General features: G+C 38.3%; 9 protein-coding genes across 10 annotated transcripts; 5 read left to right on the top strand and 4 right to left on the bottom strand.

The window, feature by feature from the left end:
* Window positions 1–35,856: 35,856 nt before the first annotated feature.
* On the bottom strand, window positions 35,857–39,132 carry LOC104440722 (flavonoid 3'-monooxygenase CYP75B137). Its single transcript, XM_010053672.3, has 2 exons — window positions 38,030–39,132; window positions 35,857–36,781 (listed from the first exon to the last, which is right to left on the bottom strand). Exons 1-2 carry the CDS (start codon window positions 39,020–39,022, stop codon window positions 36,149–36,151), a joined length of 1,626 nt encoding a protein of 541 aa, XP_010051974.3. The 5' UTR covers window positions 39,023–39,132; the 3' UTR covers window positions 35,857–36,148.
* Window positions 39,133–47,809: 8,677 nt separating this feature from the next.
* Window positions 47,810–53,217, top strand: LOC104440721 (BTB/POZ domain-containing protein At1g30440). Its single transcript, XM_010053671.3, has 4 exons — window positions 47,810–48,535; window positions 49,616–49,685; window positions 50,758–51,990; window positions 52,385–53,217. The coding sequence occupies exons 1-4, from the start codon at window positions 48,477–48,479 to the stop codon at window positions 52,937–52,939; spliced, it is 1,917 nt and encodes a 638-aa protein (XP_010051973.1). The 5' UTR covers window positions 47,810–48,476; the 3' UTR covers window positions 52,940–53,217.
* A 3,183-nt stretch (window positions 53,218–56,400) lies between these two features.
* LOC104440719 (cation-chloride cotransporter 1) lies at window positions 56,401–68,879 on the top strand. Its single transcript, XM_039311323.1, has 14 exons — window positions 56,401–56,482; window positions 56,521–56,827; window positions 58,075–58,227; window positions 58,496–58,574; window positions 59,142–59,233; window positions 60,213–60,327; window positions 60,785–60,885; window positions 61,052–61,113; window positions 61,563–61,790; window positions 62,184–62,298; window positions 64,319–64,513; window positions 64,805–65,205; window positions 65,626–65,787; window positions 67,471–68,879. Exons 2-14 carry the CDS (start codon window positions 56,643–56,645, stop codon window positions 68,559–68,561), a joined length of 2,979 nt encoding a protein of 992 aa, XP_039167257.1. The 5' UTR covers window positions 56,401–56,482; window positions 56,521–56,642; the 3' UTR covers window positions 68,562–68,879.
* A 2,479-nt stretch (window positions 68,880–71,358) lies between these two features.
* Window positions 71,359–74,960, bottom strand: LOC104440718 (proteasome subunit beta type-2-A). Its single transcript, XM_010053668.3, has 3 exons — window positions 74,694–74,960; window positions 74,438–74,561; window positions 71,359–71,885 (listed from the first exon to the last, which is right to left on the bottom strand). The coding sequence occupies exons 1-3, from the start codon at window positions 74,849–74,851 to the stop codon at window positions 71,553–71,555; spliced, it is 615 nt and encodes a 204-aa protein (XP_010051970.2). The 5' UTR covers window positions 74,852–74,960; the 3' UTR covers window positions 71,359–71,552.
* Window positions 74,961–85,689: 10,729 nt separating this feature from the next.
* Window positions 85,690–88,855, top strand: LOC104440717 (cationic amino acid transporter 1). 2 transcript variants are annotated; one of them, XM_010053666.3, is made up of 3 exons: window positions 85,690–85,875; window positions 86,196–86,611; window positions 87,231–88,855. In XM_010053666.3, the coding sequence occupies exons 2-3, from the start codon at window positions 86,203–86,205 to the stop codon at window positions 88,643–88,645; spliced, it is 1,824 nt and encodes a 607-aa protein (XP_010051968.2). In that variant the 5' UTR covers window positions 85,690–85,875; window positions 86,196–86,202; the 3' UTR covers window positions 88,646–88,855. The 2 variants fall into 2 exon arrangements, with proteins under 2 accessions (XP_010051968.2, XP_010051969.2); XM_010053667.3 differs by lacking the exon at window positions 85,690–85,875 and having other exon boundaries at window positions 85,903–86,611.
* Window positions 88,856–89,217: 362 nt separating this feature from the next.
* On the top strand, window positions 89,218–91,931 carry LOC104440716 (cationic amino acid transporter 1). Its single transcript, XM_010053665.3, has 3 exons — window positions 89,218–89,400; window positions 89,493–89,917; window positions 90,377–91,931. The coding sequence occupies exons 2-3, from the start codon at window positions 89,500–89,502 to the stop codon at window positions 91,789–91,791; spliced, it is 1,833 nt and encodes a 610-aa protein (XP_010051967.2). The 5' UTR covers window positions 89,218–89,400; window positions 89,493–89,499; the 3' UTR covers window positions 91,792–91,931.
* Window positions 91,932–93,623: 1,692 nt separating this feature from the next.
* On the bottom strand, window positions 93,624–98,033 carry LOC104442503 (ATP-dependent Clp protease proteolytic subunit 4, chloroplastic; the record flags this gene model as incomplete). Its single annotated transcript, XM_010055929.3, has 3 exons — window positions 93,624–93,999; window positions 94,709–95,210; window positions 97,660–98,033. Coding segments are annotated over 2 exons (858 nt in total), but the record flags the coding sequence as incomplete, so codon positions are not given.
* Window positions 98,034–99,389: 1,356 nt separating this feature from the next.
* Window positions 99,390–109,462, bottom strand: LOC108958988. The gene is made up of 8 exons (XM_039311540.1): window positions 109,391–109,462; window positions 108,904–109,204; window positions 108,700–108,777; window positions 103,370–103,516; window positions 103,205–103,292; window positions 102,595–102,658; window positions 102,009–102,062; window positions 99,390–100,753 (listed from the first exon to the last, which is right to left on the bottom strand). Exons 1-8 carry the CDS (start codon window positions 109,460–109,462, stop codon window positions 100,520–100,522), a joined length of 1,038 nt encoding a protein of 345 aa, XP_039167474.1. The 3' UTR covers window positions 99,390–100,519.
* A 5,825-nt stretch (window positions 109,463–115,287) lies between these two features.
* LOC120292953 lies at window positions 115,288–116,189 on the top strand. The gene is made up of 3 exons (XM_039311539.1): window positions 115,288–115,497; window positions 115,694–115,921; window positions 116,064–116,189. The coding sequence occupies exons 1-3, from the start codon at window positions 115,288–115,290 to the stop codon at window positions 116,187–116,189; spliced, it is 564 nt and encodes a 187-aa protein (XP_039167473.1).
* The last annotated feature ends 27,990 nt before the right edge of the window (window positions 116,190–144,179 follow it).

Here is a 144,179-nt window from a genome sequence, read left to right as displayed (position 1 = left end):
TAGAAGCATCGTAGTTCATAGGCATTTTTTTTTAAACGGTCCCATCGCAACTTATTAGCGGAAGCATAATTGAATCTCATCATCTCTCCCTCCAATAACCATAATGCAATGCACACCAACTACGCACCATATGAAAAGATAAAGCCGAGCCACTTTTATTTACATATTTTCATGATGGATTTTCGGGTTGGTACAACCAAAAAGAAAGGCCAAGATTTTTAACTACACTTGGCCACAACCCAAAAGATATCTCAACCCCTATATTCGATCATGTGTCATCCTCCATCTACCAGCGTCGGCTACCCTAAAAAAGAAACATCAGCTCTCTACTCCTCACGCGGCCATCACACCCATCCTGGCGCGTCGAGCGGTGGTGGCGGCAACATCCCCTTAAACACTCCATCTCGGCGGACGTGGACCGACAAAAACTCCTGAATGACTGGGCCCCCAGCCAAGCCCACATCGTACATGACCAGCACTCGAACTCGCACAAACGTCAGACCAGGGATGGTAACATAGTCAATCTCCGAACACTCTACCTCCACGTCAAATGAGAGGCCATAGAAGGCACCCCACGTGACCGGAGGGAGCGGCATCTTCCTAATCTGAAATGTTGGTCCCTGAAGGGGTCAGTATAGCCACTCAGTAGGTAAATGATCCAATAAACTACTCAATGCATCACACAATACAATCATAACAATCATAGCATAGTACATATCATTTATGCATCCAAACATAACTTACCTTGAAGCCATGCATATGTCATCATACCATATGTACATACATCCTCATGTACTCATCACCATCATGTCATACATATACCATGCCTCATGTACGCATACCATCGTGCCATAGGTGCACATACAACCATGCACTCATCATCATCATGTCATACATATACCATCATGCCATAGGTGCACACACAACCATGCACTCATCATCATCATATCATATAGCCATGCATACATGTCACCATACTATGCATGATTTAATTTTCCACTTTTTATCTTTCAATTTGATCACCACATCTTTCTTTCCCGGGATCAGTAATTGCATCCCACATTTTATCACTCGCACCCCAACCTAGCATTGCGATAAACCTCCGACACACACCACCGGGCATCCGGCACCCCCACATTCCGAGCATCTCGCATCCCAACTGGCATCATGAGGCATTCCCCCGAGCACAAAACTCCGAGTCTTCCGGCACCCAACCATTCCGGGCATCTCGAAATGCCCGAGGACATCCGGACATGTATCTCAATACAACCAGGCATCCGACACCCCCCATCCCGGGCATCCTGACACTCCTAGGGCATTATTGGCCCACCTCCAACAGTTTCCTCATTCATCATAATTCATATTCACCAATTTGTGTCTCACAATCAACATGGCACATAATGTAATGGCAACAAAGTCAAATTCAGCATTTCATTCTATATGCAATGCCAAATATCATCACATGCTCAGCAAGATTCAATCACCTCAATCAATATAATTAATAGGGCTCATCCAAAACAGAGTAATCATAAATTTCAGCATTTGGAATTCGCACAATCCAGCTTGCACAGTTTTAGAAAATATTTCCATTAAATACCCAAATGGCCTTTAAAAATTATGAAATTCAAACATGTGATAGTCAAGACATAATGGAAAATATTTCATAAAGGACACTGCACCTAAAGACCCTCATACAATTTGATATAGATCACGCATCACAGCATTTCTATTCTATCAATACAGCTTGCACAATTTTTGAAACATTTTTGGTTAAATAGGCAGATGAACTTCAAAAATTATGAAATTTGAATATGTTGCAGGAAAGACATAAAGAAAGATACTTCATGAAGAACACTTTGCCGAAAGAACTTTATAAAAAATGATATGACCCATGCATTGAAACTAATCAAATCCGAATATACCAAGTTACACGGTTTTAAAAGAATTTTCGATTAAATACCCAAATGGTCTTCAAAATTTATGAAATTCGACTACGTTGTAGTGAATATACTAAGGTAGGTTTTTCATGCAGAAATCAATGTCAAATTCGTTCTAGATAATTAAATATAGACGGTTAAAACTTCTGCTCCTAGTACCGAAATTTCCAGATTCAACACCCTCCGGAAAACCACGATTTCACCTAGCTATTCTTGTTTGTTTTCTCTAAATTTTTTATATATTAATCCTCAAGATGTCCTTTAAAACTTTCATTAAGAGATCAAGCTGATATTTTCACAATAAAGTTACTTTACAGACCACGAAACCACTGAAGGTCGGCACAACGAGTTCCAGATCTAGTCTCTCCGAAAAATGAATATTTCACCTACTTATACTTGTTTTTTTTGTCTAAAATTTGAGTATGTTATATCTCAAGATGTCCTTAACAACTTTTATTTAGAAGTCACGGTCAAAATCCAACTCAAACAACACATTCAAGCCAATTGAACATTCAAGGTCAAACTGTTTTCTTAAGAACAATTTTCTAGTATCAAACATCCCTCTTAGAACTTTGACTTTTAACACCCTAAACATCCGAAATCTACCACCATTCAAGCACACATGCTAGACACAACATGCAAGAGCAGATTAAGAATCCCAACTTGCCTCTAAACCGAGCTAGCAACGAGCACACGGCGGCAAACGACGGACGCACGGCGGACGGTCAACGGACAGCTCTCCTCCTTTCCTCTTCTCTTCTCCCTTTCTTCCTTTCTTCTCTTCCTCTCCTCTCTTTCTCTCTTCGGACAAACCCCTCTCTCTCTCCCCCTCTGTGGCATCCCAAAATTCAAAGTCAAGCCATAAGGTGTGTTAAAGTCTCTAATTAGGTGATAAAAATTTCCATGGCTTATGCTTTAGCCATTAGTCTTTTAATTAGATGATTTGTGCATATGATTGTGAAAATTTAAATTTGATAGATTAATAATTTATGCTTGGCCATGTACTTTATAAATTAAATTTCAATAACCAAGATGCCCCAAGATTTTGGCCAAGATGAAAATTGAAATTTAAAAATATTTATCGAAGAAATTCAAAAAAAAAGGGGGGGAAAGGTTAATTTTTGGAATGGGCCTTAGGCCCATTGGCCTAAGGTTAGTGGGCCAAGTTGGCCAGCCCAATAGAGGCCCAAGAGGGAGTGGTCGCCGGCCATAAAGGAGCCCAAGCCCAAGAAGCCCAACTCCAAGGCCCATGATGCATGTAATTGGACAAGTGGCATAAGGGAGAAAGCCATGCATTGGCTAGTGTGAAGGCAAGTAATGATTATCAATCATGAGGATTTGGGGGTATAAGAAGGAAGAGAGAGAGGGTGGCCGGCCATTTTTTCGCCCAAGGAGAGAGAGAGAGAGAGAGAGTTGTGAGAGAGAGAGAGAGATCGTGCGAGAGGGAGGAGCGGCTGAGAGAGAAAAGAGGAGGGAACCGCCGTCTGTCCGCCGTGTGCCGCCATGTTCGCCGCCCTACGCCGTCGACCGTCTGTTATAGAGGCAAGTGGGAGTCCTCTAGCTTCTCTTGCAGGCTTGTATGTCGTTTGCATGTTGAGTTTTTGGGTGTTAGATGAGAAAAACCGAAGCATGGATGAGTTGTGTGTGAATGGTGTGACTGTTCTTGCTCGGATTGTGTGAGTCAGTAATTTGTTTGAGCTTGCATGTGTGATAAGAATCCGATTTTGGCTTCGATTTCTTCATTAGAGTTGTAGCTAACATCTTGAACTACAACATACTGAAATTTCGTGGAAAATTATGGAGATTTGAGAGGTTAAAGTCTTATTCTACGGAGACCCCAGATCTGGAGAGTTTTTACTGACCTCTTGCTGGATTCGTGATTGCATGTTGGTTTGTAATGAGAATATCACTTCGATTTATTCATGAAAGTTTTAGGAGACATCTTAAACTACAACATACTCAAATTTCAAGTGAAATTAATGAGTATAGCCTAGTAAATCTACTAGATCTTGTAGACGGTGATTCTGGTGATGTATTCCGAGATACCCGATACTTCAAGGACTTAAATGATGACTATATTCTGGTTATTTGACCTATATCTCTTCACGAAAATTGTAGAGGATACCTTGATGTATAACATATCTAACTTTCAGAGGAAACGAAAGAGAAAAGGTAGGTGAAATCTCAATATTTCGGAGATGTGTACACTGGACGATGCGGTAATGGATCCAGAAGCTTCGTGAGGTCGTATAAAATAATCTAAAAACAATCTGTCTTGGAGTTCTTCATGAAAGTTGTGCAAAGATATCTTGGCTATCACTCTATAAAATTTCGTAATTTTTGGAGACCGCATGAATATTTTAATCGAATTTCTTCGGAAACTGTGCATTCTGGTTTTATCCGAATATTATGTGTTGTTTTGTAGAAATTGTGAAATTGTGTGAAATTCAATTTGGCCATGAATTTTGCATGAAATTGTCATCCTATTGGTTGGTTTAATGATTGCTTGAATTTTTATAATTTTGGGAATTTATAGATATTGAATTTAATATTTATAAATAATAAATAATAAATAATAATAATAAATTAAAATGGATTATTTTATTGGCCATAAATTCCATTGAATTTATTAATAAATAATTATACATTGTTACATGTATAATAAGATATTGGTGTATGTATGACATTGAATTGTGATGCATGTGTGAATTTTACGCCAAGTATGACTTGTTTGATGTCACACCATATGCCATGTTAAATTGAGATCAAAATAATGGTAAATGTGGATAATGATAAGTGAGGAAGTGGTTGTGGTGGAGGATGAGGCCGGAATGTATAGAGATGCATTGCCGGATTTCCCTGGGAGATTCAAGATGCCCGGAATGTGGGGGGCCGGAAGCCCTGTCGGAGGTCTTTGCCCGAAGGGAATGCCTCGCGATGCCAGGATTGGGGTGCGGGATGCCCAGCCAGGGAGTGTAAATGCCGGAAGCCCTGTCGGAGGTTTCTGCCCGAAGGGAATGCCTCGTGATGCTAGTTGAGATGCGAGATGCCCGGAATGTGGGGGGCCAGATGCTCGGTGGCCTAGGAGGCTGAATGCCGAAAGCCTCGGAGGTCTTTGCCCGAGGGGATGATGAAATTGATGATTTGAGGAATGGGTGATGTGGTGATCAAATTGAAAGCTAAAAGTGGAAATTAAACCATGATATGATATGCATGATGATATGTGATGTGAAATAATGATGATCACCCACATGGTGATGATAATGATAATGATATATGATATGGCATGTGTAATGAGACGATGCCGTGATGATGATGACATGTATGATATAATGATGCCATGATGATGATGACATGTGTAATGTGATGATGTCATGATGATGATGATGACATGTATAACACGATGATGATACATATGTATGTGTTATAAATTGATATGATGATGCATGATAGTATACGCATGGCTTCAAGGTAAGTAATGCCTGCAATGCATGTATGATTGCATGATGCATTGAGTTGTTATTGGATTTTCCCTATCTGCTAAGTGGTTGTACCCACATTTCAGATTAGCAGTATGCCGCTTCCTGCCGTCACGCGAGGAGTATTTTACGGTCTACCATCCGATGTAGAGGTCGAGTGTGCTGAGATAGACTGTCCCTCTGTTCCTGGACTGACTTTTATTCGAGTACTCTGTCTAGTGATGTACGACGTGGGCCTGGCTGGGGGCCCTGTCATTCAAGAGTTCATATCCGTACATGTTCATCGAGATGGAGCGATGCGAGGGATGTTGCCGCCGCCACCGCCTGATGCACCGGGTTGGGTGTGAGACCCGTGCGCGACGAGTAGGAGCTGGATCCTTTTTGGGGATAGTTAGCCGACACTGATGATGGGGAATTGTTGCATGTGAAATGTATAGGGTCGAGGGTTCTTTTTGAGGTTTTAGGCTGGACATGGCTGAGTCCTAGCTTTTTCTTTTTGATGTACCGACCCAAAAGAAGTCCCATCTTGAAAATATATATGTAAATAAAGTGTCGTGGCTTGTCTATAAAATTATGGTGATTAGTGGTGTGTATTTGTATCATGGTTGGTAGGGGGAGAGACGGTGATGTTTTAATTTGCTTCCACTAATGAGTCGCGCTGGGACCGTTTTGTTTTAAAAAAGAAAATGTGTCTATGAATTAGGACGCTTCTTCAAAGGAGAAAGGTAATAAGGTGTAACATTGGCGCTGGTGACGACCTGCGAAGGGTTCGGGGTGTCACACCCTCATTCTCGCTTAAACCGGCCATCATTTCTCCAAATTTTCTTCCCCTCAATGATGAGCAATCATTGGCAATGCATGGGGGACACTTGGCACACTTCAGAGGACAAGAGGGGGAGGGCATGCAAAACCGGTCTCTTCCCCTCCCCTCTTCGTCCGATCGACAGCCCTTTATGGGCTGTATGGGCCGGCCAGCTTGGCCCATCTTAGGCCCATCCCTCTTGGGCCTAAGACCCAAGCTTAATTAGCCTAAGATTAACCCTTTTAAAAACTAATTAAATCCCTATTTAATTAAAGCACTAAATTGCAAATTAAGATAACTATATACTTGAAATTATAAATCTATAAGTTCCCATTTATCATACATATAGCCAAAGATACAACTTCTTTTCCAAAATTCATCCATTAAATACTTGGCCATACATCTCATCACAAGTCATGGATTAGAAGGCTACAAAGTACAATATCGGTATTTCCATCGCCTATCCATGGTTCATGGCATATTCATGGATTTTTATGAAATTCTAGAATGCCACAAATCAATCCCTGGCAATGGCGCCAAAAACTTGTGAGGTGAATTGCAAGTGCACAATATCGACAAGTAACAAAGTGATGAGTGAGTATCGTTCCACTAGGATTGTCTCTAATTATCCAATTACTTACCAAAGGTGATCAATCCAAAAATTTAGCTAACCAAGTCGAAAAGACAAGTAAAATGTGAACTAAACTAATTAAAAGACTGAAATATAAAAGAGCCAAAACTAAAAGGATTCAAAAGCAAATTAAAATTGCAAAATAAACATAATCTAAAGTAAACCAAAAATTAACAAGGCAAATTTCAAGATTTTAACCGAGATCATTAAGGGTTAGAGCATCCAACTTCACTTAACCACTCATAATCAATTCTCTTAACTTGTCATGCAACAAGTTAATTCCCAATTGTGTTGGTGAAATTTCCCTAAGTTAGATTACAAGCCAGCCTTGGTCTAATAATCCCTAATTAGGTATGTTAACCCACACTAACCTTAGGTGAATTTATTCTAAGTAGTCCCAACCTAGATCTACTACCATAACCACACGAACAATTTAATGTACCTTGACCTAGATTTAATTTATGGTTCAATATCACTACTGCTCATGCATACAATCTCCTCCCAATATTATGCATGCATAAAAAACAATGTAAAAGTTGGCCAAACTTCTAAGGCATTAAGATCATGATAAAGAATGCACAATCAAAACAATTACATTTCATAAAGAAGTCTTGAAAATCAATCAATCATGATTAAGATCCATTGTAGCTCTAACAGAAGAAATTTAGAACATAATTAAAACCAACTAACAAAGAAAATTAAAAGAACATAATGCTGAATTAAAACAAATTCACCAATTTGAATCGCAAATAGGTTCGAGGTTGCCTCCTACTTCTCTCCTTGACATGCGTTAATCCCACTAATAAAATAGAAGCATAAAATAAAATAAAAAACTAACTAACTAACTAACTAACTAACTAAGAAAACCTAAAATCTGGTGGCGACTCCAAGGCTTCTCCGAAATAAAAATTGCAATATGCAACACAAGAGGGGTTTATATAGCCTCAAAAAATCTACCCTAGGTCAATCTCCCATTAGATCTTGAATATTACTCCTTGGTAAATTAGGAGTTTATCTTCTTAAGATTCATATCCTTTATTTTCTTTGAACTTAGCCTCAATTATGGTCAAATCCACCAAATTTCTGATCTTGGTGGGCTTTTCCTTCAAGATAAGATATTCTAGAAGATACTAAAATATTCTTAAAGATATAGATATCCTTAAAGATAATATTTTTTAAGATATTAGGATATCCTGGAAGATGAAGAGATATTCCAAAAGATATTGAGGTATCCTTATGAATCCGAAAGACATTTCCTACAAAATCCAATAAAATTACATGAGTAGCAAATAAATTCACACAAAATTCATCAAAATTTAGCAAATATCAAGCCCAAATCAGTAAAAATACTCTATCTAAAATAGAGTTATCACCAGAGAATGTGATTCATAGTGCTCTTAGTGGTTGAGGTAGAGGCGGCAAATAGGTGGGCTGAGTTGAGTTTGGGTAAGTTTAACTCATATTGACCTATTTATTTGCTAAATAATTTAATAGACCCAAACTAACCCACATTCTCTTCTTTTTCTTTTTTTAAGTAAATAAAAAAATCTCCTCTCTCTTCATCTGTCTGACAATGTTGATGATAGCTCGCTCTCTCCCCTTCCCTCACCCTCCCTAAGACCTCCTCTCGTCTCCTCGTGCTCCACACCCACTCCAGCCACTCCTCCCTTGACATTGGCGGTGGCGACTTCTCCGACCCCCTCCTCCACAAGCTCTAGGACATCATCCACCACCTCTTTGTACGTCGATCCGAGCCCAGCTGGCTCCTTTTCTACCCTGACTTCTCCTACTAGGTCCTTCCCTACTCCAAGTCCTCCGCCATTGCCAAGCTCATTAGCAAGCTCGCCTCCTCCTCCCCAACCTCCCCCTTCGCCAACCCCCTCCTCTATCATTGCCACTCTCCATGGTAAGCTCTCTTTTTGGCACGCTATCCTTGCCTCTAGTTCTACAATGGCGATTCTTGTGGTGTTGCCTCGCACAAGGCCAAGGCCATCCTGGTTGATAGCATCAACTGCATCGTGGAGGACAACGAGAAGATAGACCCGATGAAATGTTGAGGGTGTGTCGCTGATTCGTGGGAGACTTTAATGCAAGTTCCACCATTTTTGGAGCTTAAAGGTAGCTCGATGAACTCGGAGAAGTGAATTTGCAAACTTGTGGGAGCTTTGTCTCAATTCCAATATGACGGGAATCAATTTTCCAACATTCTTAAAATCTTGTTTCGATTCCATCCTAGGACTATGTCTTAATTCCAACATCCTTGGATCATGCCCTAATTATAACATCTACCATCCCGATCTTAATATTTGTCTTCACTCCAATCATGTTGGAGATTTTCCTTAATCCAAGGATGTGAAAAATAAAAAATAAAAATCTTAAATTGGACAAGGCAAACAAAGTAGCACTATAATCAATATTGACCGTCCATCATGAGTGAAAATCACACCCATCATGCGCTCAATTTCACGCCCACAAGCCTTGCTTGCATGCCCTTCACATCTCATTTCTATGGACAAGCGCAAATAGGATTATGCACTTTTCTGGGGCTGGCCATTGCATGTACATTGCACATGCTTCCTTTATTCCCCTTTAATCCTCGCCATCCATTCCTATTCCCACTAATCTCCGCCCTTCATCTCTAATTTATTTGTTTCAAGATCCCAAAGAAGAAAGGCAAAATAAAGTACCTCAAGAAATATAAATATCGTGACTAGAAGAAATCCGGTAGAAGCTACATTTGCAATCAAAAAGGACATTTTGCAAAAAGTCACCCACATGCCAGAAAGAAAGGGATGCAGAAAATTTAAAAAGCAATTAGGCATTTCGGTTGAAGATGATGGTCTTTGAATCTTCTCCTTGAAAGATGAACCCACTCCAAACACTAGTTGCGGCACCTAGGCATCATGAGAGTTTAAGATTTTGTAAGACCACTACCGACTATTCTAAAAACTTGAGCTATTAGATGAAGACTTGGTTTATTATTTAAATATTATAATACTCTCCGTCACACTTAGTCTAGTCTCTTGTCTAATACTAAGCATGAAAAATTAATTAGGGAGGTAAATTGGGTCTAGAAAGATTCAAACTCAGGTCTCCAAGTCTAATACTATATGAGATTTTGTGGAATCACTATCTATTGTTTTAAAAGCTTAAGCTATAAGACAAAGGCGTAGTTTATTATTTAAATATTCTAACAGGTAGATGAGTGATCATGACTAGTATGATGATAACAGTTGTCATGCCTCAAGATAGGATGTGCAACACTTCATTTCCTATATATCAATATTTATTTATTTATTTATTTATTATTTTTAAGAACATGCAAAAACATTAATCTTTATGTGTGTGTAAATGTGCGCGTAACTTTACAACAAAATTAAACATCGTTATATCGATACAAACTCATGGATATATAAACTCAAGGAACATCACCAATTCACCATTAATATGAGCAAACTCCAACAAAGCAGTATAGGGTAAACCAAGGTACTCCGGTATCAACACAAGCTATAGAGATACGTCTAATGAACCCCACCACAAAACCAGGTACAAGGACACATGATAGTCACCACTATAGATAGTGGTATCCTAAAGCTTAACGCGGGAAGTGGATCTATCACGGCAGATTTGTAAAATAAATAGGGGAGCTAGAGTCAATACATATAATCTCTAAATTTAAAGTAAAAGATCTTTTTACCACTTATTGACACCTAAATTTTGGTAACTTAGTTTTTAATTGCATAAAAAATTAGGGATTAATTTTAACCCCTAAACAAAAATATTAGAATTAAATTGAATAGTATGTAGTATTAGGAGCATTCATTATATAGTATATATATTTTCATTGCATTTGCATTGGATCGGTAATAAATGTGTTTGAATTGATAATTCTGAGCTTCTATTTAACGAATTGGACTAAGCCCACAGAGAGAGGAAATTGAACAAAGCATGTTGTTCTTTGATGGTCGAAAATTGAATTATGAGGAATGAAGAGTTGGAAGATTATCATTATTTGGAAAAGATTCGTATTATCAATATTCGTTCAAGAGCATAGAAGGAGAATTTAGCAATGAATCTTTGCAGAATGGAGGGTTTCGAATGAGAAATATTGGAGGATAAAAGGAATATAGCACGTAGGGGCATATATTAGGGGCAACACATCTTCGTGCGACTATAGGCACAATCAAAAGAGATCTTCAAGCATATAATATATTAACGTATTTCCTTGAAAAGCCTAGCCTGTCCCTACCTATAAAGGGGCAAGCCATGGACAAGCAAGAGGACGCCAGACATATTGAATACACGGCAAGAGACAAGAGGAAAAGTCAAGAAAAAGAGGGAGGACGCCAGACATATTGAATACACGGCAAGAGACAAGAGGAAAAGTCAAGAAAAAGAGAGGCAGGAAAAGGTGAGGTCTTTTTTCATTTTCTCTGACAAAGTGCAGGGAGGGAGAGAAAATGTGGCAGAAAGAAAAATTCAAAAAGGGTTGTCTTCCTAAGGGGGAGGGTCTTCGAGCGCAAGCCGATGCCTGCAACTCCACCGCCCACGGCTAATGTTCCGCCGTCTGCCACCGCAATTGCTACCCCGAATGCCACCACTGTTGTTGCCCTAAGTGCTGCCGCACCGCTGCTCGCCATTGCCAATACCTACAACTCACTGCCGCCTCCCCTCTTCCGGCGAGTTCCGCCCCCACAACGCCACTACTGTTCACCCGCCACCCTCAATGACGACCAGACGCTGCTCGCCACCCCCAATGTCCTTGCATCTCGCATTGCTCCTTCCATCGCTAAGCCCTCTCACCATTACATCTATCGGCCCTTCAACAATGAGCCACCCATGTATCGACGAGCCACCCCGTCCCAACCTCCCGACGACAAGCCGCTACTGTTTGCCACCGCCGCTCGCTACTGCCTCGACCAAGACAAAACCAGCTATTGCCTCGCGAACCCGCTGTAGTCTAAACCCCCGATGCCAGCCGCCGTTCCCGTTCGTACTCGAACCACATCGATTCCATGAAGTTTCCTTTTTTTTATATAGGTTTGTTGGCTGTGAGCCCCCCACCATCGAGCTACACTCTTCTCGATCGTGAATTGTGAGTCAGCCACATCAATCCTTAGTTACCATCATTAAACGCTGCGAGCCATTGTAGAGCGTCACCATAAGCTATCGCCGGTGCCACCATCTAACAAGTCCAAATTCGGGAATGATATATTTCTGAAATAGGTAAAGATGTTATCTGAATTTAATTTGGTTATTTACTTACTTCGTTAATATTATGATCCAAGTCAAATCTTTGAATGATATATCTTATCCAAAGTTTCCTGAAAAACCTTTTAAATTAGGGATTATTCCCTAATTTCATAATGTGCATATGATTGACAGTCCAATTTCATGCCCGAAATATGACTTGCGATTGCATGGAAAATTGTCACTCCAATCTCACACCTGCGATATGACTTGCGATTTCATGAAAATTTGTCCAATTCAATCTCATGCCCGAGATACGATTCGTCAATTTGTTTCTAAATTTAGATGGATATGGGGATTGTTAACCCTTGTCTTGTAGGTTGGAATTAGAAATGAATATTTGGAATTCGAATTATTGAAGTGTTGTTTGCATATAAACTATTACGCATGCCTAGGCTTTTACACAACACTCTTGCACATATAACCTGTTGTTGGCCCTGGGTTGCACAAGATCATTTAGGATGATATTGGAATGAATAACACTTCAACCGCATGCTTGCAGTATGAATCGACCATCTTAATCCCGAAATTTCTTTCTTGAATACCCACCCTAGTTTGCATACCGACGACCCAGGTCAACTCTTCGACCATGCTGAAGTCATGAGGACCCGACTTAGTCTGCACGCCTACGGCCAGTCTGATCATCCTTGTGGCTCCACTTTATTAAGCCTTTTAGAGTAGAAATTGAGCCATGTACCATACACATGTCTATGTAATTGGCACTCATTCCTTGGTAAAGTAAGTCTTATATCCATTCACTATGCAATTTACTTACTTTGTCCCACTTTTGGTCCATCCATGAGAATTTAGGTTAATCATTGATTTAATTCCTTTGTTAGCCAGAAATGAAATGAAGAAATTGCCCTAAAATGAATCATTTGAAAAAAAAATTGGAGAATTTGTTTTCAATTCATGTCTTAATTGTTATTATTAGAGAGTTTCAAATTTTTGCTATTCCTAGTTCATGTTTAGGAACTTTGGTATCTTTATTTTCTAGTCCATGCTAGGGTGTCCTATGTCTTTATTTTTCTAGTCAGGTTTTAGGAAATTCCCTTCATGTATGGGCTCTCTATTTACACCTTGTGCTTACATGTGCTTGTTAATTCAAAATAGGTAATTATGGAGTGGTCCTACTCACGCATCCGTACACAGTCAAAAGAAAAAATGGCTTATCAAAGTGAAGTTATGAGCTGTGTTGCTAATATGGAGAATGAACAAAAGCAAATATTCAATGTTCTTCAACAACTTTCAAAGCAAGTAAAACATTTGTCAAACTACTTTGACCAACTCACCATGACTCCACTCTATTTAAGAACAAGGGTGAGGATTCCAATAGAGCCCTACAATGCAAACCTGAAGGGCAAAGCTATCATTACTAGCAATATCCCCAAGTTTTCTAATCCTATGGAATTGAATGCCATGAGCATGAAGCTCATAATCATGAACATAGCAAATTTGGCATACTCGTTCCATTATCGCGCTTGCAATAAAGCAAAGCACAATTGCGCCAAAAGGACCTATCGAGATACCAATCCTTTGGTTGACATCAAAGTGCTAGAACACAATTCACTTCTCTCCCCATATCCCTATCTTAAATGCTAGCAATCCTCCATAGGAAAGGCTTAGGGGGTGCATGACAACTGCCTATTTCTATTCCAGAAACAATTTTTCTATTCTAAACCTGTTTCTAGAATAAAAATCCGTTTGATAAACTTATTCCGTTTTTATTTATTTATTTCTGGAATAGATTTCTATTCTAGAAATAGGTTTGGAATAGAAATCAGAAATAGAAATTTTCTACTTCTCTATTACTGGAACAGAAATGAGAAATAAAAAAATTTCTCATCGTTCGTCAACCGGTTCTTCATCCGTTGCTGCCAACCACCGTCCGTCCATCACCGGCCGCTCGCCAACCCCCAACGGTCGCCGTCGCCACCACCGCCAATCGCCAGTTGCCGCCAACCCCCGACAATCGCCACCGCCACCGCCGCTGCCACCGCGCCGCCAATCACCAGCCGCCACCGGTCACCGCTTGCCTCCCACCGCCAGTCACCGCTACCGCTGGTCGCCACTGCGACCGCCAGCGCTATTCGCCAATCAGATGCTGTCCGTCACCGCTATCCGCCAATTCGCCACTGTCCGAAAGGAAGAAATTTTGTGTCGTTATCAAACGGTTATTTTTGCTTAGAAACTCTTCTAGAAATAGAAATAGAAAAATCTATTTATGTTCCGGAAACTATTTCTGGAATAGAATGGTTGTCATGCGCGCCCTTACTTTCCACTGAGCCAAAGCACCCCATTTCTGAGTGATTCTCCATTTATCACCCATCCAAAATATGTGATTATCGCATGAGCGAAGTACGGCATTCGACTTATGAATGTTTCACTCTCAAGCACCGAATCCAAGATTTGTTGTATACATAAGCCTTTTTTATTTCAAACTGCTCAACCAAATGTTTAAAACAATCCATTACATGTGCATGAAGGTTAAGGTATTCGAAACCCTAGCGAAGACTCTTGGAGGCCCCCTTCCACTTAATGAGGGTACCATGAAAGGGGTGGAAAGAGTCCTAGAGGATGTGAACGTGGAAGGCATAATCTATTACCTCTCAAGATCTGTGAGAAGTCCCCTAGTCCCATAGGAGTGATCTATGAAGGAAGGGAGGTGATCGACACTCTAGGACAACCAAGTGGCAAATTTGACTACTATGTGAAGTATTCAGCTCCCCTTAATTTTTATATTGATCATCGCGACATTGTTCCGGATAGGTGGGGTGGCCTGGATGATCTAACACCTCCATAGGTAGGGAACTCTGATGATGCATTGGAGGGAATCATAAGCCTATTCAATGATCTCCTCATAGGTGCTATTGATGAAGGATCGTTAGAGGAAATAGGTGTTGGCCCACAAAAGTGACATTTTTATTTTCCCACACTCCCCTATGTGGGAATTTTTCCTTCTTTCAAGGATTTGTTGCTTTCCATGCTTTTTAGGGTTTAATTTCATTTTTAGGAATTGATTGTTGCATTTTTCATTCCAATAAATGTAATTTGGTTGATGAATTTTAATCAAATTACAAGTTTTGTTTTGAGAGCATGATGGGGTACGCCAAACTAGCCCCGTGATAATATCCAACCAATAAAAAGTGTAAGATCCAAGGAGAATTCTAAGGCCTAGGCTTTACCGTGTTTCCTTGCCCAAATATAAAATTTCAAAAAAAAAAGAATAAAGAATAAAAAAAAATCATTTTTGAAGCCATTTCCAAAAGCACGCATCAGGTTAGTTGTATTTGTTTTTCTAACTCATTTACTTCATGTCTTAGAGTATAATTCAATAGCTTATTATAACGAAAGGGCATCTGAAAATGATGTGTCAATTGTCAATGATAGTGGACCCATTGATTTGATTGATAATCAACAAATTTCGGGACATACATCCAAAAGAAAATTTTGGTGTGGGTAAAGGGTCACTTTCTGTCTAATTGTGATGTCATCTCCTAAGAGTGAAGAAGGTGTTCAACACTCCCTATCTTCTTATTTGTCTCAAGATGTTTCCTTGCATACCAATATGAAACTAGGAGCAAGCCAGAAGAAGATCATTTAGTGAGATGTCAGGGACATGTCATTACTTTGTGTAAGATATTAATCTTGAGTAGCCAAACGAAGTGTTCTACAATTCCCATTTCCATAAGAAAATGAGGGGAAAGTCAAAAGAGAATCATCCACCTTTGATAATGAGGTACATCTCATCCCTTAACATAATTAATTTTGGGAAAGAACTTTATGTTCTTTTCCTTGCTTATGACAAATTGGGTGGATGATAGATTTTGATAGTGACTTGACTCAAATAGTATCTTGATCCTAGCCAAAATGGATGCTCGATTTGCATTTTCCTTTTACGTTATATAGTGCCCTATTCATGCATGTCCTCTTATGCAAGGGCAACAATAGAGATGGAATGTTCTTCAAATCAAATATCAATCGATCAATTCAGGTCTTCGTTCCTGTTCAAATAAGGGATAATTCATGGACACCCATCTCTACAAATGTATCTCTGCACTTACTATTCTAACACATCTTGAAAGGACTATTTATATTGAATGCTCAAAGATGCTTTTCTTACTTTTGATAAAATTCTTGAGTATGATAAATCATTTTTTGAAGCTAGCCAAAGTTGATAAGTTTGTCAAATGCTTGTAATCTTTCAAAAGATAAATTTTGCATGACAATTTTACATGATTAATTTACCAATTCCATTGAAGATTGTCAGCACAGACTAATTTAATGAATGATGTGAAATGGATTAAGCATGCTAAATGAGACATGTTAGGATGATGAAAGGCAAACTCTATTCGATACACAGTCTCTTACTTATACACATGTGATGTGACATCCTAAATTTCCAATTCTGTTTTCAATTTAATGAATCGGGCTTTTCATCGATGCGCCTATATATCTATTCTCTGAGTTGATCACTCACGAGATAACTAGTCTATCTGGTGAAGTTGTTAAAGGATTTTAACGCAATAGATTTGAGAATTCGACCAAATATTGACTGCTCGATCGTGCTAGTCTGCAATAGTCATTACAACACAATTAAAAATCAATTAGAGACTGAAGATAGGTTGAATCGACTGAGCCATGTGATTAAGTGTGAGTGATTCCACCTAATTGCAAAATTCTCGTCAATCGACACTAGATCAATTTTTCTATCGTTTTGGTACCCATGTGCGTATTTGAAATCTCGAGATTTTCACTACAACTGAGAGTCACTAATGTGTCGAAGATGTACAATGTGGCTTGAAAATAATCGACCACGAGTAGATTAGGTCACGCTAAAATCGCGCTAGATTGAAATTAACCATGAATTTAAACCCGATTTTAGAAATTGAAAGTTTTGTCATGTCACGATTTATTTTATGACCATCGGCTCACCCTCCGAAGATTTTTTTGCAAACCAAGATTTTTGGCGAAATTTCAAAGTAGGGCCATTTTTTATCGGAAAAATCATAGGACCATTTTTTATAGCGTTTTTGGGGTTCTAGTTGGATGAATTGATGAGGAAAAATGTTGAATGGGATGATGGCACCTTGATTGAATTTATGAGGACCGATTTAGATCCAATTGAAGGAGAATTAAAGTGGATTTGGGGGAATTTGGTGCAAAATTCGTAGGCCATGGGGGAGGAAACATTTTTGGACCATTTGGGGGGTGTGCTGAAGAAGTTTATGGGCTACAAGTTGGCTGTGGATAGGGTAGAGCTAGTGGGGGGCCAAGCAATGATTAAAAGAAGGATATTTGTGGCTATTGGGTCCCCCCCTCCCTTGCAGCTGGCTTCTTCTCCTTCAGCCGGCCACCTTTCTCCATTTTCAGTTCTGTTGAAGCTCCAAAGAACCAAAAAAACCAAGCAGCATGTCCTCCTAGCCCGTCACACACCGCCGGAGCTCCCTACCGCCACCGCACGCAGCTCGCGAGCCCAGCTAGGCATTCCGCTTGCCCACGTGCCCGTGCGCCATCGTCCATGTCCTAGCCATCCCCTGAGCCATTCCTGGTCGCCGTCGAGCTCCCCAGACCACCGTCCAAGCCGCCAAAGCAGCCGCCGTCACCTACCGTAGCTGGCAATAGCCTCCACCAACCCGTCTCGTCGTTTCCAGCCCAAGTCGAGCCCACGCCAACTCTCTCAGCCCAGTAACTAGAACTGAAAGCCATCAAGGGCTTTATGAATTCAAGGCCCATTTTTAGGCTCGCCCGATCCTTGTTTGGTGTCGTTGCCTAGGGGCTTGTCATCCGTCTCTGCGTTGCCGTCACCGTGGACTCACCGAATCACTAAACCAGCGAGTTTACTTGCTAAACTCTGCTTAAGAGTTGATGACATTTAAGGGGTGATTAATTTAGGCTAAGTATAGTTTAGGTGGTTAGTTAAAATAGATTAGCGATTTAATTATTCGTTTATGCATGTTAGGTGGTTAGAATTAATAGATTAGAGACTATATAAGTTGTACTATTTATCTAGATAGGTTCAGAAATTTTCCTAGCCCGTTCGGGCTGTTCATTAAGCGTTTCCGACCTAAGTTTGCATTTTTGGTAATTAATTATATTTATTTAATTATTTATTATTTTTCGAAAATTATACCGGGATAGCCGATAACTAGAATTTTGTGCTGATTGCAATGGTGTGCTTGGTTTATTTAATTGAATGCTATTTTGTGCAAATTGAGTGGTGATTGTAATTTTGGGTATTTATCCCAAAATTGTGTAATTTCAATATTTAATCAGAAAATACCGGGGCATTGATTTTTATTGCCAAAAATGTTTTTAGGCACTATATTAAATAGTGAGATTTTTGAAAAGAAAGATATAGCATTTTAGCTCAGACTGACCGTGTACCCACATACGATTATTTTTATCGGGTATATATTAAAATGATGATATTAGGCCAAATTCATTATTTTAATTGAGGAATTGGTATGCAAAGCACAAGGTCCTTGGCCAGGATTGATTTATTGTGTATCAACTTATGTGAGCATAATCGTCAGCTTGTGAGAGCAACGATCTGTATCAGCTTGTGTGAGCAATAATCGTTTATCAGCTTGTGTGAGCTACTATCTATCTATCAACTTGTGTGAGCAATGATCATTTATCAGCTTGTGAGAGCAATGATCTGTATCAACTTGTATGAGCAATGATTATTTATCAACTTGTGAGAGCAACGATCTATATATCAACATGTGTGAGCTATTATCTATCTATATCAACTTGTGAGAGCTATTACCATATATTTTAGCTTGTGTGAGTAGTGATGATATTGATTGATAGATGGTATCGATTGGATTGAATGATCGATTGGACTAAATTGATTGGTTAAGATTATGAACTGTACTGACATGCAGGAGAGAACTGAGGCAAGGTAAGTCTTCTGACTTATGTGTATAGCTGCCTCTAGGCGTATTTCCTTCCTAGTCGGAGTTTAGGGGGTGAACTTGCTGAGACATTGTCTCACTCCGTCGTGGGCTCAACCTTTTCAAGTCCTTAGATGGCGGTTCCTCCGGAACATTTTGGTCAGCCGATGAGGGTTACCGAGCAGAGTTTTGATTACCATGCCCCAAGAGGTCAATGGGTCTATGAACTTGTGGTGACCATCATCTGGGTCGATGAGGGCCTACCTTAGAGGGTACCTCATCGGTTCAGAGCATGGTTTCGCTACAATTTCAATGGATTCCGTGTGGGTCCCCTGCAGGGTTTCGAAATTCCCTCCATGGTAATTGATGCCACTCTAGGTGAGAGTGCAACTAACCCTCCTGATGGAGCTGTGAACGACCCGGCGCCCTCGAAGCCTGTGGAGATCGAAGAATTAGCGAACATGTCCGGCTAGCTAGTCATAGGATAGCTTTGTTTTGAGGACCGGTCTTTTGTAAACTATTGACTTGGTCTTTTGTTGTATATAAACCGAGGTGTTTATAAAAGTGTTTTGGTTGTGAATGTGTTTCCTACTTTTCTATCCCGTGTTGGTTGTTGTCAAGGGTATCGTTTTGCTTCCGCATGTGCATTAAAAATTGAGTGGGTTAGCGACGCATCCTGGGACGTCGCAAATTTATCGACCACCGAGGTATGGGCACGCACTTGAGAATCAGGGTGTGACATGTGAGATGAGTATAGGAAGTTCCATATCCACAAAGTAAAAAGTTCTCTCATGAAAGGTATGACGACCGGAATGATAATGGATAGCTCATTTCTCTACTCCAAACACTATAAGTGATCCATTGCTTAACCCTTTTTGAGTCACATACACGTGGAGATTTCTTTCAAATCATCCCTATCAGGAACCACCTCACACCGTGGCAAATTAGAGGTAAGTTAGCATCAGGTGGTAAGACAAATATATAGAAATTTTCTTACTCTTACTTGCATCAATTTTCAGGTATCCTATTGCAGATGAACTCAAATGATAATCTAAGTGCTTTAAGATAACGAAGAACATTTCTTTCTCTATTCTACATACTTATATCCATTACATAACCCACTTGAGCCTGCAAATTTCATTTCTTTAAACCCAGTTGGTGATCATCTCTCACACTAGGGCAAGGCAAAAGATAATAGTTTAAGTAGCACAGTCCAAAGTGCCGATAGAAAATAGAGACCTCCAAAAGTCCAAATGTTGAATCGTCCAGTAAAAACAAATCAAACTGTGGTTGTTCAATGTATGCATTGTAGATAGTGTGATAGAACTAGGGAGCATAAAAAAAGTAGTGTGCCTGGTAAACGCAATACCGATGCCTGTAGATATAAGAGTAGAAAAAATTGAACAAAGTTAGGGGCTCGAAAAAATAGTGTGCTTGGAAAAGCAGTGCCATTACCCATAGAAGGAAAAAAAAGCATCAAATAAATTACTATCAGTTGTAAAAATTGTATCCCCCACAGAGCAGTATTCAGATAGTCAAGACCAATAGTGCATCTACGAAAACAATAGCTGGTAAAGGAGAAGACTGGCAACAATGACTTCATGATCATCAGCTCTCACTTTTATACACATCTTTAAGCCTAATAAATCCTTCCTTTCGCAACCTGGTAAAGATGGTTGTGTGTTTTTGGATGCAAGGCATTCGTGCATATCCCCAAAGATGATAGGTCTAAACTTGATGTAAAAACATGACAAAGCATATTTATTGGCTATGGACAAGATATGTTTGGCTACAAGTTCTATGATTTAATTGAGAAGAAAATTGTAAGAAGCAGAAATGTTGTGTTTACGAAAGATTAGACAATACGGGATATTGAGAAATCAGAGATGATTTCAGTGCCACAGGTTAGTGATTATTTGGTTGACTTGGATCCAGTTCCTCTCACACATATCCCTACACAGGTTGATGAGGAGCAACATGAAGTGAATGTTCCACATAATGAACATGTCCCAAAATTAGGCACTTTGGAAGCATTTGGGGTCCGCAGCACCAATAAGGGCACTGCCGGGTGCAAGCGAAATGCCTCCTTGATGACCGCGTTGAGGTACTTTAATTTTAGGAAGTGATGCTGCTCAACCATCTCATCCTCCCCATGACTTCTATCAGTTCGTGGACTACTTTATTTATCACATATCGGTTCTACGGCAACTCTGCCATCACCTAATCGATCATTGTTGAAGTCGTATCACTTCCACCGATTATGATGTCCTATTCCATACATTCCAAGTTTCATCAGTTTGATGAAGCCGAATACATAATGAAGCACTACGATGGTGAAGAATTGACATCCTGGTCCAAATATGACGCTTTTAGTGATGGAAAGGACACGCAACCCAAGTTAGACAATACGAAGGTATGGAAAGAGATAACAATCTTGACATGATACGACCAACTTCATATGAAAATTGACACACAATAATTGAATTACATTTGCATTATATCAACTTTACTATATTTATTTCACTATTGTAATAATCACTTGAAATGTACTCACGATTATGGCGGCTAAGATATTAAATGAATTTACGAAGAACAGAGTTGCAGAAGAGGATTAACTGCACTTTCTGGTGCATGGTCATTAAATAGTCGTGCATATTCATATTAGTCATCTAGACTAATAAACTTACCGTAAGAATGGCTTTGAGTGGTCCATCCTTGTCCATTGGTGACTGGTTATCTTCAAGATCCATCTCCATATCTAGGAAAATCTGCAAAAAATCTTATTTCTGTTCATTGCTTTTAGATTCTCCTCCCTTCTGCTTGAACAGTTCATTTGGTGGCACAATCAATAATCGACTGAATAAAATCATCAAACCACCAATGCACCCTTTTCACGTTGCTTTCCACTCCTTGCAGGTCAAGCCAAGCAAGTAGTGCCGGGAAAAAGTCCTAAACATTGGGACTACCTAAGAGCACCATGAGTTTGGCCGCCACCTTTCGAAACTCGTTGGCCATGGCTTCACGCCTTTCTCCCTAAAGCATTCCTCCCCACAGCATCGCCATCACCATTGTTGAGTAGGTCACTCCCAATTGGAGAGGCCAATGCAATTGTGTATATCTATAGTAGAATATGTATAGTAGTGAGTGTGTAAAAGGAAAAAACAAAAACAAAAACAAAAACAAAAAAAAAGAGGAAAGAAAATCAAGAGAGATCGGAAGATAAATCAACATGATCTTCCATATCTAGAAAATTAAGAGAGATCGGGAAACAAATCAAAGTAATCTTCCCACATCTAGAAAATCACAAGAGAGTAGGAGATAAATCAACATGATTCTCATATCGTACAACTCCAATTGGGATTGCATTTGCTCCTACAAAAAGGAGTCCTCCTCATTGGAGAAGAACATATAAAAAGTTAGAGGATTAGAGCAATGTAGCAGAAGAAACGGTCTTCTTCTTCTAAGAGAATTATCTTTGAATGAGTTATCCAATTTGTAAGAGGTTTAGATCCACAAATTGAATGCAGTGAGAGATTCTCTTTAAGGTAAAGTTGTATCTCATTATAAATCATAGTGGAAGTATGAAGCCGACTACGATCCTATGGTTTTTCCCTTCACCTCGGAGGGTTTTCCACATTGAAATTTTGATTTTATTTACTCTTCATCTTTACTGCTTTCATCTAATATTTTATCCTATTTAATTTTCACAGAAATAGTAGTGAGAAAATTATTCAGGCCTTCTCCGCAAATGTCGTTGTTTTTCCCAACAAGTGGTATCAGGTCGAGGTTGCTTTATATATTATTTTTCTGTGCAGAATTAAATAGAGGAGAATTCTGGCAACATGATAAAATTGACCACATTCAATTATGCGATATGGAAACCAAAGATGGGGGATGTGCTATGCATTAAAGACCTTTAGAGGTCAATTGTGATATCGATCGGGTACTAGAACCAATGTCTAATGCGTCTGATCCCATAGTGGAAACTATACAGAGAGCATTAGATCCCACAGCGGAAGACAAATTGGCATTGTCTTTTGGTAGCAAACCAACAACCATGTCCAAAAGTGAATGGATGGTGCTCAGTTGAAAATGTGCCACTCAAATCCAACAATGGACAACAAGAGCATTTTTTTCAAAATTTTGCTAATGAACATGATGCTGATGTTCTTTGGCAAAAATTAGAGAAAATGTACGCAAGAACAATAGTGGAAAATAAAGGAAATCACATGCGTCGGCTCGTGAATTTGCAATACAAAGACGGGAGAAGTGTCTTGGAACACATGAGCGAGTTCCAAGGTATAATAGACCAACTCAATCTATGAAGATGACATTAGATGATAAGTTGTTGGCATTACTGCTATTTAACACTTTGCTAAATAGCTGGGACACACTTATTATGTCAGTCAGCAACTCGGCTCCTGATGGCAAGCTTACCATGGACATGATAAAAGATAGGATGTTGAATGAAGAATCCCGGTGAAAAGAGAGTGGAGTCAACCCTGAGTTTGAGGCTCTTGTCATTGATCAACAAAAAAAATCAAGAACTGAGAGGGAGAAGCAAAAGCTGAAACTTCGAGAATCAGTAATGAGGAAGGCCCCAATCCAACTTCAAATGAGATAAGAAGTGCCATCACTGTGGTAAATTGGGACACTTCATCCGAGAATGCAAAAAGCTAAAGGCAGAAAATCAAAGAGTAATAACATCAACAAAGCCAATGAGATCTAGACGAATGACACCACAAATATTGTAGACGAGGTAATCATTATTCAAATTAATGATTCCATTAATCTTGCATCCAAAGATTCAACATGGGTAGTTGACACCGGCGCATCCTACCATGTTACAACTTGTGAAGACCTTTTCACATCATACACCACTAGCGACTTTAGCTTTGTAAAGATGGGAAACGATGGTACATTCAAAATTATGGGTATGGATAATATTTATTTGAAGACTAATGTTGGATGTAGTCTACCACTCAAAGATGTGAGACATGTTCCGGACATACATCTCAATCTTATATCTACCGGCAAGCTCATTGACGAAGGCTACAGCAGTTGCTTTAGTGATGGGAAATGAAAGCTCACTAAAGGTAATTTGGTGGTAGCCAAAGGAGAAAAGACTGGATCTCTCTACATCAAACAATCCAAGCTGTGTGGAGAAGAGGTGAATGTACTGGGAAAACAAGTCACCACCGAGTTATGGCATAAATGACTCGGACACATGAGTGAGAAAAGACTCAAGATTCTCACTAGAAAGCAACTCCTACCTAGAATGAAAAGTACACCGTTAAACACTTGTGTCGATTGCATTATGAGAAAACAACACAGAGTAGCATTTCGTAATTCCCCACACATCTAGAAAAGTTGAAATTTTAGATTTGATACATACCGATGCATGCACAATGCAAGATAGAACACTTGGAGGTGTACTTTATTTTGTAACATTTATTGATGACCACTCTAAAAAGGTATGGGCATTTGCCTTGAGAACTAAAGATCAAGTGCAAGAAATCTTCAAGCACATTCATATGAAGGCTAAAAGAGAAACATGTAGATGATTGGAGTGTGACGCTCAAACAACGATAGCGAATATCGAGGACATTTCGAGGATTATTACAAAAGTTTCGGGATCAAACTAGAAAGATCAATACCAAAAACACCTCAACACAACGGTGTCGCAAAGCGGATAAACAAAACAACCTGTGAAAAAAAAAATCAAATGCATGCTCTCCAACACAAAGCTACCAAACCAGATTTAGGGTAAGACGACGAGGATAGCAATTGATTTAATCAACCTATCACCTTCAGTTTCACTTGACGATGATGTACCACAAAGTGTATGGACTAGTAAAGATGCTTCTTAAGGCCACTTGAAGGTGTTCGGCTACAAAGCATTTGTGCACATTCTCAGGGATGAGAGATCAAAGCTTAATGGGAAATCAAGGCAATGTATCTTTTTGGGCTATGCCCATGAAGAATTCGACTGCAAACTCTGGGATCCTATTAACCAAAAAATAGTCAGAAGCAGGGTCATGGTATTTCTTGAAGATAAGATGATAGAGGACTTCGAGAAGCAAGAGAAATCTCGATCAACAGATAAAACCCCTGTTGATCTTGGACAAATCGCTCCTCCCAGCGATTCTAATAATGAGCAAGCCGAATCTTGCATTAAAAGTAAGACTACTTCAATTGAACTTGAACCAATTGTTGAACAGGTCCCATCAGAACCTCAATTGAGGAGATCAACCCGTAAACGACAATCTAGTCGTAGATATTCTCCCAATGAGTATGTGGGGCTCACTAACAAGGGAGAACCAGCCAACTACCAAGAAGCTGTGTTCCACAAGCACAAAAAGGAGGGGTTAAAAGCTATGTAAGAGGATATGAAATCAGTAGACGAAATCATACTTATGATTTATTCAAATTGCCACAAGGGAGAAAAGCTCTAAAAAACAAATGGGTGTTCAAACTAAAGACTGAAAAAGGTAACTCACAATTATGATACAAAGCAAGGTTGGTTTTTAAGGAATTCACTCAAAAGAAAGATATCGACTTCGACGATATATTTTCACCTATGGTTAAAATGTCCTCTATCCAAGTTGTTCTTGGCTTAGCAACAAACTAGAACTTAGAGGTCGAGTAGCTTGGCATGAGGATTGCATTTTTACATGGAGATCTAAACAAGGAGATCTACATGGATCAATCGGAAGGTTTCAAAATCAAAGGCAAAGAGAACCTTATGTGTAGACTGAGGAAAAGTCTTTATGGGCTCAAGCAGGCACCAAGACAATGGTGTAAAAAGTTTGATTCATTCATGGAAGAAACCAGGTTCAACAAAACCACCACCGATCACTGCATGTTTGTTAAGAAATTTACCGATGGTAATTTCCTCATTCTTTTGCTTTATGTTGATGACATGCTAATTGTTGGCCAGGATAAAAGCAAGATCAACAACTTAAAGAATGAATTAAGCAAGTCCTTTGCGATGATGGATTTGGGACCCACAAAAAAAATTCTTTGGATGGAAATCTTATGAGACAGGCAAAACCGTAAACTATAGTTAGCTCAAAAAAGGTATGTTAATAAAGTTCTTGAAAGATTCAATTTGAATAAATCCAAGCAGTTTGTTCTCAACTTGCAAATCACTTCAAGCTCAATTTGGAGTAGTGCCCAAAAAGTGAGATAGAAAAGAAGGAAATTGAAAAGGTTCCTTATGCATTAATGGTTGGTAGTCTAATGTACGCAATGGTATGTAGAAGGCCTAATATCGCTTATGCAATTGGTGTTGTGAGCAAGTTCCCATCCAATCCCGGTAAGGAAAATTGGGCAGCAGTCAAATGGATATTCAGGTATCTTCGAAGTACTTCTAATGATTGTATACATTATGGTGATGGTAAAACTGTGTTAGAAGGTTTTTCGCATGCAGATGTTGACACCTAAATTTTGGTAATCCAGTTATTTATTTATTGCATAGAAAATTAGAAGTTAATTTTATCCCTGAAAAAAAAAATATTAATTGCATAGTAAATAAATTTAGGAGCATTTATTTTTATTGCATTTTTTGCATTTATTTATTGGACCGTTGGTGGATGTGTTCGAATTAGTGGTTCTAAGTTTTAACTTGGCAAGTTGGACCAAGCCCATGAAGTGAGCAAATCGGCCCAAACCCATATCCTCGAGGAGATTTTATGGATTTATCTTTGTGAGATTTCAATTCAAAAAGCAAATATTACGTTTGGAAAAGAAATCTTTTTGAATATGGATTTGGAAAAATTAAAATCATAATCAGTGGCCTATAAATAAGTTGTTCGCGTAGGGTTTTGAGGCCATACATTGAATATACAGCCACAAAAAAGGAGGAAATAAAATCAAGAAAGATTGGGAGATAAATCAACATGATCTTCCACATCCAAAAAATCAAGAGAGATCGGGAAAAAAATCAAAGTGATCTTCTCACATTCAAAATCACGAAAAATTAGAAGATAAATCAACGTGATTTTCATATTGTACAATTCCAATTGGGATTGCATTTGCTCCTATAAATGGGAGTCATCCTCAATGGAGAAGAACATACAAAAAGCAAAAAGATTAGAGCAGCATAGTGGAAGAAACAGTCTTCTTCTTCCAAAAGAGTTATCCTTGAGTGAGTTATCCAATTTGTGAGATATTCGGATCCACAAATTGAAGACATTGAGAGATCCACCTTAAAGTGAAATTGTATCTCATTATTTATCATAGTGGAAGTTTAAAGTGGACTATGATCCCGTGGGTTTTCCCTTCACCTTGGAGGGTTTTTATGTTAAAATTCTGGTGTTATTTATTATTTATCGTGACCACTTTCATCCAATATTTTATCCTATTTAATTTTCAAATAAATAGTAGCGGGAAAGTTATCCGAGCCTTCTCCACAATTATCATTTTTTTTTCCCAACAAGTGTTAACCAAGATCATAAGGGCCAATTCAGTTTGCGGAGATTCTTCCGATAAGGGCCCTGGCTTGGGAAAGGCAATGTCCATCCCGCCATATGTTGCGATAACACCGGCAATGTTCGGGTCTCAATTGGCAAACGTCACGTCTTGGTCCCACACGATGTCTTTGGCCAGTGATGGGGAGTTAACCGTAACATATAATTTGCTTCCAAGCCGGAGTTTGTAGAGGGGGCTATAGGTCTCGACCAATTCAGCAAATTCCTGGAGGAGATTGGTCCCTAGGAATGGGATGTCCCGAAGAATGGCACGCCTCGGGGCCCCGGAGGCAATGGAGCCACTATGTGGTTTCACCTCCTGAGCAAAGAGAAGAAACTGAGAGCTGCTATTGCAATGACAAGCAGCGTTGTAGTAGCTCTATGAATTGTATCATTCGCTTCTTTAGCATGCCACAACCACAGCCAGGCGCCTCCAGAATGTTCGACATTTCGGCTTGTGACAACGGGAAGAGGAGTGGTTGAGCAAGAATTAGGAAGTTCCTAGACACACCGACTATAGCAGGTCTTTGTGGATACGGTTTGATCCCTGATAGATGATTTAGGAAATTTTGGTTCGAATTCTGAGCGGTTCCAGTTAGTATTTACACAGGAAGTTCCTAGCCACACAAACTATAGGCCTTTGTAGCTACCGTATGGTCTCGGATAGATGATTTAGGATATTTTGTAAATGAAGAAAACTGCCAGAATAATTAAACAAAAATGACCCGGGGGAACTAGTTTTTGTCTTATTAGAAGGATTTATAGTTGATTAATTGCATGTTCGACGTTTCTGTGGATGTCCATTTAGTTATACGTCATTCCACTTCTCTTTATTGATTTTCTTATAACGACAAGTTTGAACATAACTAATAATTTCTGTAATGTAATAGTAAGTCTTGTTATGGAAGACTAGGAATTTGCGTGAGGTTAGTGACTTGTTCACGTGATTAGTAAGTTTTTACAATTAATACGTGACTACCAACCCTGTTTAATTAAATAATGTGCAGTATTGGCAAGCAATAGTCAATCAGCCCACGTGGTCTAGAAAGTGACAATTGAAGTACATTGACAATTTATGATCTCAATTACATGCTTCGAAAGCAACGTGGATTGATTTTGCCCAGCTGGGCCATGCGGGTGGATGCCAACTTGACATTGAATAGGTTCGAAAAGGACAGTGATGGGGTCGCAACGTTCGTAAGAAATTGGGCCACCTTGCTAGTTTTGATTTTCATATGATGCATTCTTCTGTTGTCTATGTACAGATTTCCGATCATTTGCCATAAATTATTAGCGTAACAAGTGTGGGAGATATTTAGGCAAAATTAAAATCAGCTTTATTAAAGAGTTAGTCTATGGAAAATTGAAAAAAAAAATTGCTTTCTAAATCTCCATGGTTTGCCCAATTCTTCGAGTTCCTGTGGATATAAACCATGTTCAAGGATACGTTACCGCCCTTTGGCACCGTGTAACCACGGCCACACGAAAAGCATGTGGGGTCCTGTGAAACCGTTGAGGTACTTCAACTTGGGCAAGTGGTGCTCCTCAACCATCTTATCCCAACCCACAACTTCTGTCAATTCGTGGACTACTTTGTTCATCACATTTCAGTTATGCAGCAAATTTGGCCATCACCCACCCCATCACCAATTTTTGAAGTTGATGTGAGCGCATCAAGGTTCTGTTGATTAGCTCACAAGCTCAAAGTCATGTTTCATCGATTGAACCGACCCATGCGCTTATTCGTGAAAACAAAAACCAATTTATGCTGCAATTTAATCATGTGCGTCCAAGGATGAAGCTTGCCGATCTTGCGACATGGTTGCTAATTTAAAAGATTGTTGCAATGACTATTTGGCTTCCAAGACTAGTGCACGAATCAAGAGAGTGTCATTAAGTTTCAATACATCTAGTAATTAGTCACATGCATTTAAGTTTCACAGCTTTTTACGAGTCTTTAGTAAGGTGATGCTTTTAAGAGTCATAATTAGATTAATTCCTTCCAAGAATTCGAAGTGTCATTTCTTTTATTCAGCAATATCTCTATAAATAGAGGTGTGATCTCATTGAAAGCGAACAACGATTTGAATATATAAATATATGAGATTTTCTTCCGTGTGAGCAAATATTTTTTTAGAGTAAATAACTCCTATCCCAATTTCTTTATTCTTGGAGAGTAAATTACTCCTTAGTGGTGGGCCAATTAAGACTTTTATTTTTAGTTAGCGATTCGTACTTTAGGCCTTGGTGGTAAACTTCTCTACCCCAAAGTCCTTTATCATTGGTGAGTGGTTCGTCATTTAAGCCTTGGTAGTGAATTTCGTCAATCTCGATTTTCTTTGGCTGGTGGGGCGTCCTTTAGCACTTGGTGATGATTGTTTTCTATTTCCTATTTACGTTTGTCTATCGATATCCATCACCACACACTCTAATATATCCGTACTTCCTTCTACATCATTCAAAACACACTTGGTCGCCCTTGTAACCACATTAGATTGGTATCAGATCTCAAGATTCAACTCATTTTGAGGGATTCCTTCTATTACCTGTCTTCCATTTCATTTCATTCTTATTATAATTATATATATATATATATATATATATATATATATGATCCAATTTCAAAAGGCTTGACCTTGGAACAAGCACACAATGAAAGCCGTAACCATGTCATGATGGAGTTTCAACAACAAATGGAATGAGTCTTCAACCTCCTAGAGAATCAGGCGAAGTAGGATCTACCACTGATAAGCCATAATAATCGACCACACCATGATGATCCAGATCCTCATCGAAACTCTTGTGATGAATCTGACAACATTGAAAGAACTCTAGTGATTTGGATTACCGAGTTTGAAGGAGAAGAAGAGCACGTGAGAAGAATGATTGTGAAGTAAAAGTGGAGGCGCCTAAATTTGAAGGAAACCTCAACCCATGCGAATTTATTGATTGGATTCATGATATTGAACGAGTATTCAACTTCCACTCATACTCTGAAAAGTGATGCAAAGTAGTTGTTCTCAAGTTGAAGAAATGCGCTTCATTTTGATGGAAAAACTTGAAGAACCAGAGAGATCGTGATGGAAAAGGCCGAATCAAATCTTGGGAAAAACTTAAGAAACTTTGAAGAAGAGGTTCTTGCCCAATGCTTATAATCGTGACCTTTTTTTTTCTGAAAATGAATTCCCTCAAGTAGTGCAAAATAAGCATTGAAGAATACATTAGGGTTACATTTGGCAGTTAGAATAAAATTCAGAATAAAATATGATTTATTTCATCCTATGTTTGATGTTTACTCACAACACGATAAAGTTGAATATAAAAATGATATAAGTCAGATAAAATTATCTCATGAGAGAGGTGAGATAAAGGTGGTTAATGATTTATAATATCCATAATAGGAAATTTATTTTCTCGAATAACAAACTTATCAAATTAACAAAATTGAATTTATATTTCAATATAAATAATATTTTAATTTTAATTTAAGAAATAAATAAAAAATTAATCTTATTTTTATTTATATATTCAACTTTAATTCTATCTTATAATATACATTCAATCTATAAATTATATATTTATATTTATTACATATTTTAGGTATTTTTGTATTTTAGGTATATTAGTACAGTTTACTATTTAATAAAATTTTATTAAAGAATGATGGAAGGGGAAAAAAGAAATGATAAAGAAAATAATTTTAAAATAGAGGAAACAGAAAAAAAAAAAAACTTAATTAGGGAATAGTGTCACGAGAGATTTTCAACATCTTCATTTATGAACTTTTAGATTCATTTACAATGATATGACGTTTATATAAACAAAAAATGTACATGATATGATGTGGATATATCTAACTTTATTACTATAATTCACCAAAGAATAGATAGAATTTAAAATCCCGGGATTTCATATAATATCTTATACAATCCTATCCTAGTTAGGAATCCGAACGACCAAACGTAGTCTAGGGAGTTTGAACAACTCCTTATTAGGTGCGATATCCCAAGATTGTTGGAGCAAACCATTGTCTATTTACTTGGTGGTTTAAATTGGGAGATTGCCGATTTGGTTGAACTTCAAAGATATTGGTCTTCTAAAGATGTTTGCAAACTAACCATGAAGGTGGAAAGACAACTAAAGCATGGCAAGGGTTTGTCAACCAAATTATTGACAAGGGGGACATCCTTCTTTAAGGGTGCTTCTTCTAACAAGACCGAGAGTACATCAATAAAAGATCAAGGTTGTCGCGACCCCAACTCCATCTTCAGGGTCTTGAGTGGCATGGGTTATTTTCGCAATGTTCCAGGCTCGTCGCCATCTCGATTCTTTTTATCTTGTTATTATGCACATGCAGAAATGTGAACAAACAACTCTCCAGACAAACAATAGTTGGAAGATCGGGACATATATCACACAGAACACACTATTTTACATTGTAACAATACTTTTACAAGCCATTCTTCTACAGGCCTTTTTCCTCTTTACATCATACTATAACTTTCCACATAAGCCAAGAAAATTCCTATCTCCTCTAGCGTGATTGTTGCCCCCAAAACTGACTTAAGATTTCCATACCTACAAGACTAAAAGATAAGGGAGTGAGTTTTGGAAAAACCCAGTAAGTAAAATTCCTAGTTCTCTACTAGGGAAGCATCTCATCATCAAAGCCTATTAAGTACAACACATGCGAATAGTGTCGATGATTGATCAATAGCAAACTTGTTGCTACCCTCGATTATATGCATATGTCCATCACAACGTGCTTCAATGTATACTTACCTTTGACTTATCAATAAACATATCAACATATCATACTTATGCATATACCGACACGCATATAATGATTCTTTTACCATCGTCCTAGCTTGACTAAGCCCTCCTGGCTCAACCGGGCTTTCATTTTCTTGTTGGGCTTCCTAGCTTAATTAAGGCATCCCAGCTCAACTGAGTCATTCCGGCACTAGCTCACCAACGTATCCTGGCTCAATTCAAGCATTTTGGCTCAACCAGGGCATTTCGAGGCTAGTTTACTCGAGGCATCCGAGCTCAAACCTAAGCCTCCTAACTTAATTAGGGCATCTTGTTCCATGAATAAGGCATTGCCGCTAACGCTATGTGGTGACGGGCACTTTTTCCTTCTAAGTGCACACACAGATGTATCACACAAGCCGGTTCTTATCTTTTCTTCTTACTCGACTCATACATTGGCCCAAAGGCATGCTCATTCATACGTGTGTGCCATGAATTCTTGTACTACACTAATAAATATCTCGAGAACGACCGTTGGTCCGTGACTTTAATTGATAACTTAGCATCGATCCCCGCATCGGACAAGGCTTAGAAACGGCATGCCACAATGCCAATCCAAGACCTTGAGGCTTCGGTGCAACTCGTTTTCATGAAGATTCTAAGCTCAATAGGCCTTGGCTTTGACTCGACGTGAAATACTTCGTACCATGAATGATCTTTGGTCCATGCCTTGATTCAAACGCCAATCACAAAATCCTCGCACCAACCAAGTAATAAAACCGGCATGTTTTAGTGGCTCATCAAGATCTCGTCGGCTTGGGTAACCCCCTTACTAATCAAGACTTGGAACCGGCATGCCTCAATGCCCATTCAAGAGCTTGTGGCCTTGGGCAATCCCCGTATCGAGTGAGACTTAGAATCGGCACGTTTGAATGCCAATCCAAGATCTTGTGGCCTTGGCCAACCTTGCCTTGCGTTGAACTCAACCCGAGCAAACCTCGGCCTCATTTTAGGCGTGAACAACTCAAGCACACGTTCAAGCATAATCATGAGCAAATCATACAAAAGATCCAACATCCTACCCACGATTTGACGAGTGAGTACCTAACTAAACTTGACAATGAAGACTACTACTGTAGAGGAGAAATAGGGATCTTACTTACTTGGATAAACCTCAAGAATCCTAGAGAAAGCGGCTTGATGAGGGGTGGCAATGCAAGGTTGAGAGAAAGGAAAGAAAGGAGAGAATGGTGTGTGAATGGCAAAAAGGGTTCCAATTATGGAAATGAATGGGGGTTCCTCCTATTTATAGGCACCAACCTCATCATATTCATCCAAATGGCCCAATCATGTTTCTTGGAGTGGCATAGCTATAAAGTCGAGGTGGTAAGCCTAATTTACAAGGTGCCACACCTAAGGTCCTAGGAGAATACTTGTCATCTTTTTATTGGACCACCTATTCTATGCCATCATGACTTAGCCTACTTGTTTTTCAAGGAAAATCTTATGGTAATAATGATCATATCTTTCATGGACACATAAGCCAATGAGTCACCAACTTCTTCTCCAAGGTAAATCTTTTAGCCATTATTACAAAATCTTCAAGGGACACCTAAGCAAGGTGACCCGTCCTTGCATTTAATGAGGTATTCTAGAATCTTCTATTATGTTTTCTCTTGATTGGTCCATTTGTCCAAGAATCCCTTACTTAATTCCCAAGGCAAATCTTTGGTAATCATTACCAAATCTAGAAATATCTATCCAAAGTGATGAGTCATCTTCCTTCATGAAGAAGCTAGGATATTCTGGAAGGTTTTATTTTGTCCATTTCCCAAGAATATGGCAACCATGGGTAATAGGCCATTAGAAGTGCAACCGGAACCGGGCAAGGGCTTTTTGTGTACATCCCAAAACGACCATTCCAACACACCCGAGGTTATTGGCGAAGCCACCCTTGGCGTTGTTGTCGTATGCAAAGTTTGCCTTCTTGGCTAGGTCAATGGTCCAAGGCATAGGCTCAATGACCAGCCCTTAGATCAACTCTAGCCAAATGGATCGAATCCTGGATTAGCCCTGGGCCTCATCCAAGCCAACTCCCAATTGTCATGTGGCTGTTCAAGATCAGTCAAATCTGTACCCAACACACAATCATATTGAGTCGAATCATGGTTGTCCACGATTGGTACATAACCGAGTGGAATCACTCGTGACCGGAATACGACCGTTTGGGACCGATTCATGATTGTCAATTGATCCGCGGTGGACATGACCATTCCTCAATCAACCCTTACAATCGAGCAATCGTCCATTGACCGAACTACCTGGGTCCATTAACGTGGTCATTAGATTGGTCCACAACCATTCCCTTGATCGATCCATGATCGGTACATGGCCAATCCTTAGAATGATCCATGACCTATCCTTGCCACTAGCACACCAGACTCATAGTCATTTCTTATAGGTTCGAAAATTGGGATGTTACAAAGGCAAAGAGAACGCCATGGAGTATGTCAAAGAACTTCCCAAGAAGACAGATGGTGGTAATGTGCAATAGTGCTTCAAGTGCCAATGTTATAGGCACTTTTAATCCAAACGTCTGACTCCTCAAGAGATCGAGAAAATTGATATGAGGCTTCAAGAAGCTATGCAAGATGCCAATCAAATTGACTCCGAACCAAAGGAAGAAGATGAGATTGTAGAGCAGCCCAATTAAGGAGAATTACTCATTATTAGGCGGACTTTGCACTCTACAATTACTCCAAAAGCAGACAAGTAAAGGGAGGATATTTTCCAAACCTGTTGCACCATTAAAGGGAAGGGGTGTAATTTGATCATCAACGCTAGAAGTTGCACCAACATGGCATTGACAACTCTGTTCGACAAGCTGAATCTTCCCATTTCCAAACACTCCCAACCATAGAAGTTGCCATGGCTAAACAAAGGGAACAATCTCCAAGTAACTAAACAAAGTCTTGATTTCGTTTTCAATTGAGAAAAACTACCGAGATCATGTCCTATGTGATATAATTCCCATGGGTGCATGTCACTTGTTATTGAGAATGCCTTGGCAATTTGATAGGAAGGTCATGCATGATTCAAGGAAAAACAATTACTCTTTCCAAAAAGAGCAAAAACTCATCACCCGAAAACCTTTAAGCCCATCCATGATCCACAAAATTCTATTTGGGGAGGAAAGCACTAGGAAAGAAAATCTGTTTTTGAATGAAATACGTGTTGAGGGGGCCATTAGCAAACATAACAATATATTAGCTTTGTCTATGGTTGAGAGAAAGAGTGAGATATGGGGCTCTTTCCCTTTGTTCGTGCGTAGAGTAATAGTGGTGTGTGTATCATGTAGCGTGAGTGTCTTGTATGTGAGTGGTGAGTGGTGTGAATTGAGTGTTCTTGAAATAATAATAAGAAAGTTTTATTTAAGTTGAGATATTCACTTGATTCTCCACAGACAATGGTTTCACTTGCCATGTCGTAATAAATATCATTAATATTTAGGAAAAAATTAAAATGGACTATATTAAATAGAAAAAAGTCGTATCAATCCATAGAAACTGCCAAATCTACTTATATGATTTGCGTAAAAAGCATTTCAGAATACTCATTAATAAAACAGATTGAAATTATGAAACGCCCGACACAAGCAGACCACCTCCTTCAGAACTCCATAGCCGAATATATATATGCAAGACCCGAAACGTCTTGCTCTTGAATCATTTGAGTTCATCTTCTGGTCTAACTGACCTGAAGAACCTATATATAACAGGATTTCTTTCTAGTATTACAAACAATAGTAGCATAAATTCTTTTCAAACCAGGTCTAATTGAGTAGATGCTCAATCCACGATTGATACTGGCAGGATAGGTTTATTTCTTAGAATTGAAATGAAGAGCTTTGAGACTCTAATGAAAGATCTATCTCGACATGTAGAGCTCCGGAGTGGACAATCTCGGTGTTGGAATGGCGACCAGGGGCTTCATTTTCTTGACCACAATGCCGAACTTGTCCAATAAATCCAGCTCAAACCCTGGTGGTATTTCCCACTTGAATGAGTGCAAAAGAGAGGCCAAAACATATGGTAGCATCCTCTCTGCCAGCGCAAGCCCTGCACACACCCTCCGACCAGAACCGAATGGCATGTATGCGAAGTTGTTACCTGAGAAATCATACGTGCTGGGACCTTCCAAGAACCTCTCGGGTCTAAACTCCAACGGTTCGTCCCAAATCTTGGGATCCCTGTGGATAGAACCCATGTTTAAGAATACGTTGCTGCCCTTTGGTATCATGTAGCCCCCAACGACACAGGAAGCATTTGGGGTCCGCGGCACCAATAAGGGCAACGCCGGGTGCAAGCGAAATGCCTCCTTGATGACCGCGTCAAGGTACTTTAATTTGGGCAAGTGATGCTCTTCAACCATCTCATCCTCCCCCACAACTTCAGTCAATTCATGGATTACTTTGTTCATCACATTTCGGTTTTGCAGCAACTCTGCCATCACCCATTCAACCATTGTTGAAGTCGTATCAGTTCCGCCGATTAAAATGTCCTATCCCACACATTCCAAGTTTCATCAGAAAGAGTCAATTGCTGTAATGTCTAGTAAAGTTAAATACATAATGAAGCACTATAATAGAGAAGAATTGACGTTCTAGTCAAAATATGGAGCTTCTAGTTATGGAGAAGGCAAGGCTGCACGCAACCTAAGTTAGACAATAGGATATGAAACAAGAGGTATGGAAAGATATTTCAATCTTGACATGATGCAACCAACTCCATACGAAAATTGGCACACAATAATTGAATTACCTTTATATTATATCAACTGTGCTATATTTATTTCACTATTATATAAGACCCCCGTTGAAAATAATGGTATTCTAGAGCTAATATGGATTTCAAAACGGGTACATACTATAGTAATAATCGCTTGACATCTACTCATAATTATGGCAGCTAAGATTTGAAATGAATTTACGAAGAACAGAATTTTTTTTGGTCGAAATAAAATTACATTCATTTGTCATAATCATACATGAGGGAACATAAAAACTTTCGAAGTAAAGCAAATCCCAAAAAGAGTTGCACAACAAAACAAAATAGTACAGCTTGTCGTTATAAGCATTATCTCATTCCAAAAGACCAAATCTATCATAGCATTGAAAAACAATCAACAGTCGATTACCAAATGTGTCAATGATGGTCACATGTTGAGATCTTACCATCCAAAAACTACGGCTTGCACTGCGTGCCTAGGTTCAACATCATCAACACTCTTGCCATATGAGGGCAACAACAAATTTTAGATCAAATACCTTTAAGAAATTCTCAAATCTAGATTTGGGTCAAGAGAGACAAGCTCCCAAATTTAGATCTACACTAAAATCGAGATGAGAGCTTTCGTTGAATTTCAAAGAAGTCATAAAACCACGTTTCGAGCATGGTACTAGCTTGAACAGTGATGATGACCTCATAAAATATCAGCTGCAAACAGAAAACCCCAAAAGAGATCGGGAGAGAAGAAACAAGAAATCAAGGCCTAGAAAAGCAGAGCAAAACAAGCTCTTGGTTTCTGAAATTGAAGCTGAGAGAGCCTACAAATGAAGTTTCTTTGAGGGAGGGGCTTTCTGGGGGTCTGGGGGGGGCGGGCGGCGGGGCGGGTGGTTTGCCGATACAGATTAGGTTTCCAAAAATAGAGTAGCCAAAGACGATTAACTGCACTTTCTAGTGCATCAGGGGTCATTAAATAGCCGTGCATGTCCATATAAGAATTAGTCACCTAGATTTATAAACTTACCATAAGAATGGCTTTGAGTGCTACATTCTTGTCCACTGGTGACTGGTTATCTTCAAGATTTATCTCCATATCCAGGAAAATCTGCAAAAAGTCCTTTTTCTGTTCATTGCATTTAGGTTCTCCTTCCTTCTGCTTGAACAGTTCACTTGTTGTTCCTTTGGTGGCGCAATCGATAATCGGCTGAACAAAACCATCCAGCCACTGATGCACCCTTTTTATGTCCCTTTCCACTCCTTGCAGGTCAAGCCAAGCGAGTGCCGGGAAAAAGTCCGAAACATTCGGACTACCTACGAGCACCATCAATTTGGCCACCACCTCTCGAAACTCAGAGGCCACGGCTTCACCCTTTTCTCCCTGAAGCGTTCCTCCCCACAGCATTCTCATCACCATGTTAACTAAGATCAGAAGGGCCAATTTGCCGATATCTACTGGCACCCCAGGTTTTCTATACAGATCGCTCAGAGCTTTTCTGACCTCCTGCCTTCTTAAACCATAACAGGCATCGAGACTCATGTTGCTCATCAACTGCCGCACAAACAGTTTGCGGAGATTCCTCCAATAAGGGCCTTGGCTTGAGAAGGCAATGTCCCTTACGCCATATGACACTATAGCACCGGCAATGTTTGGGTCTCGATTGGCAAAATTCATGTCTTGGTCCCGCACGATTTCTTTGGCCAGTGACGGGGAGTTAACCACAACATATAATTTGCTTCCAAGCCGGAGTTTGTAGATAGGACCGTAGGTCTTGGCCAATTCAGCAAATTTCAGGTGGAGATTGGTCCCTAGGAATGGGAGGTATCCGAAGAATGGCACGCCTCGGGGCCCTGGAGGCAACGGAGCCACCATGTGGTTTCGTCTCCTGAACAAAGAGAAGAAACTAAGAGCTGCTATTGCAATGACAAGCAGTGTTGCAGCAGCTCTAGAAATTGCATCATTCTCTTCTTTAGCATGCCACAACCACAGCCAGGCACCTCCGGAATCTGCGTTCAACATTTCAGCTTGTGATGATGGGAAGAGGACTGTTTGAGCTAGAATTAGGAAGTTCCTAGACACTACAGAAGGTCTTTGTAGATACGGTTTGGTTTCCGACAGATGATTTGGGATATTTTGGTTCAAAAACTGAGTGGTCTCAGTGAGCATCACACAGGAAATTCCTAGCCGCACAAACTATAGAAGGTCTTCGAAGATACGGTTGGATCTCTGATAGATTTTAGGCTATTTTGGTTCGAAAAGTGGCCCCAGTTATTTAGACAGACTGACACGCGACCAATTATTGTAAATGAGGAAAATTGCCAGAATATTTAAACAATAATGCTAACTAGAAGGATTTAGTGTTTCTTAGTTGCATGTTCGACTTTCCTATCAATGCCAATTTAATCATGTGTCATTCCATTCCTCTATATTGATTTTCTTACAACGACACGCTTGAACATAACTAATAATTTTTGTAACGTAAATCTTACTATGGAAGACTAGGAATTTGCATGAGGTTAGTGATTAGTAAGTTTTCGCAATTAACACATAACTACTAGCCTTGTTTAATAAAAGAAATGTTTAGTATTGTGAAACAAATAGTGGCAGAGCCGGGTGCAAGCAATGGCCACTCGACCACCATTTTTGAAGTAATAACAGTTATGTCAACCACAATGTCTTATTCCTTACGTTCAAAGTAATCAGAAAGATTAAATCGTTTTAATGTTTCGTTATCTCAAATAGAAAGTGAATAATCTTTCACAAAAAAGGTTGATTTTTGGTTTTCTTTTTTTGTGATAAAAAGGCTTATATATTCATCTTGGAGTGGAAGTTGTTTGTTTTAAAATTTAAAAGAAAGTGACGAACAAAATATGGAATTTAAGGTGCAGGAATAGTAGGTTTCCATGGAACATGAGGAAAGGGACAAAACAAACTTTCACTTAAGTGTCTTAGAAAAGAAAAATAGTCACTCTTTCACGTTCTCCAAGATTCTAAGCACATTTTTTGTATGTTGATAATCATTATTAAGAAAAAGTTACAATTACTGAGGTCATCGGGATAGCCAACCATCACATACTACATGAATAGTCTTTTTGAAATCAACACATCCTCCTCGCCTTCTAATTCCAACACTTGGTAGAATTTGTAGTGATTTATGACAAATGTGATAAAGCATTACTAAACTAATCATGAGAAAAAGGTAACCTTTTGAATAACAAGCAACGCAAGACTAAAAAAAAAATTAAAAAGTTCAAAAATAATTATGTGTCAGCATCAACCCTGTCATGTACAATGTCAACACTTATGTGAAAATTTTTTAAACTTATAATTCTTTTATTTCCTTTTTTTATTGTTAAGGCTGACAAGAGCCTCCCATCACCTATTGAGGGGCCAGTGGGTTTAAGGATGAACAAAATCTTTCTTGTGAAAGGCACCGTACTATCCGATCACTATACTTTACTATCCTATCGTCTGTCTAGTGATTGCACGTCTAAACTTTCATCTAGCAAGTAAATAGTGCAGATGACAAAGTAAATGATCCAAAATTCAAGAATGCTCTGAAGCAGGCTTAATTATCAAGTCAAATGTAACCTTCATGACAGGAAAGATAGCAGTCATTCTCTTAGCTTGTGCATTTTCCAGAGAATGTGATTCACAGTGCTCTTAGTGGTTGAGGTAGAGGTGGCAAATAGGTGGGCTGAATTGCTAAACAGTTTAAAAGACCTATACCTAACCCAATCCAAACTCACCCACACTCTCTTCTTCTTTTTTAAAAATCCTCTCGCCTCCTCGCGCTCCGCACCCACTCCAGCCACTCCTCCCCCAACGTTGGCGATGGCAACTCCTCCGACCCCCTCCTCCACAAGCTTAGGGACGTCATCCACCACCTCTTTGTCCATCGATCCAAGCCTGACTGGCTCCTCTTCCACCTCGGCTTCTCCTATTGTGTCCCTCCCTACTCCAAGTCTTGCGGCATCGCCCAGCTTATTAGCAAGCTCGCCTCCTCCTCCCTAGCCTCCCCCTTTGCCGACCCTTTGCTCTGCCATTGCCTCTCCCCATGGCAAGCTCTCCTTTTGATGTGCCATCCTCGCCTTCAGTTCTACAACAGCGATTCTTGCTATGTTGCCTCGCTCAAGGCCAAGGCCGTCTTGGTCGATGGCATAAGCTGCATCACGGAGGACAACGAGGAGATGGACCCAATGAAATGTCGGGAGTGTGTCGCCAATTCGTGGGAGACTTGAATGCAAGTTTCCTCCATTTTTGGAGCTCAAAGGTAGCTCGATAAGCTTAAAGAAGTGAATTCCAAACTTGTTGGAGCTTCATCTCAATTCCAAGATGATGGGAACCAATTTTCCGACATTCTCGGAATCTTGTTTCATTTCCAATATCCCAGGACTACGTCTTAATTCTAACACATGTTGTCCTAATTCCTACATCCTTGGATCATGTCCTAATTATAACATTGATTGTCCCGATCTAAACATTTTTGTACCTATCATGTTGGAGATTTGTCTTAAGCCGAGGATGTGAAAAAAGGTCTTAGATTGGACAAGGTATATAAGGCAGCACTAGGATCATTTTTGGCCGTCCATCATGAGTGAAAATCACACCCACCATGCCCTTAATTTCACGCCCACAAGCCTTGACTACATGCCCTTCACATCTCTCTTCTATGGACGTACGCGTATAGATTATGCACTTTCTGGGGCCGGCCATTCATATACATTGCACATGCTTCCCTTAACCCCCTTTAATCCTCGCCATCCATTCCTAATCTCCCAAATTTCCGCCCTTCATCTCTAATTCACTTGTTTCAATATCCCAAAGAAGAAAGGCAAAATAAAGTACCTCAAGAAAAATAAATATCGTGACTGGAAGAAATCCGGCAGAAGCTTCATTTGCAATCAAAAGGTATATTAAAAAGTCTCCCACATGCCAGAAAGAAAGGGATGCAGCAAAATTGAAAAGCAATCAGGCATTTCCCTAGAAGATATGGTCTTAAATCTTCTCGGAAGATAGAACCAACTCCAAACACAAGTTGCGCCACCCAAGCATCACAAGAGACGAGTGACCGTGACTGGTTTGACGATGCCAGTCGACACGCCTCAAGACATGGCGTGCAACCCGTCACTTCCTATATATATTATTTTATTTTTAAGAACATGCAAAAACATTAATCTTTATATATATGCATGCAACTTTACAACACAATTAACCATCGTTATATCAATACAAACTCATTGATATATAAACTTGGGGAGCATTTAGTTTACCACCATCATCAAAGCCGGGTGGACTATCGACCCTCTTAGAGGCCCCACCAATTCACCATATTAATGAGCAAACTACAACGAGCGGAATTGGGTAAACTAAGGTACCCCAGTATCAACACAAGCTATAGAGCTGCACCTAATATACTCTGCCGCAAAACCAGGTACAAGGACATATGATAATCACACACCATAGATAGTGGTATCACAAAGCTTAACGTGGGAAGTGGATCTATCACGACAGATTTGTAAAATAAATAGAGGAGCGAGAGTCGGTACATATAATCTATAACTTTAAGGCAAAAGATCACCTTACCACTCGACCCAATATCAAACTTAACAACATAAAATTCAAGAAAAGAAAAAAATATTTGCATATACAAAATAAATATGAGTAGATGCATTAGCTTTCTACCATAATATGCAAATGCTAATAACCTGTGAATGGGGCACAAAATTATTCATTCAAATGTAAGTAAATGACTTGTTATTTCAAACCAAGAAAGTCAACCCCTCATCCAAAAATTATGTATGTATGTATGTATGTATGCATGCATTATGCATGTATGCATGCACGTATGTATGTATGTATGTATGTATGTATGTATGTATGTATGCATGCACGTATGTATGCATGTACGTACGTATGTACGTATGTATGTGTATCATATCATTGCATATAGACGTCCCTTTTTATCTCTTCATATAGATTTAGGGTTTTAAACTTTAAATTTCCAAGCACAGATAGAAAGTTGACTTTTGGCTTTTTTGGTTAAACCGAAAAATTGGACCTTCCATCGAAAGCGTCACAATTTCATTGAATTGTGATTATTCTTCCAATCTGGCTTCCTCTACACATTTGATCCAAGGTTAATAAGATTTAAAGACCTCAAGCCTGATTACAAAAATTTCAATCCATGGAGCCTCAAGAGCCGGTCAACCTTAATAGAGAATCCAAAAACCAGTGGTTGATTTTTACAATAAAATCAACTCAAACTTTTTTTGCACCAAAAAAAAGAAACTCGAGATTTTTGTGTCAAACCGGGCTCAATATTTATAATTTCATGACATGTCAAGCAATCAAGGCATTTATTGAAAACGGAGAACAAACACAAGGACCTAGGCTTGCTCTGACCCGACCAGATTAGGACCGGTCAGCCAATCAAGATCACAACCCAATAAGCTCAATTCCGCTTCAGGCCCAATTCGTTCGGCCCATTAACTCCCTAGGCCGGCGCACATGAGGCCCATGGAAGCTCCATTGACCCTCCTTGGTCAACTCCCTTGCTCATCAAGTTAATTAATCCAAGCCACTCATTAGTTAGTAACCTTCACCATCAAAATCACCAACTCATTCATCCTTGTGCTTTTCAATTATTGGCTAGCCAATCGGGAACCAAGCATGGGTCCACCAATCTTAACCCTTGGATCATTATCGCTACTAATGCTTGACAATTAGAGCACCAAAACATCTCTCTCTTTCCCTCCAAGAAGGCTTGGGACGGCCACTTCTCAGTAGAGAAGCTCCAATTACAGGCCCACTTCTCATTCCCTCTCCACAGTCTTGAAGCTCACACGTCCATTTTCCTCTCTAGAGGAAAACTCCTTCAATTTCCCTTTTAAAAAAAAAAGAAAAGAAAAAAATCAGCAGGCCCCCTCTAGACACTCACGCCCATTTTAGAAAAGACCAGCCAGCTCTGTTTACTCCCATACGATTTGAATTAAATTCCCAATAGAAATTCTAGCTAGAACTTCCTTGATTTCCATCAGTCGTGTTTGATCAAAAGGTAGGTCTATGCGATCCTATTTCCTTGCTCCAAGGAATGAGTGATGTTTGAAAGTCGAAGATATCTTGCTTCGATTCATTACTCATTTTGGATTATGAACAAGTATGTTTCAAAATCTTGTTTGCATGTTGGAGAATTCCTAGTGCCCCTATGTTTGATATTTAGCATGATTTTGATGGAGTCGAATCGAATTTGGTGATACATCTAGCATGTACATGACTTGTGACCAATCCTATGCCTTGCTTTTGATTGGATATGCTAGGAGAATAACTCTCCTTGGATGGCCGTGACATTAGACGCTATGTCTTAATATGAATTTCATGTCATATGATGAGGTTTTGATTGGACCTAAGCAAGTTCTTAAAAGTCTCAAGGGAAAGAAATAGGCGGAAAATCCGCCCTAAGGTGCGAGGCCTTGCAATGTTAACCCCCGTATATCCTCTCTATGGGAAGAAAAACAATGGAAGGAATTGAGAGAGTTAGGCATGCAGACACAGGCGGATTAAAATAAAGATCATAGTCTTGTCGGCCCATCCGGTTTAACTAAATAGGTGAGGTGGCCCTAACTCGGTAGCTTGCTACCTGGAGCTTGGTGAGGTATCCTTATGAATCCGAAAGTCATATTTCCTACAAAATCCAATAAAATTACATGAGGAGCAAATAAATTCATGTAAAATCCATCAAAATTGAGAAAATATCAAGCTCAAATCAGTAAAAATAGTCTATCTAAAATAGAGTTATCACCGGAGAATGTGATTCACAGTGCTCTTAGTTGAGGTAGAGGTGGCAAATAGGTGGGCTAAGTTGAGTTTTGGTAAGTTTAACTCATATTGACCTATTTATTAGCTAAATAATTTAATAGACCCAAACTCACCCACATTATCTTCTCTTTTAAAAAAATAATAAAAAAAAAATATCTTCTCTCTCTTCATTTGTCTACAATGTTGGCTATCGCTCTCCCTTTCCCTCACCCTCCCTGAAAAAATTTCAGTTTTAGAATAAGAGACCTCTGACTTTTTAAAGTTAACATATTAGTCCACAATCTACAATATCATATTTTCATCTCATGTAATTGTATCTAACTTAATAGCCACACTGGAGACTTTATATGCTGTGAATTTCTGTTTTTGCCCTTATATTACACCAATTTACTACTCTACCCCCTTTACATGTATAATTTCATCTCTCTAACACTTTCCCCTTATCAAAATCATTCAAAATCCTCTTGAAATCATTCAACCATGTTTTTGTTCATGAAATGTTGTTATGACCTGTAGAACGACTCATAGTATCTTCTACCGACATCATGAACATAGTGAACATTTCATGAAGTATTACTAACCTGACAAGGGGGCGATTAAGTATCATCAAGTTTTATTTAAATATTAAATCAACAACTTGGCATCACCCATGATGCAAAATGATATAAGATCACTCATAAATATAGTCTTTCATCTTAGCTCATCATGTAAGCATTGATCCTATCCACACTTCAAGCTAAAATCAAACAAATATCAAGAGTAGTTAGTGGATCAACCCACTTTAGTCTCTAGAGATTCACTTACCTTGGTTGGAGAGCTTTGAGTGAACATAGAGCTTGATCCACCTTAAAATCAAGTGGTAGGATCTTGAATTAACACTAGAACAAATTAAACGCCTAATCTAAAACTGTTGAGATCATCAAAGCTTTGAGAGGGAGAAAATCTTACCTCAAAGGTGGGTTGGTTAACAAATGGAAGCTTTTAGATGACTTTAACTTGTCCTAGTGTTGTGAATATATCCAAATGGAGACTTTTAGAATTTGGGCTCTTTGGATACATGGTAAGTGTGGATTTGGATAGCATAATTAAAGATGATGGTTGGAAAGAGGATCAAGGTGGAACTCAAGGTTACAACTAAGGAGTGAGAAAGAAGTCTCACCTCTTAGATGCTTTCGGCATTAACTAACCAAGGTCAAATTTATGTTGTGCATGATGTCATTCCATAGTAAAAGCATATGATTGAAAACTTAGGATAGCAATATGAATGAGTGAAAAGTGGCTACCTTGAGTTGGCAACACTTGTGGTAAGATAGTGTTAAGAGTAGCTAGCAAGGCGCAATTATGAGGGAGGGAGAGAGAGAAGATGATTTAAAAACATAGTAAATGTCAATGATCATGCGTATAAACATGAGCCTCATGAATAGATTTAGTTAATTTATTTGTTGTAAAGGCATTTTGGGCATTTTGAATGTATAGAAGTCGTAATGAAATGCCCATAATTGTGTCATGCAAACTTGCAAAGTGTGCTGGGTTTAATGTCAAAATCATAAAATGCTAAGCATACTTTATGCATTGTAACATAAAAATACACAAGACCATAGACATGTCAGTGGTGTTTTACTTAAACTTTAATATGAAATCGCATTTTTGTATAAAATAATAAATACTGACCTAATAAATTGAAGAAAAATTTAGGATATCATACCTATATATAAAGAATCAAACTATTCCGAAATTCTGATGGCCTAGTACTTGTTAAGAAGAAATGTCGTGGGATTATTCTCGTGCATATGAGGCCACCAAGGAGACATGAGATGACTACAAGCAGAATCAACCAGAACCAATGGAATTATCTCAAGACCCATGGGACTTTGAAATCTCATCTTGACACACGATAGCTAGATTGTGGATTCAAAGAAGAACCTAATCTCAACTCACATCATGACAAACATCGACAAATGAAAAAATCTATAAAAGGTTCACATGACTACTACTTTAAAATTGAAGTTGTAAGCTTTGTTGTATTATTAAGTCTGTATCAAGTATTGTTACACGTATCAAATCTTTCAGCTTTTGTCAACCTTGTATTTTTGTAGTATGCAATATGTTTGGTCAGCCATACTGATCATGAAAATGCTTGTATTACCATTAACTTCGGTTATAAAAGGTAAGATGATGCTTGAACAAGAGGCAGAGTCGGAAGATGAGAAAATTGCTAACATTTCTATAATGCTTTCTCAGATGTCTCTCTCTTATTCTTTCCCCTTTTGGCCCGAGGATATTGGCAAGCTAGAATTACAATCTTTGTAAGATAAGATGATCTATTTCGATAAATATACTCTTCACTTGTCACTTTAAATAGATCCAATGGGTCATAAAGTTTTTTTAAAGCCACGGGATTTTTATAGAACGGCTAATGGTGTTATGATATTAACAACAATCCCGTGTAATGGTTAAAAAAAGGGAAGGATTCTTGTGTTGGGATTGCAAATCTTTCTCGAATTTCCATTATCTTATCCCCTTCAACCTCCCGTAACATAATAACCATAAATAGCTACATTTTCATATCAAATAAAGAAGAATCAAAACTAACAAGATGACCCATATTCCCACGAACTGTTGTAACAACATCGCTATCATAATCATTCCAATTCTTCAATCATTCAACGTTTTTGCCCTTTTCCAACCTATTCAATGCCGAGTGCGGCATCCGCCCACATGGCCCAGCTGTGCAAAAAGCAGATCCATGCTGTTTTCAAAGCATCTAATCGAACTCATAACTCTCAATCAATATACAACACATTATCTTCTAACTCAAGCTTTGTTTGAAGATTCCTCATATAAATATCCAATGAAATTCCGCAGCAGCAATGATTGCGTTTCAAGCAAGTGACCCCACATGCATGTATTTGGCCAAGGGACCGGTTTCAAAAGCTGCCATGCCCATTAATGATGGCTTTGGTTTTGAGTTTTCCCAAGCCCTGTCAGGCTCGTGCGGATCTCTATGCTTTCAACGCCCCATTTATATTTAATCTGGGATGTTTGAGAAATTAAGGAAAAGCACGCCCGGAGTGCTTTGGTGGTTGTCTTTCTTTAATGGGTGGGAGCGGTTTGGGTCCCCCGTGCCCGGAACAGGTTTAAACTTTGGAATCTTCTCGGTTTTGTATTTTTGGGCACAGATAAAAAGGGAAGTTTTTAAGCTTCTTCCGTTTAGAGTGGGGAACTACTGGGTTCGTTGACCTCAAACTCTTGTCCTGTTAGAGAATATATTTTGGTTCCTGGCTGGGATTTCACCTGGGGTTTTGTGGGCTTCAATGAAGTCATTCTGGGTTTCTTTTGCCTCCATGGCTTCTTCAGTGCGTTGCTGTTTTTGGAGAGGCTGAAGTTCAAGTTCATGCATTGCTGCTGTCTCCGGTGCTGCTTCGGCCAAAAGAGTTGTACTGAGTTTGCAGGATTTTGGGGTAGTTTTAGCAGAGAAATTAGTTCAAAGGGCTTCTTTTTCAGGTTGGGGTTTGAGAATTTGGTGCGTTCTGGTTGGACCAACCATGTTCTTGAAAAAATTGTGGGTGAAAGAAAGCGCTTGAAGTGGGTTGGCTTTTGTTCTTCAGCTTCGGCCTCAAAATCTCAAGTCATCGAGTGTTGAATTGTGAGAAAAATGGCGTGTGTGAAATTGGGGTCCAAAAGTGATGCATTTCAGCGGCAAGGGCAGGCGTGGTAAGAACCTCGAACTTGTCTCCTTTCTTGTCTTTTCAGGTTATTTTAGCTGAATTCTCTTATAACTGAATGTCTTATTTTGGGAATCTGGACATTGTGCTGCGAGGAGTGTTCATTTTTATGCTGTGATGTTACCAGGAGTATTTCTGTTCAGCTAACTCACATGTATAATTGAGTGCCTATTACGGAGATATGAAAGCTTTTATGCATCATGTTCTTCTTTATCCCTCAGATCATGCCTATCAGTGTACTGTTTTTGCTGTCGAACCACTAGATTCCTATGCTGAAAATAGAGTTTCTGGTTCTAAGATGAAATTTGCTTGAGATACCTGCAGATGGGCACACTTCACACTACTCTTTAATTACTTGAACGGTTTAGTACCAACATTCTTGAGCAGTGAGATTAACGAACTTTGTGTCATGTAATAGGAGACATGATTATTGCCTCTCCATTAATATGAAACAATGCCTTTTGGATTTGACCAATTTGTTTAAGGAACTTTACAGTGGGGCTGATTTAACTTTCAAACACTTCCAAGTTGCATATGCCAAAGAATTCACCATGATTATGTCGGGTCCCATGATAGTTGTTTTCACTAAATACTCAATAGAGAGTTCAAAGAAGATTGTAATTTTCTTTCAGTGATCTGTGGTGTATGAAGGTATCACAGTGTTCATACTAAAGTTGATTTGGTAAAGAGAATTGCTGGGGTTGACTTGCTGAATGTCTCTTAAAAACAACACATCTTCTGGAAGCCTTTGTTGAACCCTTCTATGGCAGCAAACTTTTAGATTTAGAAGAAAAAGTTGATTAGCATGAGTAGAGAAATCTCCTTCGCCAGAATCGACCTTTTTTTAAATTATAGTAATTAGATATGGATCTAAAAGATAGATGGCATCTATTTTAGTGCATGCTTTGAACATCTGATTTGGATTAGTTTCTGGTTTTTCTGGAGGATGCATTCTCTTCCTTGGGTAACAAGTGATTGCTGAATGGTATTTTGTATGCTTGGGCCTGAAGAAGAGTTACATGATTATGATCTCAAAGTACAACATTCCTGAACTATACTTAAACTGCAGGTTTTGTACAACTGGCCTGCCCAGTGATATTGTTGTGGAAGTTGGGGAGATGTCTTTTCACCTACACAAGGTAACTGTTCTTAACTAACAAAAAAAATATGCACATATAAAAATTCATTGATTTCTTAAGCAGAGCACAACTTCAGTAATTAACTACTCATAATCACAGAAGTTTTGACTTGTATTTGTAATGACACAAGATGGTTGAGTGAACCATGAGTTCTTTAATATTTCACTTTTGCATATTTTTGCAGGCTGAGCTTTTGCTCAGAGTTCTCTTCCAGTTAACCTTTCTTAGAAAAGTGTCTGCACGGTTGATAATTGTTACTACTTGTAGCTGCTCTCTTTGTTTCATTTGACTAAAACTGTGTAGGTTTTAAAAATACAAGGTCGGTTCGCTTGACTCATTGTTAATGTATCATTTGTAGTTCACCACAACAGGATGTTACATTGATAAGTTGGTACTTAGTGCAAAGTACAGGGTTATGCCTCCGGCTTGGATTGCTTCCTTGTATTATTCACGAATCTATAATTTGCTAGAAGTTGAGTTTTGATCTGAATGATACAGTGAGGACCTTACTTAGTTCGGCCTTGCAATATCTGTTTTCAGATTGTGTCAACTTAGAAATCTGCAATTGTCTGATGCAGGTGTTTAGTTAAATTACTCCAAGAGACCATTTTAGCAGAAACTAGTTCTGGCGTTCTGATGTGTTGGTTTACAGTGAGACCTGCCCAACAATAATACTGAGGGATTTTTGCTGCGTCAGTAAAATAGGCATGGTTATGTGTCTATCATATTTCATCCATCAATAATCCTTTGTTGTGAAAAATGTAGTCTACCAGGCTAACAGGGTGGTGATCCACAGCTTATAAGTGAAATCATGTGAACTGAATCTGTCGGTTATTTTTATTTTTCTTAACTTTATCTTGTCAATCATCAGTACCTCTATAGTCATGTAGTCATGTTGCTATGAACAAAGTAAACTATCACCAACCAACTTTTCATTTCTTTCACGTCTTTTGAAAGTTTTAGCCAATAATAGGTCCTTTGGATATTGTTGCTATCAACCACTTCCATCTTCTTTTACCATCATCTTTGGTCTTTGGAACAATCCTAAACCTTTCATTTTTTGTTTGCGCAGTTTCCTTTGCTCTCCCGAAGTGGGATTATGGAGAGACTGATTGCTGGGGCATCAGAAGAAGGTGAAGAAAAATGTGTAACAAGACTGCCCGACATCCCTGGTGGAGCCAAGACTTTTGAGCTCATAGCCAAGTTCTGCTATGGAGTGAAACTCGAACTCACTCCCTCAAATGTCACTTACCTTCGTTGTGCTTCTGAGCATCTTGAAATGACAGAAGAGTATGGTGAGGGTAATCTGATTATGAGGACTGAAAGTTTTCTCAATCAAGTTGTCCTACGAAATTGGAAAGACTCTCTGAAGGCGCTTCAAAGTTGTGAAGATATTCTCCCTCATGCTGATGAGCTCCACATCACGAAGAGATGTATTGAGTCACTGGCCACGAAAGCATCCACTGACCCAAATCTCTTTGGCTGGCCTATAATGGAGCATGGTGGGCCCATGCAAAGCCCAGGGGGCAGTGTACTTTGGAATGGGATTAGCACTGGGGCAAGGCCAAAAAAAGCAAGCTCAGATTGGTGGTACGAGGATGTGTCAAGTCTGAGGTTTCCTCTTTATAAAAGGTTGATTTCAGCTATGGAAACCCGTGGGATCAAACCAGAGATCATTGCTGGGTCCCTCACTTTTTATGCAAGGAAGTACCTTCCTGGGCTCAATCGGCGTCAAGGTGCTGCTGAGTCTAGTGCCCGGTTAGCATCTGTGGGTCTTGGCACTCCACCTTCTGAGGAGGAGCAGAAGGATTTACTAGAAGAAGTAGATAGATTACTTCCAATGCAGAAGGGCCTCGTTCCACCCAAATTTTTATTTGGCCTTCTCAGAACTGCAATGATTCTCCGTGCAAGCCCCTCTTGCATATCAAATCTAGAGAAAAGGATCGGGATGCAACTTGATGAGGCGACACTGGAAGATCTCTTGATGCCCAGTTTCTCTTATTCCACAGAGACTCTGTACAATGTCGACTGTGTGCAGCGGATTCTCAAGCACTTCCTTGCCATGGATCAAACTACTGGTGGGGCCTCGCCTTGTTCAGTTGATGATGGCCAGTTGATTGGCTCACCATCCGCTTCACTCACTCCAGTCACAATGGTGGCCAAGATAATTGATGGTTACCTTGCTGAGGTCGCACCTGATATTAATCTGAAGCTGCCAAAGTTTCAGGCTCTTGCTGCTGCTGTTCCAGACTATGCCCGACCACTAGATGATGGTCTTTATCGCGCCATAGATATTTATCTGAAGGTACTGACGGTTATTAAGTGAGCACTGCATGCCTTAAACGAGCTTCGTGACAAACTAATTTTCATGTTTGATTGAAATGAAACCTATCTGCTCTGCATTCATGTAGATCATAAAGAAAATATATGATTTAATAGTCGACCATGCAAAATGTATTGGGTTTTAGCATATGTTCCAATTTTCAACCACTGTCTCTATAACATCACCATTACTAAGCCAATGTCATTGCAGTTTCTCCTTTCCTGTGTCTTTACATTTTGAGTTTTTACTCACGAAGCACAAGATTCTTTGTTGTTGGGTTGCTTGAAGGGCACAATAGAAGCTTCAGCTATCATTGCATATTCTCTGTCAAAATGGCTCTTCTTAGAAAATATTTGTTTTTTCGTGATTCCTGCAGTCACATCCATGGTTGGCCGAGTCCGACAGAGAACAGCTCTGCAGGCTAATGGACTGCCAGAAGCTCTCTCTGGAAGCGTGCACACACGCTGCGCAAAACGAGAGGTTGCCCTTGAGGATAGTCGTGCAAGTCCTCTTCTTTGAGCAGCTTCAGCTCAGGACTTCAATTGCCGGCTGCTTCCTTGTGTCCGACAACCTCGACGGATCAAGGCAGCTGAGGAGTGGGCTGGGCCCATCCGGTGAGGGAGGGTGGGCCACAGCCGTGAGGGAGAATCAGGTACTGAAGGTGGGGATGGATAACATGAGGCTGCGCGTATCAGAACTCGAGAAGGAATGCTCAAACATGAGACAGGAGATTGAGAAGCTGGGTCGGGTAAAGGGTTCAAGCGCTTGGGGAAGCGTCTCGAAGAAACTGGGGTTTAGGATGAAGTCTCAGATGTGCAGTGCTCAAGAAGGATCAGTCAGCAACCAGAGTAGAGGTTCAGCCAAGACTGAGAAAGTTAAGGTTAAGGACAGATATGGCAAGCATAAGAAAAACTCGTCGCCTGAGGGGTAAACAACCGAAACTCTATAACTTTTGCGTGTTTTTCTTTTCTTTTTTGTCATTTTTTTGGTTATTGTCCTAAATTAGGTTTCAGATCAGCAACTGAATTTCCTACTTGTGTATGTACCATAGCTGCCAATTATTTGTAGCATTCTCGTCGCTCCGCTCAACTGTGTATTCAGACATCTTGTAGTTCTTGAAGTGGTAGTGAATGATTTCCAGTACTGGATGAGTTTCTCGGATCTAACTAATAAAAATCTGTCTACCAATGTGAAGGTATCTATTTTTAACTATGTTTTGCATCAATTTGAAGTCTCTCAATGTACTAGTATTTACAGATTGTCAAAAGCACATGAGATACTGTTCTGTTTGAGCTCAAAAGTAGCTCCGGAGCTTGGTAGAACTCCTAATTTCCATCGGAACTAAAGAGGAGTGCACAATATCAGGTGCATCGATGTTCGGCATTGTCGGAGAGGAAAATTAGGTGTTCGGCATTGTCGGAGAGGAAAATTAGGTAGGAGATGTCGGGATCAAAGTGGCGGGCTAAAGCATAGATGCTCCATTGATCTATTTGCTGCTTCTAGAGTGGTCCTTTCTTCCTCTATTCTGGTTGAGTTTGATGATTTTTGGGGTTGAAGAATCCAAGTTCATTGTTCTTACATGAATAATAGGGTTTCAAACGGCCAATGGGAAGCTATGCTGGACCGGATTGACACAAACCTAAGTTTAGGCTTAGGTTTCAGAGTGTTCATTGCTTTTATTTTTTTCTTTTTTGGTTGAGTAAATTATAAAGTGATTTGAGTACTTTCCAATTCAAGAGACATAAATTGATTCAATTGACCTTTTTTATTTTATTTATCGCGATACAATAACTGTAAGATAAATGGACGTCCAAGATGAATTTTACGGATGGTGTGTCGGGATCTATTCAGTCAATTGAGCTGAATAATACAAGAGTATGCTTGTCTATTTTTTTTATATGACATGTTTGACTGGGCCTAAAGCAAACAATTTTATTTGAATCATCCGCTTAAAACTGTAAAACATACCGTAACTTAAAAAACTTACGTAAGACTTTGGGATGAATTTAGACGTTATAATTCATTTATTTATTTTGAAGATTGTGGGTTTTCAGTATAGGAAAAAAAAAATACACGTTACACTATCAACATGAGACAAAAGTAAAAAATTAAAAATCAAACTAGACCCCTTAGGGTTTCTGCTATAAATCCACAGAAACAGAAGTTTCTTTCACCAGCATTCTTGCCTTCATCATAAAGGAATAGATCTAGAGTAAAGAACTGGACAACTTTCATCTGATTTGACCCGGTAGCATACCCAATAAGAACCATTTTGTAAATCTCATAGCTTTCTTAACCATCAATTCGGGTTTGGACCGTCCTATCGACATATTTTCTTGGGATGCACCTGAGAGTGTAAACCCTATATGCTTCTCTAAATACTTGATGCGCATCGGCATGCGAGAAAGAGGGAGCAACCAATTTTGGTGAAATTTTATTTGAATATGCAAAAATCATAAATTTTAGAGGCTCCATGGAGAACCCATTATAATTTGGAAGAAAAAAATGAAGAAAGCCCGCTAGCGATGGAAACGTTTGCAATGCAAATGGCGTGATGGAAGCGACTCCAAATGAACCTGTAATTGCCTCATTATTGAGGAAAAATAAAGGCCCATAGATCAATTAAACTATTGCGTAGTGGTCAATCCATGTGACTTTTTATTTTGGTGTGATTGCCTCCCAAAACTATATACTTTTCTTTGGTTCGAATTGGTCCTTCCCTGGAAATACTGATGTGGCCTTTGACTGTTGTAAAAAATTGACTTATAACGTTACGTAGTTCGAAAGTTTAGGCTTCATTTGTTTTATGAAAAAATAATGATTTAAGAAATATTTTGCGAAATTAACCTCTTGTATCATTTACAAAAAAATTGAATGAAAAATATTTTCACCGTTCCCAAAAATATTAGGCGTAAATTATTGTTGATAATAAAAATATTTTTCAATGAATAATTATTTCAGGGTGTATAACAAATCGATTTTAGAAAATTTATTTTTAAATTATTTATTTTTCGTGAAACAAATGAACCTTAAAAAATTAAAATATTTATTATTAATAACAATTTACATCTAAATATTTTGGGAAACAATGAAAATATTTTTTTCATTCATCTGTATAAGCGATATAAGAGATCATTTTTATTAAAAAAAATTCAAATCATTCTTTTTCCATGAAACAAACGAAGCCTAAACTTTTAAACCATGTACTATTACATGTCAATTTTTTACGACAATCAAAGGCCACATCTATGTTTCCACCATTAATTTTGACGAAAGGACCAATTCAAATGAAAGAAAAGTGTATAGCTTAGGGAGTCAATCACACTAAAAAAAATTCACATGAATTACCGTGTTATAAAAGCTCAAAGTGTCATTATTTTTTCAAATAAAGATTTGAAGTGGCTTAATTATCTGAAAATAATGACTTTTGGCTGACCATTGACTATTCCAACCATCGAAGAAGGGGGATTTTAGTAAAAAAAAGAATAAGTATATTTTTCTAGTTTATTTTTTTTTCTTTCATTTTTTTTTGTTTTTTGTTTTATTTTTTCATCTTCCCTTCCCTAGCCATCATAGCACCTTGTTAATGATCATTGGAGCTTGTTGGCCTCAAGCGACCCTCACTAACATCGAGTGAGGTTGTTCCTCCCCAAATTCAATAAGGGCAACCATAGCCCTCACCTAGCCTCACCATCTCAGGCAAGGGTGAGAGTTGGCCTCCTTGACATCAGGTGAAGGTCGCCTTGCATTAATCAAGCAAGTGAGGGCAACTCTTGTTTGAGTCTAATGACCTCTGCCATCATGGAAAGAGGGAAAAAGAAAAAAATGAAAAAATTCAAAATTGTAAAAGACAAAAAATGCCCTTCAATCAATGAGGTTAAGTCATTATTTGAGACTGATATAATCAATTCATATCATTATTTGAAATAAATTCTACTTCAAAACTTCATTTAAGAAAACGATTATTCTTTAGGTTCTTATTTAAAATAAATTAAACTTTAAACCATTATTTGACAAAATAAGAACATATATTTATTAGGAATTTTCTCTGTACTATTTGTAATAAATATAAGTTTGCTAGAGTATCATACTATTTGGATCTAGTTTCAACGATATTCCAAGCAGAAAACATCGGTCAATCAAAAGGAAAGAAAAACCTTGGAAAAGTCGATCCGACCGGTAAGAAAAGTCTCATATTATCGTCGATAGACAACTAAGAAAATTCTCCATTTATCATGCGGCAAAGATCAATTTTATAACATCAAAGAAAAAAGAAAAAATAAGAAAAAATAAATAAACAGAATCGAGCGATGTCGATGTGAAGGACACCTTCACCATGTCACGATAGCCATCTTCCTCCGCGTCCAGAACTCCAAAACTTTTCCATCATTTTCCATCATTTTCCATCATTTCCGTCATCCAAAATCCCATTCCAAGACGTCTCTCTATCGTTCGCCATTCCCGCCGATCCGATCCGATCTCCGCCGCGCCGCCGCCGCCGCCCCCGATTTCCCGATCTCCGCCGCCGTCGCGCCTTCGGAATCGGAAGCTCCCCCCCCGGGCAGGCGAGGCCAGCCTTCGAGATCCGGCGGCGGGGGCTTTTCTTTTCCCCCGATCCTCCCGGCCGCGACGCGATGGACAACGGCGGCGACATCGAGAGCGGCGCCGAGGACGAGTTCCCCCAGCCGGGCCGGCGGAAGTACCGGCCCGTCGTGGCGCACGACCGGGCCGTCCTCCAGATGTCGTCCATGGATCCCGGATCTTCTTCTCCTCCTTCCTCATCCTCCTCCGCGCTCCCGCATCCCGACGTGCCCCTCAGGTTCGCTGCTGATTCCGTGGCTCTCGTTCCGTGTCGCGGTCGGTCGGGTGGGAAAGGCGGGAACTTTGGGTGTGGATGTCGGTTTCTCGTTTAGGATGTGTCGTTTGTGTTGAGAAAAAAGACTTACAGTGCCGAAATTGGGAATGGGATGAGTGGCGTAGCTTCGCGTCGGTGCATTGATTTGCTGAGCGATTCGGTGTTTGTTAGGATCTTCGTTTTGCAAATTTGGAGTTCGATGCGGGCACAGTTGAATTTATTCTTTTGTGGGGAAATAGGCCTTCCGAGTGTGCAGGATTGGAAGGAAAGTGTATTTTGTGCAAAAGTTGCCGTAGAGTCTGGTCCAAGCTTAATATTTCTCTGATGTATATTCTTGGACATGTGGATCCAATCCAGAATCACTTCAGATACTTCTTCTCTGAGGAGTGGGCATGCAGAAGTTACTTGAAAAAGAATCACCCACATTCTATTATTTTTCACTCGGTGTGCGTCGAAAGAACACATCGATGTAGTTGATAAACTAATTCGGTCTGTGAAGCTTCACTTGGTATGATTTAGTTGATATGAAAGGACAGAGTTGTTGTGCACTTATTCTACATCTAGAGGGCAGCATCAGTACAGGAGCTGATGCTATATTTATGGGATTATGATTATGGATTAGATTTTTAGTGCATTTTTCTGCTGTGAGAGAGAAAGGAGTGGATATGATGCAGTTGCTCTTGGGCAATTGTGGAGGTTTTTGAATTTTTTAGTGGCATTGTGGTTTACTGTCCAATGATCTGTAGTTTTCCTTACTCAGAATCCACAGCAAGGAAGTTCTTGTTGTTATGATGGTCCAAGTGAATGAAACTAAATGTGGCACGTTTGATGGGTTGGTGGACGACTTTTTTGCACTGCCGTATTTGAGTTGATGGATTCTTGTATAATTTTCAAAAAAACTTTGTATCTTGATGCAAGGTGTCAAATTTCAGTTTTAAAATATGGGAACGCTATGGTGCTAAATTTGCTTGGAAGGTTATGTCTGTAAATCATCAACTTAGGCATTTCGATATTGCATTTGACATCTGGTGTCAAAGCAATGCCACGCTTGTTGTTTTGCATTAGAGGAGATAGATCAAATAGCAATCTTTTTTGCTGTGTTAATAGAATCGGTAATTTTCCCTTTACATGGCAGTATCTGATGAATTCTAGCAGTTACATCTGCAGTCATGGGTGTCGTAATTCATGTTCATGATTCACTGTCATCGCAGGAATATAAAAGTTGGCCAACAGGCAAATGTGGGTCGAGATGCAAATGAAGAGGGGTCATCACCGAGGCATGCAGATGTTAATGGCTCTCGGAATGAATCCAAGTTGGAACTGTTTGGTTTTGATTCCCTTGTGAATATTCTTGGTCTTAAGAGGTAAGCAGATTTGTTTGGGTTCTGTGTTCTTTTGAACCAGTATTTAAGGATTTTAAGCTTTGTTTAAAACCTATAGTGTTTTCTGTCTTTTATTTTCTAATTCTGTCTCTTAGTCCAGTCTCTTTGCTAGAAAGTTTGCAGTTGGTGCAGTTCTAATCAGTTTACTGCTTTTGTTCTTTCTTACGTTTATAAGTTAATCAGGCTGAATCCTTTATAAGATTGAGTTGTATTCATCCGTAGATGGTTTAAATTTGATTTGCTATTTCAGTATGACAGGGGAGCCAATTCCAGCACCTTCGAGTCCTAGAGATGGTGAAGATGTCTCCATCACTCTTGGTCATCGAAAGGTCAATATTCTTGATCTTGTTACCATCTTTTGCAATAGGCTTAGCTGCATGATTTTATTACACAAGTCTCTGGTCCTTGTGAAGTAAGAACCGAGAATGAAATATTAAAGAGATTTCAAGCAACAAATATGATTGTATTCTTGAATTTTAAATGTAGCACATAGTCGATTGTCATGAAGCATGATACATTGCACTTTTCCACTACTTAAACATTCTGATGTTTGCATGCTAGGAGTATATTTCTGTTCTTTGTCCTTTATGGATATGAATTATCCAGCATGTAAAAATGTTTTGGAATTCATTGATTATGTATCGTGTACGGTGAATCATCTTTTTCCAAGCTCAATGCTAGGCCTTTATGTCTAGATATTGTCATACATAATTCAAGTGTATCCCCATGGTGGATTAGGTACTGCTGTCTATTCTTAATGGTAACTGCTCATTTCTTGCTCTTTTGTATATCTGATTTGGACCAAAACTGTCACTTTTGTTATTTGACCTTAAATGTAGAACTCTTTGATGATTCTGATGCCTTTTCAATATCTGATCTGTGCAAATATCTTGCAGGCTTCGGACCTTAAACTGGGTACAATGATGGGTGTATTTGTCCCTTGCTTGCAGAATATTCTTGGAATTATTTATTATATCCGTTTTTCTTGGTAATTATTTTTTTAATTCTTTCAATTTGGATTTTCATGAATTTCTTTGTTTCAACCAATGTGTGCTTCAGTGCCTTTGTCAATGTGCTCTTGTGGATGGATTTGGCATGCATCAATTACAGAGGAAATTTGCAAATAAGCTCTTATAGTTACTTCATCTAGCTACTCTTTTAAAGAGCTCTGCTGCCCTTGTTGAGGGTAAAATCGCCGTGGTTAATAGGCGGGATTGGGCAGTAATTAAGATTCCATTGTCTTATATTTCTCCTACATGAGTTGTGTTTGGATTCTTTGGACAAGCTCAGGCATATTATTACAATGGTCCAAGTTTGGTACTGACAATTGCCCAACTCAATAATGATGCAGTGCCTGACTTTTGAGCTTCATGATATGAGGCTGCTTGTCATTGTCATAGGTTTCATTTTATTGACTTTAAGAATTGTAGATTATTAGAAAAGTGGATAGATTTTTTCTGGAAGTTTCCTCATATGATATTTCAGACATCATCTCATTTACTCAGATTTGATCTCTCTCTCTCTCTCTCTCTCTTTCTCTTTCATTTTAATTTTTTGAATCTATTTTTCAGTTTTCTTGTTCTCTGACTAGAAAGATTTTGTATACACTGTATTGAAGTGAACAACTAGGAAACCCTTCATGCTGTTAGAAGTTATGTAAAATCTACTACTTTTCAAATTTTCCACCTCTTTTTCTTGTATATGTTGACAAGCCAGGAGGCTTTTGCTGTAGAACATAAGGCGTGGATCTTAACCTCTTTGACTTATGGAGTTGTGACCTTTATGGTAAATCTTGACTGAAATTTTGTTCTTTCCTCTGGAGAACCTTGCCTGCTTAAGTAATTTTCAATCCATTGTGAAGGCACTTTGTCCAAATTTTGCTTTCTCCCTCGTATATCTCAGACGTTTTGCATTTGTTTTACCATGTTAGTAATTTTAACTAACAGTCATTTTCATATTTTTTGCAGGATTGTTGGTATGGGGGGCATAGCTGAGTCCTTGTTGCTGGTATTCTTTTGTGGCTTGTGTACATTCTTGACTGCAATATCACTGAGTGCTATTGCTACAAATGGTGCAATGAAGGTACAATCTTATTCACTAATCGTCCTTTGCTTTCTTTTTTGCATTTCCTGCCTTAAAAGCATCGTCCTTCCTGTTCTGTTACATCAATTTGCTTGTAAAGATTTAGTTGAAGACCAAATATTTGGCTTCTCGGATTTAAGATTTTGGCTCTTTATCTGTTTCATATACATTTTATGATTTCTCCTGCTTCCAGGAGAATTATGATGAGGAAACTGATGCATGATTATCATCATGCATTTGCAGTCCACTGTTTCCATCTAGATGTCTCTCTTTCATTCAATGCTAATAGATAGGTCAACAAGATTGCTCATTTGCAGCAGTTTCTGTGTTCTTGGTTTTCATTTGATCTATTCTTTGTGCAGTAAGACTTCCCAATAACTTCATCACTAGCTATTTTACATTTTTGCATCTTTGTAAATGTAAAAAGCTCTCTCACTGCAATCTCTCTTGCTTCTAGGGTGGTGGACCATACTATCTTATTGGTCGTGCTCTGGGTCCTGAGGTTGGAGTGAGTATTGGCCTATGCTTCTTCCTTGGGAATGCCGTTGCTGGATCTCTGTGAGTGTAATCTTTGAACTTTATTGAGGTGATAACTTGGTTTGAGCCTTGGAGATCTGTAATGAAAATGGCAATATTCTGACAAAATGGTGTAGCCTAGAGTGATCTTGATTGCTTTAACTAATTGTGTTGACATCCTCGCTTTCTTTTAACTCATGGTCTCTAGATATGTATTGGGAGCTGTGGAAACTTTTTTAAAAGCCGTGCCAGCTGCTGGAATTTTTAGAGGTAAGAATTATGATCTTTTCCACAAATATTCATCCACATATGCTATGCTTGTATTGTTCTTGGCTGAAATTTGGAAGTCAACAAAATAGCTGACCTCAAACAATTACTTCTTGATGATGTTGTGTCTTCAGTGGTTTGTAATGTCACCTAGAGATGCTGCTAGATACGGCACTCTTTATAAGGTGTTTCTTCTTGTTTTTGAAACTTCAACTTTGTCAATTTGAAGTTTGGTGACCTCTAGGCTCCCAAATATCTGTCCTTGTGGTCTATGCCTCCTTGGCATTTAGCAGTTTATTCTTAATCGCTGCTCTTTGATTGAGCCTGACAAATGTTAGTTACTGAAGTATTATTTCTCTGTTCTACATAAAATTGTCTTCTCAATGGCATAATAATTGAAAACTCACTTCTTGCATCAACCAAGTGGCTTAACCTTCATGTTGTTTGTGCAGAGACCATCTCAAAAGTTAATGGCACGGATGTTCCACAGCCAATCGAGAGTCCTAGCTCCCATGATCTGCAGATTTATGGGATTGTTATCACCATAGTCTTATGTTTTATCGTCTTTGGTGGAGTGAAAATGATCAACCGGGTTGCGCCTGCATTCCTAATTCCTGTCTTACTATCAATTTTCTGCATTTTTGTTGGGATCTTTCTGGCCAGGAAGGATCATCCAGTAGGTAAGTTACCAGTATACTTACATAGCCCTCTTTTGGCCTACTTAAAATTAATCACTGAAATAAGGCACAGTGCAGCCAATTACATACATTTTTTTTTTGGTCAGAATTATGTACATTGGTCAAGTGCTTAAACCATTGTCATCTTGCTTGGCATGTGGAATGTCCTGCACAACTTGTCGTAAAATAGATATGTTCTAAAATCAAGGAATTAATTATATTCTGCAATGGTGATGTTGATTAATGGAATATCTCTTGACACTGCTTCCATTCTCTTGTATTAGCTGTTGTAGTCATGGTTTTGGGAATTTTTTACTTGTCATCCAGGCAATTTGCAGTGAATATTGTTTACTGGAGGAATGACATAAACTATACATTTTGGTATTCTTGGTATAGAGGGAATCACGGGATTGAGTTTGAGCACCTTCAGGGATAACTGGGGTCCTGATTATCGGAAAACCAACAATGCTGGGATCCCTGTTTCTGATGGGAAAGTAGAATGGAGTTTCAAGTAAGTCAATTTCATTACCTTCTGAAATGTCAGAATTTGTTTCTATTGACCTCTCAATAAATTACTTGCAATTTCTACATTTACTTATGCTGTGATAGCATCTAGCCAATTGCATTCACTTGCTAAAGGTTGGTGTTGGAGTTCAATGAAAGCTGCTCGCTAAAGCTTGGCGTTGGATTTAAATTGTAACTGCTGCAATTTTCCACTGACCATTTTGTAGTGTGCTAAAGTTGAGTCGCAAAAATCAGTTGATTATGATGCATGAGATCCATTTTGTTCAAGTAGATGTGCAATCGTACTGTAAAAAATCGGTTATTAGAATGTCAACACAGCATTCACTTTCCTCTCCTGGTCTAAGTTACCTGGAATTGCGTGTGGGTGCCAATTTGGGTGTCTGACTTGCTTTTCGAAAAAATTTTAGATACAGACTCATTCGTAAATATACATGGGAACAGGACCACTTCATGCAGTTTTTACATATATATTACTCTTTTGAAGAACTTGTGTTTTCTGTCAATTTTTTTTTAAAGATACAAGAGATAAGTTATTTGGACCTTTCTTGCATAAAATTTGTTTGGGCCATTTTTGTGTAATTTGTGACAAGGTTAATAATATTTGTTTGTCAAGTGTTGGTCATAAAGATACCCCATAATTTTTTCTTTTTGGTCCCTAATTTGTCATGTTTAAGCCCAGAGTTTTTCAAGACTGATGGTCCAATTAAGTGGCAAGTCTAATCTATCCCAATCATTTGAAATTCTAAACCAAGCCATTTAAATTTGCATGTGATTCCTTTTTCCCTCACATGATCTTTCTTAACTCGAGAGTTTAGCATCTCTCTCTCTCTCTCTCTCTCTCTCTCTCTCTCTCTCTCTCTCTCTGTGTTTTGTGTGTGTGTGTGTGTGTGTGTGAGTAGCAAACTGTGACTTCATTATGGAACACAAGTTTGAGGCATTTTAGGGTGTTCTACACAGATTCATACCCAAACTATGGCTGTCTTGTGTCTGACATGGGTACATGGGGGGAAAACTCCTGTTGCCTAGTATTAGCACTTCACTTAAACAAGTCGGGTTTTTTGGGATCTGAGGTCAGAGGAATGTGAAACTATCACTTGGAGCCACTCTTGGCATTTGAACTCTAGTAGATGAGATTAAAACCGAGAACAACTCCATAGCCATTGGTGTAACATGGGCTCACATGTCACACTCTTTCAATTTCTTTAAAGTTCAAGTTTCTCATTGCTACTTGCGTTTTAATTTCTTCTACCAATACTAGGGTCCAGTTTGGTAAAACATTGAAAGTAGTTTTGGAATTCAAAAGTCTTTTGATAAAAAGTTTTAGAGTTTGCTAAATCATTCTAAAGCTCTTGCAGCTCAAATCCTGCCTTTTTAAAGCTCAAATTCCAAAACGGGTACCCAGTAGCTTTTGCCTGAAGTCCAAAGCTGCTTTACAAAATTTTACTACTCAACTTTGTAAGGTGTACATTAAGGAATATCATCTTGAATATATCCTGTAAACATATCCATTTTCTCGCATCTACCATGAACAACTAAGTGAGCAAAATTTTCTGGAGCTTTTAGACTGCTAGTTTTATTTCAAGGTCTAGTCTAGATAACTTCTTTAAAGATTCATTTGTTTGTTCCAGCTATGATATTAGAACATGATTGGATGGTCTCTCGTTGGTATAATGCTCTCCCTAATACCATCCTCCTCCTTCATTAATCAGTGACTGTTGTACAATTAATTGAAAGCTGTCCTTTGTTGAATTGCATCTGATTAGAAGCTCCTGCAATGAGCTTTTCTCAAATTTGGTTGATTGCAAGAAAGCAGTATCATGTGGATCTCACTTGGTGGTTTTCACTAACTTCGTGGTTTTCTTTTTCTGTACTATTTTGTGTATCTCAAAATTTCAGTTTGTCGTTCCACATTTGTTCATCCTCAGGCATGCTGGGTGATCTCTAATGCGGGGGTGGAATGCTTGCTGATTTTTCTAACTATTGGTGTTTTCACTATTTTTTTACAGTGCACTGGTTGGTCTCTTTTTTCCTGCTGTTACTGGAATTATGGCTGGTTCAAATCGATCAGCCTCCTTGAAGGATACACAGCGGTCAATACCCGTCGGCACACTTGCTGCAACTCTTACAACTACCGCCCTATATCTGATTTCTGTTTTAACTTTTGGGGCTCTGGCAACTAGAGACACACTACTGACTGACAGGTACCTTTTGAATTTTTTTTCTTTTGGTCATAAATAGTGTAGATTGGATTGGAGAGTGAATTATCAGTTATTTTTTCATGCTAATTCCTAAACTTTCAAACCATCTTGAATTTCTGCTTCTCTCCTTTTCCAAGGAGTACCTTGAAGAATTTTCTTTTCAGCAGCCATAACTTGTTATAATAATACCTTTGGATTACCTTAGCCTTGGATTTTGGACATTCTATCATCTTTAGTTAGATAAATGTAGCACATTTGCAGTTGTTTCAGCTCTTATGTAATTTGTTTACTCAGGCTGCTTACAGCTACAATTGCTTGGCCTCTCCCTGCAATCGTGTACATTGGAATTATCCTTTCGACTTTAGGTGCAGCTCTCCAGAGCCTCACAGGCGCACCTCGCCTTCTTGCAGCAATAGCCAATGATGATATCCTGCCTATTCTCAATTACTTCAAGGTTGCAGAGGGGAGTGAACCTTACATTGCTACACTTTTTACTGCATTCCTCTGTACAGGGTGTGTCATAATTGGGAATCTGGATCTGATCACACCAACTATAACCATGTTTTTCCTACTATGCTATGCGGGGGTGAACCTTTCTTGCTTCCTTCTGGATCTTCTGGATGCACCTAGTTGGCGTCCACGGTGGAAGTTTCACCACTGGAGCCTCTCTTTGCTTGGAGCATCACTCTGCATTGGTATGCCTCAGTCCCACTTAGGAGCTTATTGGTTATTCAAATTCATTCAGTTTGAATATTGGCCTGGGGGCCAGTAATCCTGGATGCCTTTGTAGATGTTGTTTAGTATGGCTCTTGAAGTTGGAATCATTAAATGCTTCTTAATGACCCCAATTGAAGGTGTTTCAGATTTAATGAAAGTTGGCATTATGGTTGGGAAGGAAGCCCTCCTCTTGTTTCTTTCTTAGTCTTTTGGTTTTTTTTTTTTTCATTCGAAATGTCTGATCTTAATGATCACATGGCAGGTTACTACTTTTTAGTGGTGCATTAGCATGAACTACCATGGACAATTCACGCACTTGTTTACCTGTTCTTGGGTGCTTGTGTTTGTTTGTGAGTCTTCCTGCATTGTATTCATTTTGCTCTTTTGTATCTGCGCAGTGATCATGTTCTTGATATCGTGGTCATTTACTATTGTTTCTCTGGCCCTTGCAAGCCTTATATATTACTACGTGAGCATTAAAGGAAAAGCTGGGGACTGGGGTGATGGTTTTAAAAGCGCCTATTTCCAACTTGCTCTTCGCAGTCTTCGATCATTGGGAGGTATGTGCCATTTTGCTAATAGAGAAGTGGTTTTCTAGATTACAGCAATTCCTAAATCTGTTTTGTCGTTACCAGACCACCTTAAGCAATTTTATCATGCTTTGTCTTTATAACCTGGAATGATTTGCTCAAAATCTTTTTGTATTTGTTGTGGCATTTGTCAATGGTCAAGATGTCTGATTGATAACATTGACAGAGTTCATCTTAGCGTGACTCGAGTGTCACTAATTGTAGGAGTCAGTGGAATCAGTTTGCACTTGTTTGTCTCATGTGCTGTTCATCGGTATCTTGGAAAGGGAGGTGGTTTTTGTTAGTTATCTGAAATATATGCTGGTATAGTTTAAATGTTCCATGATTCTTTTATTATTCTTAAAGCTCTCATGATTTGTTGGGCCAAGATATTATCTATTTGAATATGTAGGTTGTGCACTGATGTGACTTGTAGGAGTTTTCACAGAAACCAGAAAGCAATAACCTAACTTGAATTGAGCAAAATTTGTAAATTCTGGTTATAATTGCTCCCTTACACGTTGTTATGGAGTGTTTTTACTTGGTTCTTGGGGGACAATAGGGGACCGGGGTGGATGGTCCCATTCTTCTGTTTGTGGCTGAGTGTTAATGGTTTATGCCTGAATGGTACCAATAACCAATTAACATTATTTTAAAAGCAGACTTGTCCAGCTTGTTCTACCAGTAGGATTGCGAACCCATCCATGGCCAATGGGTTTTCTTACAAACATGCGGGTGGCCAAAAACTGGATCGAACCAGTGTCAACCCTGTTCAAGCTGTCAAAATGGGCTGTTTAAACTGGATCTAAACCCAGTTCAAACTAGTGCTTTTATAATGTTAAGCTACCCGTGGGGATTTGACCCATGGACCTCTCAGATCTTTAGGCTAGCCTCTTACCAGTGTGCCACGAGTTCTCTAATGAGAAGTGCACGATCCCATAAAATAAATAAAGGTTCCTTGCAAGCAGCCTACCTGCAAACTTATGACTTTTTTGAGTGCTAAAATAAAGTGGCTACAAGGTTAAAATGGAACAGTTAAATTGAGAGACTGTACAATGCATGCCCATTGTCCAATAATCTCTTTGGCTGCGTTTGGTAGTCCGGATTTGAATCCGGATAGGATAATTTGTTATCCTATCCAATGTTTGGGAATGTCCACCGGATCGGACAAACCTGGATATATCCGGATAAAACGCTGGATAAAAAATCCGGGGGAGGGGGTGGGATAAGCCCGGATTGGATAAGATTTTTTTTTAAGGAAAGAAAGAACTTAACAAAAAGAGAAGATATCACTTGCCGTTTTCAATGGTGGCCACTGCGGAGGTGGCCACAATTCCTAGATCTAGGGTTTTTCCATGGCCTTTAATTAATTGAATTTTCTATTTTTTAATTTTATAATTTAAATGAATATCATATTTATTTTTAATCTTATCCTGAAGTGCACCAAACACTTGATAGGATTAGATATGTCCGCCTTTATTATCCAAAGGATTATATATCCTACTTTATCCTATCCTATCCTGATTATTATCCGGACGACCAAACGTAGCCTTTATGTGATGTCCACTAATGGATATGTTTGTCACTTGCAGTGCACTTCTCATTCACAGTTTCATTGCACATTCTCTTTGTGCCTAGTAGCTATGTCTTGATTACCTTTCGCTGTCTTTGCAGCAAGCCAAGTGCATCCGAAGAATTGGTACCCCATACCCCTTATTTTCTGCCGGCCCTGGGGAAAGCTTCCAGAAAATGTACCATGCCATCCAAAGCTGGCAGACTTTGCAAATTGCATGAAAAAGAAAGGCAGGGGAATGTCCATCTTTGTGTCGATTCTCGACGGAGATTACCATGAATGTGCTGAAGATGCCAAAGCTGCTTGCAAGCAGCTTGATACTTACATAGACTACAAGAACTGTGAGGGAGTAGCAGAGATTGTTGTTGCCCCAAGCATGTCCGAAGGCTTCCGTGGGATTGTCCAGACCATGGGCTTGGGCAATCTCAAGCCCAACATCGTGGTCATGCGGTACCCGGAGATATGGCGTCGCGAGAACTTGACTGAAATACCCACCACGTTTGTGGGCATAATCAATGATTGCATCGTGGCTAACAAGGCGGTTGTTATTATCAAGGGCCTTGATGAATGGCCGAACGAGTATCAAAGACAGTACGGTACTATTGATTTGTACTGGATTGTCAAGGATGGTGGCCTCATGCTTCTCCTCTCCCAGCTCCTCCTCACAAAGGAGAGCTTCGAGAGTTGCAAGATCCAGGTCTTTTGCATTGCAGAGGAGGATTCAGATGCTGAGGCACTTAAGGCCGATGTGAAGAAGTTCCTCTATGATCTCCGGATGCAAGCAGAAGTCATTGTTGTCTCGATGAAATCATGGGACCTGAAGGTGGAGGGTGGGTCCCCGAATGACGAGTCGCTGGAAGCGTTCACAGCAGCTCAAGGCCGTATCACCAACTATCTCAATGAGATGAAGGAGGCTGCTCAGAGGGACGGGACTTCTTTGATGGCCGATGGGAAGCCTGTTGTGGTCAATGAGCAACAGGTGGAGAAGTTCCTTTACACTACCCTTAAGTTGAATTCGACTATACTCAGATACTCGAGGATGGCCGCGGTGGTGCTAGTGAGCCTACCGCCTCCTCCATTGAACCATCCATCGTACTTCTACATGGAGTACATGGATCTGTTGGTGGAGAATGTTCCTCGGCTTTTGATGGTAAGAGGGTACCGAAGAGATGTCGTAACTTTGTTCACATAGTCAGCGGTATATTTGCGCTTTTTTTTTTTTTTTTTTTTTGTTATTTTTATATTACCTTCTATGTCGATTACTGTATTTTAGTATAATTTTTTTTGTTACAAACCCCTCCCCCCCTTTTTTTCGGCAAATTTTGTAGGTTGAATGTAACATTCTTTTATTGAACCAGTTTAGTTTCTCAAAGAAAATGGTTTTGAATTAATTGGAGGCCATGACACGGCTGGTGACTATGTAACATTCATACTATGAATGCCGGCTGATCCGACTAGCGGTCTGAAAAGCTTCAAGTGCAGGCTAGAGAATTGTCAATTTCGTATTTCCTGAATGAGATGCGATCATTGTCATTTCTTTGCGGTTTGTTTTTTGATTTGAGCTTCATGAGGTAAAAATATAAATTTACCCGAATGATCTGTGAATATTAATAAGAGATGAAAAAGAAAATTTACTTGTGACAGTGCAGAGATTGAAGCCTCTGCATTCATAATTAGGGTGAAATGTGCCATACCTGATGACAAATTGTCAGTATTGGATGTTATGTAGTCCTGGCTTGAGTCGAAATTCACAGCTCAAGCGAGAAACTTATGGCCAGAAACCAGAGCCATCTGAAATAAGCATGAGCGAGGCCCATGTCCTGTTGCTTGTTCCTCACACGGCCCATCTGGAAAGAGCAAAGCCCAATTTCGATCTACAGAGCTTGAGCTCTGTACTCCCGGCGCTTAATGGGAAAAGCGGCGACTCGTCGTATAGAGAGTTAATCAAATTAAATGAAAATCTTAATCTTGTGTGATGTAAGGGTTTGGGAAAACGCATTGGTCCGTCTTTGGCATTATTTTTAAACCCGACTTTTCCTCAACACGTGTTTGTAAGGGTTTAGTTATTTCTTTTTGAGTAATTATTATCTTTTAAGTGACATTAACTCTAATATAATGCTACACCGCATGTTATATTCGATAACAAAAGTAAATATATTTTCAATGATGATTTATATTGCAAAAGTCAAAGTTAAATGAGTAGATGAGTAGATTTTTTCGGTTGATATACCACATCACATATTATAGATAACATAGTCAAATTTACGTGAAATTATAGATTTGATTCCTTTTTCATTCTCAGAGTTAATTTTACTTCTTATTACTCTAAAATAGATGTATCATATATTAATAACCATGTTAATTTTTTAAATATTTTCCTCTTAATTTTTATTTTTAAATATCTTCCCAATCTCTTGGATCAAATTTATTCTTTACTGTCAACAAATTTTCCTTTAAGCTTTCCCTCTTATTTTTTTGGAAAATTATTAGTTTCCATTTGGAAAAGAAAAAACTTTGTTCATTAAATTTGACATATCTAACATGCAAAAGTCACGCATATTAGATTTTATGAGATATTAGATGCCTTGTGAGTTCATGACTTCTAACGCATTATTAAATTAGGATAAACTTCGTACCGACTTTCAATATACAAACACAAGCAAAACAGATGGAGATGATTCTATACCGATGACGTAAAAATTCAGTTCATTGTTCTACAGATCGACTATAGAGAAGTGGCTAAAGAAAAATATATTACTTTTTTCATTTCATCACGGCAATGATTATACGTGTGTGTATATATATATATATATATATATATAGCATCGATGGAAGCCCCAATTTCAATTCGTCAGAAGGGACTTGGTTGAAAAAACTCTACAACTTCAAAACTCCAAATTGTTCTTACTCATTTAAGGACCGCATTAGAAAAGCATCATAAGTCGAGGGACCAGATACATGCTTTTAAGAAATTTATTGGAAAGGATCGAACCGCAAGTCCTAAACTTTATGTACGTAATACAATAAGGTCTCAAATCTCTCAATTAATTTAACTAATTCCTAAACCTTTTTTTTTTGTCATTTTGGGGGGTCTTTCTGATCGATAACTCACATATCCTAATCAAGGCAAGTATTTGGTGAGCGTGTTATAATGTCAAGAGATTATAATAATCGGGGTGGAAGTATTTATTTATTTATTTATTTTTATGTTTCATTTTTAAGCTCTGTTCGAATAGAATATACCGTGCGAAGGTCATTTAATTAATTGAATCCATATAGTGACTAAGAAGTCATCATTGAAATCAACCTTAATTGGGGAAAGTTGTTGACCGCTAAGGGGGTGCATGATAAAAATTATTTATGTTCCAGAGATGCTTAAACTAAAATAAAATCACCTTCGGTACTGAATAAATCTTCCCTATCCCTTTCTTTTAATTATGATATATTGCAATTGATTCCAGAAAAGGAAAAGATTCATTGACATCAACACCGGCACAAAACGACCATGGCCTAACATGTTAAAATAAGTCACAAACCCATTTCTTAACCCTTATATGATAAGCTAAGTCATTTATCCATCTCTATGAATCTTTTTTCATTCTCTTTCATCATAACTCAACCTCACCTTGAGAATATAATTTCTGGTGAACTATGTATAATCGATTTAGTAGGATTATAAACAGCATATAAAATATTTCAAATTTATCTGAGTTACAAACACGAATCGCATGTGCCCCTATAATATTAGTAATTTCCCAGAACGTCCAATGAATGGTAAAGATCTATTAAAAAAATGATAGATAGCTTTTAGTATTTCATATATACTTACCTGAATTATAAAATCCTTGTCATGAGGGCACTAGTTCACCCCAAAAAATAAAGTAATGGGTACTTATTTCAGGAAACTCTTTCCTTAATTTTTATTTTTATTTTATTTTTTATTATTATTATTTTTGTTGGGTAAGGCAGAGCTGACTTAACAAGCATAATGCAGGTGAAAACCCCAAGCTGAACTCACTATTGAGATAGCAATCCACCAGAAAAATAACTGAGGTCCCACAGACGGAAAAGAAAACCACTTTCAGGATACAAATATCATGATTCCAGCAGATTCATATCCATACAATTCAAAGTTCCAATTCTAACCAACAGAAAGAAAAAAAATTAAAAATGGTAGTTGATCTCAAGCAGAAGTCGCGGAGACGTCCTTGAGAGACTCACGCCAAGCATACTCTCGCGCACCATCCTTATCAACAATCTTGATCACAAAGTTTGGAGGCGCCACGACCAAACGGGATCTGATCTCCATGATGCACTTGTCAACCAGACCTATGGCTTCTTCAAGCGACATGCCGCTGTGGTAATGTCTGTCCATTATGGAAAGGGAGAAGTAGGATCCATAACCGAATGCACCCTTATCTACCTTGTGGAGGGTGGCAATGTAGTCGATGAAATAGAGGGAAGGACCAATCTCCTTGTCATAACCAGCCATAAGAATGTTAACAAAATACGGATTCTGGAACAAGTACCATAGTCAGAGAGGGAAAAAGAGAACTTATTAATCATGAATAGCATGTCTTATGAGGTCATATAGGGAACAGGCCCTTTGGTGGCCCAACAAATCAGCAGAATCAGATAAGCAAGAAACGGTTATCAGCAATTATGGACAAGAAATGTTATTGTTACAACCAAGGACACACGCAAGATTCAGCATAGAACAGAACTTAAATCCAAAACCTATATGCTTTAAAAGTTTTACTGCACGTAGCAACTTCATGTAAAGAATACGAAGACAGAGAAGTAAAATGGGGAAAAATAAACTCTCATACAAGTAAATATCATCATATATATGGTAACTGATGCATCTACATTTATGTAGTACTTCTGTTAATAGATAAGATTATCCTTAGAGCTTAGCCATATAGTGTAAACAATGTAAGTTCTTGATTGGAATATTTAACAGCCACAAGTCAGTAAAGCCATAACAAGAGGAAACTAGTTGTCAAAGTCAACAAAATTTACCAAACTATAGAGGAAATACAAACCCAGAAGTAAATTTCAATCTACACTCCTAGAACCAGATGCTCAGTGCACGAGTAGGCCACTTGCAATTCCATCCTCAGTAATGCTACTCCATTGAGTTTTAATGAGGACAAGAACCATCATAGTCACGTCCATTAATATATATGTTGATCAACATGATCCCCTAGTAATTTTATCGCCCATGATACAACCACTTCAATCAGTAACCATGTTACTTTGAAGAATACATAATGTTACAGCAATAGCCTGAGACTGCTTCCCAATGAATTTTACATGGTCAAAGATACAAACATCATCCGAAAGATTATTAAAACCTACATACCTTTCTCCTACTTTCATTATGACTGCTTACAAAGTAAGTAGATACCAAATATTTACTCAAATTCAATATCCTACAACAGTACAATTAAGAGTAAAAATCTTCAGGCAACATCCAAAGAATAAAATGGTAGTTCACAGGGTCTCTACTATGAAATAGCATGAACAATGTCCTCATAAATACTAAATACTCCAAAGCATTCTCCATCTAGATCATCAGTCGTATCATCAATACACATGCAATATGAATGCATACAAGAAAAGACAATTATGTCATTTGTGACTCCTTATTACGTAATCAAAATACATAAAAGTTAATTATCTCCAGCTGATCTAACTCCAGAGGATCCAGCTTATTGTAAGGATAAGCTTCAACCTCTTGTTACTTATTAAGAGAATACCTGGACCAGAAAGCTCTAATGGTGGTGGCAAGAAGGGAAGCAGGAATAAATATAAGAGGGCCTAGAATAGCCAAGCAAAAGGGGTCAAAGGAAGTGCAGAAGCCAACCCCAACTTTCAACTCAATGGGTGAAAGCACAAGCAGTACATTAGAATGTACAATTTGGCTCGAGCAATTACTTGAGCAAATAAAAAGCTATCCTAGGATTCCCAATTACTCTCTTTCCTATTGAAAGAGGTATGGCTTTCTGCTCTTCAAGTTAGAGGACTTAGACCATATGGTTATCAGCTATGCAAGACCCTTTTATCCTCATTGGGGAGGACCTCTCCCAGGATAGGTTCTATTGGATGGAGGCTTCCGAAACTATAGAATTGCTGAACACTACTCACTGGCTCATACTACTGAACTCTCGCCAATAAACAGGTGCTTTGCATTGTGAGAATCTCCTAAGCACTTTGTCTGAGGCAACTTGAAGATAAAGCAGATTTTTTCTTGTTGCATTACTAGGACAACTTTCCGTAAATGAACTTTACCCACCTCTTTATGAATAGATTAAGCTTACTATGTCCTCATCAACCATTTATTTTTTTGATAAAATGTCTTTATAGATACAATTAGAGAAAAGGAAGGAGTGGGCTGAACGCCCTCACTTCATAAGAAAAGATCCATGCTATGAAGAAGAAGCAAACCCGTCGAAACAATAGCTCAGTTAACAGGCTACAATAAGCTTCAATATGATCAGCACAAAAACTATCTGCTTTTGAATTTATTACATACGCCTTTTGAAATGGATGAAAAACCAAAAGCCCTTAGTTGATCTCAGAATCTTGCGCTGAGTGGCAGCTCCTAGACCTATGATTGAATCTAGATACCAAAATGGGGTTGCAATAACCTTTAAATGCATTATGTAGGCCTATTGCTTCAGCAACCAAGGGTTTCCAACACATCCTAGTGACATAATCTCTGGGATCGATAACATCATTGCATTCCATATCACAACCTCATCATTCCTCAATAGCAAAAATTTCCCCTTTTTTTTAAAGCACAGCTCAGTAATTTCAATTACCCAAACTCCTTAATCTAATTACTAGCTATAATCCCATGATCCCATGCCACACCTCGAGGAGCAGCTGAACCCACTTAAAAAAACCCTAATTCCCCTTTCTCCATCAGAACCTACAGCAAAAACCCAATAAATCCCAACAATTTGAACTCCAAAACTCGGAAAAAAAATAACAAGAGCCGAAACAATCAACTTCCTCAATCCAAAATCAATACACAACGAAGCAGCTCGACGAGAGGCGGACCTTCCTCAGGGCAGTGGCGAGCTCGCCTCGCGTGAAGTTGGCAGCGGCCGGGGTCGTCAGAGGGATCCCGTTCCTGAACTGATACAGCGCCACGTTCTTCTGTATATACTCCGTGAACTGGACTCTGCGAAAACACGAATCGTCACTTACGCCTCAAAAAAGCAATCTTTTTTTCTCCCCGGCACGATCGATTCGAAACGAAACGCCGAGAACGAACGAATCGGGGGGGTGGGGACGGACGGGGGAATCCATTCACCTGTCGCCGGGCTCGCCGCTGGCGGCGACGAGCTTGTGGGAGTCGAGCACCATGATCTTGTCCTCGTTGGACTTGTGGACCAAGATGCTGTGGACCGCCGACGTGTCGGCGGCGACGATGGCGAACCCGTCGCCGACGAGGCCGAACACGCACTCCATTTCCTTCCTCTCGATTGCCCGGAACTCGGTCGGAGACGGTGACGGCGACGGGGAGAGGAGAACTCGGTGGGGAGATGTGCTTTCTGCGAGCTTGAGAAGCAAGTCAAGTTTCTTTTGGGCGACCAGGGACGAAGATGGAGAATTCGAGGAAAGGACAAGGGCAATACGGTCATTTTATTCGGTCCCTGGGAGGCTTGGTCTCGGCGTGGGCCCATTGGGCTTTTTGTCAGGTCGGCCCATCTCATTCGACCATCTGTCCGCCTAAAGTCAAAACACGGCCTTTGAAACAGGCGCTCAGAAAAGACTTTCGACCAAAATGAAAAAAAGGCACTCAAAAGGATCGACACACCACACCACACCACACGCTTGAGAGCAAAATCCCTTTCCTTCAAGGGTAACAAGGGTCATCGCTCAATCCATCTAATTGTATCGCTATAAGTAGGTACCCGCACCAATTGAGTACGGTTGGTATTTAACTCGACATTGCCTCTAAACTCGGATCCTTTTCAATAGTCTCGGCAGGTTTCATCATCTCTTGCTTGAAAGAGAAATGAGATCCAAGAGAGAAAGTGAGCAAGGTGATGCTGGAGAGACTCTAAAGGAGTAGAAGGTAACACAAGTGAGAACTTTTTGATAGGTTACTCGTTAGGGTAATATACATAAGGAACAAGAGCTAAAAAAGAACTTCTTGCTCTCAAGTCAAATGCTCAAGTAAGTTATGAATCGAGGGAATCTTGCATTTTCATTCATCATGACATGCTTGTATAAATGAGCATGGAAAAACCCTCCAAACATGAGTAATTACAAGACTCATTGAAAAGACCAAAAAAATAAAAAATAAAATAGTTTTACGTCTTCGAGTTTTACTAGTTCCAAATTAGCTAAATTAATTAAGAAATGCTCCAGCATCATAGGGAACGGAAGGAACGAAAAGAGGTAAGAGTGAGAGATTGGCCTGTATTTACATATGCTCTTGTTGCTGGGCCCGTGTATGAGCCCTTGTTTTTGGGCCGCCTCCTCTTATTAAACAGACATGTCAAATAATCCAATTAAACACATCATATGGTCCAATTAGAGAGCTTTTGGTTCTTTCTAAAATATCATACAAGAATTCAAGTTCTTTTTTTTTTTTTTGGTGAAAAGTTCTTTTACACATCATAATTCGAAATTAGAAGAAATGCTTCTACTCTAATAGTGGAATGAAGGAAATAAACACTCACTTTTAAAATTAAATTTACAGCATGTTTGTTTGAGTGAAAGTATTTTCTAAAATTAGTCTTATCGATTTTTACCGTTCGATTCACCGAAAATGACTGGTTAATGCTTCCGGTCAATGAAAATATTCTAGGAAAGTGAATTCCTAAATTCAAAAAACTGAAAACACTTTCTGAAATTGTTCTTCTTTACCTTTTTGCTTTGCTTGGCCACGTTCTTCTTTACCTTTGAGGTTGAGAGTTGGCTCGATGGAGTTGCTCAGTTCTTTCTCGAGCAATAGAGAGGGTAGACTTTTTCTCTGAAATTTGATTCTGTAACTCTTTTCTTTCAATTTTTTTTGCATTAATTTTTTTTTTAATCCTTGACATTGAAATTATTTTTCAAGTGAAATCTAAATACCAAAAAATGTTTTCAGTCACATATTACTACAAAGAGAAAAATAACTATTATCCTAAAATATAATTCTCTTAAGAGCATTTCTTTTTTATTATAAAATTATCTCCCAACTAAACACGCCCTTAAAAGATGGCCTATAGAGCAAGATCAGATTGAAGCTCAATATTAAAGGAAGAATTGCAGACAAATTTTGAGAAGTTACTGAAGAACGATGTGGTAATCATGAACAATGCATTCGAAAAGTCGCCATTTACAAACGAGTTGGATGAAGCACAAATCGTACACGTGGCAACCATTGCAAGCTTATGATTTAGTGAAGTGGAGAAGCCAAAGGTGGGACGCTTGGAGGAAGTACTCCGATGTCCCGTACATTTTCCTAGACACAATCAGTAACATTTAAATAAAGGAAATTGTCCAATATATCTAAATTTATTATATGAATACCAATTTAAACCTATTTTTTTTTGTCAAATTAGTTATAAACATGTGTACAAATTTTCAATGTATCCATTTTGATTAATTTTCGCTGAAAATTGTTGATGTGATAGTATGTTACATAGATGATTGTACTATTATGTTAGCAATTTTCAGTGAAAATAATCGAAATGAATACATTGAAATTTCACAAAAAAGGGTTAATATTAAATTGGCAAAATGATAAAATTTATAATTGAATTGACATCTATATAATAGAATTGTGATTAATTGGATAACTTTTCTTATCTAAATAATTTTTTCTTTTGTTTTTAACTATGAAAAACTTGCTAAGATGCCTAATTAGACAGACTCATTTCCTTTTGATTTCTACTTCACAAAGTTGGTGTCTCTCTAAGTAAAGTTCCTTGTGTATTTGCCGCATTCATGGAACCTTCTCCAAGATTCAATTCAATTCTATACAAAATCTCAACCCTTGATAACAATGCATAGTCGACTTTATTTTGGATGGGAGTCCCAACTACATATTCAAATTGAGCTACGAATCGGAAGCCAATTGAATTAAAGCTAGGGTTAAATATAGTCCCATTTCCTTATTTTGTGTGTACAATATTAGTGAATCGGTAGGAGGAAGCTTTTTGGAATTTTTAGTGTCCATAAGGATTGACAATGAAAGTATAAGAATTGGTGAGACTGTCAACGATTCTAAAAGTTTAAACTGTTAAATGAATGCGTGATTTATTATTTAAATATTCTAACACTCCTCTCGTGCTTAGTTTGGTATTTTACCCATTATTAAGTATTAAAATTTAATTGGGGAAGCAAATGGGACCTGGAAATATTTGGACTTAGGACTTTCAGCTTTGATATCATGTAAGATTTTGTGAGATCACTGTCAATTATTCTAAAAACTTAAGTTATTAGATGAAAGCGTAGTTTGATATTTAATTACTTTAACACCACAAAATCTCATAGAAGGGAAAGGTCCTTGAACTTTTGGTTGCTGTTTAATATCATTACTAGATTCCTTTCCTTTTCTTTTCTAATTTAATCTCTAAAATTTTTGAATTTCAATCGATGAAAGATCGATCAAAGTGCTATGCCAAGTCACAACCTGTTTCGCTTAATGTCAGTGGGCCAAAGAAAAAGATTGGCAGCTATAAAAATTATTTATTTGCCAAGTTGGCACACCTCATCCTTTTTTTCCATTGTACTGAGTCGTCCTAAAATCTCACACGTGGAAAGAGGGAGGAAAAATAAAAATAAAAATAAAGGAAATTAATTATGCTGACCTTAATTATATACATCACATAGTGAATTTTTTTTTTTCTTTTTTTCTTGTTTTTTCTTTGGTGCACTTGCGAAGAGCGAAAAGAGTTTAGCGGCCGATGAGATGCCAGAACGTCTGGGTTCGAGGGTGGTGATTGGACGAAAGCATAGTAGTTATTAGTTGATAAAGCAAAAAAATAAGACGGACCGACCTCGAGAAGTCGAGAGTCAGCAGCCAATCCATCCGGATTTCGCCTTCAAGACCCGGACGTTCCTTTCTCGAGCGACGTTCCATGTCGACCTTGCACGTGTGAAGACCTTTATTACAGTAATGACGAATCAGTTGACGGGACGACAAATGAACAGATCACTGAACAATAAAATCATATATGACTGTTGCAGATTAAATGCCATGGTCGAGAAGGGTGCTAAAGTACAAAAGGGTTCGAGCTGACTTTTCCATTGAGGGTGTCTTGACGGGAACCAAGGAATGCGCGTGAATGGATCGGTATGGAGGTGAAGATTCCTCCGACAAAATATATATTTATATAATTCGTTTTTACCCTTGCGATGAAGCAAATAAAAGGGAAAAGTATATTTCAAATTAGGGAAGACACCATCGGCATGCGATGTGTAGACTGCAGACCCTAAAATTTGATTTTCTTTTTTTATAAAAAGAAAGTGCGAGGACCCATTTCTTCCTCGCGCAAGACAGATGAAAAAGGGTAAAGTCAATTGATTCTAAATTATATACTGGCATGATGAGACCATTGCTATATTTGACTGCATCTAGGATATTTTATTTAGTATTTGCTTGCGTGCACGGTTTCAATCTTATTCCAAAGAATCTCACTTAATCGCACTTAAGAGAATAATTCCAAAGTTGAAATTGTGGTATCCCAAAAGTTTTGATTCCATGTTATTAGCATACTCTCATGCTGGCACTTACTTAAGGTAGTGCATGAAAACGTTTCTGTTCCTCTATTATTTTATTCTTTTGCTCCTCGGAACCAAAAAAAGAAAGAAAGAAAAAAGAACATATATCAATTTGTTCCCCGGAATAAAAAAGTAGCCAAGGAATAAATTTGGAATGGAAACAAGAAGTAGAAAAAAGTAACTTTTTATTCCTAAGAACAATTTCTAGAAATAAGTCTTTTTCTTTTTTCTCTTTTTCTTTTCTTCTTCTTCCTTATCACTCATGGCGGGTTGTTGTTAGAGTGGCAGGCGACAATCGGTAGCGGCGCGGGATCGGCTAGCAGCAGTTGACGGTTGGTAATGGTGGCAGCGAGTGACGGCAATCAAACATGTTCCTATTCTTTTTGTGAATCGTATCAAAGACATTTCTATTTTTTTTTTCTATTTTGAGAATAGAAATTTTATTATTTGCCAAATGTATTATTTTACTCAAAAATTATTCCGAGAAGTATAAATAGAATATAACTATTTCTCGAAGATAAATTGTTCTCAGGAATGTAAATTTTACCATTCGCACCCTTAAAAAAATAATTAAATATATTTGGATTCCAAAGTTGAAATTGTGGTATCGCAAAAGTTCTGGTTCCATGTTGTTAGCATACTCTCATGTTGATTTTGTAGGACGTAATAATGATTGAGAAGTACTTTTGCAATCTATCAATTAATAGAATGCATGCGTGTATCATAGTTTTTAAAGGAACAAAATTCAGTAGCTCTATCAACTGTTGAAGCTGAATATGTTGCTCTTGAAGGTTGATGTGCTCAACTTTTATGGATGAAATAACCGTTGAGTGATTTTAGTGAAAAAAAATCTAATATACCCATAACGTATGATAATACAAGTGCAATCAATTTGTCTAAAAATCAAAATCTAATATAGCCATGACGTGTGATAATACAAATGCAACTAATTTGACTAAATATTTGATAATGAATTCAAGAGATAAATATATAGAGATTAAGCATCATTTTATTAGAGGCCACGCCAATAATGGTGATGTAAATATTTATTTCATTGATTCAAAGCATCAATTAGCCAATATTTTCACTCAACCCCATGATAAAAATTTACATTTGACTTTATTAGAAATGAGTTGAGTATATGTGATCTTTTGGATAAAAGCACGCGAGACGGATGAAGCAAGATTATGGATAAAAAAATAAATAAAGAATGGATAGAAGCAGTTCATGAGAAAACGAGAAAAGCAGACACGGCAACGATGGTCGTAAATCGGTGACCATCTGTTTTGGATGTCGGGGCCACGGCGGCAGCACCGAGTCTGTGTTGTCGGATGCGGTGGCGGCAGCTGTTTAGGTTGCATGCAACCACTACGTTGCTGGTGGACAGTATTTTGTCGTCATCTACTTTAAATTGGTCAGTGCAACCCCTCGTGGACCGGGCCAAGCACAAATTGAAGACTATTTCTGGTCTTTCTTTTGCTCACTGTAGTAGAAATTCTAATCGGGTTGCTGACTGGGTTGCTAAAGCCCAATGTTTTGATTTTCTTCCTAGCAACTGGGTGACTAGTCCCCCTTCTGCTCTTCTGGATTTACTTTGTACTGATGCTCATGTTATATTACCTTTGCCTACTATCTAATATAATCAGCTTTGTTTCTCGTCAAAAAAAAAAAAAAAAAACCACTACGTTAGCAATGGCGGCGAATTACATTAAAGGGGGTGGCCAAGTCCTTGGTGTGCTTTTGCTTTTGGAGAGAGAGGTTGTGGATGCCACGTGGACGCTGAAGTGTACAAAATGGTGGCAAGTTAATGGCGTTGGCACCTGCATCATTTAATGCCATATCGAAAGATTATATTGAGCGAAATTCGAAAAATTCAAAAAAATTAAACAAGACGACATTAAATTCCGAGCAAAACTGATAATACTTTATATTAGGTGAGTGTCTTGTTGTACTTTTATTCCTTAAAAGGACATGTCGAATAATTTTTTTTTCTAAATTATCACCATATATGCCTCTTGCAAGCTAAGTCCATTAAGACACTTAAATGAATCTTTCTATAAAAATTATGAAAGATGATTGTTTGTAAAGTTATAATACCGAGCACTTCATGCAATTTGATAGCAATCGTGTTCTATGAATGAATGGCATAAGGTAACCAGCAGTTGCATTTCATGTCAACTTATGGCATTGTATATGTGAAATTTTGTAGAATTACTGCCGATCGTTCTAAAAGTTTAAGTTGTTTGATAAATGCATGGTTCATTATTTAAGTATTCTAACACTCCTCATGCTTATTCTGGTCTTTTGTCTAGTATTAAGTGTGAAAATTTAATTTGAGAGGCAAATTGGGGTTTGGAACATTCGAACTCAGGATCTCCTAATCTTGATACCATGTAAAATTTTGTAGAATTATTGTTGACTGTTTTAAAAGCTTAAACTGTTAGATGAAGACGTAATTTATTATTTAAGTATTCTAATAGTATATAACACTTTATCCGTTTGTCTCCGGAGAACATCGTTCCAACAAACCGGTAAAGTTGTTGATGACAACCCAAAAGATCATTTTCCAATAGAGAAGCTTTATACACATATTTCTTTAATCTCACGGGCATGATAAGAAGCGAGTCAACACTCAAGGTGATCCAAATATCGAAATTTCATTAATTGATGGCGTGAGAACTCGGATTCATGCCATGCGTTCTAGTTCATATACGAACTGCCTCGGTAATCACCATTCCAACTTTTGTACTCGAGGGACCACGAGGCCACATGCAATAATTGTTGCTCACTCCTATTACCAAGCTAGAACGCATGTTGGTGGTTATCTTCATGTGAAATCAAGAAAAGTGGAAGCGTAGGAACTTGACACGTAGAATCGACCTCACAAGAACGGTTGCTTTTCACAATAAAAAAATAAAAAAAAGTTTTGGTTGGATTTGACTTGATGTGAATCTTTTCATACTTGATCTGAATCTTTTCACATATTTAAAAATAGAGTCCCTGCGCGAGCAATGTACTTAATATAATAATTCGTCATGACCCATCTTAAATTCGACGGGTGAGATTTACTCTCGTTCAATCCGACGGCCACCGCTGCTTTGAAGACGAGAGCAGATTCCCCTTATCCATCTTGAATTATTATTTTATTCATGTCATTTAGCGAATGAAATTTATTCGCGCAAGCGATGTGAATCATCATTAAAGCAGTCAACGTTACGGCAGCCCAAAGGTGTTGAGTTTTCCGACTGAAAGAGAGGAGTTCTTGTCTACGGTCACCAAGTGATGAGTCATGCCGGTTTTGAGCCCATCTTTTGACAATCGTGAGGCCCTGCCGCAGTGGAGCCGCAATCTCCAGCTCATTGGAGTCAAAGTCAACGCACATGCCAGTTGTTCATGGTATGGAATCGTCCTAAAAAAATGGGAATGAATTATATAGGAAGGAAATTAATGATGCTGACTTTAGTTATATACATTACCCATATTGTAATACCACAGAAAATTGAAATTTAACGCATTACTGACAAATTAACAGGGGATATGACGATTTTTTTTTTTATGAGGAGTGAAAGGGAGGAGAGGAGTGAGCGCCGATAAGATGCTATCGCATCTAAGTTCAGGGATGTCGGGTGGTGATTAGATGCAAAGCATAGTAGTCATTAGTAGATAAAGCTAAAAATAAGATGGATCGACCTTGAGCAATCGAGAGCTAGTGGCAAGATCTGTCCAAATTTTGCCTAGCACACTTGGGATCTTCTTTTCTTGACCATCAATGGATGTGGAATCGTGCACGTATTAGGCTTTTCAACACCACCTTTATTAGTGGAATGACGAATCCACTGATGGGACGAATGAAAGAGATCATTAAACAGAAAGATGACATTTGATTTTAATGTCCAAAGTTGCATAAATAGAACTATGGTCGAGAAGCGTGCTGAAGTAAAGAAAGCTGACTTCTCCATTTGCGGATGTCTTGATGGGGACCAAGGAATATTATTTGATCTGGGAATGCATCGCTGAAGATTCCACGGATGAGGAAAGGAATATTTCGAATTAGGGAAGATACCATCAGCATGGATGAGTAGGATGTAGACCCTAATTTTTTTTTTCTATAAATTACTTGTTGATTTGTAGACTCTCTACTTTTTTTTTTTTTTTTTTTATACCCAAGGAATCCTGTTAGCCGTTCGTAGCCTTATAGCAGTACATAACCGCTAGGTAAACCCTTGAGTGACACTAGTAGAGGACTCACCACCCCAACATCACGCTTAAGACGCCGATGCTTCCACTGGGTGCCGTAATAATGAATTTAGCCCACAAATTTGTGTGGGAATAGTGATATTATGGACATATTTAGAGTAGATAGTTCCTTAGTAAACAAGAAAACAATTTTGAGTAGACAAAAATTTGTATGATTTAGTATGAATATAAACATGTAAATGATCCATCTCACTATTCTTTTTATATAATGGGGTGAGAGGCTCTTTAAGCACTTGACTAATCTTTATAAGGTGTGATAGTTTCTGGGACACGGTACAAGTAATTATTGGAGACAAGTAGATTTGTACCCCTTGAGGTGGCCTAAAAAAAGAATGCAAAAAAGTTATTTGAATCCAAGTCTTTAAGTGAGGGGGACAAGCACACTTATCACTTGCCTACCTTATTTTGTTTACATGGAAATTCTCCATCCATGCCATTCCCACGGATTGCACTGGTCAATTAGAAGCTTATGAAAAATAAGGAACAAGATTTAGATTGATAAGAGTACGAATATCTATATCAAAACTAATATTGTTTCTAGATACACTGATGAAAAATCTTTGATACAAAATAGTAGGAATATCAACTCGATACGACTTTTAATGAATTTCTACTTTTACTAATATGGAGATCATAAGCTAATTTTTTCTTAAACGGAACTATTGTAATATTGATAAAAACTAAAAAAGTAAAAAAATCAAAATAAATGGAGCGTATGTTTTTATTAATAGGAAAATGATAGAAATGAAAAGATATTTAAAAATCTGTAAAATAATGTAATTAAACTTGTGAATAGTGCTGAAGATTTGGCTTTGTTGGAAATTTAAGGGGCCAGATTGAACAAATTAATAGTTTGTGGCTACACGAAACATTTAGAAATAGTTTAAGAATCACATTAAATAAAATGAAAATCCAATTTTACCATTTTTCTCTATTTCTTGCCGCCGGTCACTAGGCCTCGGTGATGGCAAGTGGAGGTCATCAGCCTTTGGCGATTCTTCAATCAAATTTGGCTGGATAGATCATATTGACAAATCATTAAAATACATAGTACTAAATTGGTCAAACTGAAAAGTTAATAATTGAATAAGCTACCATATAATAATTTTAGTACATTTAGGACAATTATCCCAATGGCATTAAGCACTCGCGATTTCCGGTTCATTAATTAAAGGTCACACACTCAATATCACTAGCTAAACACCAATTACTCTGAGTTAGGGTCACTTTTACATACCAAAATGACCTAACCTAATCTATTCATAGATCTTGTAGGACGGTCCATAATTCTCCGGATGCTCCGATTCTATCCCTCGTGTTATAAAGAAAAAAAAAAGGAAGGGAGAGATATATGTCACATCTTGAAACCTAAAAAATTCCACATTTCCTTGCTTTCATCTCGCCGATTTAACCGCCCCCGCATAAATAAAAAATAAGAAACATCACTCACTAAAACCCTATCCCCTCGAATAGCGGGGTGGGAACATGTGCAGGCCGTCAAAACCATCAAACCGGCCGTCTGCTCCGGGGTCCAATCGTGGCCGTCCGAATACTCCCCAACATGCAACCGGACAAGCAGAACACGCCACGTGTTGGCTTTTTTTTGGTCCCCCATCACTCGTATTTCGTCCTCATTCACTTAATAACCTTTCTTAAAATATACTCGGAGAAAGAATAAATGATTTAATAATTATTATTTTAAAAAATGAATATTCCGCTCAAAATAATCAGCCAATAAAAAATCATTCCCATTTTGTAGATGATAAAAATATTTTCTGTCAATTTATTAGTGTAGGTGATGTAAGCGATTATTTTCAAGAAAACATCTTTTAAATTATTCATTGTCTAAAAAAAAACAAAACCATGGTTGTGGAGTATCATCACTCAAGATTCATGTCACACTAGATTTAGACAGAGAGAGGAGAGTATGTATGAGCTATTATTACTAGAGCAAGATTAGCAATTGTCGCTATTTCAATTTCATAAATGATGTAAGTAATCATATTTAAGATAATATTTTTAAAATTATTTATTTTTCGTAAAACAAAACCATGGCCGAACTACCATCACTCAAGATTCATTTCGCACTAGAGATCCGGATAGAAAGAGAGGAGAGCACGTATGACCCGTCATTGCCTAGGGCAAGATCGGCAGCTGTCGCAATAGAAATCTACTTACGGCACCATGCATTCAATTCAAATTGCTAAATTTGAATCGCATGACAGGACAAGAAACACCCCCTCCCCCCTCCCTCCTCCTTTTTTCTAAGTCATATTTCTGCGTACACACACTCTCAGCAATGACAATATGGCAACGTGCTGCTCCAAGAGTCAACCCCCTCTTCTCCGTGTGAACCGTATTTAACACGCATTTCCTTTCCCTGCCTCTCGCATGAATTCTCTTGAATTCTCTCCGCCTTTCTTTCTCGTTCGCTTTCGATCTCAGTTGCCGTTGTCAAGATCCGACTGGATGCGCTTGTCTCTTTTCTAGTCCTGCTCGGTATTCTCGCTCGCCATGTAAGTTCCAAACACGGGTCCGATTCGTGCTTCGTTTCGATCTTGAATCGTGGGTGGGGTCTCGAATGAACGGTCGGTCGAGCTGCTGTCGATGTCCTCTTGATGTTCGGTTGCGCCTGCGTTTTCGTCGTCGAGCTTTCGTACGTTAGCTGGGAAGATATGAAGACGGCTTTCTCTGACACCACATGCTCGTTTGCTTATGCATTGTAGCATGTCGTAGAATCTACCGTATTAGAAAAATACAACCCCCAGCTCCTGCCGGATTTTTAAGATCGGCTCGAGCTGATCTCGGTGAATCGTGGATTTTCCTTTTCTTGCAGATCAGTCATGGGAGACGCCGGCGGAGGAACGATGAGGAGGAGGAGGGCGTGCTCGTGCTCGAAGGGCGACTTCCTCCCGGAAGAATCCTTCAGGAGCTGGGGGAACTACTGGGGCGCCCTCAGGGAGACCCCTGCACGGCTCCGGGACCGGGTCCTCAGCCGGTCCCTGGAGACGACGGAGCTCCATGAGGTGAAGGCCCAGAGCGGGCACGAGATGAAGCGGACGCTGACGTGGTGGGACCTCATGTGGTTCGGGATCGGGGCGGTCATCGGCGCCGGCATCTTCGTGCTCACGGGGCAAGAGACGAAAGAGGGGGCCGGCCCCGCCGTCGTGCTCTCCTACGTGGTCTCGGGCGTATCGGCCATGCTCTCCGTCTTCTGCTACACGGAGTTCGCCGTGGAAATACCAGTGGCAGGTCAGTTCTTGGAACTTCTTCTTTTTCACTCAACGTACGTAAGGAATCTCTCGAAAGCAATCTTGATTCATGCGAATATTAAAACAAGTTCTTCCTAGGATGTACTCTGAAAAGAAGGGGAAAAAATAAATTTGGAGATCTTTCTTGCTGATGGAAACACGTTGACCCACTTTCGGCTTGGATGTGTAATGAAAATAATTTTACTATTGAGCAAGCCATTGTTGACTTGATTCTTGAAATCAAAGATGGCCCTGTTTGAAAAGTCCAAACTGAATTTTTAATTCGCAATGGAGAACGAAGAAGATGGGACTTGAAAAAGCTTGGCAGGAATTGGTGATTCAATAAATTTTACCGGACCGGCTGCTTCTCTGATGTTGATCCAGTTCGTGCCGCGATTTTTGCGACGGCTTCAACAGCATATCGATTTAATGCCCTTTGCGGTTCATGTTTAGATCCTAAAGTAATTTTGGGATTATTGAGAAACATGTTCAATATGGAGACTTGAATGGACAATTTGAATGCAGACATCCTATTTTCTGCTTAAATGTTTCAAGAGAAGGCATACAGTTTTGATGAAAGAGTCTAAATTCTAAAACCATAATTTATGGTCTTTCCATAGGAGGGTCATTTGCCTACTTAAGAGTGGAGCTTGGGGACTTCGTGGCCTTCATCGCGGCAGGTAACATCCTGCTCGAGTACGTGATCGGTGGCGCCGCCGTCGCACGCTCCTGGACGTCCTACTTCGCCACCCTCCTCAACCATGACCCCAGTGACTTTGTCATCACGGTCCACAGCCTGGCCAAAGACTACAACGAACTCGACCCCATCGCAGTTGGCGTCTGTTGCATCATCTGCGCCTTTGCGGTCCTCAGCACCAAGGGCTCGTCCCGCCTGAACTACATCGCCTCCATCGTGCACATCCTGGTGATCATCTTCATCATCGTCGCCGGCCTCACGAAGGCCAACACACAAAATTACACCCCGTTCGCACCATTTGGCGCCCGTGGCGTTTTCAAGGCCTCAGCCGTGCTGTTCTTTGCGTATGTCGGCTTCGACGCCGTGTCCACGATGGCAGAGGAGACTAAGAACCCCGCGCGGGACATCCCGATCGGTCTGGTAGGGTCCATGGTTGTTGTTACCGTTGCGTATTGCGTGATGGTCATCACACTGTGCCTGATGCAGCCGTACGACCAGATCGATGTAGATGCTCCGTTCTCGCTTGCCTTCAAGGCGGTTGGGATGGACTGGGCCAAGTACGTCGTCGCCTTCGGGGCGCTCAAGGGCATGACCACGGTGCTGCTCGTTGGGGCCGTCGGGCAGGCCCGGTACCTCACCCACATTGCCAGGACGCACATGATGCCCCCCTGGTTTGCCAAAGTCAACGAGAAGACCGGGACGCCCGTGAACGCGACGGTGACGATGCTTGCGGCAACTGCGGTCATCGCCTTCTTCACGAAGCTCAACATCCTGTCCAACCTCCTCTCCATCTCCACACTGTTCATCTTCATGCTCGTGGCGGTTGCCCTCCTAGTGCGCCGGTACTATGTCAGCGGGGTCACAAAGCCTGCCGACCGCAACAAGCTCATCATCTGCATCTCGCTCATAGTCGGGTCTTCAATCGCAACCGCCGCTTACTGGGGCCTCAGCGAGCATGGCTGGATCGGGTATGTGATCACGGTACCAATCTGGTTCCTGGCGACCGTGGCACTGAGAGTATTTGTCCCACACGCCCGGGACCCAAAGCTATGGGGCGTCCCGCTGGTCCCCTGGCTGCCATCGGCCTCGATTGCCATCAACATATTCCTGCTCGGGTCGATAGACCGGGCATCATTCGAGCGGTTCGGGCTGTGGACTGCGCTCTTGCTGTTGTACTACTTCTTCTTCGGGCTGCATGCTTCCTATGACACAGCCAAGGAGAGTGCAGAGACCAGGGGAAAGGCTGGCGTAAAGTGGAAGAACGTTGAGGAAGGGCATGTGAGCTCCACAACACATGCAGGTCCTGGCAGCGAAGCTCCTGCCATTCCTAGTACTTAAAAACACAGTGCCTTTGTAAACTGCTGTCAATTGTAGAAACCTGCTGTTTTAGTGTGTTCGGTGACTTGTGATCCAAAAAGTGGTTGTTCATTAGCAGACATTGTTCTGAAGACTCCCACATTCTCTCAAGATTAGTTATTTCTCCGGTTGATCATCATGAATGGCGGGAATATCTCAGATGCTGAACGACGTATACAGAACTTATGCGACGATCATGTGCTCTAAAACCAACGTACAAAAGGTCCATATCCGTCAAACGTCACCGAGTCGACCTCTTCCTCCATCTGTACTGTGGCTGGTTTTGCAGTCGACCGAGTTTCTACACATTTTTCCGTTGTTTTCTCGCGAGGTCTCTTTGCTTTGTTCTCCTTTCTTGAATTTTCTCTGTTTTTCTGATCACTTTTAATGTAAGTTGGCATCAAGATCAACTCAATTCGTTCATCTCTTGTCTAACTCTGCTCAACATTCTCAATTATTATGGAAGTTCCGTGATGGGTTTAATGACTACTTATTGATCTTGAATTGCGTGGTCTCGAATAGACAATTGAGCTTTTGACATCTCCATCTTGTTTGCATCTGCATTTTCGTCGATCTTTTGTACGCTAGTGATGCACAGCTGGATCAATGAAATTGAGATGGCTTTCTATAAATTCATATGCTTGTTTGTTAATGCACTGTAGCATGACATGGAATCTGCTACATTAGAAAAATGCAGATACAGAATTTGACTTGTGTCCACACCGTGAGAAACCCTGGTACTGATCTCGCTTCGCTCTTGTACCTTGAGCCCGTTTTAAGATTGACTCGAACTGATTTTTGTCTCGTAAATTTTCTTTTTTCCTTGCAGATCAGTCATGGAAGGAGCCAAGGATGCACGTGGTGAACGAACTGCGAGGAGGAGGGTGTGCTCTTGCTCAAAGGATGACTTCCTCCCTGAAGAATCCTTCAGGAGCTGGGGAAATTACTGGGGCGCGCTCAAGGAGACGCCGGCCCGCCTACAGGACCGACTCCTGACCCGGTCCCTCGAGACGACAGAGCTCCATGAGGTCAGGGCCCGGAGCCAGCATGAGATGAAGCGGACACTGATGTGGTGGGACCTGATCTGGTTTGGGATTGGGGCAGTCATCGGCGCTGGCATCTTCGTGCTCACTGGCCTCCAGACGAAGGAACATGCCGGCCCTGCGATCGTGCTCTCCTTTGTGGTCTCCGGTGTATCGGCTATGCTCTCAGTCTTCTGTTACACTGAATTCGCAGTAGAAATACCGGTGGCAGGTTAGTCCTCTTCCGTTTCGCTCTTCATCTATGCCAAAATTCACATAACTTGATCCGATATCATTTCATATAACTGAATAATATGGCAAGAATTTGACGATCCAAAAATTGCACCAGACCACCCGATTCGCTGATGTGAACCCGGTTCGTGTTGTGATTTTACAACAAGTTCGACAGAATATCAATTCAAGTCAGTTTGCAGTTTACGTTTTGGAAAAGAGGTGCATAGACAGTAGCCAGATTTAGCCAAGGGGCAAAAAAAGGGCAAATCCCAAAACTTTTAGATTATTGGGAATTGCTCCCTACCAATATGGAGACTTGAATAAACAATGTGAATGCATACATCCTAATTTCCAGAAAATGAGAGCAAAATAATGAGTTACACTTAATTTTAGCAAGGTACAGTTTGATAAATAAAAGCCTAAATTCTAAAACCAGAATTCTCATGTCCTTCAATAGGTGGATCATTTGCCTACTTGAGAGTGGAGCTGGGAGACTTCATGGCCTTCGTTGCGGCTGGCAACATCATACTCGAATATTTGATCGGTGGTGCTGCCGTCGCGCGCTCCTGGACATCCTACTTCGCCACTCTCCTCAACCACAAACCCGAGGACTTCCTCATCAAGGCCCATGGCCTTGCTGATGGCTACAACGAACTCGACCCCATCGCCGTGTGCATCTGCGGCATCGTCTGCGTCTTTGCAGTCCTCAGCACCAAGGGCTCGTCCCGCCTAAACTACATCGCCTCCATCGTGCACATCCTGGTGATCGTCTTCATCATTGTGGCAGGCCTCACAAAGGCCGACACGGCCAATTACACCCCGTTCACACCCTTCAATTCCCGCGGCATCTTCAAGGCCTCAGCCGTCCTGTTCTTCGCATATGTTGGGTTCGATGCTGTGTCCACGATGGCGGAGGAGACCAAGAACCCTGCGCGGGACATCCCGATCGGCCTGATTGGGTCCATGGTTATGACTACAATTGCATATTGCTCAATGGTCATCACACTGTGCCTGATGCAGCCGTACTACCAGATCGATACACATGCCCCATTCTCGGTCGCGTTCAAGGCAGTTGGGATGGACTGGGCCAAGTACATCGTTGCCTTCGGCGCACTCGAGGGCATGACAACAGCGCTGCTCACCGGGGCCGTGGGGCTGGCCCGGTACGTCACGCACATTGCCAGGACGCACATGATGCCACCCTGGTTCGCCAAGGTCAACGAGAAGACCGGGACGCCCGTGAACGCCACCGTTGTGATGCTCTCGGCAACAGCGGTCATCGCCTTCTTCACAAAGATGGACATTCTGGCCGACCTCCTCTCCATCTCCACATTGTTCATCTTCATGCTTGTGGCAGTCGCCCTCCTAGTGCGCCGCTACTACGTCAACGGGGTCACCAAGCCTGCAGACCGCAACAAGCTCATTGTCTGCCTCTCGCTCATGGTTGGATCTTCGATTGCAACGGCCACTTATTGGGGCCTCAGCGAGCATGGCTGGGTCGGGTATGTGGTCACGGTACCAATCTGGTTCCTAGCGACTGTGGCATTGAGGGTGCTTGTCCCGCAGGCTCGGAAGCCAAAACTATGGGGTGTGCCGCTGGTCCCTTGGCTGCCGTCGGCCTCGATTGCCATCAACATATTCCTGCTTGGGTCGATAAACCGAGCATCATTTGAGCGGTTCGGGCTGTGGACTGGGTTCTTGTTGCTGTACTACTACTTCTTTGGGCTACATGCTTCGTATGACACAGCCAAGGAGAGTGGAGAGACCAAGGGCAAGGATGGCTTGGAGTGGAAGAAGGTCGAGGAAGGGAATGTGAACTCCACAACAAATGCAGGCCCTGGCAGTGAAGCTTCTGCCATTCCTAGTACTTAAGAAAACACACTGCCTTGTAAACTGCTGTCATTGCTGACAGCTGATGTTTAATGCGTTCATGATACTTGTGACATCGTGCTACCCAAGAATTGACCGTTCATAAGCAAACCTTGTTTTAAAGACTTCCAATACTCTCTTGAGATTAGTCATTCTCCAATTGATCATAACCATTGTCCGAATTTTCTTTGGATGCGAAACGACGGATAGCAAACTTAAGAATAAGGTGATCACTGTGTACAGAGCCGACCCACTTCGGCTTTACGCGTATAATAAGTGTATATATACTCGGTCACACTTGATTTATAAGTAAAGTACGAGAGGTCATGACACTTTATACATGGAATATGGTTCGTGTCTCTAACTCCCAAGACCGTAGACATCTCTATCCAAAAACTAAATATACCTAGCTGTTACACACACTCCAAACGACCAGTGGCTGTCCTTTAGGGACATCCAGGCACACATTTTTTGGACGCCTAAAATCGAGCGACCAACGTCCAGTCGCTTTTACGCAAATCACATGTCCGGTTCTAATCACGAACAATATGGTTGTCGACCCATTAAACCAAACCTCCGAAATAGTAAAAGGACTTGATTAGATAAATTAAAAGTGCAAGAACTTGATTTAGAGCAGCGTGAATGTACATAAACGAGTAAAATCTATCGTCATACAATCTAAATTAATGAGAGTATGACAAATGGTTGATATTTCGATTAATAAATTGACAAATGGTTGATACTTCGATTAATACATGCTCATAAAATTCATAATTAGCCTGTATATATATACCACTTACATAAGTTATTTATTTTAACAAGATAATATGGCAATTCATTATTTAATTTCATTATGCATTTCCCAAATGAACCAATTCAAATTTGTATATTAAAAATATCTAATTTTATGAAATTTGCTTGGTAGTTTAAGGAGAAGATTATAAATGTGTTTAGTTCAACATTTTTAAGGGTCTTACGACCTTGAAAGCCTATTGAGAAAATGTTGAGGTGTTTGACAACCCATTCCAATCAATTTTTGAACAAATGCTGGTAGTGGGAAAGTAAAAAGCCCACTGAGCTTTCAACATTTGTTAAAATGCCAAAACTAAATTTATTCTTCCAAAACTACTTTCATCATTTTTTTTTTTTTTTTAATTTTCTAGTTTTGTTCTTATTACTGTTAATCTTTTCTTGAGAAATGGCAACAAGCAAGGGCAACTAAAGAGGATTGATCGGGCAAACAAAGGTTTAGAGAAGGGTCGATGAGGCATCGACGAAGCCGCCTGGGTCGCACGACCATAGGCAATGAGGCCTAAGGTCATGCGACCTCATGACCATTGACGCCCGCCAAATCTCGCCAACTGCCTTAGCCCCATCGCCTGTGGTCGCGATGACCATTGACGCCAACCAAATCTCGCCGGCAGCCTTCGCCCTTCGCTAGGGGATTTTCATTTTTATTAGACCCAAAATCCCTTTGCAAAAAAAAATATTTGCCTAATACTATTTACGACAAAGTAGCTTTGTAAAGGATTTTTTTTTTTTTTTTTTTACCAAATGTAATTTGCATTTCCTAAGGTTTATTTGCAAAGCCGGACCAAATGCAACCGGCCGTATAGCACAGGTTTGATTTCCCATGCCATCAAAAGCTAATGGTTCTATATTTGAAGCATCCACTTCAGCTCGTCTCTTACCTATCCATGAAATTATTGTGCTATTCTATGGTCCTAGGGTATACCTACCTAAAATGAACTTTCTCATCATAAAACATAAATAAATATATTATTGCAGTCCAGATCACACCATTTGATCCCGGACCTCATGAAGATCGACATCGGTTGGAGTAAAAGATCATATTTCTTATGTTTTGTCCTTTGGATTTAGACATCTTTCAAAAGTAAGAAAACTTCAACAAATAAATCCACAAGACTCAAAAAACTAAGAACAACCTAAAAACATGGAGAATCCAAGTACCGTGCCATATAAGGGAAGGCAAATGTCACAGGCAAGTTACATTTGAACAGAGTGATGTAAACCAATGTCCTCAAATTTCAGAGGATAATGAGTCTGCCCATCAACCCAGCTATATGCCATGCTACACCCTAAAGTGTTCAAGCTCAACTTACAAAAGTCCCCTTTAGATTCAACATGGCATGAGCCTCAATGACCACAGAAGGAGAATGTTATCTTCCTAAATCCAAGATGTGATATAACCTGGTAAGGCAAAATTGTCAGGAATTCAGCAGGTAAGTTCCAGTATCTACATCATTGGCCCACACATTGCAGAATGTCCAGCTTCATATAAAAAAGAAAGTAGCTCACTCATCATGCAATCATCTATGTCCATGCAAAGGAGGATCAGGTAAGGAGAAAGGGCATGAATTTTCCCTAGTTTTACAGCAATGAAGACACCAATGAGTAAAAACACATGAAAAGAATATGATTCATTGCCACTATCCCATACAAGCAGATTACCACTACCCCATTCAGAGACAACCAGGTGATATATAAGCATGGCACTTCTTACCAGTTAAACAATACTTGCTCTGAGAAGTTGGCATAGATTTCCAAATAGCTCAGGACTTATACATCTAGAGAATTTGAAGTCTAAATCTCTAGCTCTAAAGGATTACCTGTTCATGTAGACTCATGGCTCAAAATGGTCTTCCCAATATGTTCCATTGGATACTCTTCCTAAACCGTCTATCTTAATGAAATATTTAAGATATCTCTAGAAGCCAAAAGCATGTAAGACCAGTAAGTTCAACTTGGCAAATATGTCTCCCCATACAAATTTGCACACTAGTTCTGCAATAGGACAGTAATAGAATACTAGATGCAAAATGTACCCAGCTCCTTGTATTTGCAATCAGGGCTATTAAGTAATACACACAAATAAGCAAAAAGGAAGATCTTTTCTTACCTGCATTTGCAAACCACTCTAGTATATCTCATCATCAGGAATATCTGGTGTCAAAAATTTCCTAGGGTCCTTACTGATCTCCTCATAATTCAATGTGGACTTCACCCTTTCAGGCACAGGCATCAAAGGAATAATACTATCTCTATCAATTACTCCATCAATGATCCCATATTCAACAGCTTCAATTGGAGACATGTACCGATCTCTGTCAATATCTTTTTCGACTTGTGCGAATGGACGTCCAGTGAAAGAAGAAATAATCCTGGTGACATTAGATTTGTTATGCATAACTTCTTTGGCTTGAATTTCCACATCTATAGCTTGCCCACTTGCACCACCAAGAGGTTGATGAATCATTATACGTGTATTTGGCATCGCAAGACGCTTCCCTTTAGTGCCTCCACCAAGTATTATGGAAGCTGTTGACGCTGAAATGCCAAGAGCCACAGTCGAAACATCAGCTCGGATAAGCTGTACGACGTCATATATAGCCATTGTAGCACTGACATGAGACAATAAGATAGAAATCCCATCAGAAAATTGAGATAAAAGCTACAGGTGTGAAAACAGGAAGCAAGCAGCATAAGAAACGCACTCAATGAGAACATTCTACATAAGATTGAGCTAAAGAGGCCATCGTGTGGAAGAGACACATTGTGTGGCCTAAATAGAATGATGTATAAAATTGAACTTGGGAAGGTTATCGGGAGCAGGTATCTCTTGGCTTTAAAATGTTTCCAATAAAACCTTGAAATGCTATATGAGTACAGGAAAAGACACTTTGGTTCCTATTAAAAAGAATGAAGATGACATCTAAAATTGTGTCTACTCGGATTATCCAGACTTATAGAATTATAGGAAAGAGTGACTAAGTGCAGGTTGATGCAAGACACCCACATTGGATATCCAAATGGGGGTTTGCGCCGTAAAGCTCAATTATGGAGCATCTACTCATTACAAAGATTTGTGGAAAGGTGAGAAAATTTACATGTAGTTTTCATACATTTGGAGAAAACATATGTCAGGGTTCCTGGAGAAACTTCTTGAGAATTCAGAGAAGAAAGGAATACACGTAGCCTATATACTAGCTTTAAAAGACATTTATGATGTAGTGATTTCCATAAGGAAACATGAAGGAGAAACTAAAGACTTCCCATAGTTACTAGGTAACTTCAAGGCCCATATCTGAGCTCCTACTTAAGAACGTGTCTTGATTGACTTTTACTCTTTTATTAACACTTTGACTTTGTTAAAATCTCAGACTTTGACAACATACAAATGCTGACGCGTAGTTTCACACGTAATTTTCTTACAAATTTTTTAAATTCAAATGTTATTTCAATATTTAGTGGAGAAATTATTCTCATGGACATCATCAATCTCATAACAGTCATACCAGAATAACACAAAAGTTAGCAATAGATTTCCTTTGGTATCTACATTTTGCAAATTGTATAGTACTGATAAATGAAATCCAAGTGGGAGTAGAAAAGAAACTATAACAGTGGTCACGGAATATAAGGTTTCTGGCTAAGACAATCAAATACACAGAGAACAGGGGAAATTTTAAGCAGTGAATTTTTTTTAAATCTAGGACTTATGTTGTAAAGGGATGACAAATTTGATCAAGGTCTCACCCATAGAGTGTCAGCACAATGAATGAAGTCGGGAATGAATATGGTGTTTTGTTCAACTGTTTTTTTTTTTTTTTCTTTTGCCCCTCCGGTAAATGTTTTGTTCAACTGTTGAATGCCACTTAAATTGTTAGAGATCTCACCCACTAAAAAACAATGGTGTTTTGGCAGAGATCTGAGATACACCGACTTCGTCTAATTATAGGAAACGACATCCATCTATATTCAATCCGATACTTAATCATCTATCACCTGTCTATTATTCTTAACTAGTCATAGTCATAACAAAAGAGCATAAATCCAACTTGAAAGACCACAGAGAGACAGCTAAACATGGTATATCCACTACCAACTAGGAGAACTGCCGCATATTATATAATAACATTAGAGTCAGTCACAATGTCCAGAGACCCTTATATTGAAAAGTAATAGTTCAGACACCACTAAGTAAGAATCTTTTGTGGCATCAATTTTGGTCAAGCGAAAAAATTGATCTTTACTCTCTCAAGTTCTTAGTCTCTTAATGCTCAAGGAAATAGTTAAAACAAAATTACGTAATGAAGTCAAATTGCAATACAAGAGAATCAAATGCAGTCTCTTAAATAAATTGGGAGCCATCCCCAACAACAAATCACCAAAGGTTATTTTCAGCCTCTTACGCCTGCACAGGGCTTTCTTGGGCTATAGGAGGACTAGTGAACAAAAATTACCCACTTGACAAGGTCCTTTATAGCCTCGTGTAATGAAAAGTATCCAATACCTCTTGCTGTCTTTCAGTTGATTTGGAAAAAGTGGAATAATAGAGCTTTTGTACAAGAGAAGCGGATGCCCGTTTTTTGTAATTGCTGAAAGTTGGTTATAAGTCCTACACTCTTGGTATAGGAAAGTTACTTGTAGGTGTAAATGCTAAAATCGACACCATAGACGATTTGTCTTGTTACTGGGCAAGTTTGCACCCCTTTCACGCCCTATAGTAATTTGGTTATGGTCCAACAACCACCTTCTTAGTCCCTTACGTTTTACATAGCCACCAGTGACAATGAAAAAACATTGCAACGGAGCAAAATGGGGCATGTAACTATAGTTTCACTTAACAATTGATCGAGAACGTACTTCGCAAGCTCAATTCTAACCCACCCTCTCAAACTATCTAATGTATCATTTCCATGAGAAACCCCTCACTGGCATTTCTCCAAACATCTAGTAAGCAAACCGAAAGAACTACACGAATTCCAATCTCAATACCTCCAAAACGCCCAAAACCAGAGCAATCAATCTCAGCAGACAACCCAGAACCGCGACGGGAACCGGGCTTACCTAAGCGAGCCACCGGGAGAATTGACGAAGAGCCGGATGTCCTTGGTGTGGTCCTGGGCGTCGAGCAGGAGCAGCTGGCTGATAATGGCGTCCGCGACGAAATCGTCGATGCCGCTCCCCAGGAAGACGATGCGCTCCCTAAGCAGGAGCCCCATGGCGTCGGCCTCGGCGCCCCTCATGGCGGTGGCGGGGTCCTGAGGGGCCGCAGACAAGACGGCGGCGGCGGCGGGGGCGGCGGCCGGGCGGGGTTTCAGGGAGGGAGCGAGGTGGGTCTTGAGGGAGGAGAGGGGAGGAGGCGGGGCGTGGGGTCTGAGGGAGAGGGGAGGTGGTCTGGGGACATGGAGGGAGGGTTTGAGGGGGAGGAGGTGAGGTGAGGATGGAGAGGAGAGAGAGAGGAGGTCCATCCCTAGAGAGAGAGAGAGAGAGAGAGTTGGTTGAGGAGGAAGAAGAAGGTGGAAAAGGAGGAGAAGATAGTGAGGAGATGGAGGAGGGAGAGGGGTATGTCTGGTCTGGTCTGGTCTGGTCTGGTCTTATCTGATTTTTTTAATGAGGGCTGCTGCTCAGGCTAAGCAGTGACTTGTGTGCATAGACACTGTCAAGAAGATCAAGTAATTTGAAAAATTACATCATTGATCTATTTGTATACAATCGACCGATTATAACATTTTGGTTACAATAATAATTATTAGTATTACTCCGTAATTTGTGTTATAATCGAGGTTGTTATAATTACTACATGCTCCTGTGTGTGATACTAATTATGGTCTACATCTTTATTATTATTTTTTGTGTTATAAGACGAAGGTAGTAATAAATCACATGCTAGTCACGAGGACACAGAAAAAGTCAAGATGCACAAGGATATTTGACCAAATGTCAATGAGCTATGAATGGAAGTATATGGTTCGATGGTAAGAGAAGAAATTATTATATGTCCACATATCAGAATAATGCCATAGATACGAAATTTGAGCAGTATTGACATCAAAATTTGATGTGGAAATAATCGAATATGCGACCATTGTCACGAATCGAGAAGTAGTATGGCACGATTGAGGTAGTTATAGAGAAAAGTAGGAGAGCAAAGGAACTTACAAAAAAGTTAGAGGCGATTACCAAGGAAGGAGTTACTGTTCGATGGTTATCAAATTGTTCTATAAATACCACAAGTCATCCAACGAAGAAAAACCCCCCGAACAACACATCAAATGCATTTACTCTATCTTAATTTTATCGGACTTTAGTTTCATAGCTATTGTTTCCAGATTCCCATCATTGATTAGATTTTGGTGAATATCTATACCCCATTGTTGATTAAATTCCGATGTTATACCACAAGTTCAACGTCGTTGATTAAATTCTGACGTTGTGTTTCCTATCAAGGGCATTGCTATAGATTCAATTCCAACTTTGTGCCGAACTATCCTTAAGTTGTGTCGTTAATTAAATTCCAATATATTTTAGAACTAGAGGTGGAAATTAGCAAGTCATCGACCGTCAATGTTGTAATATACAAATTGGAAATAACATTTGCATTTTGATATCCTCTATTCGGATTTAGCACAAAACCTTTGTCTCTTTTAATAAAATCAAAACATATCATTCGGTGAAAGATATTTCGTTGCGGGAATAAAACCGGCGACACAAGATTAAAATTGGAATCCAAGTTAAAGTTGTAAACGGTTAAATGAAAATCATATAAAATCCTTTTTTTAATGAATGACCGAGCCGGTTGTAAGTTCATATGATAAAATAAATAATAATAAAAATTAGCAAAAAGTTAAAGGAAAAAGAGAGGAAAAAAAGAAAACGAAATAATAATTGACATGCAATGTCGAGAAGAGTCAAATCTTCTTATCCGTCTCGGATCTCTTTTCCTTATTTCCTTAGATACCATCACGCGCGAATTCCCGTTCCAGAATGGAAATGGAACAGTGTCGCGACTCGCGAATGGGCTCCGTGTGGTCGACGTGGCTGCCGCCTCTTTCCACGTGTCGCGACTCCATTCGCGACTCCATTCCCGAACGAATTGATTCTTCCTCCCGAGTTTCCATATAAGTTTACGTGCTTCTTCCCTTCGGATCCCAACGAGACAACAGGTCATCTGTGGACTCTCCTCCGGATGCACACTCCCTCGCCGGGTACTTTCTTCCTCCTCCTCCTCCTCCTCCTCCTCCTCCTCTTCTTCGTTATATGGAACAACTCGTGTGCTTATCGATCTTGATGACATTCGCGCATGCCCGTGCTGATTCTGCTCTGTCCTCTGAAAGATACTGGGTTCTTTCTTCGCGGGATCCTTATTTATGTCGGGTCAATCAATTGAATCGATTTCATAAACGTCTTCGCAACCTTCGCTCTTTCTTCCTCTTGGGTTCCGTTCTTCTTCTAGATTAAAGAAGCGAGGGAGAGGGAGCAAGAACAGCCACGGAAATGACGGGGGATGATGCAATGGTGGTCTCGTCTGGAGATGATCATGAGGAGGTTGTTCCACCATGGTTGATGCTGATTGCGAGCATCGCATTCTATAGCCCTTGCAAGACTCATCCCTCCAAAAATTACAATCTCTACTGTAGAGTTTGTAGAGTCGCTCTGTGCCAAGAGTGCAAGATGCATCACGGTTCTAAGCATGAGCTGATCAGGGTACACTACTCTTATCTTTGCATGATCAAGAAACAAGGAATTCTAGGGTTTCTTTTCCTCATTTCGAATTCTTTGCCCTTTTTTCAGTTTTTGTTTTTGGGTTTTAATCTTTTCAGGCATATAAAGTTCACAAAGTCGCGTCGTTCCGAATTGAGGACTTGAAGTCACTGTGGGATATGTCCGATATCCGTTCATATCCTTGCAACGGGTATCTCGTCACCTACATCCGCAAAAACGGAGCTCGCTTCCACTGCCAGCGTAGCCTTGCGAACAATGCGAAGTGCCAATCTTGCCCACATCGTTTCATGTCGCCAGACGCGAAGTACTGCTCTGTGGAATGTAAGGTAATAGCCCCTTTTGGTTTTGATCCGCCTACGCCGTCTGTCGTTTTGAATGTTCTGCGGTCTCGAAGAGACGTCTCTTTCACAGGTGGGTCATTCTTTCTTGCTTCTCTCTTTTGTAGGTCGAAGCCGTGACGAAGATGAATGGAAGCGAAAGTACCAAGAACAAAGCAAAGACGAAGGTAGAGACCATATCAGTGGGGAGTTCTAGCAATGCGAAATCGTTCAGGAAACGACCTAGAAAGCAGAAGAACTCGCAGAGAGCTCCATTTTATTAGCGGAAAATTGTTGATCGGCAAAATTTGTGGTCAGGCTACTGGGTTTTGGTTACATATCGGTTGAGTTTTATTTTAATTTGTTTGACGCGTTGAAACTGCCAGTTTTCTCTTATTAATGGTGGACAAAATAATAACTATCTACCAAAAAAAGGATTGACTCTGACTAGCGGATTGGATGGTACTGAGCCGATATCCTCTTGGGAGGCAACTTCCGTAAGATAAAAGAGGACTAAAGCAGAAGGTAGGATCTCAACTAGCTGTTATTTGAGCAACAGAGATTTGAAGGATATAAACAATCAGTTATGGAGCAAATTAACGAAGAAGTGGGATAAGAAAGTACTAGGTAATATATCAAATTTAGAATCGGGTGATTCAAAACATCGAGGGATGCGTCTGAATCGAATGCAGATACAAGGACCTGCATAGTGGAAGCAAATTCAGGGCTCTTGAAACAAACTGCAACCCTGACTAGATCGATATAATGGTGATGAATGTACAGGATCTTATCCATAACAGAGGCCAATCATTGAAGAGGAACTTCACTAACCAACTCTAGATATTGGGTATCTCTTCACTCTCAACAACATTTGCAGACTACTCTATCTTGATTCTTCAAATTTTGTTTGAACAAGAGTGTCTTAGTTTTATTTCACCAATGAAGTCTAGAAAACAGCTTTGGCCTTCCTACTCCTCTTCATAGTCCTTTACTGATACTTCTTTTAAGCAAAGGCAGGGAGTAATTTAGGTGAGGAATTGCTATCATAGACAAGCTACGTATGCCATAGACATAAATGGACAATGATTCACCAAGACACTATACCTGGTTAAGTCCCAAGTGTTAAATGATGTAGAAGAACAATGAGAACTAGGACCTAGAAAGAACACAAGGACTCAAGCTTGAGGATCACATGCTTCAAACAAATTTCCCATGGCAACATATCTATAATAGGTGTTTCGAATAACAGCCTGAAGTTAATATAGTAAAAGCACGAAAAAATGAGGCTATCCTTTCTGGAAAGTTGTAGACTCAAGTACAAACTTTGCATATCTGGAAGAGACTAAGAGGGAAAAGAGGGAAGTAGGTGCTTACCATGAAACTTCTGATAAGGAAACAGGTGAAGCATATAGCTGTGACAGATCCAACCTGCCAAAAAGGTGCACACCCCATTTCAGGTAGTCGGGAAAATCAATCCAAAAGCTACATTTGGTTTGGCTTTTCGCATACACGTCCAATACAATAGCATTTGGCAGGGTGGATGATCCTTGAAAACTTTCATAAGTCATATCATAAACACCAAATATAAAAGTATCAAGACCTGCTTGAAAGTTGGATAAATTGGATATGTATCCAGTCAAATGAAGAAACTTTCACCAGAACCAAGAAAAAGGGAAAAAGGAAAAAAAGGAAGATGTCCCAGTGCTTGTGAGAATTGATAGAACAGAGAACTTCACTTACAAAACAGCTACAGCCTGATCCCAAAAATATCCAGTTTCTAACAAAGATGTTAGTGACAGCACCAGGCACCACCACCAGCAATACAGTTCATATTTTCACTTTAACTCCAAAGTAATCATTATAGATGTGCACAATAATTAAAATATGTCTCTTAAACAAAGGCAAGAAGCAGAAAGAAGTGACAGGACTAAGTTCTGATTTAAAACGAAAGGAAAAGCACCTCATGGAGCTTCTTCCTTCTTCCTTTAGATTCAATAGGAAAGCGCCTCAGCATGAAAAACAACCTGGAATTATTTGACAACCACACTGATCACAAGGAGAAAATCAAACCACACAGAGTAAGCAGAACATAAAAGTTCCAGATGCTCTGAGTAGTAAACCAGCACAGTAACTTCTAATAATTACCTTCCTCCATAAAGCAAGAAGCCCAATGCAGCTAATATTGACACAATTGTGAGAAACAAGATTCCACCATAAGTACCGAGCAGATATCATGATTAGGACCAAAAGAAAGCTTAAATTACAAAAAGAAAAATTACGCTGCACCCTACAGCTTGGCTGACTAATTTAACTCATGAAGAAGAAGTTTCTTTTTCTTTTTTCCGCCCTACCCCGAAAGAGGTGTTAATCACTATACTTTTTTGCACTTCTGTGCGCAAGCTCGATCAGGATGTCTAATTGAATAGCTTATAATGATACAAGTTAGTTACATCAGCTGTATCTGTTTTCCAGAAAAGCTTTCTCGATAGGTTCTGTTTTGTGAGAAGGAACGAAGGAGTATTTAACAGAAAGCAGATAGAGGCACGGTGCTGAGCAACTAGTTTTGAGACCTTGGAACCGGGTGCGGATGACGTCGAGGGGGTGCGCGGCGGCGACGGTGGCGAACCCAGCGACGGCTCCGGTGGTGGCGTTCTCCCACTGACGGATCATTCGTATCAGCCCAAAGCAAACTCCAAAAACTCGACACAAGCCGGAAGCACCCGAGAGAGAGAGACCTTGGAACCAGGTGTGGACGACGTCGAGGGGGTGCGCGGCAGCGATGGTGGCAAACCCGTCGACGGCTTCGGCTGTGGCGTTCTCCCATTGACGGATCTGGCGATGGCGCGATGAAGGAAAAGCAAGTCTGCAGGTGAGTCGTGTGACTGTGAGAGGTAAAATAGAAACGAATTAGGGTTTTGGATTTTGGGCTGCCTTAAAAACCGGTTCTCAAACCGGTTCCCAAACCGGTCCGGTCGATCCGGCTCCGAACCGGTTCCCGGACCGGTTCAAACAGGGTCTGAATTTTGGGAACCGGTTCCCAGACCAGTTTCAATCAGAACCGGTTCCTGACCCTGTTTTCCGGGTGGACCGGACCGGGAACCGGGTAAACCCGGTCCGGTTGCACACCCCTAGTAAGCAGCATAAGAAACGCACTCAATGAGAACATTCTACATGAGATTGTGCCGAAGAGGCCATCATGTGGAGGAGACATAGTGAGTGGCCTATATAGAATGATGCATAACAACTGAACTTCGGCAGGTTATCGGGGACAGGTATCTCTTGGCTTAAAAGCGTTTCCAGTAAAATCTTGAAATGCTAGATGAGTGCAGGATAAAGCACATTGGTTCCCATCAACAAGAATAAAGATGACATCTATTGTGTTACTCAGTGTTATCTAGACTCCAGGAAAGAGTAATTGAGTGCAGGCTAATGCAAGACACCCATATTGGATATCCAACTAGGGGATTTGTGCCAAAAAGACCAATTAGGGAGACAATCTACTCATTATAAAGATTTGTGGAAAGGTAAAAGGATTTAGCTTTCATAAAATTTGGAGAAAACATGAGTCAAGGTACCTGGAGAAACTCTCTTGAGAATTCTAGAGAAGAAAGAAATACATGTAGCCTATATAGTAGCTTTAAAAGACATTTATGATGAAGTAGTGATTTCCATGAGGAAACATGGAGGAGAAATTAAAGATTTCCCATGATTACAAGGTTACTCCGAGGCTCATATCTATGCTCATACTTAAGGACGTGTCTGAATTGACTTGTAATTTTTTATTAACACTTTGTTAAAATCTCAAACTTTCACAACATGCAAATACTGACACCTAGGTTCACACGGAATTTTATTACTAATTTTTGAAATTTGAATGGTATTTCAATATTTGGTTGAGAACTTATTCTCCTGAACATCATCAATCTCATAACTGTCGTACCAGAACAACACAAAAGTTAGTAGATATCCTTTGGTATCTGCAAATCCAAGTGGGAGAAAATAAGAAACTATAACATTGGTCTTGGAATATAAGGTTTCCAGCCAAAACAATCAAATACAGAGTTGGGGAGTATAAGTCCAATGCAAACACGTTTTAACATTACTGCCGTCGAAATTGGAGACTGGGAAATCCTAAGCAGTGTAAGTTTTTGAAATCTAGAACATGTAATTTAAATGGTAAGGCACTAGTCATCTACAACTCAGCAGCTGTGGAGCCAATACATGATGAACAAATGTCGGAATATATAGCCATGCATAAAGGGAAAAGGGCACAGCAAAGGTACTTTCCCTACCCTCCTCAGAATGCTATAGAAGCGAAGGGTCATCAAAGAAATGCAAAATGGGACAGAAAACTCCGGTGTCTGAAAAACAGAAACGGTTTACACCATATGAGAAGCAAGGGCAACCTGGGATCTTATTAGATGAAGAGAATTTCCTAGATACCCCTGTCCAGGTGTAGGAAGAGGTCAACGAACGGGCTTTGGTGGCTAGCCCTAATAAGCCACCAGGGTATAAATGAAGGTATTGAGCTGGAACTATCAAGGGTAGGGCAATCCCTTGACAGTCCAGCATCTTCGAGCCTTAGTGGTTCGAGAGGGGCCTAACTTGGTCTTTCTAATAGAGACCAAGAACAAAGAAGTGGTAGTAGAAAGAGTTAAAAACATAATTCAGCTCACAAATGCAGTAATTCATAATCCGATCAGGATTGGGGGTGGAGTGGCACTCTTGTGGGACAAGGAGGTTGTTGTTAAAGTGGAACCGGCATTGATGAGCTTCTAGATGTTATATGTCAAGATCTAACTAGTGGGGTGACAATGAGGATATCATTCTTCTATGCATCTACAAATTACCAAGAGCAATTACAACTATGGCAAACAGTGCATTCCATTCATATTGCAAATAGTCTTCCATGGCTGTGTATCAAAGATTTCAATGAAGTCTTGCATCAATGGGAAAAGGTCAGAAAACGGGAAGTGGGTAGGTATAGAATGATGGCTTTTAAGGATTTTATAAGTTCATGTTCTTTGATGGACATAGAGAGCAAGGGGTGTGCTTACACATGGTCAAACAAGCTGGAAGGGACTGAACTTGTGAAAAAACGGTTGGATAGAGCTCTTAGTAGTCTTGATTGGAGAGTTTTATTCCCAACTGCGGAGGCGCACGCATTACCTGCCATTGGATCGGACGATAGTCCAATTCTCTTAACTTTAGAGTTACTAGGGGCTAAAAGAACAAAGAGTTTCAGATTTGAGGCATTTTGGATAGAAACTCCAGATTTCAAAGAAGCAGTTAAAAAAGCTTGGAGGAATGACGAAGACAACCTACAGGATATAGTAAGCAAAATGAGGAAAGTGGTTGCTGAACTGAGAACTTAGAGCCAAGTAAAATTCAGATATGCTTCACGTCAAATTCAATCACTTAGAGAATTACTTACTGAGATGACGAACAGAACCGCAGGGACTCCTAACCAGGAAGAATATCGCAGAATCGTTGAGCAAATCGAGGGCCCGTGGAGACAAGAAGAAATGCATTGGGGCATGAGATCCATAATTAATCGGATTAAATGGGGGGACAAAATACGAAATACTTCCATGCAACAACAATACAGAGAAGACAGCGCAACAAGATCTCCATGCTACAAATAAATGATCATAATTGAAGTAGAGACCCTTCCATCCTCAGACAACATATAATGGACTTCTATAAATCTCTCTATACCACAATAGGAAGAAGAGAATATCAACCTGTTTTAGACCAATGCCCACAAATGATCACAAATGCAATGAACGAGGTGTTAATGGAGAATGTTACAAGGGAAGAAGTGAAAGTTGTAGTCTTCAATTAGGTGCTACAAAGGCTCCAGGACCGGATGGACTTAATGGCTTATTTTATCAAAGCACTTGGTCGGAAATTCACGAAGACATATTCAAAATGGTGGACAACTTCTTCTGCCAAGGTACCTTCAACCCTAAAATATATAGAACCCATATAAACCTCATTCCAAAAGTCTCAAATCCTGAAAACATCTCTCAATATAGGCCTATCAACTTATGTAATTTCAGTTATAAAATCATTGCAAAGGTGATGGCCAAACAACTAAAGCCTTGGCTCTCAAAAATTATATCTTCAGAACAAAGTGCTTTTGTGGGGGGCATCAAATATAAGATAATATTTTTATCATTCAGGAGGTTCTACATCAACAGAAAGCCAAACGACTGAAGCCTTGGCTTTCAGAAATTATATCTCCAGAACAAAGTGCTTTTGTGGGGGCATCAAATACAAGATAATATTTTTATCGTTCAGGAGGTTCTACATCAGCAGAAAGTAAGGAAAAGAAAGCAAAAATTCCAAGCGGTTCTCAAACTTGACATGCAGAAAGCTTATGACAGGATAGAATGGGATTTCCTGTGTGATTGCATGTTGCACATGGGTTTTTGTGAGAAATGGGTGTCTTTGGTTAAATAATGCATCTCCTCGGTGTCCTTTAGCGTCAAAGTAATGGGGAGCCCTATAATTATTTCAAGCTGACAAGAGGGATCAGACAAGGAGACCCCCTATCTCCCTATCTTTTCATTATTATGGCCAATGTTCTATCCTCCTTGATACTGAAAGCTATACAAGACAGCAAATTAAAGGGCATTCAATTGAATCAACATTGCCCTACATTATTACATCTCTTGTTTGCGGATGATGCCATATTCTTCCTAGATGGTACCATCACTGAGGCTCAAAATTTAGCAAATATCTTGCATCAGTATTGCTTTGCATCAGGACAAGCCATTAATCTCAACAAGTCAGGCATTTACTTTGGAAAAAATTGTCCCCAAGGCCTAAAACAAAATCTAGCACTGGAATTGAGAGCGCCAATCATGAAGAAAACAGGGAAATATCTAGGAGTTCCTTCGGATTGGCGACAAACAAAGAAGCAAATGTTCTCCTAGGTTCTTGCGTTGATAGCAAATTGGATGGATAGAAAGAGAAGCTAGTGTCAAAGGTGGGCAAAGAGATTCTGATCAAAATAGGTGTACAAGCATTACCTCATTTTATCATGTCTATAATAGTTGTACAAGCATTACCTCAGTTTATCATGTCTGTTTTCAAATTCCCCATATCAATTTGTAAAGCTATTGAAAAGATAGTTTCTTCGTTATGGTGGAAACAAAAGGCTACTAGAAAGGGGATACATTGGAAAAATGGGACATTCTAAAAAATAGAAAAGACTAGGAAGAGCTTGAGTTTAGAGATCTAGTCGACTTTAACAAGGCAATGCTGGGAAACCAAGCTTGGAGACTCACTCAAGACCCAAATGCCATATGGAGCAGGCTGTTTACAGGGACCTACTTTCCCAGAGGGGAGTTCTAGACAGCAAACAAAGGTCCTCTTGGGATGGCAAAGCGTCCTAATAGGGAGAGATACAATCAAGCCAGAGATTAAATGGGAGGTGGGTGATGATAACAAGATCAGAATAAGAGAGAATAGATGGCTACTTTCAGGTAAGATTGGAGGTCCTACAAACCAAAATGAACCCACTTGGTAGCCGAAGTAATAAATCATAATGAAGGAGGATGGAATGTTCCTTTACTACAAGAGTTTCTAGAAAAGAGAATTGTCAAAGAAATATTAGCAACGCCGTTAAGCTTATCACCCGAACCAGACAAGCTCATATGGACAGCAAATAGCTCAGGCTCGTACATGGTAAAAAGTGGATATAACAAGCTTCGCGACTAAGACAAACTCCAAACGGTAAACCAACCATCCACATCTTACCAGCCACCAAAAAAACTATGGATTGAGATCTGGAAGCTAAAGACCTACCCAAAATCAGATTCTTAATATGGAGTGCGAGCAACAACGCTTTGCCTACAGAGGAGAACTTATATAAGAGGAAAGAGCAACAACGCTTTGAACCTGAAAGCCCCTTCTGCAGTCAAGCGTCCAAAACAACGGAACGCATCTTCATTTTGTGCCCTTGGACAAAGCAAATATGGGCGGATCAGAGGGTACAAGCAGATCAATCTCCTCAGATCTGTAATAGAATCGACAGATGGGTTTGGGAAAACCTTACCGTGCCAGATAACCAAGAAGCAAAGGCCATATTTGCGGATTTGGTTTGGTGAATCTGGATGGCGCGGAACAGCATCATCTTTCAAGCACAAAAACCAAACCCAAGGTTAATGATTGATAAACCAATCTACACGACTCGGTTGCGAAGTATGGAGACGGCAAACTTATGGAGACGGCAAACTTACCCGGGCTGAAGTGAACGCACCTGCAGACGCCGGCGAAACTGCCCCGACCAAGATCTGCTGTAAGCTGAGTGTGGATGCAGCCTGGAGCAGCTCTAATATGGAGGGATCGGTTGCTGTCCTCTGCAGAAATGGAGATGGGGTGCTCACAAGTGGGTTCGTGCAGCAGATTTTCGCTCCCTCAGCCTTAATCGCAGAAGCCCTAGCTGTCCGGTAAGCACTTCGGTGGGTTCGACAGAAGCCAAAAACACGTGAGAACGAAGTGAAGCACGAAGTGGAGACGTACTTTCCCCTGACCTGCCACTTCTCTTGACGACTGCTAGTCTATTGACTATTAGATGCATTATGGGTTGGGCTAAAACGCTATGGGCTTCCAGATCCATCATCCAAGACTGCACTAATCTACTAGGCTTATTAGAAGGAGTCAGTTTCCGTTTTGAACAGAGAGAATTTAATAAAGCGGCCAACTAGGTCGCTCAAGCCCACAGAGCGGGCTCTCTCCCGACGGACTGGATTACACATCCCCTTATTTCCTTTGGTTGATCTCATGTTCAGATTTCGAACTTTTTTGTAATTCGTCATCTTCGGTTTAGTAATGAAAATCCGCTTTTCCGCCCCCCCCCCAAAAAAAAAAAAGAAACAAGAACAAGTTACTTGTGTGCATAGACACTGTCAAGAAGATGAAGTAACTTGAAAAATTACATCATTGATCTATTTGTATACAATCTACCAATTATAACATTTTGGTTACAATAATAGTTATGAGTATTACTCTATAATTCATGTTACAATCAAGGTTGTTATAATTATTGCATGCTCCTCTGTGTAATACTAATTACGGTCTACATCTTTATTTCTCTTTTTTTTGCACTCACTCTATTGGGCCTAATTATCTTTAAGAGAAAATATTAATTTTAGCTTGAATCCCAATCATGTCTTTTTTTATCTCATAAACGAGCAAAAAAGTTCAGTTGCTATCCAAATTTGCCCCTATTAAATTTTTGTCCACCGTTATCGTCGATTACTCAACATGTCATGACAATGATAAATTACGTTCATAACGCCTACTGACATGGAACACCACATTGGACAAATTGAAAGGAAAAGAAATATTTTGTGCGTGAGCGAGAGACAAAGAGGTTTATCACAATCACATCCAAGAGCACAAGCTCTAATCTCATAGCAGCGATGGTCCAACAAGCTCATGCTCTTGCGGCTATGGGCAAAGAGATCCTTTTGAGCTATGATACTCCAGGCCGCAATGGCTGCTCAAACTTCAAGCTCGAGGCTACTATGGCCGCTCAAGTTTCGAGCCACATAACTTCAGTAATTGCCATCTCTGTGAGCTTGAAGCTTAAGAGGCCATAACCTAAAGCTCAAGTTTGTACCCACTATGACCACAAATCTTGTGGCTATGGCAATGAGATCAAATCGAGCAGCCATAGCCACCACAAGCTCAAAACTTGAGTAGCCATTACCTCGAGCTTCAGGGATTGAAACTTAAGTAATCATGGTCACCGTGAGCTTGATGCTCATGCGCCTCTTGTAGCGTGCTTGAAGCTTGAGCGATCAAGGTAGCCTCAAGATTCATGGCTCTAAGAGACCTCATGACAAAGGCCACCGCAGGCTTCGTGGTTCAATAAGTTTTTATGGTCATGACCACAGCGAGCTTAGAGCTTGAGCTTGCACTATGGTAGATGTGGTAGATCTCTCTCTATCTCTCATTGTCTAATTTGTTACCTAATTATCATGTCGGTAGATGCCATGAAGCTAATGTACACGTGGAATGACATGTTAAATCTTTAACAATATCATTTGATTGACACTTTCTTTATCAGAATTGATTGACACTTGATAAAGCCAAATTTGGGCACCGATTGATAGTTAATGCTTTTTTCATAAGACAAATGAAAGTTGAGGTCAAAATTGGGATCCGAGCTAAAGTTAATAGTTTTTAAGGGAATTTAGACTTGCTTTATCGGTGGACTATTTATAATGATTGAAATTTTGTATGAACCAATTATTATTACTATGACTTAATCTCATATTACGAGATTAATGAATAAAATATTAAATTATAGATAAATAATTGATGTAGTAGTTACTCAAAAATTTTTTTTTGATGTAGTAGTACTTATGTTATCTTGACAATGCATAATTGCTCATATTAAAAATTACTCGTAATACATAAATTAGCATTATCTTAGTCGCTAGATTTTACACATGATTATTAAAAATGTCAATTTCCTATTATTTCATATAATGATTAGTTTAATGATATTTATTTTAATTAATACTCAGATTGTTATGTTATTATTAATCTTGTCATAAAATTAACTATGCAATAAACAATATGTAGTAACACCATTCCATTGGGGGAGTCGCAGCCTTGGACAAGACAGAGGATAGCTAACAAAATAGCATATTATATGCTACACTTTAAAATTTAATCATAAATTGATTACTAAATAATACATAAAAACTTATATACTACTCTCACAATTGGTTGTCTAAGTGATAATTACTACAAACTATTTTAATATAGTCACATCTCATGCGTTTAAATTTTCATTATTATATATATAAATTATCAAAATATTAATAACAAAATTTGATAAATTTTATATCTACCAATATATATGGTTATTAAATTCATCAATAAAGTTTGACTATTTTAGATAAATATAATATTCCCTTAAGTCTACTATTGGGGGTATTTTAGGAATTCTGATTCTATCCTCCCTTTATTACGTAAGTTGTAAATGAAACCAAATGGTATGATAGGTATTGCACAAGTTAAACTAAACAGTGCAATAGCTATGACATTACAACCTTATTCTATCATTGCAACCAAACAAGCTATATTTCTGTTAGAAGGGATTAGGTGGGAAAAAAGGGGCTCTAGAAGTATAATCGTGTTTCAAATGAAGGATAAGAGACATAGAGAAAGAATTCCCCGGGATTAAGAGAGATTAGGAAGAATTAGCCTAGTTAAGTTTATACGCACTTTTAATTCATTCTCCTTAAAGACTCGTTTATTTCATGAAAAATGAATAATTTAGAAAATATATTTCTAAAAGTAATTGCTTGTATTGCTTAAAATAATTAGTTAATAAAAAATATTTTTATTATCAACAATAGCTTATGTCTGAATATTTTTATGAACGATAAAAATATTTTTTGTTTATTTATTTTTGTAAGCAATACATACAATCATTTTTAGGAAAATATTTTCTAAATCATTCGTTTTCATTGAACAAATAGAGCCTAAATATGAAGGGATTTGGTGAGAGTTGTGTATAAAATAAATGAGTTTATTCTTCTTTCTCACCTCTACTCTTATTTTACATGTATCTACGAATATATAAAAGGACTTTAGTGCCATTATAAACTATTTTCCTTTTGCTTTCCTCGCTGGCATCTAAACAACATAATAATTAAATCTCTTAAAATCATTCCTCCTTTTTTCTCTCATAATTATTTTAGTATTTTTATCCTTTCTAACCGGTGCATCCAAACTAAGCTGGCTTTTGGACATTTACAAGTTTGCCCTTAATGGAGTTTTTACTCTCTAAGGCTTCAGCCCTGTTTGGTTCAGCATTTGGAATGCTCATTTGGGCTCTAAAGTCCCTTGGCCAAATGCAAAGTTGTTTGGTTTGTTTTTTTGCACGACTTTGGCGAGATGCAATTGCATCTCCAAGTGGCTCTAAGGGCCTTTAGCCCAATGCAGCTCTTGAGGTCCTTTGGCAAGTTGCATCTTCGAAATGCAACTTCTGATTTTGTTCATATCTCCGATGGAGAAGCCAATCGACCGCCTGAATAAAAATAAAAATATTTATTTTTTATATAAATATATTTTATGTTTAATAAATAAATATATATTTATAAATATAAACATATATATTTTTTTCCTATTGTTTTTATATAAATATATATTTATATAAACATATCTATTTTTATATATATTTTATGTTTAATAAATATATTTTATGTTTATAATTTTATATTTTTATATAAAAATATGTTTATATAAAAACATAAACATATTTTTTATTCAGGCGGTTCGACCGCCGAATTTGGCGGTCCGGTATAAATATATCAACATATATTTTATGTTTAATAAATATATATTTATAAAAATATAATATATATTTATAAAAATATAATATATATTTATAAAAAATATAACATATATTTATATAAAATATATATTTATATATATTTTATATATATATGTTTTATATTTTTTATATATTTTATATAGATATAAACATATCCATTTTTATATAAATATATTTTATTTTTAATAAATATATATTTATAAATATAAACATATCTATTTTTTTCTCCGATTGCTTTTATATAAATATATATTTATATAAACATATCTATTTTTTATATATATTTTATGTTTAATAAATATATTTTATGTTTATATGTTTATATTTTTTATATAAAAAATATAAACATATTTTTGCTTTTTTAATTTAATAAAAGTTAATTACAAATGTAAATTTTACCAAACGGTATCTTGGCTAAAGTTGTTTCTCAATGCAAATTTTACCAAATGACATTTGCATTTCGGAAAACCCCATTTACCCAAAGGTATTAAATGCATTCCTCAAAAGCCGAACCAAACGGGCCCTTCGTTCGTTTCACGGAAAACTAATTTCCGTGAAAACGTTTTTCAGATTTTCTGGAGTTCGTTTCATGAAAAATAAATTAGTTAAGGAAAATGTTTTCCACTATTGAAAATAACACATTCAAAAGTGAGGAAAATGTTTTCCATTTTTCAGAAATGGAAAACATTTTCCATGACTTCTTCCAACTCACATTCTTTCACCAAATATAATTTCCTTTTATTTTTATATTTCTTATTTCTTTTTAAAATTGAGTTTTTAATTTTTTTTTTTTAATTTTCTTTTTCTTCTTCCTTGGTTGGTCACCAACAACTGGCTATGGCAACAGTTGGCGACCGACCACGAGCCAAATGGAGCCTTGCCATAGGCTGGTGAGGCTTCGCCTCGCCTAGTTTGGTAGAGCTCGGGTTCACCTAGATCAATGGAGCTCGAGCTCGTTTGGATCTAATGAGTTGCAAGCTTGTTGGCTTTGATGAAGCTCGAGCTTGCTTGGATTTGGCAAGCCGCAAGCTCCCTAACATTGACGGAGCTTGGGCTCGCTTGGTTTAGTGGAGCGCGGGCTCACCTGGATTGAGCAAGTAGTGAGCTTGCCGACCTCAACAGAGCTCGAGCTCGCTTGAATCTGGCGAGTCGCGAGCTCGTCGGCCTCAGTAGAGCTTGAGCTAGTTTGGATCAATTGAATCTTGAGCTTGTCAGTCCGCGTCTTGGTTGATCAATGGGCGGTTGACTATCGCCGAGGCATGTGGCAAAAAGAGGAAGGAGGAGGAAGGAAAATGAAAAGGGAAAAGGAAAAAGAAAAAAAGAGAAAAAAATCATTAAAATATATATAAATTAAAATTAAAATTTTTGGTTGACTAAAAATATTAAAATTCAATTTTTTTGGTAATTTTTTCCAAAAAATAAAATCAAATACCAAACAAAGAAAAAAATTTCTACATTTTTCAGATTTTAACCGAATATCGGAAAATATGGTCATTTTCTTGAAAAAATGGCTTCCTGGAAAATATTTTCCGGAAATATGATATTTTCGGCAAAACAAATGGACTCTTAGTTGATGGATGTATACCGGACTAACTATACACAGTTTCAATTAGTTATTGTAAATGAAAATCATAAAAAAGAAAAATAAAATGCAATCTATTCAATATCCGGTAACTATGGATTGATTAAGCTATTATTTGGTATATCAACACAAATTGTAATTATTAATTTTATTTTATAATTTTGAGATAAGGACGGAACATAATGACCTTATTAATAGATAAAAACCGAAAACAAAAATATCATCACAATATTTGCAAATGAAAACCATAGAAAACGATCAAGTACAATTCTAATGAAGCTGCCATGTAATATATTAATACAAATTTTAACTATCTTTTCTACAATCTAAGGAAACAAGTGAATCGTAATTAACTTATTTGTAGACCAAAAACCAAATAGTAAAATCACATCAGAACTTGCATAGCTTTGGCGACTATTGTCGACATTGCGTATTAACTATTATTTTGTTTGTTTTTTTTCCTCTCTTTTTTTCTATATTTTTCGCTAGATTTTTTTTGTCATATGAACTTACACCCGACTAGTTCATTCATTCACCAACATCGCGCTTTAGCAAAGTCTCTCTCTCTCTCTCTCTCTCTCTCTCTCTCTCTCTCTATCTCTTTCAATTTCATGAACATACCTTCGCTCTTTCTTCTTCCTGGGTTTCGTTCTTTATCAGATTAAAGAAGCGAGGGAGAGGGAGAAACAATAGCCACGAAAATGATGGGGAATGATGCAGTGACGGTCTCGTCTGGAGATGATCAAGAGAAGGCCGTTCCGATGTGGTTGAGGCCGATAGCGAGCGTGAAGTTCCACGGCCCGTGCGACATTCATCTCTCTGAAAAGCTTGATTTCTACTGTAGGGTCTGCATGATTGCTGTGTGCAAAGGGTGCAAGAAGCAACACGATCTATTCGAGCATGAGATGATAAGGGTACTGACTTCCATTTCGAATCGTCTTCGTGTTTGTAATCGTAACTGCGTTTGTTTTATCGATGTCTTGCGAAAATGCATAATATACTGCTCTTATCTTTGCATGATCAAGAAAAACGGGAAATTAGGGTTTCTTTTCCTCATTTTGAATTCATTGCCCCTTTTCAGTTTTTGTTTTTGGGTTTTAATCTTTTCAGGTATATAAAGTTGCCAAAGACGCGTTTTTCAAAATGAAGGACTTGAAATCGTTGTGGGATATTTCCGATATCCGTCCACACACTATCAACGAGAATGCCGTTGCCTTCGTACACAAAAGAGGAGACGGAATCCCTCGCCCCTACGATCTGAACAGCGATGTGAAGTGCGAAACTTGCCATTTCCGACTTCGGTCGTCGGGCGCCAAGTTTTGCTCCGTGGAATGCAAGGTAACTATACGATCGAGCACCCCCTTTCTTGAACGAATCTGGTTTTCGATCCGCCTGTGCAGTGCATTAATTTTGAATGTTCCACGATGCCAAAGGATGTTTTCTCACGTGGGTCATTCTTTCTTGTTTTTTTCCTGCGTAGGTTGAAGCTGTGATGAAGATGAATGGGAGTGAAAGTATGAAGAACGAAGCGAAGAGGAAGGTGGAGACCATATCGGAGGGGAGTGCTAGCAATGTTCAGTCCTTCCGGAAACGACCAAGACAGTAGGAAAACCCGCAAAGAGCTCCACTTCATTAGCCGAAGAATGGAAAATTGGTAAATTTAGTGATAATTAGGGTGGGACCTAATTGGTGTTAATTCTTTCTTTTAATATTCTAGGTACGTTCTTGATTGGGCTCATTGAAACTACTGCTGCCTTCCTTATGATCATTTTTTAATGTTCTGGGTAGGCGATATGGAATGTCATTAGGGAAGTAACACTGTTTTCTCGCACCAATATGAAGTATTTTTGTTTTCTCTTCTACGTATATCAGTTGCATTATTAGCCTCTCGTAGTTTCAGTTCAACTAGCAGATATGAACGAAAAGAGCATTGCGAAACTGACGAACGCCGTCGCTCGAGCTAACGATGGTGCTCCGCTAGCCACTAATTTTCCAAAAAGGAAACTGACTTTGAGAAGTGAGTTTGATTTTTCTCACTAAGCACACCGATTGCTATTTTGACATAAATTAGGACCTAACAATTCAAAACGATTACGAAAAAAAAAAGTTTCACGCTCTTTAATAATTGGTTTAAAATAAGAAAATACTCATGCTATCAAATTAGGACCTAACAATTCAAAAGGATTACCAAAAAAAAAAGAAAAGGTTTCATGCTCTTTAATAATTGGTGTAAAATAAGAAAATACTCATGCTATCAAATAACTCTCGATAAAATAGTGGTGCTATCGAATAGACCAACTAAACGTCAACTTCATAAACTTGACTTGTTCTTTTGAAAAAATTTCAGTTATCTCGGAGCACATGCTTTTGTTAAGTCTCCATAGTTGGTGAATTTTAGGATGGGCAAGTTTAAGTAAATTCACAATATATAGATTTTGACGGAAACTAGCATGATGGTCAACGGTGTTTTCGAGGACTAAACAAATATTAACGGATAATTTAGGATGGCAAACCCCGTGAAATACTTATTGAAGTCGCATAATTTTCAATTGACAAATTATGACTATTACAGCGAGTGAATTAAGCTCTAACCCAGTTCAAGTCCTTTTTTGGAAGCAAAGAAATTATTAAAATTACATTGATATATAACCAATTGCTCTTTGCTTATATTCACTTTTTTTATTTCCTACTTTTAAACGGACCTTCCTCTTCTCATCTTCCCCTTTTCATTTATACTATTATAATTAGCAGTTTTTTTTTTTTTTTAGGATCATATAAACTCATCATAATTTCTTCACAAACCAATTATGGTATTGACTCTTGTAGATGCTACTCCCTAAATCTTGTAGCTTGAATATCCACGAGTTTTATTAGTATTTGAACCAAATTCACGGACCGGTAGTGATATAAAATTAGGTACTTAATATCAATCAAAATGTACATAGGCCAATATAAAAATCTTAGAGACATTGATCTAATAATTTTACACTATTTTTTCAATAATTTTTTTTAAATACAATTTGATTTTTTTTTATCGTTCTCATTTGCAAATAGCTATTTTAATGGGTTAAACCGTTCACAATTATATATACCAACAAAAAAAATTCTGAAAATAAAAGGTAACAAAGAAGCTTCACCCGTCCACTCTCATGATCCGCTATTAGCATTATTTTTCAGTCACTTCTTTCAAACTAAAAGAAAACGAGCTATAATGACTGATGTGTGTATTGCAAGGCGAAGGTCCACATCTGTTTTCTCAAGGTTTCAGTTAGTTATTTCTAAACGAAAATTATAGAAAACAATCAAATCCAATTTGTTCAATATCTCATAATATGGACCATTCGAGCTAAAAATATCTTGTGAGTTCTATTAATTTTTGAACCAATGCGTGGACCGGTAGTGATATTAAATTGTGTACTTAATATCAATTGAAATAAACGTAGGCAAATATAAAACTTCGAGAAATGCTAATCAAACGACTTTATTTTCCGCTTTTTCGACGATTGGTCTTTTTTTTCTTATAATTCTCATATGCAAATAGCCATTCTAATATGTTGCCGTCTACAATTATTTATAGCAAAATAAATTTTTATTTTCTGAAAAATAGGAGGGAACAAAGAAGCTCGAAAAAGAAATGTGGACCCTTGTCATGCACTGCACACGTCCACTCTAATCCAAAAACTTGTCCGGTTATTTTCTAATCTACTCCTTGATCTTTAGTACAAATTTGCGTAACTTTTTAGACCAAGTCAATTTAATTTCAAATTCAGTCTATTGGAAGAGATATGTACGTCAACAAGAATATCACGTGAACAAACTTTTTCAATACAAACTATCAATCAACCTGTGAGATTTAGATTTCAAAATATATATCATAACCAAGATTTCTGAGCATGAACAGAGTTTTCCACGTCAAATTCTTATCGGCTCCGATATAGAGTTGATAGAAAAATTATGTTAGTTCAAGTACTTGATTTGACAATTAAATGTGTAAGAACTTAATTGATAAATATCCACAAAAAAAATACAAATATAGACTTTTCTAAAAAACGAAATTCAAGAAAAGAATCGACTAAATAGAAGTAAGTACAAACATATGATCTTACAAGCTATAATAAGAGAGTTTGATCATCTTTTTGTGGTGTTGGAGTTCAAGCCTTATAAAAAGGACTGCAGTAATAAGTACCTAAGTACGCCTTTAAGATCGCTCAAAGAGATAAACTAGTTAAGATGTGTTCACTAAACTAAAAAGATGGTTTTCTTCTACTTTTGAATTTTTCTACATGCGTGAGCTCGACGCTCATGTGCTCATCACTGCATGCTCGAAACTCGAGCAAATGGCAGTGTCGAGATTCATGACTTCAAAAAATCTCATGACCATGGCTGCCATGAGCTCCATGGCTCAATAAGATCTTGCGGCCATGACTACGAGCTTGAGTGGCCATTGCAACCATGAGTACGAGTTTGAGCAGCCATGGTGATCGCGAGCTTTCCAGACTATGGCAGATGTGATAGACACTACACCCCTACCCCCAACCCCTCTTTTTCTCTTATGTTGTCTTATTTGGTACGTAATTTCCATATTAGTAGATGCGACAAAGGCAATGTACATGCGGAATGATATGTCAGACCTTTAATAGTATCATTTGACAGAAATTTGATGGGGGTCAAATTTGGGTACCAGCTAAACATTGTTACTTTACTATGAAATTAAAAAATAAAATTCGGCACTAGAATTGAGACCTAAGCTATAGTCGACGCTTCTTAAAAGAATTAGGCCCACTCTATTGATAGAATATTAATTACAGTTGAAATTCTCAATAAGCCAAACTAATTTTAATTATATTATTTATATAATGAAACACCCAATCATCATTATTTTGACTTAATCACATGTGATAATATTATTAATGTAATTATAATTATATTATCTTGGTGAAGCATAATTACTTTTTATATTAAGAGTTAATCATAATACATTAACTAACATGCTATTAGTGGCTCACTATTAGATACAATTTTATATTTATATTAACTAACACTTAGAGAGTGTATTATTAATAATCCTTTTATACCATTAACCTTGTAGTAAATAATATGTAATATAACATAATTACATACTATATGATAATGTAAACAATAATGATAAAATTAATCACTAGGGAATACAAAACAATTGTATATCTTACACTCATAATCAGTTTACAAAGTGATAATTACCATGAGTAATTTTGATTTAATCTCCTCTATGTGATTGACTTTTCATTATGACATACATAAATTCTTAAAATACTGCTGAATATTTGATAAATTACATATCCAATTGATTATTAAACTTGCGAATCAAATCATGATTAAAGTGATGATTATTATATTCCCTCTAATGCTGATTTTATATTATTTTGAAAATTATAATGCTATCCGACCCGCATTACATATGTCATAAAAAATAATCAAACAACATGGTAAGGAATTACATAACTTAAATCAAACAACGTAACAGTCTTATTCTATTATTGCAACTAAACAGGCTGTATGTTTATTTGGAGGATTTAGGTGGAAAAGGGTTTTAAAAGTATCATCGTGTTGCATGAGGGAGGGAGGGAGGGGGAGGGGGAGGGGGCGGGAGAGAGAGAGGATTATGTGGGATTATGAGAGATCAGGAAGAATTATTTGGTTAATTTCATACAAGTTTTTAATTTACTCCGAATCTCTCTAAATGTGAAGGAATTTGAAGGGATTTATATACTAATGAACATGTTGATTAGTTTTTCTCATTTATACTCTTATTTTTCATGTATTTTAAAAATTGTAAACGGACATTAATGTCAACGTTTACTATTTTTCTTTCTTTTTCCGTCGCTAGCAGCCAAACAACAGTATAATTGAATCTATTTAGACCAATCTTCTTTTCTCATATGCTTACTTAATTTTTTTTCTTTCTTAATCATTTCTTCCCAACTAAAAATAAAAATGATATAATCTCCGATTGAAAATATGAATATGGGAGTATATGACTGAGCTGGCTTTGCACGTATGAGGAGTAGGAGAAGGCTACTAACTGTAAACGGTTTAGATTAGTCTTTTTTTTTTTTTGGTAAGTAGGTTTAGATTAGTTATTTGTAAATGAGAATCATAGAAAATAATCAAATACAAATTGTTCAATATTCGATACAATGGACTACTCGAGCTGTTATGTAATATATTAATACAAATCTTAGTTATTTTTTTATAATCTCAAGACACGGGCAGATTGTAATTATTTTAATTATAAATCGTAATCAAGAACTAAACTGTTATTGCAACCTACATATCTTTGGTGACTATTGTCAACATGGCCTACTAAGTATTATCTTTCATTTGTATTTGATAAACGAAATTTTTTAAAAAATTATCTATTTTCCGTGTTTTCCCATTTGTATAGAAAGCCATAGATTAGTGAATACAGAGCGGCATAAATCTTATGTTTATATTCATCATTTTTCGAGAAATATAAACTTAAACCCGTTGTTGAATTTGATTCCCTTTTTCCTCACTTTTTTTGTCCTTTGTTTTTTGCTTGGTCTTTTTGTTTTACTATATAAACTTAAACAAACCAATTCATTCACACGTCAGTTACTCTAGCGCTCTAGCAAAGTCTCTCTCTCTCTCTCTCTCTCTCTCTCTCTCTCTCTCAATTTCATGAACATCATAGCAACCTTCTCTCTTTCTTCTCCTTAGGTTTCGTTCTTTATCAGATTGAAGAAGTGAAGGAGAGGGAGAAAGAAAAGCCACAAGAATGACGCAGAGGGGGGCAACAATGGTCTCGTCTGGAGATGATCAGAAGAACGGGGTTCCACCGTGGTTGAGGCCGATCGCGAGCATCAAGTTCTATGACTTGTGCAAGACTCATTCCTCTAAAAAGTGCGATTCCTACTGTAGAGTCTGCATGGTCGCCTTGTGCGTAGAGTGCAAGAAGCAACACGACCTTTCTGAGCACGAGATCATAAAGGTACTAGCTTCCATTTAGAACCGATTATGCATCTATAACCATAACAACATTTGTTTTATTGGTGTGTCGCGAAAATGCACAGTATATTACTACTCTTTAACTTTTCTTGATCAAGAAAACTTCTTTTCCGCCAATAGTTCTTTCTTTGGGTTTTAATCTTCTTAGGCATATAAAGCTGCTGAAGCATCGTTCAGAAAGCTTGGCACCGCTATGGGATACTGCTCCATGGAATGCAAGGTGATGATTGAGCACATCTTTTAGAACGAACCATGTTTGGATCTGCCTATGCCGTGCATTGTTTTGAATGTGCTGCAGTTTGGAAGGACGTTTTTCTCACATGCGGGTCATTCATTCTTCTTTTTCCTGTGTAGGTTGAAGCCGTGATGAAGATGAATGGGAGCGGAAGTATGAAGAACGAAGCGAAGAGGGAGGTGGAGACCACATCAGAGGGGAGTGCTAGCAATGTTCAGTCGTTCAGGAAACGACCAAGAAAGCAGAAAAACCCGCAAAGAGCTCCGCTTCATTAGCCGAAGATTGTTAACCGGCAAAACTTGGTGAAAATCTGGGTGGGGCTGCTTGGTTTCGTTACATATCGGTTGATTTTTCTTTTAAATTTTTAGGGTACATTCTTGATGAGGGTTCGCGTTGAAACTCCCATTTTTTCTGTTTTTGGTGTTAGATCCACAACATATGTAGGGGAAACAAGCTCTGTTTTTTTACTTTGACTATGATATGGAGTATATTGATGCAGCAATTATCTCTGTTTCAGTTTTTCAAGCATATATGACGGACCGCCAAGTATTATTATTATTATTATTATTATTATTGGTGGCATTTTTCGGATTGTATAAATTCATCGTAATTTTTCAACTAGTAATTAAACAATTGTTTTTTTTTTTTTTGTGCCGAAAGAACCACTTTGACCGACGGTCACCACGTAAACCCCTGATGACACTAGCCCAGGACCCACCACCGGGGTGCCACGCGTAATACACCTAATGGTCATAGCCTCCCCGCAACTTGTGTTGCAAGGGGTTTCAACACACTGACCATTCCCTTCAAAGGCAAGAGCCTATCCAACAGAGCCACCACGGTCGATGGTGCAATTAAACAATTATTATTATTTTTTTGTTTTTTTGTTTTTTTGTTTTTTTTTTTGTGCTGGAGGAACCAGCTTGCAGCCGACAGTCGCGTCGTAAACCCCCAGGTGACACTTAAGCAGGAGGACCCACTACCCCTGAGTCATACTTAATACACCTAGCGCCTCCCTTGGATTTTGAACCCTTCATCTCTAGGCTGAGGATCAGCAGGGCCTTATCCAGCGGAGTCACCGCGGTCGGTGGTTTAATTAAACAATTGTTATTCTCCACTTTTTCCACAATTTTCTATATAGGATCTGATAATCATATTTGTTTTGGCAAATAAACATTTTAAAGTGTCAAACCTTCTACAATTATTTTTTGAGCATAGCTCTGCTTGGCTTGACTAAAAGAGAGTTATTTTTATTTTCTGAAAATAAGAAGAGAATAAAGAAGCTTGAGAAGAGAAATAGGGCCCTTGTCTTGCACTCCCACTTCGCCTCTTGAGAAGGAGATTGTATCATTAATGTTTATCGAAAAAAAAAGGGGTGAGATAATAAGGTATGATGTAATCTCTAAACTTGTGCAGCTTTTTCTCTTTTTTTCCAAATCAACTCCTTAAAATTCAACTTTTTCTAATTAAGTCTTTAAATTTTGCAATTCTTTTCTAATGATGTCACTATGGCTTCAAATTCAGTTAACTGAAGTAGGTATGGACGTTGGGGAATGACAAGAAATTGGAACAAGTCCTTTTATTTTTCCTATTCTATGTCTTCGTACAATCATGCGATATTCCATTGCATCTAATGATGAATATGTAATTTGGAACTACTAATATGAGCTTTCATTTTCCGGCAATATCTAAATTGAAATTTTTACTTTGTTAATGTGTCATATTCTTCCTAGGTCTAAATATTAATTGTTGCCAATGGACTACGGCAATAAATGATAATAATTAGAGAGGATGATTCATCACAATCATTCAATTAATAATATAGTTGAAACATGAGTAGACATTGGAACCCATGATAAGATAAGTTCAAAGTTCCAAGTTCTAAGGTATACATGGTAGGCTTCGGTTCCAAAAAATGAGGAACATGTTTTGATTGATAGGTTTCAGGCGGAATCTATTAAGGTACCTAGAATCACTCGCCCCTACTTACAAGCTAACATGCAACAAATCTCATTTCATGAAAAGAGTCAGCATACTACAACACCATATAGAATGGTGAGAGAACAACAATAGTGTTTATCCACAATACATAGTTGCCCTAGAAAACGCTAGAGTGGGTGGCCAAACACCATAAGCAAATGCATCACAACACCTACTTCGAGTCCATGTATTTGAAGGAAAACTATCTTAGGGAAATTGTTTTTCGACTTTCTTATGAACGAATCAAAGAGGAAGCTAGAGATAATATCAGGCGGGAGTGCTGGCAATGTGCAGTCATTCAGGAAAAGACCAGCAAAGTAGAAAACCCGCCGAGAGCTCTATCTTGTTAGCCGAAGATTGGAAATCAGAACATATGGTTGATTTTCTGGTACATTCTTCATAGGGCTCTTTGAAACTTTTAGTTTCTCTTCGCAATTAGCACACGCTTGATCCGCCACGTATTCAGGGAGATAAACTCTGTTTTCCTTTACTTCAATGTGAAGTATAGTAATCCAACGACTATCTCTTTTTCCTTGTTTTATAAGTCTGGGGATCTCTGGGATCATCCTTTTCTTGACACATGAACTGGTCGAGAGAGATGAAATCTCACCATATCTTATAACCTTCGAACTGAAATCCCGAACTATGGATGGAATTTTCAGATTGTAAATAACTCCATTGTGAGCTTCGTATCAGCAAAGATGATCTTGATTTATTACCAAATTTTTTGTTGTTTTTGTTATTGGGATCACAAAAACAAGTCAGAAATTTTCCAAATGCCGCTTATAGTCTTTGACTCTTGTAGGTGCAACACCCCATATCTTGCTGCTGAAATATCTTTCAAGTTCTATTAGTGTTTGAATCAACGCGTGGACTGGTAGTGATATGAAATTAAGTACTTAATATCACTCGAAATAAACGTAGGCAGATATAAAATTCTCAGAAATGCCAATCAAACAATTTTATTCTCCGGTTTTTTGACAATTCTTTTCAAATACAATTTGATTGTGTTTTTTTTTTTTCAATTATTTATAGCAAAATGATTCTTTTTTTCTGAAAAAAAAAAAAAGAGGGAACAACGAAGCTCGAGAAGAGAAATGTGGACCCTTGTGCGCACGTCCACTCTAATCTAAAAACTTGTACGCTTTTTTTTTTTTCTGATCTACTGCTTGATCTTTAAATTTGTACAATTAATAAATTTGTGTAACTTTTCATACCAAGTCGAAGAAACATGTATGTTGGCAAGAATATCCCGTAAAAAAGCTTTTTCTATTACGGACTATCAATCCACATGTGAGATTAAAACTGAAAATCACAATCAAGATCTCTAAGCATGAACGATGTATTAGGAGCTTTCCATGTCAAGTCCTTATCGGCTCCAATAGACACGTCAAACCCAATTAAGTATTAACTAGGTTTGTAGCTAGAGAGAGTTGATAGAAACGATTATGTTAGTTCAAGTACCCGATTAGACTAATTAGAATTGTATGCACTTAATTGATAAACATCCACGATATAAATACAAACATAGACTTTCGCAAACACAAAATTCAAAAAAAGAATTGACAAAATAGAAGTAAGCACAAACATATTATCTTATAGGCTATGACAAGGGAGTTTGATCTTTTTGTGGTGTTGGGGTTCAAGCCTTACTAAGAGGACTGCATTAATAAGTACTTACGTGCTCTAGATATTGTGTGAAAGTACACCTTTAAGATCATTCGAAGAGATAGACTGATTAAGATGCATTCACTAAACTAAAAAAAGATGATTTTCTTTGACTTTTGATTTTTTCTACATGCATAAGTTCGACACTCATGCGCTCATCACCGCATGCTCGAAGCTTGAGGAAATGGCAACCTCGAGATTTGTGACTTGAAAACATCTCGCGACCATGGCTGCCATGAGCTTCTCAGCTCAATAAGATCTAGTGGCCATGACCACAAGCTTGAGTGACCATGGCGACCATGAGTATGAGTTTGAGCGCCCATGGTCATTGCGAGCTTGGAGCTAGAGCTCTCAAGCTATGGTGGATGTGATAGACACTCCAACCTCCCCCCCCCGTGCTCTTCCCAATTCTCTTTTTTTTCTCTTTTGTTGTCTTAGTCAGTACCTTATTTTCATGTTAATAGACACCACAAATGTAATGTAAATGTGGAACGACATGTTGGATCTTTAATAGTATCATTTGATGGAAACTTGATGGGGGTAAAATTTGGGTAAAGATTGAAAGTTGTTGCCTCATTGTGAAATTATCAAAAAAAGTTAGAAACCAGATTTGAGACCTGAGCTAATGAGAATCAGGCCCACTCTATTGGTAGACTATTAATTACAATTAAAATTTTCATAAAGCACAAATAATTTTATTTATATTATTTATATAATTAAACACCAATCATCAATATTTTTACTTAATCACATATTATAAGATTGGTAAATAAAATATCTGGTGATAGGAAATAATTGATGTAATAATAATTTTGTTATCTTGATGATGCATAAATACTTGTTATATTAAGATTTAATCATAATGTATTAACTAACATATTATTAGCGGCTCACTACTAGATACGATTTTATATTTGTATTAACTAAAACTTAGATAGTGTATTATTAATAATCCAATCATATTATTAACCATGTATTAAATAATATGTACTTTAACATAATTATATACGAGATAAAATGTGAACAATAATCATCAAAAAGATAATTAGCATGGATTATTTCAATATAATCACCTTTTATGGTATTTTGAGAATTATTATGCTATCCTTCCTGTATTACATATGTCAAAAATGAAACCAAACCCCATCATAGGTATCACATTACTTAAACCAAGCAGCTTAATGGCTATTATTTTATAGTCGTATTCTATTATTACAAATAGGCCGTATGTTTAATAGGAGGATTTAGATGGAAAAGGGTTCTAAAATATCGCCGTGTTTGGATGAAGGGAAAGAGACAGGAAAATAGGACTATGCGGGATTATGAGAGATCGGGATTTTTTTTTTTTTTATCGATCCTATTCTTTTTCTACTCTAACTCTTACTCTCAAACTTTTGTCATACCTCATTGTAGAGTATAATAATTGAAACCCACACCTAAAACTAAATTGTCGCCAACTTAACTCCAATGAGAAGGTGGGGATTCGAACCCTCCACCTCCCCGTTGCCATGTGAGATTGGTGGCCACCGAGGTAAACCTCAATGGTTGATCGAGAAAGATTACCCTGGTCAATTTTACACAAACTTTTAATTCACTTCCAATGAGAAGGAATTTGGAAGGATTTGTATACTAATAAACATGTTTATTCATGTTTCTCATTTGTACTCTATTTCTTTTTTGCGTATTTAGAAATATATAAATGGACATTAAAATCATTGTTCGCTATTTTTCTTTCTTTTTCCCTCCCAAACATCTAAATGACCTAAGAATTGAATCTCTTCAGGCTCTTCTTCTTTTCTCTTATACTTATATAAATTCTTTTTTCTTTCTTAATCACTTCTTCCAAACTAAAATAAAAATGATATAACCTCCGATCGAAGATATCGGTATGGGAGTATATGACTGAGCTGGCCTTTGGACATGTGCATTGCAGGAAAAGTGTCCACATTTGTTTTCTCAAGCTACAAACTGTAAACGGTTTTAGTTAGTTATTTGTAAACAAATCATGGAAAATAATCGATTACAATTTGTTCAATATTTGATATAATGGACTAATTGAGCAGTTATGTGATATTATTAATACAGATCATAGTTATTTTTTTATTATTATCTAAAGATACAGGCAAATCATTATTATTTTGTTTATAAATTGGAACCAAAAATCAAACCATCGTCACAACCTGCATAGCTTTGGTGGCTATTGTCAACGAGCCATGATAATTATTACATTGGGTTCGTTTGTATTTGATAAACATAATTATCGAAAAAAATTATTCTTCATTTTCCATTGTTTTTCCTAGTTGTTTAGAGAGGCATAGATTAGTGAATACAAAGTCGATATAAATCTTATGTTTATACTAATCATTAGGTTTAATTTAATTCCTTTTTTCCTCTCTTTTTTTTCTTTATTTTTTGCTAGACCTTTTTATTGTACTATATAAACTTAAACTGACCGTTTCAATAATTCACACCTCAGTTACCCTAGCGTTTTAGCAAAGTCTGTCTGTCTGTCTGTCTGTCTGTCTGTCTCTCTCTCTCTCTCTCTCTCTCTCTCTCTCTCTCTCTCTCTCAACATCTTTGCAACCTTCTCTCTTTCTTCTTCTTCTTGGGTTTCGTTCAGGGTAAGGAAAAGCCACGAAAATGATGGGGAATGATGCAACCGTGGTCTGGTCTAGAGATTATCAGAAGAACGTCGTTCCGCCGTGGTTGAGGCCAATCGCAAGCACCAAGTTCTATAGCCCATGCAAGACACATCTCTCCGAAGAACGCAGTTTCTATTGTAGCATTTGTGTGATCGCTCTTTGCGAAGAGTGCAAGAAGCAACACGATCTTTGCAAGCACGACATGATAAAGGTACCAACTTTAATTTCGAATCATCTCCTCACTTGTAATTCTGATTGCATTTGTTTCATTGATGTGTCGTGAAAATATGTAGTATACTACTCTTTATCTTTGCATGGTCAAGAAAACGGGACATTGGAGTTTCTTTTCCTCATTTCGAATCATCTGTCCTTTTTTCAGTTCTTGTTTTCGGGTTTTAATCTTTTCAGGCATATAAAAAGTCCGCCAAGACGCGTCGTTCAGGATGGAGGACTTGAGGTCGTTGTGGGATACTTCCGGTATCTGTAAATACACTTCCAACAGGTGTCTCGTGGCCTTCGTACCCAAAAAGAGGAGACGGGATTGCTCGCTCCCACGGTCAGAGGAGCGTTGCGATGTGTGAATCTTGCCAGTACCAGCTCAAGTCGCTGGGCGCCAAGTACTGCTCCGTGGAATGCAAGGTGACGATCGAGCGCATCCTTCAGAACAAACTGGGTTTCGATCCGCCAGTGCCGTGCCATCGTTTTGACTGTCCCGCGGCTCTGAAGAGACGTTTCTCTCGCACGAGGGTCTTTCTTTCTGCTTTTTCCTCTGTAGGTCGAAGCCGTGATGAAGATGAATGGAAGCGGAAGTACCAAGAACGAAGCAAAGATGAAGGTAGAGACCGTATCAGAGGGGAGTTCTGGCAATGTGGAGTCGTTCAGGAAAGGACCAAGAAAGCAGAAAAGCCCGCAGAGAGCTCCTTTTTTTTTAGCCGAAGATTGGTAATCGGCAAACTTGGTGAAAATTGGGGTGTGGCTACGTTGTTTTGGTACATATCGGTTAATTTTTCTTTTAAATTTTTTGGGTACATTCTTGAATAGGGTTTGTTCAGAGGATCATTTTTCTGTTTTTGGCGTGGATTCACCACGTATGTAGGGGAAACAAGTTCTGTTTTTCTTTACTCCGATATGAAGTATAATGATGCAGCAATTGTCATTTTTTCAGTTCTACGAGCGAATATGACTGATCGCCAAATGTTGCTGCTTATTAGTATAACTATTATTATTATTACTCCTGCTGCTGCTACTACTACTAGTGGCATTTTTGGGTTCACATAAACTCGACATAATCTTTCCAATGGTAACTAAACAATTTCATTCTCCACTTTGTCCACAATTTTCTAATATACAATATAGTTTTTTGTAAGATATCATTAGAAGTTTTAAAACTTGTCACAAAAGTGCAATTGAGTTCTAAAACTTACAAAAATTATAATCAAGTCCTAAAACTTATTAAATTGGTGCAATTAAGTCCTTTCGTTGACTCCATCCAACTTGGCTAATAGGAAACGCTGACATGACTTTAAAAATATTTCCTCTCTCCCATGTGGTGATAATATGGCTAAGGGTTCAAATGAATTAATTTATAAAACAAAAATAGAAATTTTTTCTATTCTTGGATGAGTTTCTGAACAAATATAAAATCATTTGATAATGACACAAAATTTATATTTCCAAAATAGAAATTCGTTTGATAACGACATAAAATTTCTCCCTCCCGAGTGACGACGATGGCGACCAACAAACGGCAGCAACAGTAGTGGGTGGCAACGGTTGGTAGCGGCGATTGGCAAGGGGTGGTTGGAGGTGGCAACTAGTGGTGACAAATGGCAAGTGGTAGCGACGAGTGAGCGATCGGCTAGTCATGAGAACAAATGATGAGAATAGTTTTTATTTTTTATTTATGTTCCAAATAGAGAAATAGAAATTTTTTATTTTTCATTTATGTTCCAAACTTATTTCTAAACTAAAAATTTGTTCCAAAAATAGAAAATTGAAATTGCAACGATAAACGGATTTTTGTTCCAAAAACAAGTCTAGATTAGAAAGATAGTTCTGAATAGAAATAAAATAGCTATCATAAGCGCCATAAAACGATGCCATTTTGGTCCAAATCTAACTTCTAATACCATTTTTATTTAAATTAAATAAAATTTATTTAAAAAAAAAAAGAGGCCCCACCACGGCCTGGCAGGCGGTGGTGGGGCGGTGATGGCGAGGGTTGCAACCCTCGCCCCCCTAGTTCTTCTTCCTCCATTTTTTTTAAAGTTAGCTTTTTTAAAATTTAATTTAAATAAATTTTGTATACAAAATCATATTTAAACCAAAACAACGTCGTTTTTTAGCCTTTTATTTTGTATTTTAGCCACATCATTGCCACGTAGAAGAGAGAAAATAGTGGGAAAAAGCCACGTAAGCTTTTTCCATTAGTCAAGTTGGATAAAGTTAACAAAAGAACTTATTGTAGCAATTTAATAATTTTTAAGATTGATTGCACTGTTGTAAGTTTTAGGATTTAGTTGTATTTTTTGTGACAAGTTTTAGAACTTTTGGTGTACATATTCCAATAAAATTAATAGCAATCTATAGCTCTTATAATAATCATTCGTTGAAATTTAGAAGTGACCATGAGGCATGTATAGCCCAATTAAGATAATAAGATGTCACGCCTTAAAAGCAAGTAATGAAAAAACTAGAAAAATGACGAGGTACAAGTAGTATAACACTATGTTTATATGGTACGCGAGAGAAAATCTACTTCCCAATCCGATCAAGAGCAGGTTAGGAGTGCCCGGGTAAGGAAATCATGACTTAAATGTTGAGTTTATGCAAATCAATATCGTATGTCTTTCCCCTTCCATTTAAAATTTCAAGTTCATTTTAAGAAAAATAAAGTTTTCTTGTCGGAATTTTTAACAATATCATCAAACTTGCCCTCTTTATTTTTTACACATTCAGAACATAAATCTTCTTTACTATAAAAAAATCTGGAGAACCTCTCTCCATCAATATTAGAAATGAAACTTGAAGTTTCTTACTGGCCCGTTCCATATTTTCCATTTTACTGCATATTGTTGGGAAAATATCCTTATGGAATTGCTCGCTTTAATACTAATATTTATTGTGACGAATGCAGATTTGAAATGAATAATGGATTTTCAAAGATTTATTATGTCAATAATGACAAGAAACTAGGCTTTAACAATTAGAAGAAAATATACCAATGTGAGTTGTATCTCATGGTAGCTTGGAAGGACCAGCCAAGCTAGTGTTTTTGGTAGTATTTGGATACTAATAAAGGTGAAAGAAAAAATCATTGGTTTTGTCATCAAGAAAAAATCATTGGTTTTGTCATCACTTGTCATTTGGTCGGTATCATCATTGAAGATTGTTAGTCAAATGACTCATAATTTGCACCGATGATAATGTGCTTCGAATCATGATGATGATGTATTAGCTTTGATGATGGTGAGATAAAAATGGAAAAATGGCTGTTGATAGTAAGAAAAATAGCCATTAAAGGGTTGTACTCTGTAGTTAGGAAATCAGGAAAGAAATTATAAAAGCAGCTGACAGTTTTTCTACTTATAATAGGGGCAGCAGACTACATTTTAGGAAACTTATGACAGTTAAAGGAAGCGATTGCAAGAGCAATTCCGATTTTGTTCAAGGTCTTCAACGATTCTCAAATGACTAGCCGGATGCCCTCGAAGGTCTCCAATGGATAGTTTGTAGACCTCTACATGTAAGGAGTAGCAAAGCTAAGAAGAGGTTGGACACGTTGAATGCCACTACTACTACAATCTAAGCTAGAAATTTTCTCTAATCGTGTTATGTATTTCTCTCTATATCGGTTTAGCACTACAATAGCTAATAGTCAAGTGTACAAGTGTAAGTATAGTGATTGTGTCTTGATAGTGTGATCTATTGTGTGAAAGAAACAACACTAGTCAATTATAACTTATTTTTCAAATTACTAGGGGAATCCAGCCGTTGTTAAGGCCGTTTGTTGAAGAGTGGACATGGGCTTGGATATATGACCACCATATATCAATGAATGATTTGTTTGCTTCACTCTTTTTACAAACTAATTCTAAGCTAGAATTTTTACCTTGATTTCGATAAAATTCCTAATTGTTTGCCACATATACAAAAATGTAACTAAATAAAAGAAAAATAATTTCTAACATCACACACGCTAATTTTGCTTCTATCACAATCTTTTGTGTTGATTGTTTAATATTTTGGGAAAGTTTTACAGTATTACGCACAACCTATTCAACCCCCTTCTAGGTTGTATTGAGAGCCTCAACAGATATATGTTAATTAAGAACATGCCTAAAATAAAATCACTAGAATCTATCATAAGTATGTCATGAAATCATCTCAATGATGAAATTACCAAATGCGTAAGAGAGAAATCTAAACATAACATAACCATTAAATGCATTTAATAGCACAAAAAAAATTTAGTGTATAAATATAGACTCGTAATGCACATGAACTTCATTGCGTAGCCCTCTCTGTTTAGCATAACTAAACCATCAACCATTCATCACTCTATCAAAAGCAAAGCTAGACCCAAAGGAATCATGAAGCAAGGCTCCAAGTTGATGTTGGTCTTTTTCTTGGTGACTCTAATTTGTAACTCTCTCTCTCTCTCTCTCTCTCTCTCTCTCTCATAAATCCTAATGGATGATTTTCTTATGTAATCTCATCTTGTTAATAGTTTAAAGGATACTTAAAATTTTCCTTTCACGGGGCTAAGGAAGCAAAAGCAATACACCTGTTTGCTTAATTTTGTAATTCTTGTCCTTCGTGGGCAAGGCAAGGCACGTGCTATTTTCAAATTAATCTCCCAAAAAAAGAAGATGAAAATGACGATATCTTGAATTTTTGTTTTTGTTCTTTTTGTGCCTTTTCAGGTGAGCCATGGATGGTGACAAGAGTGGAAGCAGCATGTCAACGAGATGTCGATTGTTTGTCTCAATGTCCACCGGGCAAGTGGGCACTTTGTGATTTAAGGACTCACACATGTTCATGCATCAGAAGGGTATTAACTAGTTCCTCTAATGCTAATGTCAAAATACCTAATTAGTCTATGTGTGGAATGCAACTCTTGTTGATGCCTTTCAACAATTGAATCATCAATAAATTTGTTTGATCATATGAGCTTATATTGGTCCTTATACTGTCTTTGATTTTTTGACCTTCCTCTATAACTTTAGTTGGAAGATGATTACATGATCCAAGATTCATTCAAACTCCGAACTCCAATAATACCTAAAGAACAGCGTAACAAGAATGCTAAATCATGAATTGCTTGGTTTGATTTTGCTGAAAAAGAGGAACACGGATGTCCCGATGCTGTCATCTTGATACAATCCTACATGATGACCACGGCATGCGTAGAGTCAATCATTTGAATTTTTTAAGCGATATTTTGTTCTTCTTTTTTCGATTTTTCGATTCATTTTGACTTAGTATTTTGATGTCCTGTATTAATTTGCTACCGAAATTAAATTTCCTCAAACAATTAAAGAGCCTTAAAAAGTCATATACTTTTAACCGAAAATCCCACAAGTTTCTCCGTGAAATGCTTATGCGATTGCCTACTTGACAGTGACACGGACCTATTGAAAATTATTTACATTGATCTAAAAGTCCTGAATCAAACGAGTAATGTAACTATTTGCACCTCTGGCTGGGAATAATAAGAGATTTATGAGACCCTATTCGCTTAAAAATCTAATTGCACTTAAATAATTAACTATTTGTGAGTAATATTTTTTTGCACAGAGATAGACTCTTAAGCATTTTCTTTGGTTTTAAATGACCAATATCGAAAAAAATTCGGAACTTGAAACTCGAATCCCAAATGCCATAAAACAATTACAAAAGGTTATATATATATATAAACAAAACCATACGATAGAATAACCCTAAGCAAGAGGAAGGACTACCTATGACCAGGTCATCGACTCTCCATCGTGATAATCAATTTGTTGCTCACGTTCCTAGCAAAATGTTTTATGAGCGAACAAGGCATGTAGAATTGGATTGTCATTTCGTTCAAGAAAAGGTAACTTGTGATGATATATGATTAGTGCACATGCATTCTAACAAGCACCTAGCAAACATTTTCACGAAGTCTCTTCGACATGGACAAGTATCATACATTTGTCACAAGTTACGTTGATACTTATGCTCTAATTTGAGAGGGAGTTTTGAGTTTATTATTTTATTATTCAAGATATGTTCATTAGAAGTCCTAAAACTTGTAAGGAAGATGCAATTGGGTTCTAAAACTTACAAAAAAATACAATCAGGTCCTAAAACTTATCAAATTAGTAAAATCAAGTCCTTCCTTTAACTCCATCCAACTTGGCTAATGAAAAATACTGACGTGACTTTTTAAAATATTTTATCTCTCCTACGTGGCGATGATGTAGCTAAAACAACGTCATTTTTACCCAAATCTGATTTCTAATACCATTTTTATTTAAATTAAATAAAAGATGAGTTAAAAATTTTAACATTTAAAATAAAATAAAAGGAGGAGGAGGAGGAGGAGGGGTGGTGGCGAGGGCCTACCACTAGGGCCAGTGACTTGTCGACCACAGTTAAGGGCCAGCAGGACTTGGCGAGGGTTGCAGCTCTCATCGCCCGATTCTCCTTCCTCCATTTTTTTAAATTTTAGTTTTTTTATTTAATTTGAATAAATTTTGTATTAAAATCATACTTGGACCAAAACAACATCATTCTAGTCTTATGTTTCATGTTTTAGCCATATCATTACCACATAGAAGAAAAAATATTTTTAAAAAGTCATATTAGTACTTTTCACTAATCAAGTTGGACGGAGTTAATGGAAGAACTCGATTGCACAATCTAATAAGTTTTAGGATTTAATTACATTTTTGTGACAAGTTTTAGAATTTTTAGTGCACATATCTCTCTTTTCTTTTTTGCAAATAGCCAATTTAATGTGTCGATCCGTCTACAATTATTTTATGTCATGGGCTGCTTAGCGTGACTATATAGCAACAGAAAGTTTTTATTTTTTATTTTCCTAAAGTAAAAAGAGAACAAAGAAGCTAGAGAAGATGAATGGGGGCCCTTGTACTGCAATCCCACTTCGGCCTACTGAGTCGGAGATTGTATCGTTACTGTTTATCAAAACAAGAAAAAGGGTGATATTAAGGTTCGATATAATCTCTAAACTTTGTGCAATTGTTTTTTTTTCTAAGCAGGTCCTTCAAATTTAACTTGTCTAATTAAGTCATTGAATTTGCATATCTTTTCTAATGATGTCCCTCTGACTTCAAATTCGGTTCATTGGAGTAGGTACGTATGTTGGGAAAGACAAGAATATGATGCGAAAATTATTTTTCCCTTGCCGATTATCAATCAACACGTTAGATTAAAAAGTTCAAAATTAAAATCACAACGAGGCTCTGAAAATGAGAAGAAAAGACTAGAAAACAAGTAGAAGACTTCGCATTGTGTTAGGATCGAACTCTTCTCTTTGCTCAGATTTCGGTTCGGGTGGCTACGGCGAGCATATGAGGATCCCTCCTGATCTTCGCTACTGTTCGTGCGGGAGAGAGATGGACAAGCTGAACGTTTGTAGGGAAGAAGAAAAGAAAAGAAAAAGAAATATTATAACTCTGCAAGTCCCACAATTTGGGTATTTTTGTCATGCTAACTCTTGAAGTGGTGTGTATAGAGCCAATGTAATGGTGTATTTAGCGTTGGCCTTAGTTATATTTTAATATCATGTCAATGAGCAAATGCGTAATTTGATGACCCTATTTTATATTTGTAAAACTTCTTACAATGCCACCAATTTCTTTCCATTGATTAATAATACCAACAGGCAACCCATGTGCACTTATGCTTGGTAATTTGAAAGATAACTGCATAATTAGAAGATGAATTAAATTCTTTTAAACACATTTTAAAATTGGATTTTTTTTTCAAGTGTACAATATCTAAAAAGGGCCACGCTTTTCTGAAGTTTTGAATTTTGTAAATTGAACCATACATTTTCCAATTTGAGTAAATACTAAATATTAAGTGTGTCTAGTCGTCTAGACTTTTTTGTTGAATAGGATATAGGTCGAATTGGATAAAAATAAAATTTCTAAATGATCGTATGTTGACAATTTTTAGTTTAAAATTAGGAAAAATACGGGGCAAGGAGATTTTCCATACCGTTATCAAAAGAGCGAAATTGAAGAGGATCCCACATGTTAGAGAAATTCAATTTTGATAGTTTCCATCCTTACTTTATCTTTATCTTATCACATTTTTAGTTGTAGTTCTTGAAGATTCCCATCATAAATTAAATTCCGGTGTGCGTCTCTATCTAGGTCAACATCGTTGATTAAATTTTGGTGTTGCCCCACAAGCTTAGCATCGTTGATTAAATTCTGATGTTGTGTTTCTTATCTAGGAGTATTGCTATTAATTGAATTCCAATGTTATACCTAAATCAAGTTGTGTTGTAGATTAAATTCCGACATAGTTTGAGTTCGAAGTATAAGCTATTTAGCTATTTGCGTCCAGGTTACATCATCGATTAGATTATAGTATAACTTGTGCTCAAAAGCTATTAGTTTTTTTGAGTCATTTTGGTATCAATTGTCAGGGGTCTACTAGGTGGCATCGATGTGCGACACGAACACACGATATGACATGACACAACACACCCACATGTCATTTCTCAAAAATAGATAATTCCGACACATTGAGAACATTGTAAGTTAAATGAATATTTTTATTTTTTAATTAATTTAATTCAAATTCATAATTAAATAAATAATAACAAAAGAGCCTACAATGAATTCATACTAATAATATTAATAAATCTATTCATACGAAACTTGAACGATATATTCATAATTAATGCATATTTATATTTGGGGACATATTTCGAACTCTAACAAAAGTTATTGATGAAACTAATGACTAACAAGAAATTAGAATTAACTTATTTAAATAAATTTATTGTCTTATACAATAATCAAACTTTATCATTATTCAACATTTAGTATTTTTTATTTTTCAAAATCACTTTATAATCTCCTTTATTTATTTTTCCAATAAAAAATGTAACACCAAAATCCCCTCCGTGAGTCCATCCCAGCCCTCACACCCCAAATTTATTTCACTCCCTCATTTATTTCCCTCGTTTCTTCCTTCTCTTCACTCCCCCCCTCTCTTCACTCCCCCATTTTTATCTGTATTTTTTTTTTTATTTCCCTCCCTCAAAAACCCTAGTTGCTACTGCCTTCTCCTCCTCCTTACACGACCCTCTTCCTCTCCATCTCCTCTCTCTCTCGATTGCCTCATTAGACGTCACAATCGCTCGCCGCCTTGCGTCCAATGCTTCCTCCTTTGCCACCGTAGCGTCACCGTCGGCCCTCCATCGCAGCATCACAAGCACGACCTAGTCGCCTCAGTCTTTGCTCTTCCTCTGGCCCCCCTCGCCATCCCTTGTGGCCTTGCATCCGCTTCCTCACCCTTGCCTCCACCCTCCATCATCTTCTCCAATGATTCTCTGTCCTGGACACACATTTTGGAACATGTCAAGAAGAGTTGGCCACATGTCAGAAAATTCAACACATGTTGACCGCATATTCCACCATGTCAAATACGTCGACACGGAAGCTCCAGCAACGTGTTTGCTTCATAGGTTGTCTATACAAGTTGAGAATAAAATCTACCATTTCATTTGATATTCTCTGTTCAAACTCAACACATAACCTAAGTCTCCTATAATAAAATCAAAAGAGGAAATAAAACCGGTGAAACAACTACTAAATGAGGCCACCAAAATTTAGATGTCAATACTTATAACAAATGAATTGGTTAACACGTTAGCATTTGATTAGATTACAAGCACTTAAATTATGTAGATTATATGTTGGGTTCCTTGAGTGATTGGACTATTCTATTATGAATATGTAAATAACTAAGAAATGCCTTGGATAAATGAATGATCGGTATACTTATAATGCGTTTGATAACCATTCTGTTCTCGGAAAGAATTTCTGATCATAAATGATTTTTTTTATTCTGTTCTTGGGAACAATTTCTTATTAGAAATGATTTTTTTTATTCTATGCCCATGAACAATTTCTAAGTATTTTAAGGCATTTGATAATTGTCCAAAATTTATATTTCCAGAATAAAATTGTGTTTTCTCAAAATTTCTAATGTAAACCATTTTCTTTTAATTTCTTAATAATTTTATCACTTTCTTCTTCTTCTTCTTCTTCTTCTTCTTCTTTTCTTTCTCTCTTCTTCTTCAAGTTTTAAGCCGGTCACTAGCCTTAGGATGACTGGCAACAGGCCAAAGGAGGGTAGAGACCTCGCTAGCCCTCAATGAGGCCGCACGTCTTCAGTTAAGCATCATCAATAGCTAAGCGAGGAGCCTCACCTAGATCTGGCTTGACCGATCTCTCCCAAGCGCCAGCAGGGCTCGACTCACCTAGCCAGGTGAGGCTCGCCTATGGCCGAGGAGGCCCAAGCAAGGCCCACTTGGCCACAAGCGAGGCTCAACCTCGCTAAGCTTGCCGGTGGTTGGGCGAGTCTCGCCTGAACAGGCGGCACTCGTTGGTGGCCGGGGGAGGCTCGAGCGAGGCTTGCCTAGCCACTAGTAGGCTTAGCCTCGCTAGATCTAGCGAGGCTTTCCATCAAGCTCATTGAACCTCACCTAGCTAGTCGTCGATGACCGACAGTAATGGACGACAACGTTGGTGATAGCTGACGATGGGGCGATGGAAGAAGAAGAGGGAAGGAAGAAGAACAAGAAGAAAAAAAAATGTTGGCTTAATTTTGGAATTGTTCTCAGAAATAGAGAAGTAATTTGTTTTTACTCTTTGATTCTATTTCAAATCTATGCCTGATAACAATTTATTCTCAGGAACAAAAAATTTACTAAATGGATTTTTGTTCGAAATTTATTCGAGAGAACAAAAGAACAAAAGAACAAAATCAAATACTATTTAGCAAATTACCAAACACGCTTTTTCTTTTCTTTTTTCTTTTTTTATGACCCGGGAATCGCCGTACAGCTGATAGCCAGCGACGTAAACCCGGGGGCACTAACGCGGAGACTCACCTCCCATCGCACCCCACTTAAGTCGCGCAATGGGAGCGAGAAGTTTTGAACCTCTACCCTCCTGGATGAGGAGTCAAAGCGCGAACTAACTCGGCCACCGCACACTCTTTGAATTATATAGATTCCATCAAATGATGTGACATTAGTTGTTGATGATTACTATGCTTTTGTGTTCTCAGGTCAAGTGGTGATTAGCTCTCCTGCTTTAGATGAAGAGCTTTTATTTGCTAAGCTTAGACTCGCCTCAAAATAACTTTTACATAGGTCGAGTTTGGAGTTAAGGGATTTTTAGATTAGTGTGCTCAAAGATCTTCTAAGAACTAGATCAGAGTGTGCAACCAAAGTAGGAATATATATTTTGTACTTGGAGTTGTGACTATTTATATTGAAAAAGAAAATGTGTACACCATTGAGGTATAATTATTAAATATTTTGAGATTCGAACTGTATAGAAATTTCATTTTGTGACAATTTGGCACATAATTTTCGTGACGGTAGAAGCCATAAATGTGATGTACGTGTGAAAAATGACATATTAGATCTTTAACACCATCAAATGACAAAAACTCAAATTTGGGTGACAGCTGAAAGTTGGTGCTTTATCATGAATAAATAAAAGAAAAAGAAAAAAAGAATGGGGCCAAAATTGGGACTCTGGCTAAAGTTGATGCATTTTAAGGGTATTAGGCCCACTCAATTGGTAGACTATAATTACAATTAAAATTTGCTTTAATCATAGCTAATTTATTTACATAATGACAACATCAATTTTCATTGTTCTGACTTAATCACATATTTATAAGATTAATGAATAAAATATTAGGTTATGGTAAATAATTGATGTAATAATAATTATGTTCTCTTGATAATGCATAATTACTTATTACTCACAATATATTAATTGACATATTATTGGTGGCTCACTATTAGATACGATTATTTACAATGTTACAGTTTAATATCATACTATCCATAATAGGATGATTATCTTAATTATATTTATATTAATGAATACTGAGATTGTTATATTATTATTAATCCTGTCATACTATTAACTATGCAGTAATTATTATGTATTTTAACGTAATTACATACTCCGAGTCTCTTTAAATGAGAAGGAATTTGGAGGGATTTGTGTACTAATAAACACGTTTATTCGTTCTCTCATTCATACTATTATTTTACATGTATTCAAAAATATATAAACAAACATTAACGTCATTATACACTATTTTTATTTCTTTTTTCCTCGCTAGCATCCAAAGAACAGTATAATTAAATCTATTCAGACCATTCTACCTTTCTCTTATATAATTTTTTTTTTCTTTCTTAATCACTTATTCCAAACTAAAATAAAAATGATATAGTCTCCGATCGAAGATATGGGTATGGGAGTATATGACTGAGCTGGCTTTTGGACGGGGGCGATGCAGGAAAAGTGTTCCCAATTGTTTTCTCAAGCTACTAACTATGAACGGTTTCAGTTAGTTATTTGCTAATGAAGATCATAGAATATAATCAAATGCAATTTGTTCAGTATTTGATATAGTGGACTAATCGAGCTGTTATGTGATATATTAATACAAATCGCAGTTATCTTTTTTCTAATAATCTAAACATAACGTAACCATTAAATGCATTTAATAGCACAAAAAATTTTGAGTGTATAAATATAGACTTGTAATGCACATGAACTTCATTGTGTAGCCCTCTCTGTTTAGCATAACTAAACCATCAACCATTCATTACTCTATCAAAAGCAAAGCTAGACCCAAAGGAATCATGAAGCAAGCCTCCAAGTTGATGTTGGTCTTTTTCTTGGTGACTCTAATTTGTAACTCTCTCTCTCTCTCTCTCTCTCTCTCTCTCTCTCTCTCTCTCTCTCTCATAAAATCCTAATGGATGATTTTCTTATGTATTTATGCAATTGATCTCATCTTGTTAATAGTTTAAAGGATACTTAAAATTTTCCTTTCACTCTCTCTCATAAAATCCTAATGGATGATTTTCTTATGTATTTTTATGCAATTGATCTCATCTTGTTAATAGTTTAAAGGATACTTAAAATTTTCCTTTCACGAGGCTAAGGAAGCAAAAGCAATACACCTGTTTGCTTAATTTTGTAATTCTTGTCCTTCGTGGGCAAGGCAAGGCACGTGCTATTTTAAAATTAATCTCCCAAAAAAAGAAGATGAAAATGACAATATCTTGAATTTTTGTTTTTGTTCTTTTTGTGCTTTTCCAGGTGAGCCATGGATGGTGACAAAAGTGGAAGCAGCATGTCGACGAGATGCCGATTGTTTGTCTCAATGTCCACCGGGCAAGTGGGCACTTTGTGATTTAAGGACTCACAAATGTTCATGCATCAGAAGCATATTAACTAGTTCCTCTAATGCTAATGTCAAAATACCTAATTAGTCTATGTGCGGAATGCAACTCTTGTTGATGCCTATCAACAATTGAATCATCAATAAATTTGTTTGATCATATGAGCTAATATTGGTCCTTATATTGTCTTTGATTTTTCGACCTTCCTCTATAACTTTAATTGGAAGATGATTTACATGATCCAAGATTCATTCAAATGCCGAACTCCAATAATACCTAAAGAACAGCGTAACAAGAATGCTAAATCATGAATTGCTTGGTTTGATTTTGCTGAAAAAGAGGAACACGGATGTCCCGATGCTGTCATCTTGATACAATCCTGCATGATGACCACGGCATGCGTTGAGCCAATCATTTGAATTTTTTAAGCGATATTTTGTTCTTCTTTTTCCGATTTTTCGATTCATTTTGACTTAGTATTTTGATTTGTTGTATTAATTTGCTAGCGAAATTAAATTTCCTCAAACAATTAAAGAGCCTTCAAAAGTCATATACTTTTAACCGAAAATCCCACAAGTTTCTCCGTGAAATGCTTATGCGATTGCCTACTTGACAGTGACACGGACCTATTGAAAATTATTTACATTGATCTAAAAGTCCTGAATCAAACGAGTAATGTAACTATTTGCACCTCTGGCTGGGAATAATAAGAGATTTATGAGACCCTATTCGCTTAAAAATCTAATTGCACTTAAATAATTAACTATTTGTGAGACATAATTTTTTGCACAGAGATAGACTCTTAAGCATTTTCTTTGGTTTTAAATGACCAATATCGAAAAAAATTCGGAACTTGAAACTCGAATCCCAAATGCCATAAAACAATTACAAAAGGTTATATATATATATATAAACAAAACCATACGATAGAATAACCCTAAGCAAGAGGAAGGACTACCTATGACCAGGTCATCGACTCTCCATCGTGATAATCAATTTGTTGCTCACGTTCCTAGCAAAATGTTTTATGAGCGAACAAGGCATGTAGAATTGGATTGTCATTTCGTTCAAGAAAAGGTAACTTGTGATGATATACGATTAGTGCACATGCATTCTGACAAGCACCTAGCAAACATTTTCACGAAGTCTCTTCGACATGGACAAGTATCATACATTTGTCACAAGTTACGTTGATACTTATGCTCTAATTTGAGAGGGAGTTTTGAGTTTATTATTTTATTATTCAAGATATGTTCATTAGAAGTCCTAAAACTTGTAAGGAAGATGCAATTGGGTTCTAAAACTTACAAAAAAATACAATCAGGTCCTAAAACTTATCAAATTAGTAAAATCAAGTCCTTCCTTTAACTCCATCCAACTTGGCTAATGAAAAATACTGACGTGACTTTTTAAAATATTTTATCTCTCCTACGTGGCGATGATGTAGCTAAAACAACGTCATTTTTACCCAAATCTGATTTCTAATACCATTTTTATTTAAATTAAATAAAAGATGAGTTAAAAATTTTAACATTTAAAATAAAATAAAAGGAGGAGGAGGAGGAGGAGGGGGTGGTGGCGAGGGCCTACCACTGGGCCAGTGACTCGTCGACCACAGTTGAGGGCCAGCAGGAGTTGGCGAGGGTTGCAGCTCTCATTGCCCGATTCTCCTTTCTCCATTTTTTTTTAATTTTAGTTTTTTATTTAATTTGAATAAATTTTGTATTAAAATCATACTTGGACCAAAACAACATTGTTCTAGTCTTATGTTTCATGTTTTAGCCATATCATTACCACGTAGAAGAAAAAATATTTTAAAAAAGTCATATTAGTACTTTCCATTAATCAAGTTGGACGGAGTTAACGGAAGAACTCGATTGCACAATCTAATAAGTTTTAGGATTTAATTACATTTTTGTGACAAGTTTTAAAATTTTTAGTGCACATATCTCTTTTTTCTTTTTTGCAAATAGCCAATTTAATGTGTCGATCCGTCTACAATTATTTTATGTCATGGGCTGCTTAGCTTATAGCAAAAGAAAGTTATTTTTTCTTTTAATTTTCTTGAAGTAAAAAGAGAACAAAGAAGTTAGAGAAGATGAATGGGGGCCCTTGTCCTGCAATCCCACTTCGGCCTACTGAGTCGGAGATCATATCGTTACTGTTTATCAAAACAAGAAAAAGGGTGATATTAAAGTTCGATATAATCTCTAAACTTTGTGCAGTTGTTTTTTTTTCTAAGCAGCTCCTTCCAATTTAACTTGTCTAATTAAGTAATTGAATTTGCATATCTTTTCTAATGATGTCCCTCTGACTTCAAATTCGGTTAATTGGAGTAGGTACGTACGTTGGGAAAGACAAGAATATGATGCGAAAATTATTTTTCCCTTGCCGATTATCAATCAACACGTGAGATTAAAAAGTTCAAAATTAAAATCACAACGAGGCTCTGAAAATGAGAAGAAAAGAATAGAAAACAAGTAGAAGACTTCGCATTGTGTTAGGATCGAACTCTTCTCGTTGCTCGGATTTCGGTTCGGGTGGCTACGGCGAGCTTATGAGGATCCTTGATCTTCGCTACTGTTCGTGCGGGAGAGAGATGGA

Source organism: Eucalyptus grandis, chromosome 4 (genome assembly GCF_016545825.1).
Source record: "Eucalyptus grandis isolate ANBG69807.140 chromosome 4, ASM1654582v1, whole genome shotgun sequence".
NCBI lineage: Eukaryota > Viridiplantae > Streptophyta > Magnoliopsida > Myrtales > Myrtaceae > Eucalyptus > Eucalyptus grandis.
The sequence above is the reverse complement of the archived record's forward strand: the minus strand, read 5'-3'. Positions and strand labels throughout refer to the sequence as shown.

Coding starts and splice junctions, on each gene's coding strand:
- LOC104440719 (XM_039311323.1), top strand. CDS start 56,643: ATGGACAACGGCGGCGACATCGAGAGCGGCGCCGAGGACGAGTTCCCC. Junction 59,234..60,212: donor TATTATATCCGTTTTTCTTG/GTAATTATTTTT, acceptor TATTTTTTGCAG/GATTGTTGGTATGGGGGGCA. Junction 62,299..64,318: donor AAAGTAGAATGGAGTTTCAA/GTAAGTCAATTT, acceptor ATTTTTTTACAG/TGCACTGGTTGGTCTCTTTT.
- LOC104440721 (XM_010053671.3), top strand. CDS start 48,477: ATGGCGTGTGTGAAATTGGGGTCCAAAAGTGATGCATTTCAGCGGCAA. Junction 49,686..50,757: donor TGTCTTTTCACCTACACAAG/GTAACTGTTCTT, acceptor TTGTTTGCGCAG/TTTCCTTTGCTCTCCCGAAG. Junction 51,991..52,384: donor CCATAGATATTTATCTGAAG/GTACTGACGGTT, acceptor TGATTCCTGCAG/TCACATCCATGGTTGGCCGA.
- LOC104440717 (XM_010053666.3), top strand. CDS start 86,203: ATGGGAGACGCCGGCGGAGGAACGATGAGGAGGAGGAGGGCGTGCTCG. Junction 86,612..87,230: donor CGTGGAAATACCAGTGGCAG/GTCAGTTCTTGG, acceptor GTCTTTCCATAG/GAGGGTCATTTGCCTACTTA.
- LOC104440718 (XM_010053668.3), bottom strand. CDS start 74,851: ATGGAGTGCGTGTTCGGCCTCGTCGGCGACGGGTTCGCCATCGTCGCC. Junction 74,562..74,693: donor AGCGGCGAGCCCGGCGACAG/GTGAATGGATTC, acceptor GTGTTTTCGCAG/AGTCCAGTTCACGGAGTATA. Junction 71,886..74,437: donor TCGCCACTGCCCTGAGGAAG/GTCCGCCTCTCG, acceptor TACTTGTTCCAG/AATCCGTATTTTGTTAACAT.
- LOC108958988 (XM_039311540.1), bottom strand. CDS start 109,462: ATGACGAATTACAAAAAAGTTCGAAATCTGAACATGAGATCAACCAAA. Junction 102,063..102,594: donor GAAGGAAGAAGCTCCATGAG/GTGCTTTTCCTT, acceptor CCTTTTTGGCAG/GTTGGATCTGTCACAGCTAT. Junction 100,754..102,008: donor TCCTTATCAGAAGTTTCATG/GTAAGCACCTAC, acceptor GACCTACAAAAG/AGAGAAGCAAGAAAGAATGA.
- LOC120292953 (XM_039311539.1), top strand. CDS start 115,288: ATGGGGAATGATGCAGTGACGGTCTCGTCTGGAGATGATCAAGAGAAG. Junction 115,498..115,693: donor TCGAGCATGAGATGATAAGG/GTACTGACTTCC, acceptor TAATCTTTTCAG/GTATATAAAGTTGCCAAAGA. Junction 115,922..116,063: donor TTTGCTCCGTGGAATGCAAG/GTAACTATACGA, acceptor TTTCCTGCGTAG/GTTGAAGCTGTGATGAAGAT.
- LOC104440716 (XM_010053665.3), top strand. CDS start 89,500: ATGGAAGGAGCCAAGGATGCACGTGGTGAACGAACTGCGAGGAGGAGG. Junction 89,918..90,376: donor AGTAGAAATACCGGTGGCAG/GTTAGTCCTCTT, acceptor GTCCTTCAATAG/GTGGATCATTTGCCTACTTG.
- LOC104440722 (XM_010053672.3), bottom strand. CDS start 39,022: ATGTTGAACGCAGATTCCGGAGGTGCCTGGCTGTGGTTGTGGCATGCT. Junction 36,782..38,029: donor CACTCAAAGCCATTCTTATG/GTAAGTTTATAA, acceptor TGTGTGGGATAG/GACATTTTAATCGGCGGAAC.